This window comes from Buteo buteo, chromosome 29 (assembly GCF_964188355.1).
Source record: "Buteo buteo chromosome 29, bButBut1.hap1.1, whole genome shotgun sequence".
NCBI lineage: Eukaryota > Metazoa > Chordata > Aves > Accipitriformes > Accipitridae > Buteo > Buteo buteo.
The window spans coordinates 3,910,842-4,022,811 of NC_134199.1; the positions used below are offsets into that span (position 1 = coordinate 3,910,842).

Genomic DNA, 111,970 nt, shown 5'->3' on the forward strand with positions numbered 1-111,970 from the left:
AGTGCAGGTAGCACAGGGGTGCTCTGGACTCCAGCAGCAGCTTATGGTGCTAAAAGGCAAGAGCTGTGCCCTTGTCTGTCTCTGCTGAGCACACGGGCTGACGCTATCGGTCTTACCCAGCTCAGGATACACATACTGTGCAACACGCTGCCTTCCTGTGACATGCAACGAGGTGAAAATCCACGTGCTACAAACCTAACTCTGCCTTCAGAGGTACCTTCCAAGGTCTAAAGACTTTCCTACCTGGACGAAAGGCTGCTGGGATAGTGAGAACAGCCCTAGGGTAGGCTGAAAGGGCATGCAAGAGGACAACAGCTATTCAGTCAAAGTGTCATCAGGACTAGCTAGACCCTCCATCCATCCCTCTGCCCAGCTATGCCTACAGGTCACCCCCAGCCTGATGATAATTTCACCTGCAAAATTATATATGAGTGTTACTGTCAGCAAGAAACCAGACAGACTGCAACTTGAGGATGGAAAAGAAACATCCCGCCAGGATTGGGAAAGGGGAAAACTGCACGGAGGCAGCAGAGCCAAGGCCATGCCGCCCACCCAAAAACAAGGTTCATAAAACTCAGCAAGGGTGTAGAAGATGACGTCTTCACATCTCTGCTGAGTCCTCCCAGACGCTCCTTTCCTACTCTAGAATTCCCTGGAGTAGGGAGAAACCGTGGCAGCTTTCAGACGCAGATTCCTCATTTCTATTGGAGAATAAAGCAGCAAGTGCAGTTTAACTTGGCTTCCTCCAGCACTGCACAGGGTCTCGTTGGAAACACAGAGGACCCAACTGAGTTTAAGAAAGATGCCAAGGAAAGAGGAAAACAGTCCTCAGCCAGGACCAGAGCCTTGGGACATACTTCATGCCAAGAGGAACCTAATCCCAGCAGGAACTACGATTTATGCCCGAAAGCAGGACGCACGTCAGCCTGCACCCACGGCGCTGCAAAGAGACAGGAATGGTAATCATGGGTTTAATTCTCTGGCAAATTACCAAGCCAAAGCCTCCGGGCACTCTGCAAACCCAACAGGGAAAGGAGGAAACAGGAAAGCAAGAAATACCAGCCATGCAAGCCAACTGGAGGATTCGCTCTTGGAGAAAGAGCGTGGCCACCTTGCCTCACTGCAGGGGCTGCCCCAGCCGCGCGCCCACAGGGTCCAGCCAAGGGAGCAGCACTTGCAGCACTTCAATGCATGGGGCCAGGCAAGGTCACGGGGAAGGGTGAGCCTTGAGCAGGACAGCGAGAACTCCACAGCCTGTGGGCAGAGCCGTCCCGCTGCAGTGTCCATGCCGGGGTTACGCTGCTCTCTAGGCCAGCAAGGAGCAGAGACCACAAAAGGGGCTTTTCAAGCAAATGCTCCTTGGCTGCAATGCCAGCGCAGCGCGTGGGCTTCTACAGACAAGAGCTGGCCGCGATCCCCTACAAGCCCAGTTACATTTCACGCACAGGAGCTACAGAAGGGAGCAGTCTTTAATCAGCAGCGTCTATATCCCCAGCTGCACGCTGCATGCACACAGCATGTTCATTTCTGGAAGTCCACGGAGATGTTTGGGCACAGAATGAGGGTAGACAGGGACACAAAGTGTGATTAGAGCTGGGAGAGCCCTGGTCCTGCTCAACGCAACAGGTCCCATCAGACAACCTGCATGGGGATAAGCCCTCCTGCCTTGATGCAAACTGCTCCAAGCCCACCAACTGCCAGGCTCTGCATGGCCAACAGCCACAGTCACCACCCGTCCAGCACGTTCTCACGAAGCTGAAGCATGATTTGTTTGGTTTTTGGGGAGATGAGGGCAGGCAGGCTGCAAAATTAAAAACTCAAGCAATCGGCAGTGCTATTTATTAAGGACTGATCAATCAGGAGCGAGCTCAAGCGCAGTAACAGGTTGAGGACAGGCAGGCAGACCTGCCCTGCCCACGCACTGCCTGTGACCAGGTTAGCAGCAGCTGTGGCCGTACTGACGAAACATCAGCGTGGCCAAAGTCCACTCACAAACAGCTTTTTGTGGTGACAACCGGCCAAGCCTCTGCTCGCAGGCTTCACTGTGCTAGACACCCAAGAGCTGCACCCATGGAGCGGGTAAGCTGACTCCCAGGGTACCCTCTGCCTGGGCTGACAAGGAAATACCATGGGCAGCTAAAAACAAATATCAGTAGAGAAAAGCCAGAAAGACAGGTCACTGCAGGCGAGGCGTGTGTTCCTGCAGCCCATTTGCATCAAGAGAGCGTACTTCAGTATTTGCTGTGCTCTGGATGTGTGTCTCTCTATTCAGTACGCTCTGCGCCCGCACGGCAACACCTGTAAAGTCCCACTCGGCTCTCCCACGATGTTAAACAACCCTTTAAACTGAGCAAGGAAGTTGTCAAATGGATGTTGTTTCCATCCTCTCCCATGTAGATTCCACATAAGCAGATTTCAAACATAGCAAAAACCAAAAGTGTTTTTAAGACAAGAAACAGAACCCGGTAGCATCACAGATGCAGAGGAGACACGTTATTTGAATTTCAGAATAAAGAGCCGCCTGCAATAGCCTGGATGTGTTTGTCCAAAGATGATCTCATGGTAGTTTTAGGAAATGATACCTTGACTGCTGGTGTCAGGGCTTCCCGTCAAAAGGATGAAGCCCTCATTTCAAAGCAGACACTGTCTGAAGCTACAGGGACGGTGATCAATCTGACTCAAGAAAAAACATAGCTATGTGGCAGGCTGTTGGGCCATTTATAAGCTAACAGAAACCCTGCTCCTGTAGCCCAGGTCAAAAATCCATCTATAAACATTCTAGAAGGAGGACCCCTCGCTCCTCTGGGTAGGCGCTGATCTTCACCAGCACTCAGATCTAACCCTACGGAGGCATTCCCCGAGCCGGCAGGACGGCGCCCAGACAAACCAACCACCACACCTCAAGCGCAGGGTAGCTCTCCAGGGCTGGGAACCCAGCTAACAGGATGCCAGAGGAGGGTGGGCCTGGGGGAAAAAGGCTATCGTACCCATCGGCTCCCCGGAGCAGCCTTCACGCTTTGCAGACTATGAGGAAGCGATAACCACTGTCAACAGCGGACAGCCACCGCCGGCACAAGCTTACCTCCACGACGGGCTGAAGTAGGCAAACAACCTCACCTCCCCAAACCTTTCTTTCCTCCGGCGGGGGAGGCACGGTCCCCGGGGACCCCAGACCCCCAGCACCGCCACGCAGAGCAGCCCACCGCTCTGCCAAAACCCCTGCTCCCACCCAGCTGCCTTCCTGCGCTGGAAGTAACCTGAAAACAAAGCAAAACCGAGCAAAACAACCACGGCCACCGCAGATACAGCACAAACCCCTCTGGGTCCGGGCCCGACCTCTCGCTGCCCTGCGGCGCCCGACACAAGCTCTGCTCCCCGGGGACGGTTCGCAGAGCCCCCGAGCACCCAAATCACTCGGGAAATCACGAAACCACCTCAAAACCACCCGTGGCAGGAGCTGCGGGACTCAGACCAGCTCCCGGGGCTGGGCGGCAGACAAGTCCCCGCTCACTTTAACGTAACCGGCGCCTCTGCCCCACGGGATCCCACCGGCCCCCGGGGCGGGCAGCGAAGCCCCCCCACCCCGCCAGGCAAAGGAGCCAGACGTACCCCTCTGTCCCAACCCTGCCCCCCCCCGGAGCATCCCCAACCCTCCTCCCAGCCCCCCCGAACACCCCCCCGGAGCATCCCCAAACCGCCTCCGAGCCCCGCACCCCCCCTCCTCCCCATCCCCGGCCGGGACTCACCGGGGCCGGTGCGGTTGCCGCGGCCGGCGGGGAGCGCCAGGAGCTGCAGCAGGAGGAGCAGCAGCAGCCGCAGCGGCGGGCCGGCTCCCCGCGCCATGGCCGCCCGGCGCTATCCCGGCATCGCCGCCCGCCGCCCGCCCCCCAGCGCCATCGCCGCCGCCGCCGCCTCCGCCCGCTTCCGCCGGCCCGCCCCGCCCCGCCCCGCCCCGCCCCCGGCGGAACCACCTTCCCCCCGGGGAGGGGGGGGGGCGCTGGGACGGGTCGGGGGGAGTCCGAGGCTGCCGCGGGGGCAGCCGGTCTGGGGGCGGCCCTGGCTCCCCCCCGCCCCAGCCGGGATGAACCTGGGAGCCGGGGCTGTCCGCCGAGCGGGGAGACGTGGGGTGCTCGGGGACAAAGCCTGGGGCTGACGGGGTGCTCGGAGCCTGGGGGAGCTCCAGCACCCACCTGGGGAACCCCCCCCCCCCCCCATCATGGGGGGCTCCCGGGGTGGGTCCGGGGACGGCCGTGATCCTGGGGACGTCCCGGAGTCCTGTCAGCACCCCAAGGCCGCGGATAACCGCGGGGAGCCCTGTGGCCCAGAGGCCTGAGGTGGTTCTGGGGTTGCCCCCCCCCCGGCACCCCGATATTCCAGGAGGTTCCCTGAGAGCCCCCGGAGAGTGGCGGGGGTGGGAGGGGGCTCAAAACCCCAGGAACACCCGTGGGCGAGTGCCCTGGGGGAAAGGGGGGTGGGGGTGGTGCTGGAACCAGGCTGCCGCCGCGGTTTGCTTCTCGGTGCCGTGAAGGGAAAGTGAGATGGTAATTTAGGATCAGTTTAACCTGAAATCGTAAACATTAACATGCCTCAGTTGTAACCAAACAGCCCACCGTACCCTAGCGCAGAGCGGAAATTCTTGGGGAGGCTCAGCCCTTCAGTCTGAAGGGTGGTTTTATACTCATTCCTGGGAGGTCCGATTGCCTCCTCAGCTCTCGCATACCTGCCATGTTCATAGGACTCGGCGGAGATGCGGCTTTCATAGGAATGGTCAACTCATTCTCTGATTTTCTGGCTGACTTCAGAAGAGTCAAGGATCTTCCCTCTTTCACAACTTTTCTTTGGGATGCCTTCTGATGCGTTTGTGTTCTCCAGGAGAATAATGGAGTCTGGACACAGTTGCAGAGTCCTTGCTCAGGCAAAAATCCCACTACTCGTTTACGGGTCAGCTTGGTTGAGGACTTCAGACCTGTTTCCAGTCAACCACAAGCTCCCTGAAGATGGATTTTCTACTTCAGGAGCTCAAAGTCTTTGCTTCTTGCTCTCACAGACCTGATATACTTGTGATAAGTTTATTAGGTATGGGAAGGAAATCCCCTAGGGAAGAGCCAGGCATTTTCTAGGGGCTCTGACATCACCGAAAGCCCAGTCAGAGCAGCTTATGCAATCAATAGCTACCAATGTCCTCACCTAATTTATGAGAAGACTTCCTTGAAGTCAGCCCAAAGACTTGAGCACATAAAGCATGGGATGGGACGGGACTATTCTTCTAATTCCCAGCTTAGATTTGTTCACTGCCTGTTAGTTTCCATTTGTCCCTGTGTAATACTATCCTTGGATGTTCAGAGCTCTCCTTCTGGAACGTGTCCTGCCTAATGACAGCATCACCTTGCTCCCCATCTTTTTGCTGGGCATGAGGATATCATCCCCTTTCTGCTATGTTGATCCTTGCATGAGGCCATGCAAGTATCCTGTAATATCCCAATCCTCCTCTATCGTGACAGTACCCACTTTTTTTTTTTTTATATTTTGGCCATTAATAAAAAATCCAAGGCCAGATCCAAGGTCAGATTCCATCAGTAATTTCCCTCCAGCCCAATAATTCCCTTTCAACACTCCTACTACCATTTCCCTGTTTTCTTGAGTTCTATCTTACAATTCTTCCACTAATTGATATTTTCTCCCATCTAAATCACATGGTCCCAGCACCCCATGATGCTGCTGCAACACGGCTCATGATTTACAACAAAGCTGGGCTTTGAGATCTTGACCCACAACTTGATGGATTTATCTGTTCTTACTTCACTCAGGCATATTGCAAACATCAATCAAAGCCTTCTTTGATGGCTAGTCCACCACTCCATTTTTCATTATCTGCTTGTTATGCCTAATATCCTTTTGATATTAGGAAATGGCACTCCAGTTAGGTATTACACTCTTTCCCTCTTGTTTTTCCTGCTTCTTTGGGATATAAAGTAATTTTACAATGTTTTCCCTAAAGAACGGCAAGCCTATTCCACATTAGCTTTGAGTTCTCCCAGTTGATTTTCCTGTTGCTCAAAAATTGTTCTTCTGAAAGAAGACAAACAAACCCTTCCATTCTCATTCTAAGTTAATTTAGCCTTCAACTCCACTTAAAGGTATCAGCTTGTCATCAATCAATCCTTATGAATGACTTTGCTGCAATGCTGCCTCTACTTATAGTTATTTTCCTCTTAAAGCACAAAAAATGAGATTCAAAGTCAAAGATCTGAGAGATGTGAGCATAAATCAAACTCACCTAATGTAATGCAGAATCAGATCCACAACATGTTACAATATGTGTTTTCTCACACCTCAGGTCCCTTAGACTTGCTCCTGTTCCCCAAGAAAAGCATTCCAGTATTCACTAGAACAGTTTGGGCTGGTGAATGCTGTAGGACAGGTCACCTCCAGACTGACAGCTGCTCCAAACACGAGGACACTGAAATGGTGTCATTGGCTTAGCGACTCTGTGGGTTGATCCTTTCCCCTTTGGCTAAGCAGCCTTGCAATCTCAGAAGAAGGAGGGAGCTTGAACCAGGGAGGAGCTCTCTTTTGCTGCGGAGCTGGAGTTGGAGCTGAAGCTAAAGCTGAAGCTTCCTCCACTTCCACAGGCAGTGCCGCAGGTGGACACATGCAGCCACCCATGGATCACCATGACCTGCAGCCAGGCAGAAGATCCAGCTGCAGAGCTATCTGCCTTCTCTTGTGGTGGCAACAAAAAGCACAAGGTTTAGAAAACCCCTGGTGTGCTTCTGTCTCTGCTGAAATCTGAGGGAGAATGGCTATGCTGGAGCCAGGGCTTCTGTCTGGCTTAGTGACACACTTGACTCTGAATATAGTGCAGGTGACTGCGTCATGGTGAGGGTTCACCACATCTGCTTCTTGCTCGTTGGTCCATGAGTCCTGAAGCGCAGCCCCCTCCTCGGGAAGTCAGACACAAGTGGAAGACCCTGTTCTGGAGAGTGTATTTCCTACAGTGTTTCAAACAGGCCTGGGGAGAAATTTGGACTATATACTGAAAATATCCCTGTTTGGAGCTATGATCTGGAAAAATAAATAATGGTGACCTGTCCAAATTGAATCTATGGAGCTTTAACAATGCTGACCCATGAATTTTGATAAATATACTTCTACTATTAATAAAGGCACTCAGCTGCTCAACCACTGAAGGAGGTATAAAAGCTTTCTGGCTGAGCAGCTGCAATGCACATTTTGCTGTATTGCTTTCCATAAATCCATAGTTGGGATCCTCTTGGCCATGTGCAAAGATCTCTGGAGAGCACAGAGCTGGCACAGTCTGCTCCCGTTATCTCTGTCTGGTCCTGGTACAAAGAGCAAAAAAGCAGCTCTGGCTGGAAACCCCAGTGTTTTAACTATCTCCAGCTAGATCCTCATTGAGTCGTGTCCACTGAGCAGCTCATTGCCTACTTGAAGTCACTGTGACAGGGGAACTGGAAAGGAAAAGTATAATGAAGAACTGTGTCCCAGGAATATGGACCAAAAATCTGCTGTTAGAGTTGCACGCTTTAGCTTTTGACAGAAACATCGGATGATGCTCCATCACTGCATGAGACTGGTGAAAGGCTATCTGATGTAGTCCATGGAGCTTTGCTATATGCAGCTTTCAGCGTTATTCACAAATGGAAAAATAGGATGTCAATTATTTCAGTGTAGATAAATAAAGTGACACAGATACGGAAATATGTTCTAAAACAGCAGAGATTGAACTTAAACCGGCTATTACAGCTCAGGAAAAAGATATTGGAGTCCTCACTGATGGTTCGCCAAAATTGTAGCCTTGATGTGCAGCAAAAAAAGCCAGCAAAATGTGGTGATGTCATCAGGAAGGGCTTGGGCTCTCAAAACAAGAAAGAGGACATCTTTTGCCTGCTGTGCAACAGCTTGGTGCGCCCACATCTATGCAGTTCTGGCCTCTGATCTAAGGACATAGTGGATTTAGAGTCCTGAGCAGAGCAACTGAGGTGATTAAGGGCAGCTGCAGTATGAGGAGGTCCTAGGAAAGCTGGGATTTTTCCCTGGAGAATGAGGAGCAGAAAGGGCTAGCTCCACAAAATCACAAAGTGAATGTGGACCTGGTGCTCATCAGATTCTGCATGAGTAGAATTAGAGGCCATCGATGAGTCTGGTAGATTGCTTTAAAATGGATAAAAAGGACTTTATAGGGGGCAGGAGGGAGAATGAACTTCTGGAACTTGCTGCCACAGGAGGTTGTGGAAACAAATAGGATCAGCAGGTTTATAAAAGGTATAGCAAATTCATGAGCAGCAGGTCAACAGACAGATGCTGAAGGCAACAGGCAGGAATGTACCCTCTGAAATTGCTATTACTGCTGGTGCAGATGCTGGAGGAGCACGATAAAAAAACGGCTAGGCTTGTGTGCTTTCCCCAGATGGCATCTCCTGTTGCTGAAAACAACAGTGGGAGAGAGGAACCAGTGATGTTACCAGCAGAGCATTTCCTACGTTCTCAGTTTCACCATCCCTAAGCAAATTCAGATCTCAGGTGGTTGGCGTGTGGTAGGAAGACAGGGCAACCAGCAGGAAGAAAATTTTTGCATTTCCATTCAATTTCCATGTCTGTAGTGAAAATCTGATCAATCCCCAGTGCACAATGTCAAGCAGGCCTGACTGAAAATCTGTGATCTCACTGAAAAGGGTTGCTAGTGGTACAGTTGCAGTGAAAATCTGGCTAGATCTAATTATCAAAAAAGACATGGTCAGCCACAAAAAGAAGGTGGAAAAACAGTGCAAAGTAGGTGTGGAAAGTTTGTGCTGTTTAGTTGATGAATGGCTTCAATATAGCACTGAGAAGGCATCAGTGGCCAACGTTGTATTACCACAGATCTGCTCCTTCTCCTCACAGCTATAAAATCCAAGACCTGGATTCTGTTGTGAACGTCTCCAAGAACAGGGGGTTTGTGATGCCTAATGCCTTTTCAGTCACAGGAGCTCACAGAATGAGAGCTAGGCTCCTCACAGGTCAGCTTTGAGGGGATCAGCAAAAAGGTTTTCTAAGATGTTGCTTGCAATATTGAACTTCTTGTGATGGCAAAGGAAAGCTGACAATGTTTTAAGTTCTGTGAGTACTTGTTTTTATCAGCCCCATCCTGTCTGGAAGGGCTTGTACAGCTGTGCTTGATGTGGCTGCTCTGCTGGGAACAGTCTCTGCTTTTAGGAGAAAATATTTGAAATCCTTCATCAAAATTGGCATTTCAGTGAAGGCTGACTCTATTTTCTGTCTTCTACAAACACTTTTCCTTTTCCCACCAGCAAAACAGCCAGTGGAGAAGGTGGGAGGATCCTAAAAAGTGTGAATTAAATTACATTTCAATCATTCCAGTATTTTCAGACTGCTTGCCTGAAAAACATCCCCTTTACCTCAGCAACTGATTGAAGCCATCTCCAGACAGCCAATATCTTTGAGAAGTGGTGGTGGGTGATGGGGTTGCAGAAACAAGACAATAGGGTCTCTTATTATTAGCAGGGTAAAAGGGGGAAACTAAGGAACTATAAACCAGTCAACTTCAAATCACTAAAAAACAGAGGGACATTTAATCGAAGAAAGAGATGAGTAATAACCGTGGCCATTGCCAAGAATGAATCATTTCAGATGAGACTGTTTTCGTTCTGTGACAGATTCCAGTCCCTGGTTCAACATCATTATTCACTGTTCTTTCATCAATAACTTATGTGTTGTAATGGAGAATGTGCTTATTAAATTCTCAGATGTTCCTGAGCTGGAGGGGCTGCGAGCACCCCAAAGCACTGGGTTAAAATTCAAAGTGATTTAGACAAATCAGAGACATCAGACTGACTGTCCAAATACATTGCAAACAAACTGCTTACGCAGCAGTTTTTCAACAGAAGACCTACAGGTTGCACTGATCATGAGTTATATTATTGGCATATTGTATGCCAGTATGGGATGTATAAACAGAAGAACAGTTTGCAAAACACATGATGTTTTCTCTCCTCTTTCCAGCAAGAGGACCTCTCAACTGGTGTCCCAAGATCAGCTTCCAATAAGAAATGAATTCTGTATCTTCCCACTGCTTCTCTGCTAAATTTTGAATGGGCAGTTCCTGGTGAACTCCCCAAGGATGCCTGGTCTCCTCCAGAAGTACGTAATTCTGCGTCCCTTTCCAGGACGCACTCTCTAGGGCCATGACTATTTACCAGACGCTGATAACAGTAGTATTCAGGCTACCTGGACAATGCCGTTTGCAGCCCCTCAAGAGAGCGGTAAAAGTGTGATCAGGTAAGTCATAACCATCAAGCTCGTTTCCTGATGTCATTTTAGCTCCTCTTTCAATAAAAACGAGCTCTGAGATGCCACTTGCCTTGGTGACTATCATATAACAAAATACTGTGTTGTTCTGTGGGTATCTTTGAACCGTAGATGCTTTGTCCATCAAGAATGGATGTTCTTGGGCAGGCTGTGTCCTGGGGCACACAAAGCCATGGCCACCAAGGGATGCCCAGTGAAGGAAGCCCAGGGCTCACATGGATGACCCTGTGCTCTGAGCCAGGAGGCACAGGGTGCCCAGCGCCTGAGGCACCCAGCACTGGGAATGGGCTACTGGGGAGGGGTCCTGCACCCCTCTGAGCTGGCACCAGTGTCCCAGTGTACTCAGGACCCCAGGGGCTGGCTGGAAGCCCATCCTGGCAGCCTGCTTCTCCCTGCCTGGAGGCTCCAGCTCAGGTCTGCAGGCAGGACCAAGGCTTGGCCCTCTGCACCCTCTGCCTGGCCCTGATAAAGCACCACGGCTTGAGGTCCCCATCTTGTGGCAGCAGGGACAAACGGCTGGGACAAAACTCATCCCAGCTCTTCGGAGCTCAACGGTTCTTTGGGCAGGCAGAGCCCTGGGAAAGCGCTGCAGAGCCAGGACGCTGCCCGCTGCCACGCACTGTGTCCTGCCTGAGGACACAACACAGCATGGGAGCGGTTGGAAGCGAAAGCCTGCCAGAAGCCGTGGGGGCAACTGCCAACCTCTTGCCCTCCACGTACACACCGTCCCCTGCATTGCTCTTACATCTTGCCTCTTACGCACACCCCATGCTCAGGACCACGAGGGTCCTTTGTGGCCAGGTTTGGAGGACCCCAGATCTGCGCTAGATTTGGTGCTGGCTCTCTCCGGTGCTTTACCCACTAGTCTACACCACCTTGCATGCCTGTGTGCCCTGACCCCCCCCACCATACCCCTGCCCTTCCCAAGCTCCCCAGGGAGCAGAGGCTCCCTGCGGAGCAGAATAGTGTCCACAGCCACGTCTGGGCGATGCCAGCTGGAAGGGTGCAACCTCCTCCAACATCCTGCTCCATGCAAAGGTAAATCAGGTTGGTCAGTGATGCCCTGACCAGCTTTCTCTTCCCACCACGGCCAGGTGTGGTGGGTATGTGGGGTCGCGATGCCTGTGGTGTTCTGCAGGAGAAACGCTGGGGGCTGCAGGGCCTCCCTCTCTCTCCAGAGTCATTTGGGGTCTCTCCTGCCTCTGATGCATTCACTGACGGTGTCTGGAGGCCATGGGGGTTAGGGCAAATGTCTGTCCTCGCAAGTGCCAGGGATCCAAGGGGCCCACGGCAACCTCAGCTTGGATCCATGCTGTGGCTGCACCAGCCGCCCCGGGGCTTTCTTGAACCTTCACCCCAGCACCCAGTACCTCCCAGCCCTGGCAGCGATGGGTCAGCCTTACTCAGCACCTGGCAGGTTGTAGCACCCCAGGACTATCTGCTGCCCCATCTCCCACCACACCCACAGCTGGAAGAGAGCCCACATTCTCCTTTATCAGCCACCCACAGCCCCCTCCACCGCAGCCGCCCTGCTGTGGGCTGCGATAAGGGCTGGGGGCTACGCAGACACCAGCACTATGGCACCCAGCACCACTTCGCTGCCTGTGCTTGTTTTCCTGCCCTGACACCCCTTACCCTGCTGCGGTTCAAGACCCAAAGAGCAGGATCTGGGTCTGAGCCTCATCTGCTCCCCTTGCAGTCCCCCATGCCTGCTGTCTCCCCCAGCTTGCCAGCCCCCCCAGGACCTCTCCAAAGTGACACCCCAGCAATGCAGCATTAGGTGGAAAGAGAAGTCGTCCTACAGTGCTGCACAGCCCTGTGTGCTGGGGATGCACAGAAAGATGCCCTTGCGCTTGGAGGTCCTCAGGGTGTCCTCGCTGTGCCACCCCCCAGAGGGTCATAGGCACCCAGACCCCCTGTACCCCACTGTCTCCTGCAAGCACTTCCAGAAGGAGATGATCTCTGACAATTTGGCCTGAACAGGGGCAAGGGGTGCACAGGGCTGGTGGGGCAAGGGGGGATCCCAGCATGGTGCTCTGGTGGAGAGGCCAGGCCAGGCTGCAGCTGCAGGGAACTCCCAAGGGCCAGACTCTGGCCACTCTCCCCGAGTCTTTCCCCTCTACCAGTGCCCAGAAATTCTCTGCTTGCTCCTGGAGCCCCACAGCTGGCAGAGCAGTGTCTGCCTGCCGGGCACCACCCCCCAAATGCTGCCTCCCCTCAGAGACAGCAAAACCAGAGCCCATTTCTTCCACGTGCCCACCTGGCAGGGGGGCACCCCCCGGTTCAGACCCCCAGAGCAGATCCCTCCCGCTCCCTCCCCACGGGCAGCAACTAGAGCAGGACACCAGGGCTGGAGCACAAATGCAACAGATTTTATTTCAGATCATTTGGCTGCTCGCTGTTGGAGGGCTGGTGGCGGGTTGGGTCCAGCTCTAGCCACGGTGCCGTCTTAACGGTACTTGGCAGTCAGCACGTTGCCCACGGCGCACAGGAACTTGTCCAGGGAAGCGTGGACCTCCGGGGTCAGGACGGAGGGGTGGTGGATGGCCACCACCACCAGGAAGCATTGGCCCAGCAGCTGAAAGGCAAAAGAAGACGGTGAGCGAGGGCGTGAGGCAAGGGGGTGGCCGGGCGGCGCAGGAGGGGGCTGGGGCTGGTCACCCCTTCCCAGACGCTCACTTTGAAGTTGACGGGGTCCACGCGGAGCTTTTGGGCGTGGAGGTCGCTGAGCTTGGAGAGAGCCCCCGCGATGTCATCGATGTGGTTGACGGCCTCAATCAGCGCACCCGCGACCTTCTTGCCGTGCGCCTTGATCTGAGCGGAGCCATGGTGCAGGTCGAAGTGGGGGAAGTAGGTCTTGGTTGGAGGGTAGGTGGTGAACATCCTGGGGGACAGAGGGGGTCCGGGACGGATGAGGCAGGGTCACAGAGGACAGGGACGGTTGTGGACGGGGAGAGGATGGGGGCAGATGGGAGGCTGTCGGAGCCGGGCAGGAGAGGGGATGGCGGCGGGGCTGGACACGTACCTCTCCAGGGTCTCGGCGCCGTAGTCCTCGGCATGGCCGCTGATTTTGGCGAAGACGTTCTTCACGTTGGTCTTGTCGTTGGCGGACAGCACCATGGTGTCACCTCCCCGTTGGCAGCCCCCAGCACGGGTACCCCCGCCGCCCGCCGCCGCCCTTATATGCAGTGCCGGGGCACCGCCCCCCCCCCCCCCCCCCGGCCCGCCCCCCTCCCGGCCCCGGCGGCCCTGGAGCCCGGCCAGGCGGGGCCGCCGCCCGCCTCCCCCCCCCCCCCCGGCCGGCGCCGCGCCCCGCTCCTCCCCGCCCTCACCGGCACCGGGACCGGCTGGGGGGGGGGGGGGGTCGGGTCTCTGCCCCCCCCCGCCCCGGCACCAGCTGGGGTTTTGGGTCGGGATTAGGGTTGGGGCTCGCAGCGGCCGGGTGGTCCGTCCCCCTCCGGCGCGGGGTGACTGCAGGGTTAGGTTTAGGGTTAGGTTGAGGCTTAGGCTGAGGGTCTGTGCTGGCATGGGTTGAGTTGGGGTCCGCACCGGCACAGGCGGAGGGGGCCGTGCCTGTCCCCTCCCGGTACAGGCCGGGTTCAGGGCTCAGAACCGGCCGAGGTTCCTTGGCCCAGCCTGGCTGCGTTCTGGCAGGCCGGTGGGGACAGCAGCGTGGGGCTTGGGACTTCAGTAGCGTGGTGGGAGCCTGTGCCCCCCAGAGCGAGCCCGCCCAGCGCCCCCGAGACCCACGCGCGGCCCCGCAGGCACCTGCGCGTACAGACTGACCCATCCCGCACAGCCTCCGCGCGCAGACACGAACTGTCCCCGTACCCGCGCCGCCTCTACGCCCGCCGCCATCTAACGCGACGCCTACACGTACGCCATCCTTGCACACACGAGTGCTGCCCCCGTACACACACCTATCCGACACAGCCCCTGTGTACGCATCGTCCCTACACACACACGCTGCCCCTATAGACACCCTGCCATCCAATGCAGCCCCTATACACGCAGCCACTCATCCACCCGGCCCCACTGCACCTACTGCTCTCGTTCCCTCAGTGCAACCCCAAACCATTGTACCCCAAAGTGTGTGCCCTCTTCACCGCCCCCTGTTCCCCAAACGGCAGTCACATCCTTTTGCATACAGACCCCGGAGCTCCCCTGCCCCAGCCCTCTCTCCTGCGCACGTGCTGTGCTGGTCCCAGTGCTGCGGGGGGACTGGGTGACCCTGACTTCTGGGAAGGGGCAACACTTGGCAGAGCCACAGGGATCAGTGCTGGGCACTGCTGCAGGCACTGGCCTGCAGCAGCAGGAGCTCACAGCCAGGGAAGGAAGGCACGCTGCCTGTGGCGAGCCCCGTGTGCCCTAAATGATGAAGGTGAGGAAGTCAAGAAGGGCAAGGAAGATGAGGATGGTGAAGAAGATGAGGAGGGTGCTTCCAGTAGGTTTGAGAGCTGGCGCAGGCAGGCAGGGAACAGTTCACACCCGTGTTTCCTCCACAGCCGATGGTTCTTATCATTTGTGTTTGGGGGAGATTAGCTCGAGCTGGCACCATTTCAGAGCAGGGAAGGAGGGGAGGACGGAGGGGGGCTGATCTTCTGGGAAGTGGAGCCCAGGGAAACAGCAGCAGGGTGGTGTGTCTGTTGCCTGTGCATGCATCAGGGGGGCAAACTGTAAAGGCAGAAGAGCCCTTCAAACTGATGGCACAAGAATAAATGGGTGCAAATGCACATGAAGACACTGGGGTGTAGACTGGCATGTGTCTGAGGATAGAGGAAAAGCACTGTGGGTTCATGAGTGCACTTGCAGGAGCAGGGGCCGGTGTGGTCCAGGGACTCCCAGCCCTGTGTTTCTGTGCAGGCAGGGTCCCCACATGCCCAGCGTCCAGCTGCTGCCTGCACTTGGCCACCGCAGGTACCGCTCTCCTGATGCACTATCTCCCATCCCTGATGAATGCTCATCTCCTCACTCTGGTGTCACAGTGCAGAGCAAACCCAGGGCTAGTTTAAGATCTTATAACCCATCACTTATGATCTAAAGACAATGATTTTTTCTAAATTCAGGCTCCAAAACCCTGAAACCAGTGGCCCTGTGCTGGACTGCAGCTCTGCCCACTCCACTCCCACCCTGGCGAGGTGCCAGGGGAAGAGCAGACCCTCAGGGCAGGTGTGGGCGTACTTCCCTGGCAGTCGATGGGGATTTGTGGATCAGAGGCTTGAGCCCAAGGACAGTGTTTGTGCTTAATGGTCTGCAGTGGATTTTTTTCACTCCATGAACTTGCCTGATTGCTTTTGGAGCTCATGCAAACACTTGGCTCCCACAGCATCCCCAACAAAGTCCTCAACAGCCATTGTGATAGATGGAGCTAGGAGGGATTCATCCTACCCTACCGGAGAATCCTTCAAGGGGATGCAAAAAACACATTTGGCTCAGTGCATCCTTCCCCACCCCGCTCCCCAAAGGGATGCGGGCACGGCAAAGTGACAGGCTGAGCTCCGTTCCCTGGGTCCTGCTACCAGCATCAGCCGCATCCCAAGCTGGAGCGGGGTGGAAGCAGGCAGGGCCCTGGGGAGACACCCAGGGAGCCCATGGCCAGTGCTGCCTTCCTGTACCACGGCCAGCCTCACCGGCAGCTCGCTCGCTCGCTCCCTCCCTCCGTCCGTCCGTCCCTCCGGTGGGCCCACCGCGACAATCCAGCCCGCCCCAGCCCCAGCACAGACAGACACAGTGCTGCAGCAAAAGCGTCTTTATTGATGGCACACAGGTGTGGACAGTTAGCTCATCTGTACTTCTCAGCCAGCACGGCAGCCACAGCTGACAGGAACTTGTCGAAGGCAGAGTGCACCTCGGGGGTGTATTCTTTGCCCAGGTGCACAGCCAGCACCACCTGGAAGCACTGCGACAGCAGCTGCAAGGCAAAACAGGGCTCAGCACCGCTGCTACAGCCCCCATCACCCCAGCCCGGTCCCCATCCCCTGTTCCCCGTCCCCCGCTTGCCTTGAAGTTGACGGGGTCGACACGCAGGTTGTAGGCGTGAAGGTTGCTGAGCTCGGACAGGGCCTGGCTGAGGTTGTCCATGCTCTTGACGGCGTTGCCCAAGGCGTTCACCACCTTCTTGCCATGGCCGCGGATCTGGTCGGAGCCGGGGCTCAGGTCGAAGTGGGGGAAGTAGGTCTTGGTCGGGGGATAGGTGATGAACATCCTGCCGGAGCGGGACAGTCAGTGCCGCTGACCCCCAGCTGGACCCCCCCCCACTGGCCCCACGTGGGGCTCCCACCCGCTCGCCCCCCTCGCCCGTGGGGTCCCTGGGCCCATCCTGCACCTCTGCAGGGCCTCGGCTCCGAAGTCCTCCTGGTGGCCTTGCACCTTATCCCAGATGGCCTGGATCAGCTTCTTGTCGTCGGCGGTCAGCATGGTGGCGGCTGGCAGTGGCAGACACGTCTCGGTGGCAGCAGTGCCCACGGGGATGCCTTCTTATAGCGGCCGGCACCTCCGCCCTGGCCTTATCTTATCGGTGCCGAGGGGCGGGGGGGCCGCGGCCACACAGCACCAGGCCCAGGGAGCGGCTGCGGCGCTGCCCTGGGGGGCCCCGACAGCCTGGGGGGCCCCAGCCCTGGGGAGGCCCTGCGGGAGCCCGTCTGCCCTGCCCCACTGCACCAGCCCCACAGCAGGCTGGTGGGGCTGCCCCATGGTCAAGAGCAGCCACAGGCATGTCCCGTGGGGGCCACAGCCTTGGCCTCACCAGCTGGCACGGCCTCAAGCCTCCTGCTGGCATCCACCGTTCCCCCCGGCTGGGCCGGGGTCCTCCCTGGCTCTGTGGGGGTCAGGGTGGGTCCCACACGTGTCCTCGGCCCCTCACGTCCTCCAGCCCCCGGCGCGTCTGGCCCCTCTCTGTCCGAAGAGCCCCTGGGCCTCCGAGCCAGAGCCGTGGACAAGCTCTCCCGGGTCGTGCTGGGGATCTGCCATGAGGAACGCCGTGTCTCCAGCAGCCCGGAGAAACCTGAGCAGGGAAGAGTCTCCTTTTTGGGCGCATGGTCTTCCCAAAGTCCGTCCTCTGATGCTTGTCCGGCCTGGGCTTCTTCCCTTCTTCCCACCCCAGTGCGTGCTCCCGCCTCTCCCCGTAAACGCTGGGACATCCCGCAGGGCATATCGTGGTTGGTGACTGTCACATCCTTTGCTCAGCCTCTGTACAAAGTCACTGGTACAAATTCGGGGTTAGGGACACAGCAGATGCTGACCTACCATCTAAGCTGTGGATTTCAACATTCAGGTTACCTGAGACTCACAGATGTAGAATGTTTTAAAAACCACTGTGGTACACTGGGTGACATGTTTAGAGCGATTTGGTGGCTTCAGAGCTTCTGCACCGTCTCTCTCCCCCTTGCCCAAACACAGTCCCTAAATTTTGTAAATGAGATGAGGACCACAGCTTGCAGTGTCAGTTCAGGTTGTCGATCAGAGTGTGCTTAAGACTTTGCCTTTAAGACCTGCCTTTTCACGTCAAAAGTCCTCTGAGACAGGCATGTGTAGTGAATGTAACCTGAGAAATAATTTTCTTCATGACAGCTCACATGGTGCTGTGTTTTAGATTTTTGACCAAATCAGCCCTGATAACACAATGATATTCTGGCTTTTGCTGAGCAGCATTTGCACAGCATCAAGGCCATGTCTGCTTCTCACTCTGCCGCCCCAGGGAATAGATTCTGGGGTGTGTGATATGCTGGGAGGGGACGCAACTGGGCAGGTGACCCCAACTAACCAGAGGTATTTCATACCAGATGATGCCATGCTCAGCAATAAAAGGGAAAAGGGGTAGGGGTAGGGAGTTTTAGGGGGGTTACCCATCTTTTTTGCTCAGAAACTGGCTGGGCATCTGTCTACCCATGGGAGGTGGTGAGTGATTGCCTGTGCATCATCTGTTTTCTTTTTTCTTCCCTCTTCTTCCACTTATCCTTCACTTATTAAACAATTATTTCTGTTTGTTTGTTTGTTTGATCTTGAGCCCCCATTTTTCTTGCTTTTATTCTTCCTTTCCTTTCCCCTGCATCCCATTGAGGGGGGAGAAGTGAGTGAGCGACTGTGTAGTGCTTAGCTGCCCACTGGGGTTAATCCACAACAGGTACCTATGGAGGATCCCTGCACTCCCCCCAGGGTGACCACCAATTCTGTACTCTTCCTTGTCGCAGCTTCCCAGAGAAACCCTGGGAATTTGTGGTCCCCTAGATGCCATCAATGCTGATCTCCAGTGGCCACTAGTATTCCCAAATTCCAAATGCATGTGAAGTTCCCCATATAAAAATAAGAGATGTTAAGCTGAGGGGATGGTCCCTTTACCAAACCTGTCTAGCAAGTGCGACAGCCCAAGGTGTTCATGAAGCACATCAGATGCCTTGTCCATACTACATGGAGAAGAGCATGAGAAGACAATGCCCAGCATCACTCTGGGCACATCACAACACATGGCAACGCAGGTTTGTTCACAACAGGCTGTGATGGGTTTTGGGTAGGCCAAACAAAAAGCCTGGGTCCATTCAATATCCTAGCAGGGTAAAAGACTGTTTCCTGGTCAGCCTGGAAACAGTCTTTGGTGGATATGCCTTTGGTGAGCAGTAGCAGTCACAGGGCTCTAGCCTGTTCTGGGCTTCTGATCAATGTTGTCTTATTCCCACTGAATATTATGTTACGTTATTCCCACTTAATTTACACACCTTAGCACGTGAATTAGTACATGAATTCATTAGTACATGAGTTAGTACATGAATTTACACAGCTTACTATTTTGCCCTCTATATAGTGTAGACATTTCAGAACACCCCTGCCTGAACAGTAAGATGGAGGTGGAACACAAGGAGATGAAAGCACAGAGACCATAGCTCACATTTGAATTATTTATTGGGTTTTGCAGATGACTGAGCCCCTGCATAGGGGATTTGAGAGGACTGCATAGGAAGGGGTGAATACCCCAGAGCCTGGCAGCTGGGGTGCACCATGGATGTGCATCCCTCACCCTCTGTGGAGGCCATTTATCTGTACTTCTCAGTCAGAACAGAGGAAATACTGGACAGGAACTTGTCCCACGCAGCATGAACTTCTGGGGTGAAGTCACTGGGATAGCGGGCAGCCACGGAACAGAGGATACAGTGGGAAAGCAGCTGTAAGGGAAAACAGGATGAAATCCATCATGATCAGTAACAGATGCCAGTCTAGGGGTCTGCAATGGAGCTTAGTCCCAGCGCGCTCTGGGATGACAGCTACGTGTCCCAATCAGCAGCACTGCTGCCTGATGCTGTGTGTGAAGAAGCAGAGTTGCCTTTGGTATAGGGCAAAAGGCAGTGTTTGATCCCACTCCCTCTTCCAAATGTCCCTTCCTTCCTCACCAACGGGAAATGCAACAATGTGGAAATGTTTAGAATTTACTAAGACTTTGTTCAAGACAGGTGATACAACCTAACGTGTGAGGGAGATTCATAAATTACAACAAAGGCAGCATAGATTCGAGTCTGTCTAACAAACTATAGGAGCCCCCGAGTAGTTCTTTGCTTCAGCTAGACCAGATCTTTCATTAAAAAATCCAGTCTACCTCAGGTTAAAAATCAGGTGGGGAACAAGCAGTGACATGAGCTGACAAGGCTGTGCAGTGCAGTCAGGGATCAAGCTGCCATTAGCCAGAACGACCTGTGGTCTCTAATTCTGTGATGGCAGTTTTCATCCCTGAAAAGTCTCTCTGCTCACTCACCTTGAAGTTCACTGGGTCCACCCTGAGGATGTAAGCATGCAGCTCACTGAGTTTAGCCAAAGCACCTCTAATGTCATCAACGTGCTTCACAGCTTCCCCGATGGCATTCATGACCTTAGAGCCATGACCACGAAGTTGAACTGAGCCTTGGCTGAGATCAAAGTGAGGGAAGTAGGTTTTCGTCTGGGGGTAGCTGGAGAAAAGCCTGGAGGAGAACATGAGAATGAGATTCAGCAGTGCAAATGGTATGCCTGAGATGGTAAAACCTCGGAGCAAGCACCACGTAAAGCTGCCAGCTACAGGAGTGCACTCCTTCAGCGGTTGTAACAGAGCTTCGGGAGCTTGAAGCTTGCATCAGGAAGGCCCTTCTGCTCTTAAACCTTTTCTGCAGTATGTGCAGATTAGACAGTGGGCTAATCTGTATGTGCTAGAGAAGAATGAAATGCTAAAAATAATTTTAAACTTCATGTATTTTTTGTTTGTTTGTTTTTAAACAAATAATAGCCCCAAAGTGTCACTACATTTCCTATATTACATTGTAAGCCAGCTTGCAGGACCTTCAAATTAATACAAGCTGAACAAACCAGAATCTATGAGTGGTACTCAGAGTCCTGGAAGGACTATCACAATACTTTATATTGAGCTGTAAATAACATTTAAATAACTTTGAATAACATAATAATTTCTGAACAATTTCCAGACTATTATCCCTTCTGTGCCAGCTTGCTTAATTTGTATGAACTTTGAATTACTGTGCTATACTTCATGCAGGGGGTCCACCTGCCTTGTTTCCTGTTACTTATAAACTGGAATAATGAAACATGAGTACCCAGTGAATTTAGTGGACAGCTATTTTCTTAGCGCCTAGAAATTGCAAGAGAAATTGCATCACTTGTACAATAAACCACTTCGAGTTCATTTCCTAACAGTGATAACCCTATTTCAGGACACTGAGTATGAATGACTTTGAATTCCTCACCAGGGCTCCTGGCTATGAATTCTTCTGAATTGCTATAATGGGAAATAAACCATTAGAATTGCTTAGAAAATTATGTTTTGCTGTAAGATTGTGAAGCCATCTATTAGCATTTAGTAGCACAGATATAATTCCAGAAAATTACATGCCAAACAACACAGAGGTCACCCATCAGCTCTCACCAGTCCCAGTGTGCTCTCACTCATGCAACTTTTACATGAGATGCATCCTGACAGCAAAGCCAGAGGAGGCACCTTCTTCGGGAGGGTTCTGAGGGACTTACCTCTCCAGTGATTCTGCCCCAATGGCATCGGCTTGGGTAGCCACCTTTGCCCAGATGGCAACCACGGCGGCCTTCTCGGCTTGAGTCAGCGTCATTGTGCAGGAGGGCGCAGGCTCTGGCTCCTTGCAGTGAACGCTCAGAGCAGGTTTGGACTCATCGCTCTGACAGCCCTGGTTATAAAGAGGAAGGGGAGAGCGGACCTTGGCGCCTGTCCACGCTCATTGGTCACTCCAGTGGCCACCCATGGAGGTGGGAGACTCTTATCTCCCTGTGAAGCAATGCCTATTTCGGCAAGGGTCAGCGCACTGGCCTCCTTGCTTTCTGGTGTTATCAGCTTCTTGCTTCTTAACATAACGGCTGTGTGGCCCGGAGAAATTGTCTGGACATATATTGATACATGAATAGAGAGATAAGGCTGGAAAATTCCAGCAATGGAGCATTAGGACACAACTTTAAGCTGAGGAGCGTACGGACTTCAAGCATACTAAGGAGCTTGGAGAAAAATCTGCATTTTCTGCCTTGCTTTACAGATGCGAACACAAGACTGGGCCTTTCTGTGTCATATCATACACTTCCAGTATATGTGGCTGCCACGTGGCCCAATATTTCGTATAAAATAATTCCTAAGTAGTGCGAGGGACAGGCTGGGAGATGTGCAGTATAGTTCAGAGGGAGAGTGAGACTCTGATTTTGTGGGAATCAGTGGAGATTTTGCCATTTGCTTCAGCACCGCCAGGACTTCACTTTGCCAGCCTCTTGCAAAGAATTAGGGACGCACTCTGCAATTGATGTTGCTTATAACAGCACCAGTAGTAATGATTCCTATGGATACAGGGAGAGGGAGCTTATGAAATTGAGTAGGGTCCTAGAAAAAAGCATGTGTTTGTGAGAAAGCCCAGTCAGACATTTTTATCACTAAATGCCTCATACTGCATGTCTTTGACTTCTAGCTGTGTGATCTTACTGTTAATTATCCCTCGTACTGTAAAATAGCCCTCAGCACCACAGCCCGTGCTGGCGTGTGCTGTGCTACATGCTGGACACGCACAGGAAACCCTGGTCCCACCAGAGACGGCTTGTAGCTTCGGGCATGGACACACTTGATGGGTGAAGGACCAAACAAGCAAAGGGAAGACCAGCACAAGTCTGTAATCACAGATAAGTGGGCAAAGTGTCAAATAAATACCCTACTGGAGAGGGTTACTGCTGAACCTCAGGGAATGAATATCCTGCCAGCACATGAAGCAGAGGTAAATCTCTCTGCCACCCTGATAAATTACAGCAGCCGTACACACCACTGAGTGCTGGCAGCCCTGCATGGAAAGGTGGCTGGTACAGTCAGAGAGGTCAGATAGTGTTCTCTGCCCAAATAGCCTTGCGCACTTGTGCTGAGAAGGTTGATATGTATAAGCCAGATTCCTCAGCAAGACATGTCTGCGTTTCACAGCAATGCTACCGACTGCTACAGAGGATGCTCCCCAGACATGGTTGTCCTGCTAAGAGGAAAGCCCTTCTAGGGCTCTAATGCTACTTGGGTCATGTGTGCATTGGAGCATGTCCAGCGTACAGTTATCTGTGCCAAAGTAGCTATGCCAGTGCAATCACACCACCCAAGCCTACTAAATGTCACACAGGAGCATGCAGCAAACTTGGAGGCTCTCTTGGGAGCCATGGTGCGGCTGTGCCATGCCGGCGGGCAGGGGAACCTGACTGCCAGCAGGTGTTGGGTTTGGCATGGAGCTAGGTTCCCCTGTGTGCTGTGCTTATGGTGGGGGTTTCTTCAGTGCCTTCACATGGGGATCCTCTCCGGGCAGACTCTATAGCCCATAGGAGTTGATACATTCACTACAATAGACCCCACTCTCCTGGGGATGGGGCTTTGCCGCCACAGCCTGGGGTCAGGTGGGAATGAGCCAGTGGTGATAGAGAAGCAGTAGGGATGGGGTCACACAGCGCCTGCTGTATCCTCTGGTGTCCCCAATGTCCTGGTGGCTGCAGCGGCACTTGCAGAAAGGCTCTGACCTACCCGTTGTGCTTTGCACTGGGCTCTGAATTCAAGCCTCTCTGCGTGTGATGTGTCAGTTGAAGCAGGAGAAACCTTGGGCTTTCCCAAAGGGCAGGCACAAAGCACTTGATGCTTCTTGGTCTGCAAGCCTGGCTCGGTTCAATGATCTTGTATTATCCTCTCTGTGGAGGCCAACACCTTATCTGGGATTTAATTTAAGATTGTGTTCAACACCACAGCTCCCTCCTCAGCCCTCTGGCCCACTGGCTGGGTAATTTGCTTCTCTCTGTACCTCATTTTAACAGGCAATACAAGAGAGGACTCACCTGAGACCCAGGGATGACAATCACTTTACCATAAGGAGTATTATCAGAGTGCTCTTTGTATATCTTCCCTTTGATAAATGTCATACATGTCCACTGAAAACCTGGAGCTAACTCTGGCTACACAGATGCGGTGCAGCGCAGTCTCCAATTAAAAGTGCCTCTGATGGCATGGGCAGCAGTCCTTCAGTCAGGGCACAGGGCAACGCAATATTCAGTTTATACAGCTGTTGTGGTTTAACCCCAGCCAGCAGCTAAGCACCACGCAACTGCTTGCTCACTCCCCCCCACCCAGTGGGATGGGGGAGAGAATTGGAAAAAAAAGTAAAACTCATGGGTTGAGATAAAGATAGTTTAATAGGACAGAAAGGAAGAAAATAATAATCATCATCATAAAATGACAATAATAATAATAATAACAATAAAAGAATTGGAATATACAAAGCAAGTGATGCACAATGCAATTGCTCACCACTCGCTGACTGATGCCCAGTTAGTTCCTGAGCAGCGATCCACACCCGGGCCAACTCTCCCAGTTTATACACTGGGCATGATGTCACATGGTCTGGAATACCCCTTTGGCCAGTTTGGGTCAACTGCCCTGGCTGTGTGCCCTCCCAACTCCTTGTGCCCCTCCAGCCTTCTTGCTGGCTGGGCATGGGAAGCTGAAAAATCCTTGACTTAGTAGAAACACGACTTAGCAACAACTGAAAACATCGGTGTGTTATCAACATTCTTCTCACACTGAATCCAAAACGTAACACTACACCAGCTACTAGAAAGAAAATTGACTCTATCCCAGCTGAAACCAGGACAACAGCTTGAATGGATGGAGGTACCAAGGGAGGCTGTATTCATCATCCCTTGCTAACAGGCATTTCAAAACCCTGCAGTTTTCCCATAGAAAAATTACTTTGAAAATAAAGATGCTGTGTTAAATATACATTCATACAATGTTTTAGTCTCCTCCCCAAAGTGCTGCCTCTTACATTGCCTGCTGCATGGCTGTGCTCCAAGCTCTCCGCGGTGAGAGTGCTTTTAATCAGAGGTTACTCAATCAACGCATAAGGGAAGCAACTGTGACCCAGAAATACCCAGGGATAAGGCAGAGACCGTCAGGACTCCTTCCTATTTTGCTGCCTGTTTAACCTGAATATTTATTCTCCATGACTGTAGGATTAAGGTCTGTATAGACACGATGATCATGGTGATGCCCGCACAGGAGGGTTTGTCATGGCTGAAATCTTTATGGAATTTGAATTCATTTTCTGAGAGTTACTCTTGCACTATCACATAAGCTAGAGCAGCCAAAAGATGACAGTGGTTTGCTAGAAGGAGCTCATCACTTGCCCAGGATCAGGGCTGCGCTGAGGACAGTTGCAGGAACTCCTCAGGAGTGTGCCTGGTGGGAGAAGCGTGATCCTCGGCCACGTCCCACAACGTGACATGGAGAGTGACCGTCTCTGTCTTTGCATGGACCTCTCAGCCAAGTTCTTCCATCCCAGTGCTTCAGCTGCCCACAAGGTAGTGAGACGTGGAGGTCCTGGCCTCAGCAACGCAAGGAGTTGGACAACATGATTGCTGGTGTTCCTCTGTCACAGGACCGATACTGAAGCTATGTCCTCTGGGAAACTCCACCAGACCTGCTTCCTTTCTTGCCGCTGCTTCTCTTAATTATGTTTCATAGACCATAGCAGAATGTCCACCCTTGGGCAGATGATGCATCTTTGTCATGAAGCTGTGAAATGTCACCAAAGGTGATTTTTAATATTAATGTAGGTATTTTTGAATCCTGTTCCAAAAGCAGGCTGCCACAGTTTCTCATTTTAAATGGCAGAAGTGAGCGACAGGCCTGTTTGCTCGATACAAAAGTGGGATTATAATTTCTGTCAGCCCTGACTGTAAATCCAGTGACTGATTGAATGGCACTGCTGTGAGATCAGGGATAACTTTTCCCATGGGCCTGTATTCTCCACGGGGACTGCTTCCCCCTCAAGGGGAATACCTGTGGATAAGGTGGCACATTAAGTCTGCTCTAACTCTGAAAAATTTGGGCCATATTAAGTTTTGGAAATTTAAAAAGTGGAATCTAAATCCTGGCTTTATTCTTTAATTTCCTACCAGTGCTCAAAGGACTTGCAATGTTTTCCTTTAACTAAAGTACAGCCTCCAAGAGCTGGAAATGACAAAATATGTCTGTAATTTATTATTTAAGAAAGTAAAATTATGTTTCAAAGCAGACATACTGGGAAATTTTAACGTAGCTGCCCAGCACTGGTGCACGAGGAATGCTCTGCCGTGATAATATGACTGCTCTTTAATCACCCTTAGACAACTCGCTCCCCTCAGCGACACCTTCTCTTGCTTCAATTGTTATCGCTGGCCTTGCGGAGAATGGCCCTGCAGATTACACCCGCGCTGCGTGTGCTCATCTCCCTCTTCAGCCACCCACCTCTGCCCCATGTCCCTGGGGGGAACTGCAGAGCAAAATCCAGAGTGGGGATATCTCAGAGTGTTCAAATATCTAAATAATGCAATCAAATACAGGAGAATTTGCATGCAAAACCTAGGATATCCTCTAATATAATTGCTGATAATTTCTGACGTCGGTTAAACACAAAATAACACGAAGGCACCAAGACAGCTGCCAGGGGAAGTAACATTACCCTTGCTAATCTAGAGGCAGGAGTAAATTTACAGAACCACAAGGCAGGTTGTACCAGTGCTGTAAAGCGCCCCGAGATCACGCGATGAACGTGAGAAACGGGATCAAGGGAGCCTTTCTGCGAGGACGGGGAGCCAAGGGCTCCGACTAGCGCAGCCCGCCTCCTGCGGGCACCCTGTAATGGCTAACCCGCCAGGGAGCGACCAGCCCTCGCTGCTGTTTGCCACCGGCTTTTAGCAAAGTTCTGGAGATGTTAACGACCCAACTGGCTGAAAGGCTACGGGTGACCCAAAGAGGCCAACGGGAAGAAATGGCAATAGGCAGCCCAGGCCTCCGGCAGCCCCTGCACGAAGGCTCCAGGGCTGGAGCCACGGCCAGAGGCCTGGGTGCGGGGCTGAACTGCGGGCAATGGGCCAAACTGGGGGTGCTGGGCTGTACTGGGGGCGCTGGGCCGAGCTGGAAGGTGCTGGCTGTAGGCACATGAAGCACTGGAATAATCTTGGAGTCCGTGGAATGGGGAGTGGTGCCCATGGAGAGCCCTAGTCTGGACTGGGGACAGTGGGCTGACCGAGGGGAGTGCTGGGGGGCTGTGCGTGCGAGGCGCTGGTCTGAACTGGGGGCACTGGGCTGTACTGGGGGCGCTGGGCCGAGCTGGAAGGTGCTGGCTGTAGGCACATGAAGCACTGGAATAATCTGGGAGTCCGTGGGAGTGGTGCCCACGGAGAGTACTACTCTGGACTGGGGACCGAGGGGAGTGCTGGGGGGCTGTGCGTGCGAGGCGCTGGTCTGAACTGGGGGCGCTGGGCCGTGCTGGGTGACGGGGCTGCGGGGGTGCGAGGTGCTGGTCTGAACCGGGTCGGGAGGCGCTGGGGGCCGGCTACGCTCCGCCCGCAGCCTGCAGGCCCCGAGCCGCTGGCCCACACCGGCCCCGGCCCCGGCCCCGGCTCCGGCAGCTCCGCCCCGCCGGCAGCCGGGAGCCGCGGGCCGGGCCCGGGTAGCGGGGCGGAAGCGGAAGCCGGCGGCGCCGGGCGGCCTTCCTGCGGGCCGGGCCGGGCCGGGCCGCGCCGCGCCGGCATGGGCGAGAGCACCAGCCCCATCAGCGTTATCCTGGTGAGCTCGGGCAGCCGCGGCAACAAGCTGCTCTTCCGCTTCCCCTTCCAGCGCGGCGCCGAGCACCCCGCCGCACAGGCCAGTAAGTGCGCGACGCCGCGGGGTCCGGCCCGGCCTGCGGCTGCCCCGCGCCCCCAGGAGCCTCCGCCGGGGGCCTGCCGCCGCCCGTGGGGGCCTGGTATCCCACACACCCCACACACACCCTCTGTGGTGGTCTGCCCCCCCCCGCCCAGCCTCATAGTCTCTGTGGGGGCCCGGCACCCCTCACACACACACACATCCCTCGTACCCCCAGGTGCCCTGGCACCCCTCACACACACGCCCACCTCACGCCCCACATTAATCGAACCATGTTAGCACCAGGTGTTATTATTGACTTGGTGCCTTCTTGCTGTTCCTGGATCAGCTGAAGCTGTGTGGGTTTTAAGAGCTGTAGGGCGAGGAGGAGGCAGGGTGAGAAGCGAAGGCACCGGTCTGGGAGAGGGGATTCAGAAAACACTAAGTGAGCTTTAACTGATAATGGGTAGGAACTAAGAGACTTTAGTCCCTTGTGTTGAGTAATGGGTTGGAGGAGGTTTCATTTCTTTTGGAAAGTAGGAACGTGGACCGTTCAGGTGCCAGCTGGCTGCTGTGGAGCCAGTGTTGGTTGTACCTCTCTCTTTCTCCGAGATTCCTGATCAGGGATGGTGTCTGGGGCCAGGCTTGGACCTGCCCGCAGCCAGGAGTCTGCGGGGGCTGGAGGCAGGATGGCTGCACCCGCGGTGCTGCGGGCAGGGTCAGTGTCCCACCTGGCCTCGGCAGTGGGTGAGTCTTGTTGCCTGGGCCTAAAGGTGCTGCAGAGTGATGAAGCTGTTCGACTTGGGTTGCTTGCTAACTGCCGTGTGTCACGAGAAGTTTGACATCCCTGTTTAGGTTGTGAGTCACTTTTTACCAAGAGAGAATTGTCTTCAAACCCATTTTTGGTTTTATAAGTAAAATCTGAGAATGTGGGGGTTTTTTTGGCTGGCTGCTTCCGTCCCGCCCCCCTCCTGCTTTTTGTTGGTAAAGGATTTTGATACCTGTGACTGCAGGAAGGGCTTCTGGAGCATTATCGTTGTCCCGAAACCTGAGCAATAATGAGGGAAATGCACTGGTCAGAATTTTATTTACCACACTCTCTCTCTAACTGCAAACTGTTACCTGACACTTGAGAGAAAAGTTGTTTCTGTGAAGTTTTTTGCTTTCTCCTCTTTATCCCCTGAAGATGTAAACCTCTTTCTCCTATTTTTGATGTGTTTTTGAGTGAGAATAGAAGAAACAAGATCTGGTGCTTCTACCTAAAAAGGAAGGAACCATCTGCTTTTAATATTACTTTTTTTAGATCTCTCTTATGGATAATTTTAAAAAGGGCACAGACGAATATTCTCTTAATGCACAAGTATTCTCCTAATTCACTTATTTTAATGAGCACTTTAAGAAGGTTGTTCCTTGAAAAAGCTGTCTTTATTCTTTGTTTCAGATAAACCAAGGAGTCGATATGCTGTGAATAGCTCTGGTGACACCACAGAAGATCAAGATGGGGACTCCAGGTAGGGGAAAACATTTCTCCTTGCCTAAGAGTTTGAAACAGAGGAGAGGTGGCCTCTTGCTCTCTTGCCTGATAGATCAGCAGGCAAATTCTCTCGCACTGTATAGAAGATGACCTGCCAAAAAATGCTTTAATGACAAGTTATGAGCAAATTAGTGCTAAGTAATAAGGAATTTCTCATGAGGGAATGCTACTGAATCTATTGTTATCTAGGCAAGGTGTAGGTCAGGTATTTTGTGCTCATTAGAAAGGCAGTATTACTCTTTCAAAGCTAGGAGCATTAATACTTTGGCAAAATTCCACTTTTCTTTAACTGCCTACGTCTAACTGGTTATATTATTCAGTTGCCTCAAATTCTTCCCTAGCTCATGTAAGTGTCGTATGGAATTGCTGTGCACTAATGAATAACTAATTTTGTTTCTCCAGATACAGCTGCCCTTGTGTCTGTGGAGTGAAATAGTAGCTCAAAAGGATACTGAGACTTAAAGATAGTTTTTCAATTACAGCAAATCAGTGGGTAACAAACGCACTGAAAATAGGCAATGTGTTCAGCATGCATGTGCATATGAATGGACCCTCTAATTAGTTTTTGTAGATTTGAAATCTGCTGCATGGTTCTAAATTTATCACTATCAGATACGAGACAAATCTGGGAAAGAAAAAGGTTTTTTGTCTGTTGGCCCATAGTTCAGTTGCAGATCTTTTTTGTGATATGTGTTTTAATCTCCAATATTAATAAAATGGGGTAGTTGCTGCTCTTCTCTCATATAAAAGTGAAAAAGAAGTACTTGTCACTTGCCCCCAAAAAAGAAATTTAGATCCCAACCTCGCAAAATGTAAGCTTGTTCTTAACTTTGACTGAGAATGGTTTAGCTGAAATTAAAATCACCCATGACAGTAAACTTCATCAAATTCATATGTTTTTCTAGGACTGGGATCTTATGAAAACACATTTTGCTTGAGGTCTCGTATCTCTCGTCTTTTCTGGTATCTTTGAAACCTTCAAACGCAGCCTTCTGTCGTGTCTCCAGTGAGCACAGTATGGTACAGGGCACAACTCCAGTGGGAGCAAGCTGTGCTTTTGTAAGTTTGGTAATTGGTGAATGGCGTTTCAGACTGTGCTGTTGATGGCAGCTAGTATACACATTAGGAAGGTTCAGTGCACGTGTTTGCTGGTTATCTCAGGGATTTTGCTGGTTGCTGTTCAAAACCCTGGCTCTAGTATTTCACTAGATAGATTAAGATGGTATTGGAATGGTACCAGCTTCTGTCTGATACTGATTCTTGTTGCCTCTGCCATTCTGGCCAGTTGGACAAAGCACTTAATGCGGAGCTGCATTCATTGGATGTTGCGTGTGGTGCTGAATTAGTGTCATGCAGTATGTGGCTACTGCAGTGACGTAGGAGAAGCTTTTATAATTTCAAATTGTGGTCAGATGAGAAAACTGCTAGTATTTGCCTGAAACTGGTTTTAAGTAGGTTGACTGTGCTGGCATGTAACCTACATTAAACAAAGATTTAGATTATTTCATTGTGGTGTCCAGAACACTGGGCTTGAAAGTTAGTGCTTAATCTCCTGGTCAGGTATTTGTTATTAAGCTTTTAGTGTTTAAAAGAATTTATGATCTCTCAACTGGACTCACTAAGTGCAAAATATCACAGTTCTGAAGCATTGAATGAAAGAATATTAAGACAAAAATCCCCCTCTGCAGTGATCATCTTCAGAAGAAAGAAGTTGTCATTTGTACAGTTTTGTATATAGCAATACGTACAAATTCATGCTGCAGTGTCCGCATCTGACTCTTACTAAGGTCAGCGTTTATAAACCTTATATCTACTTAGATGAAATTGAGGTTTCAGCCAATGCAGGTCTGTTAGCAGGAAGTCCTTTAATATTATCTCCTGTGGATCTGTCTCTAGCTGCCATACAGATGAAGGGGAAATAGAAAAAGAGGAGTGTTTATGTTGCTCTGAAAGTGTGGGCTCTGCTAGAGGCCAGATATCAAGGTCCAGCATGCTGCTTGTGCTGCTTACAGGGCTGGGCATCTGCATTCAGAAATTCAAAGTCTTTTTCAAAATTGCATTTGTTTCAAGTTTGTTCATTGGAAAGTTTTTTTCCCAATACCAGTGTAGTCAGTGTTGTAAGTCGACTGCATCCCATACAACTGAGGTAGCAGCTAAACTTATCCTTCTCTTCCGTGATAGCAGCTAGTAGAAGAAATTGCTAATGCTCTTTGTATACTAAGTACTGTTAATTTATATTAGGCAAGAGGAGGTTTGTTAGCGGAGTTAATATCTTTGACTGGACTTACCAATACAGGTGGAAAAAATATGCAAGTTATAGGTACACAGGCCCTTCTTCCACCACAAAGTAAAAAGGAATCTTCAAAACTGTGTACAACAGGTTGCTCAGACTTTTGATTTGTATCAGACCGTTTGGGGAGTAACAGATGTTGGTGCCTGTGGAGCAGAAGATATTCTAAGGAGAGAGTGGAGGCAGAAAGGTGCAGATGTCTTGGGTAGAGCGAGATGCATATGGTTGGTAAACTAGGAAAGGAAGGAGTTTAACTATCACATACTGTAAAACCAGTATTGTCATTGAGCCCATGGGGGTTATTTCCTCACCAATGTTACAAATTTTTGCTCCTGGGTTCCTGTTCAGAATGTGTTTTCTATGTTCCCATTGAAGATCAGGCTGGAGAGACCAGGAATGCAGTGACTGGTTTTGAGAGAGCCATTCCCCCAGTAGCAGCTCTGTCCCTGTAAGTTTGTTCTTCTGCAGTGCAGTGGTACAGCAGTTCTCTTCCTGAAACACTCAGCTCAGTAGTCCATGGACAGATTTCATCAGCATGAAGTCCAGTCTGTTTTCTGGTGGTGATGACTTTCTGATTGGAGCTGTCTCTCATGAAAGTAATTCATTAAGTGGTTTCGTATTATTTCTGGAAGGCTTCTTCAAAGAAGGGTTGGCAAAAAGATTCCTTTAAATCACTGAGTATCAGTAGCATCTGTGGATGGTTTTGGTGGCACAAATTGAGGCTTTGAAGGGGGCAGAGTGCTAGGTTGAGTTGATAGTGTATGGCAAGTTTGATGATGTTGAAGGGTTGGGTCTTCCCATGTTTTCATGTTCAGTAGCAAAGGTTATTTCAGATTTATCTTGTTGCTGCACTAGTTCTTATGAGGGTTGGATTCATCCTTTTTTATACTGGATGGCTGTCTTCAATTTATTAACAATCTAGCACCAATTGTCTCCTAGATAAGGTTCACTGTTGCTTTTTTCCTAAGCTATTGGAACCCAGATTGGTTACTTTTGAGCTGACCTTTCCTGGAGCAGTTGAGGTGTATGCATTTCTTTATGGTCTCAGAAAGGGCAAAATTAGATCAATTTAAGTGCCTTGACTCTCCATTTCCATACAGCATATTTGTATGCATAATTGGATTTCTTCTAGCCTTCAGGCTTGAATTTCCTGGTCATTGTTATGCTTTTTGTTTTTTATAGACAATTGCAGCCTATTCATGATGATCCTACCTCTGGGTTGCTGGTGTGTATTCGCTTGTATTAATTTCTGCTCAATGGAGGTGTGTGTTTGGGTCTTCAGAATATAGATTTTTCTTCCTTTTAAAAGCAAGTCAAGCAGCAAAAGTGGTTGAGGTGTGTTGATGGTGGCCATGCAAGGTATTCAGAAGAATCTGTCACTGTCAAAACAAATTGCCTGTCAAGTGTCTCTCTTTGTTGGCTTCTTCTCATCCTTTCATCATTTGCTCTCTTAACAAACATCCTTCAGTTTTTCAGTGCTTTACCAGTAATATATACCCCTCACAGCTTATGGAGATGCCTGCCAGTCTCTCTCTTTTTTTTTTTTTTCCCCTTGATGTGAGGCACTTACTCTTTTGAAGCTGTAAGATAATGCTTTGTTAAATTGGTCTGAAATGTTTTTTTGTAGTTTTTCTGAAGGTGGTATAGTCAGCAAGCAAAAATTCTAATGAAGATGCACGTATAGTAACATATATTACACCAGACTTTGCATTTTTTAGTAGCATAACTAACTGAAGGAGGTTTAGCAAGTTTGACAGCATTGATGTCATTAATTGGCCAAACGCTTCTGTTATAAAAAAAGTCAAGTTACTGGCAAACAAGGACTTGAATGTCCCTTTCTAACAAACAGTAGTTCTCCTGTGATAACATTTCTGTATCCTCTGTCCCTCTTTCACTGGACTCCAGTGTTCTTCCTTGTATTTGTTTTGAAAGGCTTCCTTTCTGTAAGCCCGTTCTTTTCCATTCATCTATCCATCCATCCCTTTAAACACCCTTCCTGTAATATACCCCCTTTGTATAGTTTGTCATTTAGGATTGCTCTAGGTTCTCTATTCAACGTGACCAGTAGAAATCTGCTGTCTTTTGGGTTAAATAATTGTTGGAGGTTTTCATTTTGTCTCCCCTTTCTAACGTGGACGGTATAAAGCTTTTATCAGATTCATTTTTCAATATATTTAGGAAATTTGCTTCAGGAAATAAGTCCTTTTTTTCCTTGTTATTTGGAAAAAAAGAGCAGTTGACTGTTAAAATGAAAATAGGTGTTTGTTTCTCTGATATAAAAGTGAGTACAGCTGTTAACAGTGCCTTGCTCTGCACACCTGTTGTAAAGAAGGTTTTCAGGTTCTTTGCATTGAAAACTGTTTCAGCCTACTCTTCCTAAGTTTCTGCTTATTGCCTGGGTCAGACAGAGAATGACTTCATGCTTGTGCTGTGAGTCTGGCCAGACTTGTACCTGTTGTTTACATCCCTGGGGGGAGCAGCAGCAGCTCTGTGTGCAAGGCCCTTTACAGAATCCTGGCTGTGCATGCAACAATAAATGTTTGGCATCCTCTTTTTCTAATTCTTGTGAGTATGGAAGCACCAGAACCAATTGTGAAGAGCTGTGGGTCATTTGGGGCTGCATGGAATGTTCCTTTGGTGAAAATGCTAGTAATAGTCTAGAAAAGAAACGGAAGTTTAGAATCTGCTCTAAATCAGACTGCAACCTTGTCTATTTTCTCTTAAGGTAAGCATGAATTAAAAAGTATGCGAGGTGTAAATACAGCTCCATAAATGCAACGTATTGTTGGAACACATTACAGCAGCCAGTGTTAGCAAGAGGACTAAAATGCCTTAGCCTGTTTTTTCTGTTGTCAATCTGAGCCTGCAATATATACCTGGAATTCACCTACCATTAACTTTTGACTCTTCTCAATAGTTATATTTCCTTTACAGGAGTTTAAACCTTAATAGTTCATCTAGTTTTTAATATTATCTTTTTTTTATTTTGTATACTTTCCTCGTTTATTTTCTTTTGTTGTGTTTTTGTTTTGTGTTTATGGCCATGTTCCCATTTCAGAGACCAATGTCCTCTAACTGATGAGCAATTGGTTTCGGGGTAAGATCAAACGTTCTAAACAATCACCTATGTCTAGAATGGCTTTCTTTTCTCACCATCCTTTTAATTGTGCTTTGTTTCTGGTTTCTGTTTTACACCGAATGATGAGATAATTACATGCTAAATCACAATGTCTGTAGGAAACGTATTGCTGAAGGTTTACGCTAGGATAATTACAAAGGTCCTACTAACATTTCTGTGCTTCCGGTAAGGTATCCAGAATGCGTGTGGTACTGTCCCTTCTGTGAATTCAGAAAATTGTGATCCTCCGAGAATGCAACAAGTATAGCCTTGGCATTGTAGTTATTCCAACAAGGAGCTTTAAAACAAATTGCTTTCTGATGAGCAATGACTTAAAAGGACAGATCAGTGAGTAAACTATTTAATCCCACAATAATTATGGAGAGCTCTTCAGAGACCTGGTTTTGAGCAGCCGCGCCAGTTGCTTGTTCTGGTGCCCCACTAAGCTAAACTGGATGACTGCATTATACCCCCTTTTTGAACATGTGGAGGGAAAAGTGCTTATCTCTACCCAAGGCCCCAAAAGTATTAAACTGCATCTCTAGTCCCTGCTTAACATAAAGATACTCACCTAGATACTCAGCTCCCTTTCTAAACTACTTCAAAGAATTCTTTATAAAAACCTTGCTTTGAATTCATGTGGCATATAAAAAGTTATTATCCATTCTTGGGGAAAAGATGAATTTGTGTTTTGATGTTCTTTCCCCTTCCTTTTCCATGTGCTAAAGCAATTGTTGTTTCAGCTGGGTTTCCAGAGGAGATGCTGGTGACAGCAGTTGATCTGCACTAGTGTGATTTGTATCGTACTGCTGGATTGTCTGCTGTTGCTGCTACATTGAGCTCGTGATAGGAGCGGTAGGATATTTTGGGCAAATCAAAGCTTTTGTCTTTTGTATTTAGTTTCTGCCTGCTGAATTCCTTGGTGCAGGAGAGGTTTGCTTTCCTCTGGAAATCACAATGCTCAGACTAATCTCATAAAAGAAGGGACTTTTCACTGCCCAACTGCGAAACCTAATCTGCTTCTAACAAACTCTTGGGCTCTGATAAGTCAGTATTTTTAGGTCATCTTAATATACCCCAGAGATTAGAAAATCGGTATTAAAATATTTAAAGTAAAAGTGTTATTTTCTAAGATGAGATGATGAATTGAAATGATAGGAATAATGTATCTGCTATCTCTCAATCTCCCTATCATCCTGAGGCCTAAGAAATGTATAATTATGTAGACCACTGGGGGAGAAAACCCACAAACCAGCAAAACCAATAAATCTAGGCTGTCAGATGAGGAGAATGGGGCTGGAGCCCAGGTCACTCTTGGGAGAGCCTGCGGTCATACCAGGTGTCTGTACCCATCAGGTAGCACCTGTGTAACCCATCACAGGGTTATCTATCCTGAGTGTGTCATCTGGTTGCAGTTGCAGTACTCTTCCAGAAAGAGAGGTCTCTGCTAGTGAGAAGATACTAAGGACTTTACAAAATCAACCTTTTAATCTCCTCCTCCCCACGGAGCCACATACAAGGTAGGGCAGACAGAGGGCTGTTGGTGTCATGAGCTCTTCAGGGAACTGCTGAACTGTTACGTTCACTTATCTGTTAAAAGATCTGCTGGTGTAATTCCTTGTAAAAGTCAAATCTTAAGGGTGGTGAAAGTCATCATAATGATCAGTTTTCCAGCTCCCAAGGTATCCTTTGCCAAGGCTGGGAGAAGGAAGAGTAACTAATTTCTTACCAGCAAGCAGGCATTTTCTAATTTACCCTCCTTCTCCCTTCACCCCCCAAAACATATGCTGGTTTTGGATGTATTGCTATTATAGTCTTCCTGGCTTCATGATGAACCTATTAAAGAACACAGCTGAACAGGGCAAAAAGAGAGGGAAAAGCTCATTGCTGTCATGGTGACGCTTTTTCCTATTTTGAATGTCATCTCCAGGGACTGTCAGTCCAGGTCCTGTTCGAGGACCTTTCTTTGCCCTTTCTTCACAAACTCCATGTGTTGTGCAACCCAGTGCAGTGCGGTGGCTGAGGAGTGTGGTTCAGCGGCCCCCGGAGTCTCTGGCTAGTCTCCCTGTCTCTCTGCTTGCTGTTAGCTGTGTTTGGAGCAGAGCAGCCAGGGATTTGGAAGTTTGTACACAGCTGCTCCTTCCATAAGCCAAACATAAGAAGCGTGCTGTGGTCAGGATCACCTGTTTGTACAAACACCAGGGGCTTTGACAGTTTGTAAAACCCCTGTGTTGTCCTTCATCTTCAGTATATGTAGGTCTAATAAAAGAAATGCCCCGTGGGTCATATGCAGATGGATACACACAAAAGACCTGGCTGTGTGCATTTGTCTTAGTTTCTGTAGTACTCTATAACTCACTCAGGGTGAACCAGGAATATGGTACATTAATTCCTTCTCTGGGCATTGAGGTCTCGCTTGTGGCCAAGAGATAAGGTGAGCGCAGCACACACCCATGCCTGCCCTTTTCTCTGAGTGATACTATGTTATCTGGGATACCTGCCTGGTGCAGGGGGATGGTCTGACAGGGACACGCATCCCTAAATGTAAATAAAGAAAATGAAATAAACGTTTTCATTCTTAAAAAACTGGTCTCATCAGAAACTGGTTTGAAGTTCATTTGGTTAAATGGGAGCCTCCAAGAAATAAGACAAAGATCAAACTTGCTAGTATCGAACCTTGCACTGCCCCTGTTCTAGAACAACAGTTTCCCACCAGCAGCTAACTGAGGTCCTCTTCCCTGTGGATTTGAGCTCCATTGTCTTAGGGGACACCCTGAGGAAAACAAGTGTTTGTAGAGACCAGACCAATGTTGCAAGGCCATTGGAAAGAGCAGTTGCTGAATTCCTTCCTTGTCACGCTGGATTCTTACCTGTTTTTGCAGCCGTAGCTGTCTTTTACAGGGCAGACTCCTCGTAGATACTTGCCCTCCTGTCTCGCAGCCACCACCGATCCAGATCATTCCAGTAACACCACGGTTGGTGTTGCAAAGGGCCTGCCCTGTCATGAATTTGTCCCAGTTTGGTTTATGAAATGAGAAAGCCCAGGTGAGGCCAGGTAGCTCTCAGAAGGGCGCCAGTGGTCTGTTGACCACAGGTTGAGATCTGTTCAAGTGAGTAACTTCGAATCTCACTGGTGAGATTTGGGAAAGGAAGGACAAGCGTTGGTTGTATCTTTCTTCTAATTGAATCAGCTCTTTCTTTCCTTCCCCTCTGCTGTACTGGGTGGCTTAAAGACCTCTGTTGTGCTTGAGTGACAGGCTGTGTCGATATGTAGTTGCTTAGTAAGTTCATTAACCTGCAGCTAAATCCAGGCAATGGCTAACTTGAGCTGTTTTTATATTTAAGCAAACTGCATCTAATCTTTCCAATGTATTTTGCTGAGCATGTAATTAAATAAGCATGACCCTGCAGTCTTTGTCGTGAATGCTTCCTGTTTTATAATTGTAATGATCTGAGAGATGTAATTAAGGGGTTCTTAATTTTACATAATTGGTGGTACTCCAGGTACAGCAATTTAGATACAACTTACAATAATTTAAAAACTTACAAGTTAAATGTATCTGTATTTGGAGGAATATTCTGGGGGTATGCTTTCTGAAAATTGTATTAACTTCTGTTTCTGCTCTTCAAGGTTTTCAGATGTCATCCTGGCAACAATTTTGGCTACCAAGTCAGATATGTGTGGCAAAAAGTTTGAACTGAAGATTGATAATGTTCGCTTTGTTGGCCATCCCACGTTGCTTCAGCATGCCCTTGGGCAGGTACGGCATGAGGTCCACTCTGGGGACCTGCCTTCTTTACAAACTACCTGGCTTAGTTAGGAAACTTAGAATTCAGAATGTGCGTGTTGGCTTTTGATCCTGTTTTTACTTCCTGATGCTCAAAGCTGTCTTTTACTTACTTCCAGATTAACACAGTGAGTGGCAAACTGCGGGAGCTGTGTCAGTGATTCACAGAAACCCTGTTCTGGTTACTGTAGAAAAGCAGTGTGGGTAAAGAGAAGTAATACTAAGCAGTCCGGCTCAAAAAGCTGTTTCTCACTATGTTAGTTACTGGAAGTTAGCTTTTTAGCACCTCTAATTAGTATGGCAGTTAAAAAAACCAAACAAACACCCAAAACCTTCACAAATGCTAGAAGCTGCGTCAGCCTTTCTGGCTTTTAACTCTTACTGGTGCTGAAGATGATTCACAGGACTTGGTTGGAATAGGTAGGATGTTGAAAGAGGTCAAAAATTTTCTTGTGGACAAAGTCAGGCTGCTGCTTGCATTGAGACCTTGCTCCGTGGCCTGTGTTTTAGCTGCTTGGAATGAAAGCAGTTGCCACCTAGGCTATGGAAAAGGCCCTGCATAAATGTAGGAAAGAATTTACATGCTTCTATGTGCAAAATACTCCCTGTCCCATTCCTCCTCCTTGATAGACTGTAAGAATAAACTAGGCTTTGGTAATTTCTGAATCCAACACTGATCTCTGTCACTGAACTGCTTTGGTCTCATTTTTCATAAAATTTACTAAGTCGTTCATGTTTTCAGGAAAAAAAAAATCTTCTTGCCAATTCTATCATCCTTTCTATCTATAATTAGAGGTGCAAACAGATTGTTGGCAACTGCTGCTTGATATTTAGAGGACCAGGCTGCTTTAATCCAAGTGAGGAGCTGGCCTCAAGCATAAAAAGATGCTAGTGTTCCACTTTTGAAACTCAGTCATGAGTCTACAAGAAATGTGATGGAGGATTGGCAAGGCTCAGCCCTCAAATGTTTAAGCTGCTTTGGACGACAGAATTCAAGTGTCTGCAAGCTGTGCAAGTGCATCGCCAGGCCCAGACAAGGCAAGTGATGAACCAGGCCCAGGGTCCGTACAGAGACCCCAGCCAGGAGCAAAAGGAGGACCAGAGACAGGGCTGGAGGACCAGAGACAGGGCTGGAGGACCAGGCTGCCATGAACTTAATCAACGGTCCATCCAGGAGACGAGCTATACAAAATGTAGGTCCAAGATCCATCCAGGAGACAGGGCTGGAGACAGGCACACCTACAGACCCTGGGCTGAGCTTAAATGGGGCTCCTGGGTCATGGCCTAAGGTGTGTGTGTGTGGGGACCCAGTTGGGACTGGTCGGGGCCATTAAGACCTTTTCCTGCCCTCAGGGCCCTGACAGCAGTGGCCTGTTCTCTTACAGTATCAGATTCCTTTATTTTGCTAATCTCGTCCAGAAGGCATAACTTCCTAAATGCGGTGTAAATGAGGTTAAAAATTTGTATTTGCATTTTTTCACCACGTATTATTATACGTTCTCTCAGCTTTCCAGTCAGTTTTATCCTAATTGCATGAAATGTCTCTTCATTTTCAATTTGTCTAAATAAAATTGCACCTGGGTAAATAAACAAAGTTAGAAAGTGCTGTAAACACTTTTTTGTTACTTCTTGTAGGATCTTCTTTTTGGGTGTGTCTTATCACCCCAGTAGGCACCCCAGAACTTTCTAGAGTCCAGAATCTTCTAGGCATGGCAGTCATCTCTGTTAGTTAATTTGAATGTAAATCTGGGACCCTTTTGCAGTTAGGAGGAAGCTAGATGGAGCTCCTTTTCCGTGGAGCAAAGGCAGTGACCAGAGTAACCTGACAGTCTCTGGTTTGGGTTCCTTTGGAGTTGATAGTCCAATAAGTTAATCCACGGGACAGCTCAGCAAATTCTTACTCAGATGAGATACAGGAGTTACAAGAGCATGAATATTTAATCCTGTGTGCCAGACAGCCTTTTATGTAGTGATATTCTGAATTCTTCAAGCTCCTTCAGCATTTTCTGTTCCAGCTTAGTTTTTTCTTCTTTTTTTCTGGACAAGAGGTGATATGAAATCTAGCCTGCGTCCCAGTTGATGGTGGTAGTTCCTTTGATTTTAAGGAACAGGATCAGTCCCTGCACTCAGAAATGCTTTTGAGTCTTTATTGAAGTTCACAAGACATCCAGTAACTCCAAAACAAAGAAACACAGTAAATTGTCTTTACCACCCTCCCATCCCTGCCTTTCTGATAGAACTTCACTTACACTTTAGAAAAAACAAAAACATATATCGCTTCTTTTAGTTTCTATAATTTTTAAGACTACTGAGTGAAAGCACTTGGATTTCAGAGTTCACTGTTGAGCAGTTCGTTGCTGATGCTTGGGACCTGTCAGGAAGGGAGGATGCAGCTCTGCTTTTTGCCAGCTTCGCTGCGTTTGCCCTGTCTCAGATGCTGCATTAGCTACGTGTACCCATATGTTGGGTAGAGACCGAATATTAGTTTAGCTGGGTGTTTGGCCTGGTGGGTTATAGCTGTTTTGGGATTGGATGGGTGTTCAGCACCGAGCTTCGGGGGTGATGGGAATGTCCTCTGGATTTTGTGCTCCATCTTGTGGTGACGCTTGCTCGATTCACTATTGTTAGTCTTGGATATGCAAATTCAACTTGCTTGTCTGGCTTCCACTGTTCCGCCCCACCAGAAAGCCTGTACCTGTGTTAGGGATGAAGCTCTCTGCTGCAGAAAGAATAGGGGGGGGCTGGAGAATGTGTTTGAAATCCTGCAGGAAGGGAAAATCAAACCTTTTATTTTAGTATTGCAGCTCCAGAGCATATTTTTTCTGATAAAAGCGATAGTTTGTAACATGATGCAATCCAAATGGGGATTTTAGGAAAGGAAAGAATAGATGTGGCCTGGGATGAGAAATCTATGGACTTCTCTGTAGTTAACAATATATATGAAAATTGTGCTAAGGAATTTAAACCTAGGGTCCCTAATCATGCTAAAATGCAATAGTAAAGACACCTAGTAAGACTGCTATCTTAGCTGATACTCATTTCCGTGGTCATGACCAAAATGCTTTGGTTTAAGTCTTCATAGCTTCTCAAAAAAGTCAGTGTTGTAGAGTAACTGTGACATTTTAATAAAAAAAAAAAATAAATCATAGTTTCATTTCCTACAAGTCAAATTCCGTGGTATAATTTGATTTGTCTGTGCTTTTTTCTCAGCAAGCTTGTTATTTGACTGAGTTACGCTTACCCCCCCCCCCCCCCCCTTTTTTTTCCCCTTTGTTACTCAATCCAACTGACACTAGCCTGTGGGATTTCTAAAAAAATATTTTTCAGGTATCCAAAACTGATCCCTCACCAAAGAGAGAGATGCCCACTATGATTCTCTTCAACGTGGTGTTTGCACTAAGGGTAAGGACTGTCTTCAATCCGTCTGACAGTGGGATGTGCTTCGGATGTATAAGAGAATGCAGTAGGCTCACGTTCCAGTAATCTCTTATAAAACATTCAGTGCGTGATTTCATTGGGATATTTTAATTCGAAACAACGAACCTAAACAATGTAGGATATGACACTGACAAGTGGGAAAGTTTTTCCAGCCTATTGGAAAGCAAGTACAGTTGTTCTGTTCAGGACATTTCCTAGAGTTTTTTATTTTAAATAGAGTGTAAAGGCATGCAAAATAGATATGAACCCAGCTGCAAGTCCTGTATGTGTCTTGTCTTCTGTTATGAGTGAGCTGGTAATCTGTGATTTTTCTAGACCCTGCAATTCAGGCATGTTCAACTAAGCTGTGCAGGAAGGCAGCCTGGGTCTCACTGTCCTGTGTGTCAGATGCTGCTCTCTGTACCTGACTGCTCTACTCCTGCCCAGGACAGGACCAAATCCATACAGCTGCACTAGTGCGTTGCCGAGCCCTTGTGACTCCATGCAGCTTGGATCTTGGTGGTCAGTTCTGCTCCAGAAGCAGAGGCAGCAGGCAGTGTGGACAGTGGCTCATGCTTGGCCAGCCTTAAGAGTCAGGTCCCCGCCATGGCCTTGGTCAACCCAGGCTTGCTTAGGGCAGAGTCATTCAGAAACGTACTCTGGCTCAGAACAGCACTGTTTTGAGCCCTTACTCATGCTGTGTGATACAGAGACATGCGCCTTTGCTCAGTGCCTCTAGGCTTTTTTTTTATAATTAAATGGACAGTGTTTGAAAGCTGCCTCCTCTTAGCAATGAGATCATTGTAAAGGGAGAGTGCCAGGGAGCAGCAGCTGTAGCATTCTACATGAGAAGAAGGTACAAGTGAAGAATAAGTAGGTTTTGATGCTCAGCAAGAACCTGGAGCAAATAGATAGTTTTTACTTGGAGTTTTTTTCAGGCCTACTCTGTTGACTAGATGTTGGCATCTGTGTTAAGGGATCCTGGCTTAGCTAATTAGGTGGTATAAAACCCTAGAAATTTCATTATGTTTGAGCATTGTTTGATTTCTGAGCTCTGGCGTTCTCTTCCCAGCCCACAGGTTGCATCTGTGGAGCCATCATATTATTTTGTGGCATGTACATATATGAAGAAACATTTTAAAAATCAAAGAGGGAGTTGGAATAGCTGTCTTTATGGAAGGGGTTGATTTTTGTCCAACTGGACGTAACATTATGATTTAAAAGCCTCCAGCTCCCTGCTTGTGAAATTACCTCTTCCCCCGTCCCCCCCTCCCCCTTTTAGCACTAGTACTTTTCTTACTGCTGGCTTTCCAGTGGTGACTAACATGGACATGGCCATAGTCTGGATGGCTTGTCCTCACTTGAAGAGCAAGGTTTCACACAAGACAATTATTCCAGCAATCAGTCTGAATCAAGCAAGAAATTGTTCACTGAGTTCTGCTGGGGATCCAGTGTTCTGGTGCTCTGGGACATTCTTAAGTCAGGAGATGCTGAATTTGCACTACGGGAATTGATTCTAGACTTCACACATTAAGAGATGTTAGCTTCAAGAATTTTGTTGTTTTGGTGTATTGGTAAAGCACCGTGCTTTGGTTGTAGGTAAGTGTGTGTCGATGCACATGCAAACACAAACATTCATGCATACTGAGTCATGTGGAAGCAGAAGTGTTGAAACCAGTGCTCCTTCATTCAAAATATTGCAAGAGCTTGGTGAAGTGCGATGAAGACTATATCTAGCCCACATTTTTCTAGAACCTTATTTCTAGTGGTTCTTCTAGGAAAACTTGCTTTTTTTTGTATTTTGGCACTGTGGTGATACTGATGCAATTGTGTGTGTAATGCAGCACTAAGTCATACTTGCCAAATGAGACACTCTTAGTTCACAGAGAGCTGTCAAGTTTCTAGAAAGTGCTGCACAAGAAGCAAGTGGAAATTTTTTCCTAGTGAGGTGTAGTGCACTGCAGAGGGTGGGTGGAGGCATTCTGAGATAAAGATGAGAGTCCATCTGTAGTGGGCAGACAGAGCAGGCAAAGTCCCAAATGCTATAATCAGCACTGGTCCTGCTGTGTTTAAGCTTCAGGGTTACCAACGTGTCATGACTCAGCAAGAACAGTAGAATCTAAAAATGATGACTCATGGTTTGCTAGTTTACATGCCAAGTTATCACTTGCTAGAACCGAAAATTCCTTTAAATGTCTTAACAAACATGAAGCAGCTGCTTACTCAGACTGGAGCCACTGACCCCCCCCCCCCCCCCCCCACCTTGTCAGCTGTACTTATACGATAGATTTTTTCCCAGCACTTTTCATTCTGGGACTTGCACAGATGCAGCCTTAGTAATAGGCCATATTTGTGAAATGTTGAGTGTAAATCCAAATTCATTCTGGTTTGGGGTCAAATTGTTGCTCATGCGTTGGTAATTCTTACCTAGTTACTGTCTTGTCAGTATATTAAGACAAACATCAGTATAGCACCATGGAGTGAATGGGCTATGTTAAAGGCACTGCAGTCCTTATACTCCAAGTGAATTTAACCTGAGCATCATGATATTCTGCCTTTTCAAATAGCTTGACACTTTCTTTTCTCACTTTGTGAAATTGAGTTCTTTGGTCTCTCTGCTAGCAGAAGGCCCGTTAACAACAGGGAAGAATAAACCAGATAGGCATATCATACTCCAGGTGCTGCGTTCCTTTGATGCACATAGACAAGCTTAGAAATCCCTGAGTCTTGTCTTTACCTTTGGACCTCTCTGAGCTTCTGCTTTGTTGCTGCTGGAGAAAATTAATTTCTTTTGCCAGTTGCCAAAGAGGCTGACTTTTGATATCTGCTGAAGATAATTATTTTGACTACTTATCCATCACTGTAGTAGTCCATATATGTGATTGTGGCTGAATAACCAACCCTGTTTCTTCTCTGTGTTGCCTGCAGGCCAATGCAGATCCATCTGTGATAAACTGCTTACACAACCTCTCCCGAAGAATTGCCATAGTCTTGCAGCACGAGGAGCGCCGCTGTCAGTACCTGACCAGGGAGGCCAAGCTGATCTTAGCTATTCAGGATGAAGTGTCTGCCATGTCAGAAAGTGAGTGCTGAGCTTAGCTTTGTGCAGGAGTATGTTTGTCCAGGAGCACTTTTTCAGAAAAGTGCTGATTGTACCTTCTTACCTCTTTTGTGGCTGGGATCAGTATGAACAAGTTTTGTTGCTCTTTAGCATTCTGACAGCTTTTGACTGCATTTTGCCTCATCCAAGATTACTAACCCTATGCAGAGATGTCAGCTCAGAAAAGTACCTTGTTTACTTTCTTTGCTAGCTCAGTTCAGTGCGATCACTGGAGAATGTGCACTGAAACATCACATTTAGATCTGCCTGTCAGGCTGAGATAGGAGAACTCATATGTAGCCTGCTTCACCCAACCTAGGGCAAGTTTCCCATGCTTTAATGCTGTGTGCTGAGTCACCAGACTTCTTGTGTGGAAACTTTACTCTTACATGTTGTTACCGTGGCTAGCAAATAGTTACAGAGCATTTTTATAGACTGTACTTCAGAGCAATTTACTATAATAATACGCACTATTTAAGATGAACTCTATCTGACAGTGATGCATCATCTTGCTGCAAGCATTAAAAATTAAAACTAGCATGTATAAAAACAAAAACACTTAAAATTATCGCTTGTCAAATTCACAGTTTTGTGTGCTTAACTGAGTTGAGTTTTAGGAGAAGTTGGCAGTAATTCACTATTATTATTTTAACACGTAACTTGAGTTATGTAAAAGCTTTGAAAGGTAATTTAGATTTAAAAGATAGGGATTCTGTCCCTAAGATACTGGTCAGTACCTAGTGGGGAAGAGAAAACTCTCTTTGCTTTGAAATCAGTTGTGTGCTTTCTTGTTTTGAAATTTTCCATAGCCACAGAAGGGCCACAGTCACCTTTTCATCATATCCTACCCAAGTGCAAACTGGCCAGAGATCTCAAAGAGACATATGACAGGTAAGTGGGATTTTCTTCCTAGCTCATAGCAGGCTGCTTCTCACTGAAACCTCTTGGCCTTTTTCCTTAGGGTATTATCCACCTCTTCATGCTGTTGACTCATTGGGATTTGGGTTTTAGACCAGGTGGAGCAATGTGAAGGCTAGCTGTCAGGCAAAATGTTTGCAGAATTGCTGTCCTAGTCATTACCTTGTTCTCCCTTTGGATATGTTATGGTTCTTAAAAGTTGGTGATGTCTGTCACAGCTTTAAGAATTATTATTTTCTTCCTTAGCACAGAGTCACTAATGACAAGTGAATTGTAGAATTGAAAAGTGTCATAATATGAATATTGTGTTGCTGAAGAAGTGCTCTAAACCTGCAGCTAAGAGAAAAATGCTGCATCTAGCACTGATGGCAAGTCAGATACGGCCCTGGCTTCATTTGGTTACACTGTGCATGTCTGGACAGTGAATTTGGATTAGGTGGTGAGACTTTCAGCAGCATGGAAAGTGTAACATGCTATTTCTTGACTGGATTAAAAGTTCTGGCAAGGATTTCAAAGGAGTGTGGAGTTAGTGTTGAATTTCAGCAGGAGCCAGCACCAGCCTCCTCCAGCATACTTCTGCTCCGACAGCTTGTCCGTGCTGATTCTTCATACAGAGCAGACACTTCCATTCAGGATATGCACTTGGTGAAAGACCTCGACAAAGGAGCACAGAAGGTTTTGGTGGGGAGGAAGATGATGTGCCCCTTGATTAGGGTGTTTGTCAGGGCTTGGGAGAATTACTCTGGAGTTCCTTGATTGACTGTAGAGCACACTGTATGAAATTAGACAAACCGTTTAGCCTCCCTAGATTGTGGTTCCCCTTGTACAAAGGCAATAATCACAAAGCCCTGTAAGGTAAGGCACTGAGAGCCTAAATAATTTAATGATTGCAGAACACATTAGAAAACTAGTAAGTTGTTCCTTTTTATGTTCAAGAGCTGTGAATTTCAGCTTGTTTGGAAGGAATGTTGCATATTGTTTGATACAACTCGCACAAAACCTGTACTAAAATTTAAAATAAGGCACTTTTTATGTAGCCTGTAATTCTAATATTAAACTTCACCTACTACTTAATTTTTTCTGTTTCTCTAGGGCTATGTATTTGTGACTGGGCAAACCCTGATCTTGTTTCCAAACATTTTAGTGACACAGTGACATCTTGTGGCATTTAGCTGTGACTGGAGGAACACATAGCCCAAGCTCATGGAGTGTGCTAATAAAACCCTTCAATGACAGAAGGAGGAATAGACTGACCATGGAGAAACACACATTGGTGCTGGCCTCCAGATGTAAAATAAGGCAGCGTCTCCCTCATTTAGGCATTGTGAGCGTGGAAGAAGTGGTGCAAATTATATTTTGATGCTTTGGCACGACATTGTCCTAAGCAAATGTAAGAAATAAGGTGTTGGTAAAAATATAAAATGTCTTTGCGTTTGATTGGAAAGCTCTATTTGAAGAGTAGTTAACAGTGTCGTTGGCTGGCTGGCCAATAAGGTGGTGTTCTGCAGTATTTTTGCATTAATGCTTCATACAAGAGAACAGGAAATAGGCTTCTTGCACCTGCAGTCAGATGAGTTGAGAGGGGCTGCAGCACCTTGCCAGGCAAGCATAGAATTAAAATTATTTTTTGGTAAGGTAGAAGAAATGGTCTGGAAATAAGATTTTTATTCTGCACTTCCAAGATGAAGAATGCCTGCGTGGCAACAGCTCTGGAGTGAAGTCTGTGTCGTCTTCTATGAAATGAGGGTTAGTCACAAGTGACATGGGGTTGCAGAAAAAGCAAATAGACAAGAATGCATAAAATAAAAGTCTTGTCTGTAAGATAGGAACCAATCCTGCTCAGGATTGTAAAGCTCATGCTGTAATGAATATTGTATCCAGTTTTGGGCACCACATTTCCAGAAGGATTTGGGCTATCTAGAGAGTGTGGAGGAGTGAGAATGACCTAAGAGGAAAGATTGAAAGATTTGGTCTGTTTCTTTTAGAGGAGAAAAGACTGCTGGAGATGTCAAGTCTTCAAATGGATGCAGTGACAATGTGCTGTTTTAAGTTTACAGAGATTTCTGGCATAGCCTTTGGCATAGGAGAACAGCGTAGTAAAGTGGAGAGAGCACTTTGAATTGCAGATGGGAACCCAGCTTTCCATTTGAGATTCACTCAAGCCAGCATTTCCTAGTGTCTGCTGATTTCTGCAATTCCATTTGAAGGCCTCTTGAATTATCACGGTTGCTCTAGAGGTGCTGTCTAGCCCTTGGTTTCCTGTAGATGGTGCTGAGGTATTTCAGGCAAGACCCAACATGTCCCTTAGCAAGTTGGTTTGTAGAAAACCACAAGCGTATAAATCTTTTTATAGTTCAAAATGTCCCTTGCATTTTGAATGAAGTGCCTGTATTTTATAAGGCAGGAATCAATAGACAGGTCATCTTGACTGTAACACTACTGCTGCTATAGTAATGGAATATTATTAAACTGACAGTTTAGAGGTAATCGACATCTAGTTCCTGAGACCTTTTTTGACTCTAATGGAGAAAACTATAATGTTTCTTTTTGATTAGTTCAGAAAATAGATTTGAGAGTCTTCGTTCATCTTGTCACCAAACTCCAGCATTGGTGTGGAACAAAAAGCAGTGGCTTTAGGACCAAGAAAGTCCAGTTGCCAGTACCTCCAGCACTGACAAATTTACCAGTGTTACAATGCGTGTCTCTTAAGCTAGTGTTTAATTTAGGGAATTAAGACAGCTTTCACCAAGTTTTATCTGCAACTGCAGATAGTATGTTAGCTTGTTACTAGCTAACTGCCTGTCTGTTTTTAGCAAACTTCTCTTAGCTTTATACTGGAAAAAAAGTGAAAGTATGGGGAGGCTTTGGGGGAGGATTGGATTGTTTGTTTGTTCTTTTTAATACACAAAAAGCCTTTATATGTTTTTAGCCTAGTGGGATTTGAACTGACTGGTAGATCTAGGCTATCTCAGCAGCTCAGGGAGAAGTGGAATAATTATATGAGATTAATGAATTATTAGATGTGATTGTGTGGCTGTACTGTAAAATATAAACCAACTGCAGGTATTTGATCAAAGGACGGTCAATGTGCCCTTTACAAGGGAATGTGAAATTATTTCAAAGCTCTAAGTATTCACAACCTCTAGCAAAAATAAACAAACTCCAAACCTACAAGCTGACCTCCACCAAACTAGAAAAAATATTATTAATTTCTGATATAAATAGGATAGACGTAAAATGAGGTGTGTATATGTAAAAATTCATAAGTCTTTTATAAAATACGAGGTGGGATTGTCTTTTTTTTTTTTTTTTGCCAATAGTTATGAAAAAGAAGGCTGCAGTTCTGTGGGATACTGGCCAACTTTTGGGTTCCCATTTTGGGGCAGTGGGTCACAGTGGCTATTCAGGGCAGAGCAGAATAGAGGAAAAGAACAGTGATATTCCCAAAATTGTTCCCCAGCTTCCTGCAGCTCTGGAAGTGGTTTCTGTATATTCAACAGCCTTCAGCTGATCTCACTTCCCGGAATTAGTCCACAATCCTGCAAGCCAGAATAAATATTTAGCAACCACAGCATCCTCTGATAAGGAGGTCCATGGCTTAACTAGTTTCTGTGTTTCTTTCTATTTCTTTTGAACTTTGTTCCTTCTAGTATCATAAGATGTCTCATAGCTCTTACGATGGAGAGACATTAAACAACTTTTTCCTATTTACTTCTCTCTATCTCAGTTTTAGACTATGATACCCCCTCTCAGCATCCTAATCCCTCACCATGTATCCCTCAGTATCGCTGATCATGTATTGTCTAACCAGAGATTTTTTTAAAGAAGTGTTGAAACTAAGTTTTCATGGGATAAAAGGGAATGTCTTTGACGGTTTAATAGCTAGTTAGAGTACAGGGAATGAAGTTATTTTTGCCCAGCTACTCTTGAGGTCTGTGGGAAAAAGGAAAGGTTGCAGCAAGGTCTCTGGATACCAGTTTACTGCTAGAACAGCAGATGAAATTCAGTATAGATAGATGTAAAGTAATGCATGTAAGGCCAAACAACCCTTATATAGTGCATAACTGCTCTGAAAGGAGCTTTTGGAACTACAGCAGATAGTTCAGTGAAAATGTCAACTCAGTGAAAAAGCTCAGGGTGCACTAACACTGCAAAAAATCCTCATAAAATGTGAAGAGTATTTAGGAATGGAGCAAAGAACAAAAGAGGGCCTTCTGTAAATTCCTGGTGTGCCTACTGCGCCTTTGAATCTTTGTGCAATTCTAGGTTTCCTATCAGGGGCTAAACTGTGTTCCTGAGGTTCATGGTGTGCCATGCAGCCAATGCAGTGTTCTCTCCTTCCCATGGTCTTGTGTCTTCCTGGACTCTTTGCTCCACAATTTTAGTTGGTTAAGAAGAATAAAGTAGAATTGCAGCTAGGTGACTCCCTGATGTGACTTTGAAAACTTGTTTTCTTGGTATTCTCTTCTGTTGCTGGTTTTTGCCATTCTGCTTCTGCCCCTAAAAGAAGGTGGCTTCTGGGTCTGCTGGTCCTCTGCCAAAGATTGTGGGGCCAGTTCATGGACATTTGTGAGACTCGCAGTAAAAATCTTGTTAAATAGATGACTTCATGGGGAATCTGTAAAAATGAAGGCAATTATGGATCTGAACTTCACTTTCTGTGATTTGACTGTATTTCATGTTGCATGAATCTTTGTGTATATATCGATGAAATCATTTAACTCTGTTGGCTGGCTAAGTGCAGTTGCATACATTGCTGCTGGAGGATGTAGTTTATTCCTTGTCAAATTATTAGAGATTTAAATTATTTTCCATCCAAGGAGGGGCAGGTGAAGGAGAAATCATGTACATAAAGCTGTAATGAAGGCTTGAAATTGTACAGTTGAATGCAAATGTAGAAGAATGAAATTAAGATCCAGATCAGAACTGAAAATCTGGTTTTCTTGTCTTTAATTCTAGGCTGTTGTTGTATAGTGCACTGTAGACAAAATTATGCTGTGGAGAGTGTAATTATGTAATTAAAGCTTCTGCCTTGGTACACTTGGACCAAAGAATGAAAGGAACCAACTGTATTTTTCTATTTCCTGAATGTTAAACTATGCAGGGAAAATATCCTTGCAAGTGTTTCATGTTTTCATGTATCTCTGCTGCTTTTCAGTAACCTGTTTTAACAACCCCAGTAGCTTTCAGGTAGTCTTTTAATTCACTTGTCCCTTTCAGTTATTGTCATATTTTCTCTTTTGAGTATTTGGCCCAGTAGATAGTGTGGATAACTACTGCTTCAGGGTGCCCTTTACCTTGATGTATTTTGAGAGAATCCAGCTTTATCTGTCAGTTGGTTTATGTCTGGTGGGATAAGCAGTGTTACTGGACTTGCAGCATTTAATGCAAGAAAAAATGGACGTGTTTGCTGTGCTTTGCATTTTCCTTCAGGGTTTGGAGCCTCTGATCATATGTGAGGTGGTAGCACCAGACAGACAGTGGATTCATCCTTTCAGTTCCTTTTAAAAAAAGGAAAACATATGTAGTATCTGCTCCATTTGCAACTTGAAAAATTGGCATTTTTTGGAGGTCAGTGCAAGATTTGAGAACAAAACCATGGCCTCTGTTTTTGAAAAGCATTGTCTGCAGTGAGATCTTCCCTAATGAGTCTGATCATGCACAAGGCAGGACAGGATCATGTTTGCTCTCTCACCACTCTGTTGTGGTTTGGTGAATAGTTATACCGGCAGCCGAAGCTACCCAATGTTTTTGTTTTAAAGCTGAATTTTCAAGTCTCTCTAAACCCTGTATACAACTTGAAAAAGAGCATGTTAGTTTGTGGCCTACAATTGAATGCTAGGTATAAATGTTTAAATCACCACATAAAGAGTTTCCAAGACATGTATTTGCTCCCAGCCTGTTCCTGGCATGTTTTTAAATCTGCTTTGTGTAGAGGGGAAATTCGTGGGTGTTATCGACACAAAAGTCATATTGCGAGTCTCAACACATTTGAATTTAAAATTCAGACTGAAATTTTCAGAGTGCAAACTTTGAAATTTGATTTTAGGCCAAAATAAATTCATTTGGAACTAAGTTTAAATCAAAGGACATATTGAGAAATTCAGCTGTCCAGTGTAGACAAGATTAGCTGTTGCTTAAGATTGATTACAAGTTTATATGTGTTCCTATCTCAGTATACGTGAAAAGATGTGGTGGGCCTTGCCTCTTCCTCCCTGCTCAGTCCCACTACCTGTAGCAAAGCTGTTCCTAGGCCAGTGTTTCCTGCCTGTGGGCTGGGCAGCCTTGTAAAGGTTTGCAAGGTGGTGCTAGCTTAGCTCCTTATGGTATCTTTACCCATTTTTAAGTAACCATAGTTACCTACCTAGGTATATTTCATCTGTTGTCTAGATTTACAGGCTTCTGTAAAACTACCTGAATGACGTTCATTGCTCTAATCTCCCAGCTTTTTGCATTTTTTTTTCAGTAAAAGAGGCTTATAGTTGCTTTCAGGCTGAACACGAGGGTCAGACTTTATCATCATTCCTAAGATGTCCATCATTTCCACTCCAATCCTGTTGTCTGAAGTCAGCTTAAAGGCTTAGCTTAGTCCCTGTGGCTTCCTAGAATGAAGAAACCATTTAACAAGCACGTTTGTGATTTCATGTGACACAGAGAAGCAGGTTAGTAGGAAATAAACAACCTAAGCAGAACCAAAGGAGTCCATTATTGTGGAACCATGCTGCTTGTAACACCCCTTGCCCAGTACAGACATCTCCTTTTCTTTTTCCTTGGAGAGGAAGATGGAAATTGGAGGCAAAAACATTGTGCCCAGTTCATCTTTGCCCTTTGCAGCTCCAGTCTAGGGAATTTTCCAGTGCCTTGCAGTAGATCTTCAAGAAACTTTTAACTTGAGATACTGCTGCAATGTTAAGGGCAGAGGGACCAGCGGGATGAAGTCTTTCAAATCTCCCCAAAGCCTCGTAGGGGATAATGCTCTGTAAGTACAAGCTAAGGATGCCCTTGCAGCTAGGAATCAGCTGGTCCTCAGCCAGTTTGGGGACAGGGTACATTCAGTCTTTTCTTGTCCTGATGCGATTCCTGTGCAGGGTGAATCTGAACCACTGTTTTCATTTGTTATACATGGTAAATGCTGCATGTATTTATTTTCTTCCTATTTTAGTCTCTGCACAACGGGGGTGGTCCGTTTACACATCAACAACTGGCTGGAAGTGAGTTTCTGCCTGCCTCATAAAATCCATTATGTTGCCACAAACTTCATACCCCCTGAAGCAATTGAGAGAAGCCTGAAATCTATCAGGTAGGAGCAAGCTCTGTCCTTCAGAGTGTGGCTGGTCCTTCCTCCAGTTCCAAGTGTGGTGCCACAATTGTCTGTGCTGGCACAGCTGGGGGGATGCTGTGACACTGAGCTGTAGCGGTGGTGGGGGTGTGGGCTGAGACAGGACTCCCTGAAGCTGATGCTGTGGTACCGTGATGCTGCTGTATACGTGGCGGTATGAAGCCACAGCCTTTGTGTTAACATTAGGTGGTTGTACTGAGGTGATGCTGCCCGAGAGGTCTGTGCTGTTTCCAGTCAGAGGAATTGCGTGTTCATTTTAATCTGTTGACCCAGAAGTAATTTTGCTTTTAGAAGAAAGAGAGCCCAGGCCCCATGATACCTTATTTCCTGCATTCCATGTTCACAGCTTTTTACCTGCAAAAGTAACTAACTCTTGCTTTCTTCCTTTCTTCTACTCCATTTTGTATTTCAGTAATGCAGATGAGCAGTTTTCAGACTAGTTCTCCGGGCTTAATTGCACACCAGCACAGTGCAGTCTTTTTTTCCTAGTCACTGGGGCATCCAGTTAACGTATAACCATCTATCCCCTTTTTACAGGGAGCATCTTACCTTGTGACATAAAAATAAGCTTCTTCTGAACCATCTTACCACAAAAGGATGATATTAGTTCTTTTTTTACCAGTAGATTGACCCCAGATATCATGGTCTGGGAATAACTAAGCCTTCAGGAAAAGCTGCAGTTTACTGTGCAAATGTATTCTATTTTTCTGCAGGCCTTACCATGCCTTATTACTTTTAAATGATGAGAAGTCATTGCTTAATGAGCTCCCATTGGACTGCTCTCCTGCCCTAGTGAGAGTAATTAAAACTACCTCTGCTGTGAAGAATTTGCAGCAACTGGCTCAAGATGCTGACTTAGCATTGCTGCAGGTACGGGGAACTGTCAGTGGCAGCTGAAATTCTTTTAAATCACAAGGTGTTTTCTTTCTGTGTGCCAGTGCGTTTCTGTGGTACATGAGCAAGTCAGTTCTCTTGGTGTGAGCAGAATGCACAGAAATAGCACAAGCTTTTGGGGAAAGGTTGGAGAAATGGAGGGCAGTGGTGCAGTGACAGGGCTCAACAGTCCTGCAGCCACATCCAAATCACAAATTGCCGTGGGGTAGCAGGGGTGCCTGGAGGTTTCTAGTCCACACCACTGCTCAGAGCAAGTCCATACTTGTCCGTTCAAATTCTGAATACTTCTGGGGATACGTCCTACAGCCTCTCTGGGCCCTGGTCCACCATTTGACCAGCATCAGAGTGAAAACCTTTCCTCATATCTAATGGGAATTTCCCATCTCCCACCTTGTGTGTGTCACCTCCTGTGCTATCCCTCTGCCCCACTGAGAAGAGTGGCTGTCTTCTCTGTGCCCTTCCCATTAGGTAGTTAAAACCAGAACAGATAGTACTCTTGACTTACACCACAGTGGTCTGTCTTGGTTCTGCCATGTTGATGTCTATGTGCAAATGGAGGCACCCAAAATGCAAGTGAAAGCTTACAGCTGCCATGGCCAAATATGTTGCTTCCCCTGGATCTGCCAAGATCTTTTCTACTAAAGAACTCTGAAAGCTTGTGCAAACCTACCTATCGATTTCCCTTAGTACATTAGTGCATGGACTTTGCAGAGTCCCAGGAAGGAAGCTCTAGTTTAGGCTTGGGCAAAAATTTTGAGCCAGTCTTTCCAAGCCAGAAGCTCTTTCCGAGTTTGTTTCCAGTATTGACAACCAGATTTCAAATCTGAATTGCTCAAGGTGATGTGATGAGCCCTTGAAAAGGGAGCTTTGTGCCAGTGGAGGGAATGAAACTCTGGCAATCATGGGAGGCACGAGGCCACTGTGAGACCACTGTGGATGACTGCGGTCATTGTGGCCCTTTGCCTGTCAGACCTGATGATTATATTAGATGATACGGGAGAGGGGAGAGCCACTCCACACTTCTAAGGATTGATTCAGATCCGTGAACATGATCTATGCGCTGTGTGACAGGGCAGAGCACAGCTTGTCATCTCAGACTCTCCTGATCGTAGATACGTGCCTTCTCTTATTTGAAGGGAAAGGTCCTGTTTTGTAATAAAATTTCCAGGTCTGCTTACAGTGGTCTGTGGTGTTACTTGGCATTATATAGCTATGGGATGAACTCTGGAAATTCCCTACTGCTTCTGTAGTTTTGTTCTCCACAATAAAGCAAAGTTAAATGCATCTAATGGTACAGGCTGGATTTTATGTCTTGTAGATGCTATTTATGTGGCTCTTCCAGAGCCATTAACAACCACTGACTTGTTTAACACATTAAAATACTTTGTGTAACTCATTACTGAAATATCTGAGTGCATTAAAAAGGCAGTGTTGGTTACCTTTATGTTTGTGTCATAGTAAAGGCTGATTCTTTTATTTTTCATGTATAACACTTAATGCATTTTGTGCATAAACAAAAATAGGGTTTTGGGGCATGAAAAGTAACTAAACTTCTATTGATATAGTTTGAAGAAATTCCTTTAAGACAGGAAATACTAAGTTGCTTAGAAATGTGAAGTGATCCTCTGGAAATTCATAACCTTGTCAAATGCTTTTTGATGTGCCACATGTTATATTAAACCATGAATTTATTCTGAAGGCAGGGTTAAAGGATGGAACATTTTTCTTTCATTTCAGCTCAAACAAGATTTTTCTGTCACTGTATGGAACTCTTGCTGAGAGTTTGAATTTTGCTTTTGCTCTCCTAATTTTTCCCTGTTTTCTCAATGCAGGTTTTCCAGCTTGCTGCACATCTTGTTTACTGGGGAAAAGCAATTATTATTTATCCGCTGTGTGAAAACAATGTCTACATGCTTTCTCCAAACGCCAGTGTCTGTCTGTAAGTAGAAAGAAAACGACTGACTGTAGCAACAAAGTGGTGACAAGTGCAGATATGCTTTCCTTCCCTGTTTTACTGAACACAGAGTGGGATCTTTCTTCATGTATGAATTTGTTGGGACTGTACAAAACATAAACCATTACATGTGCCTGAACTTGCAAAGCCCTATAGGAGTTTGTGTGCAGTAGGGAGGAGCATCATAGCAGATCAATATGCTTCTGCAGTGATGTGGGCCTTGGAAGCAATATTTACCCTGTGAAGCTATTTTTAGTATTTTTAGTACGCTTGCTCACTGAATGTCTGTATCAGGCTGTATGAACCTGAAGCAGTATGGAAACATTTACAAAGCAAAATACTTCATGGTTAAGTTAAATCAGTGTTTCATAGGACTATCTGTGTATCTGGCACACAGCATCACCTGAAATTAATCAAAAGTAGCAAATCAGGGTAGTGTTGCTATCACTATTGTATTGTTTTATGTGATGGCATTTTGTACTGATATGCCTTCTCGCAGACAGAAGGCATTGCGGCCATTTTGAGAGCATGCAGTGGCAATGCAAGGAAGATGTGGAGGCAGTGGTGGGTATTTTTGCTCTGCTGAAATTGGCAACCCTTTCTGTGTTGGATTTTGAGATGTTTTTAGAATCTGTGTTGGATCTTAGTTATAGGAAAATAGTTTTGATTTAAAACTTCTGTGATGGAAGTATAAAAATAGGACAGGAAGGGACCTTGAGGTCATTCAGGAACAGCTGTGCCTGTGTCATATATGGCAGTGCTGTTCTTGAAGACCTTTGTAGATGGAAATCCTAAGACAGACAGTTTTCCTAATATTTAACTTGACTCTCCTTTACTTCTGATCAATCATATTGCTTGTCCTGTCAGCATAGGCATCGAGAACAGTCACATCTGCAGCTGTATTTTGCATATTAAAAGATTGTGTGTTTATCCTGCCCATCTCTGTCTTCTCTTGACTGCCCAATCCCTGTTCCTTTGATCAGAGACTGCGCAGGTCTAGACTTTTTATCATTTTTATTTTTCTTCTCTGGATTCCCTCCGCACCTTGAATAATGTACTGGAGCTGAATGTAACACCAAGATGAAAGTGCATATGCTGCTTGCTTACTTTTGCAGGATGCAACATGCCATAAACTATCCATACTATTTTTCTAGGTCACGGAGAATATTTCATTTGGGAATTGGCACTTCTGTAATGCTTAAATGGGTAAATGTTACACTGACCAGCAATATAAAACTGATTTCTGCCTTTACCTCTTTTCTGTAGTTATTCTCCATTAGCAGATGCGTTTTCTTGTCAGTTCCGGGGCCACAACCTGCCATCGATGCTTTCCAAGTTCTCCCTCCCAGTGTCACTCTCAGAGTTCAAGAATCCGCTCGCACCGCCTGTTCAGGAGGTGAGATGGGGAGTGTACAAGAGCTCCTCGTTCTCCTACTAATGAGAACAAGGAATGGTGTTGCTTCTGGAGTACCTAGTCAGGAACCTGCTATTGCAGGTTTAGAAGTTGCCAATTACTGTGTTTCCAACCGTATGATTTGTTGTTTCATATCCATATGCCAAAAAGCTGTGGGGATGTTCAAGGTGAAGCTGTGTGGATGGTCTGTGCTAGCAAAGCACAATCCTAAAAGAAAAATCAGAATGTTTCTTTTCCCTGAGTGATATAGTAGGGAAGAACGAAACTCCATTTGGTCTGTCGAAAACTGTCATAAATTAGTAGGGCTGAGTGCAAGTTTGTGGATTCCTCTCAATCACACTTGATTTTATTATATTCCATCTGCTTTAAGTTCACAATCTGGTTTTAAAAGCAAACTGTCTAGTCACTTAGCTTGTGCTATGAAACTGGAATTGTTTAAAGGCCATTAGAGGAAGTAGACTCAGCATGTAGTCAACAGAAGGCCATGTGTTACAGCATCAGCATTATAATGTTCAGATTTGGGATAATAATATATGGATTTTGGATTTGTGAGCTGTTGTTTTGCTTATGCATAGATCATGGCTTGCGGCATTTCTGGGAACGGTAAAATGCAAGAGCGAGCTCAATAATGTGAGGTCTCCTCGCTGACACTGTTATATTCCCAGATGAAGAACCTTGGACCTCTGAACACACTGTGGCAAAAGAAGCATAGGCAGATTTCTTTAGCTGATTTCTTGTAGTGTTGTTTGCTAGCCTTCATACTTTGATGACTTGCTGGCTATATGAATTTAGCCACTGTTCAAATACCTGGAAGATTAACATCAATTGCGCACACAGGCACAATTGTGAGAGAAGAATTTGTTGTAATTACAGGTCAGCAGAGATTATGATCAGAGATAAAGGCAAGTAATGATGTAGCGTCTAATCCCAATAGTATGTACTGGTCAGCTGCCACTTTGGGAGTCGGGGAAGAGCAGTTTTACTGGTTTTTTTGTCAGTACTTCATTGTAGTTACAGACAAATCAGTGTCCTGAAAATTGAAGCTGAATTAATAGCATTAATTTTATTCTAGCTGCAGTAGCTTCAGGAGGCATTCTTATTCTCAGTAGTCCTTTTAAAATTAATTACTTGCCTTAATACTTCTCCTTCAATATTTCTGGTTATTCTCAGATGTCCTACTTTTGTTTAAAATACACAAATAAAGTCTGCCACTTACTGCTGCAGTTATGCCTTGAAACAACAATGTGTGATCAATGTTTGCCAGAGCTGTTGGAGGGCTAAAATGGCTCTTTTAGAGTGTGCGCCTTCTCTCGGATGCTCACCTGTCTGTGGTGGGGTCCTAAAGGTCAACAGCATGGCTTGTTTTCATCATCCTTTCAGCCTGTATGGAAGGATGAAGGATGATGCTGTGAAAAGCTATGGAAGTACCTTCTATGGTCTGAAAAGGGGAGGTGAGAACTGTGGTTGCAGAAGACTCCGGGCCACATTGGCAAGACATGTACATGAAGATGGAGACCACCGTACACTGGTGGGTTGTTTTGAGTCATGGTGAGCTTCTTTTTGACAAAGCTAAGCATGGCAGTTCTTGGGGGAGTTTAAGCTAGAGAGAGTTTTTAGATGTTTTCATATCAGTACATTTTCTTCTACTTTGATTTACCTATGTAGAACTCTTTGTATTATTGTTTTGTTAGGAACTAGCCTTTGAAGAGAGATGAGTCTAATCCCTGTCCTGAAGTGGTCAGGCTCCAATTGTAATTAGCAGAGATCTAGTCGATAGAGCAATAATCTGATTAAATGTGGGTGGGTTTTTGTTCCACTGCGCAGTGATAAAAGATGCTGTACTCTGAACTGTAAATATTGTCAGATTGTATTTGCTTTGCCTTTGAAAAAAGTTAACAAAGTTGGGACCTTTCACTGTAATTTTGTTCTTTGTGTACATAAGAGGGGATGTGGATTTTTTTTTAACTTTGAAGATTTTCACTAGTAGTCTTATCTTGTGCTTTTCATCATGCTGACTGTACTGTCTCTATTTCTGAAGGTCATCTGTGCTAGAAGGTCAGTACTGTGGGAAGGGCTGTATTTTTGGCAGAAACTGTTACGGTCTCATGGCATCTATCCCATTTGATTCTTGTCTTAAGCATGGGATTGGCTCCCTCCTTTTGGCACGTGCTTCTGGATGGGCAGAGAATACGGAAGGCATTAATAAAGTCCACAATACAAAATAGGAAAGCTGTTAAAGAGCCCTTCCGCCTGTTTTTATACGAAGTCATACTGCTTGATTTGAAAGAGGACAAAGTTATTTTTGCTAGCTTACTGTTATATGGGTGGAATTGCGCCATTCCTTTGGGTAGATGAAAAAAATGTGACACTGGCATTTTTATACTTGGGGTGCTGTGGTATTTTTTGGCGGGTAGGAGGTACAAACAACCTGCAATAGCCTGAGCAAGGACAAGGGCAAGACTGCCTTGAATGATGGAGTGCTTGTCTACATTCTGCTTTTGGTGTCTGTCAAGTAGGTAGGAGACGTCCAGCGAGTGGTGTCTGCCAGGACTGCCAGTGCTCTCAGCCATGCCCTGTGCTAGAGACAGGAATTCTTCCTGAGCCTGTTGTCTTGGATCTCTTTTCTTGCCTGTGATGATGAGCTGCAGTTGAACTCTGTGGTGCTTATGAAAGATTTTGGTATTCGTGTAGTGATTTCTATGCTAGCTTCCCTTTCTCTCTGTTTAACCTGCCTTGTTTGGATAGCAATGTTGCAGCAGCATGAGGATGAGCCTACGCCTGCAGCTCAGCTGATCTTACGATATCTGAGTGCTGCTGAGAGGAGGGCCTGTTTTTCCCTTCTACTCTCAGGTGTGTGCACACATGCCTTCCTCCTTTCCCTCTTCCCTTTGCGCTAGAGCTCTGGCTCCTGTCCAGCTTGACTCTATTCACTTAACTTGTTTCAGCTGCATTAGTTTTCTGCCAGGTTAGCAGGTGGAATTTGCTCAGGGGGAGATCCAGCAAGTGCCAGGGCTGGTGCAGAATGAAGGAGGCACTTCTGCAGCTGGGGATCAGTGAGGAAAGCAGAAGCTATTTTCCCCTTTTCATGGCAGTGAGCTGTCTGTTAGTTCCACTGTGCTGTGTAGTGTCACTTGGACTTGCAGCAATCCAACGCAGCCTGGGACTGTCCTGAACAGCAACCAGTTTAGCTCATGCTGCTGGTGCTGGATCTCACCAGGGTGCGGCCATGGGGTGAGGAGATCCTGTCAGCTGATACAGTAGGGAAACTCATTTTCCCTTTCAGTGTTTTTACTGGAAAAGAAGCAGTTTGTGTCTCCTCTACCCTGACCCCAAAGAAGCTGTCCTTCCTTCTGCTGCCTGTGACTGTTGGTTCCTGTCCCTGTGCTGTCCCTTCATGTGTGGCACAGCCTTGATGTGGCCGCAGAGCACACCAGACTGGAGTTCTGGTGGTGTTCAGTGTGGTGCACACACCTTCATAACCTCCTGTGAAAGCACAGAAACACTTGGTGACCTAAAACCTTTAGGTCAGCACACATTCATTGACAGACTATGTGTACTAGGCACTGCAGCTGGTGCATGGGAATGCTTTAATCCGCTCTCAGTGCGAGGCTTTCTTTGTACAATATCAAAGTTTCTTCACCCAGCTACTCTGCGCTGGGTTTGCAAGTTTCTTTGCAAACCAAGAGAAAGGGATAATGCTTGTGGCTTCCCCTCATCCGTGCATTATGGCCTCAGTTAGTCTATCTTTCAGAAGAAGCTGTAACATCTCTCTATGCTGCCTTGAGGAACAAACGTTGCCTAGCAGGAGGGTCTTTCCCCCGTAAGGTAGGAGTGTACCTAGGTGAATTAGACATCCCATTTCCTCCCTGCATCCCCTTCACTACAGTAGCTCTTTATCATAATGCACATTGTTATTATTATTGTAGTTATCTAATTCTCCCTTGATGGGGCTAGGATAACTGTGGGAAAAAACAGATGGGAAAGTATGACAGCTGCTGCTGAACAAAATATGTTTGATTTTTTCACTTTTCTTTTAATAAGTCTGGCCATCCTGTTGGGAGTAAGGCACCAGTAGATGAGGCCTCTGCCTTATGTATCTGGAAAACGTGCTGTGCTTTGTGTAACAGCTCAGTGGAAAATGAGCGAGTATGTCAGAGGATGGGAGTGGGAGGAGAGCTGCATGCAAATACTGAATAGGCAGTTGTGTCTTCTGAGAGACATGCTGCAAATGGGACTGTTCTGCTGGGCATCTGGAAGGCATTAAGAGTCACAGGAGCTTTTGTTGGCAGAGGTATGGAAGTAGTATTAAGATGCATTTATATTCAGTTGGACTAGGTATAAAATCAGGATTTTTTTAGTGTGGCAAGTTAAAAAAATATGTCTTTCTAGGCCTAAATGGAGGGAATGGTTAAGCTGAGAATTCAAAGCTGTTACCTAATGATTAAAATGGCAATATTAGACAATAAATTTTTTGTCCTACATTAATAGGGGTCTTCAGAGTCTGTTTTCTGTAAAATAAGGAGAAATTTTAATAGCTGATCTGTTTTTCATAAAACAGCGTGGTTTGAATTATAAAGGTAATATATTTCAGCAAACATCCATTTACCCCAGTGACTCTGAAAGCACTGTCCTACTGACCCAAGGCAGCCCTTAGTTCTCAAGTTAGTCCTTGAACAATGCATGTGTCAAATAGCTAGACTGGAGAAAGGGGGGCTCGTATACTTCGGTAGGCAAGACAAGCTGTTTTAACTAAGAGTCTCTCGTCAAGTAGTGAGAAACAAGCTAGGATTGAGTGCTTCTGGGTTGCTGTTTTCCCTTCCCTTTCCTGAACCTGTTGCTGGTCCCAGTTATCTTGGCGTTCTCCTTAGATTTTTAGGCCTGGGAAAGAAAACAGCCTTAAGGAATCCTTGCAGGAAATGCATTTATTTAACACATTACTCAAGAGTTTTACAAATGCTCCCTTTGGTTCCCAGAGGGAAGAGAATAATGAATACTGAAACTTGTCCCTTCAAGGCTTGGGGCTGAGCTTTCCTCTGACTGTCCCAAACTGCCCAGATGGGCTGACATGTATAGTGCCCGTGTTTTCAGAAGCTAATACATCTCTCTGCTTTTGTCAATAAGCACAAAGCAAGGTATTGTTACCAACGCCCTCCATGCTGCCTTGCATGACAACACGCTCTAACTTTGCCTGGGGCCTGCTGCACCACGAGTTGGGGAGAGGAAGGAGATGGCCACGGCTGATCTGTGCCAGCAGGAGCGTTCCAGATGGTGTGGCAGACAGGACACCCCCCCACCCCACCCCCAGCAGATTGGAAAAAAGCAGCATAGGGGGACGGGAAGGACGAAAGGAATATGGATGAAATTTAGAGTTGATTGGTAGTTAAATTAAGCAACAAAAAATGTTTCGATTTATATTTCCATCATGGTCCTGGTGTTTCAGCCAAAAAAGGCAGGCTATGGATTCCCACCATGCCAGATGATGAGTGAGTGGAGGCAGTCCTGGGACTGAAGTGTACCCTCACCTGGGAAGCTACTCCCAGCCCTTCTGGCTTCAGCAAGGAGCCCAGCTAATCAAGTAGACTGACACCAAGCATGAAGATAACCCTGTATCTCCATGGGAGGAAGAGCATTTCTGATAGCCAGCGCAGCACAGATGGTGCAAGGAAGCCTCTTCTCCTGCAGACCTCTCTGTAAGCTCCATCAGAGTTCAAGAGGAGCTGATGGAGAATGGATGTTAATTCAGTGTTCATGTTCAGAAGGACAAGCAGCAGAACGTATTTGTATTGGGTTTGTGTGGCAAGGTTTTGGCAGCGGGGGAGTTACAGGGGTGGCTTCAGTGAGAAGCTGCTGGAAGCTTCCCCTATGTCTGACAGAGCCAATACCAGCCAGCTCTAAGACGGACGCACTGCCGGCCAAGGCTGAGCCAATCAGCGATAGTGGTAGCGCCTCTGTGATAACATATTTAAGAAGGAAAAAAAGTTGCAGGGCACACAGAAACAGCAGCCAGAGAGAGGAGTAAGAACATGTAAAAGAAACAACCCTGCAGACCCCCAGGTCAGTGCAGAAGGAAGGGGAGGAGGTGCTCCAGGTGCCGGAACAGAGATTCCCCTGCAGCCCGTGGCGAAGACCATGGTGAGGCAGGCTGTCCCCCTGCAGCCCAGGGAGGTCCATGGGGGAGCAGATCTCCACCTGCAGCCTGGGGAGGACCCCACGCCGGAGCTGGTGGGTGCCCAAAGGAGGCTGTGACCCTGTGGGAAGCCTCCGCTGGAGCAGGCTCCTGGCAGGACCTGCGGATCTGTGGAGAGAGGAGCCCACGGAGCAGGTTTTCTGGCAGGACTTGTGACCCTGTGGAGGACCCACGCTGGAGCAGTGTGCTCCTGAAGGACTGCATGCCATGGAAGGGACCCACGCTGGAGCAGTTCGTGAAGAACTGCAGCCTGTGGGAAGGACCTATGTTGGAGAAGTTCATGGAGGACTGTCTCCTGTGGGAGGGACCCCACACTGGAGCAGGGGAAGAGTGTGATGAGTCCTGCCCCTGAGGAGGATGAAGTGGCAGAGATAATGTGTGATGAACTGACCGTAAACCCCATTCCCCGTCCCCCTGTACTGCTGGGGGGGGGGGGGGGTAGGTGGAGAATCCAGGAGTGCAGTTGTGCCTGGGAAGAAGGGAGGGGTGGAGGGAAGGTGTTTCGAGATTTGGTTTTATTTCTCATTACCCTACTCTGGTTGATTGGTAATAAATTGAGTTAATTTTCCCCAAGTTGAGTCCGTTTTGCCCGTGATGGTAATTGGTGAGTGATCTCTCCTGTCCTTATCTTGACCCACGAGCCCTTTGTTATATTTTCTCTCCCCTGTCCAGCTGAGGAGGGGGGAGTGATAGAATGGCTTTGGTGGGCACCTGGTGTCCACCTCTGCTAGACCTTATCTTTGAAAACATTTGCTGCTTTTGGTAAGAAATAGGTTTAAACCTGGAAAAAGTTGAAATGGTGTGAGGCATATTTGCAGTGATGGCACAAAGCACACTGTTTTGGGCATGGTGCCAGTTGCAGGATGCTGCATCGCTTGGGGTTTTTTCTAGGACTAGATTTTAAGAGGTACCAAATTCCCGCTGAAGCCCAGCTTATTATCAATAACTGTCAATGATCATCATTCTCTCTTATCGAGGGATGATTGTTCAGGCTCACTTCAATATGGAAGAACAGTTTTCTCTAGTTCTCAGGTTAGTCTCAGCCAGTCTCCCACTCTTCCACTTACAGCACAAAGGCATTTGGCAGTCATTGGTTGTACAATGTTATGATTGTAAAGCTGTAACACCACTTTTGCCTGGCTTCTTGTTCTGCCGAGCCATAGCTGCTGGCTCAGGGGTGGCTTTCTGGATATTTGCACAAGAGCATAGAGGTGAAGGTGTGTATGCAGAATTAGAGAGTGTTGGATAAGACTTTCCACACACATGGAGCTGTAAAGAAAGCAACTGGCTATTTTTGTAATTCACGAAACCACCAAGGTGACCAGTGGAGGCTGGTCTAGGTCAGGCCCTACCCGGCAGATTCTGCAGGTCTGGTAGAGCCTGTCTTACTGTCTCCTTGAATTGCCTTGGATTTTTCCAGGGTTATTTTGTGCTGTGAAATGTGCAGACCTCTTTCATTTGACGTGAAACTAGCTAATCAGACATTGCTGCATGCCAACAGGTTGGAAATTTAAGTAAAATATATGACACATCTTTCCATCCAGGCCTGCATCTGGAAGGAAGGTTTTTAGCAATGTAATCACTGGAGTAAGCCTCCTTGCTCTTCCAGGCTGATTTCAGATGTTAGCAAAACACTATGCATTTGGTATCTTTTGCCAACCTTCCTCTTCTGTAGATTTTCTATTAAACATGTAAAATGAATTATGGCTTTTCTGGAAAAGATATTTTTGAAGGCAGTCCCAGATAATATGTTTTAAGATTAAAATCCGTTCAACCCCCAAAAGTGGTAATCCCTGAAAAGACAGGGTGTGAGTCTGTTTGCAAACAGAAGATGTTTCTTTTGTGATTTGGTAGCAGAGGAGGAAGTGAGAATTAAAAGATTTATGGAAAAAGGAAAATTATGTGAGCTGATGAACTTGGTTTGGGGCTTTTACTGAGATTTGGCCCGTTATCCTGATGATTAATACAGCAGAGCTAGCTTCCTTCTCAGAGTCTGAGCTCATTCTGCATGTGTTTCTCACCAAAACAGTTTTGGTTGCTATGAAATCCCCAAACAGCTTTTGTCAGTGGATCAGTGTTTTCAGAGCCGTTAGCTATGGGAAGGGTTGCCTACAGTGATATGAAAAGGCTTTTTGTGCAGAAATTCAGACACGATGATGTGTTTTGAATGCTCCTCCAAAACTCCTGAAAATAGGCCATGCCAAGAACCTACAAATGCTTGTCCCTCACTCTGCCCACTGCTTTCAGCATCACTCTGGGGACATTGTGCAGGTCTTCAGCTACTGTAACACAAAGGTGTTATGCATGTTTGTTTAATACAAGCATCATTGCTCGGCGCTTTTGGAACTCTTGCTTTTCTGCACCCTAAAACCCTAGGTGCCTTAATAAGCTTGGCCTGTCCTATTATCGCAGAGGGATGGCGAGCAAATGGGGGATATTAACCCTTTGCATTGAGAGGGGACTACTTGGCAGTGGCAGGCTGCTGTCTCTTGCCAAGATTTCTGCTGCTGTTAGTGCTATTTCTGTATCGCTGAGTCCTGGCATGGCTCCGATCTCCAGAGTCTCTCCCATAGTTATGCAGCAGTTTCCCACCTGACAGCAAATGGCTCCTATTTCTGGGGACCTGTCTTTATTGGTTCAGCTCTGCCCCATCACCCAGCCCTCTCCCTGGCTTTCTAGGGGAACCTGCACTTTAATCTGACCGCTCGGCGATTAAGGCTTCGGTGATTACTGATTTTAGTGGGCCTTGTGTACAAACCAGCAAACTGGTCTCAGGGCTCACGCTGTTTGGCCATGGACATTGGGGCCTGCATCTGGTTGACTCATTTGCCATGTCTGGTCTCTCAGAAGGAAAACTACCCTATTTTTTTAGCACCTACTAAACTTGTTTTGTTAAAAGAGGACTGAACAGCTCCAGGTGGGGTTGTATGGCTACATTTGGATGGCTGAAGCATTATGTGGTGAGGGCATTCAGCTGCTCTGCTAGAACATAGCAGGTGCTGGAGCTATGGCAAGGGGGTGGGGCTGGTTCGTTTGAGGACACTGGTTGTGCTCGTCAGCATTGCGTAAAGACACGGTGATCATTAAAGGTTTGATTACAGCCTAAGCATCCACAAAGGCTTTGGATACGATGAACATGTGTGCCTGGTCACCTTTTTATGATTGGAGAAGAGATAAAACTGTTGTGTAGGGTAGAAAGCATTTCTCCTCGTGACTTTTAGTCACAAAGCCTAACCTTTGTACATTGTTTTTGTCCTGTATTTTATTTCACAGGTGTTTAATACCTCATTTCTTACTCTGCAGACTCAGCTCATTCAAATGGTGATATGGATGCTCCAACACCGGCTTCTTATTCAGCTTCACACTTATGTCTGTCTGATGGTGCCACCAAATGAGGAGGATTTCCGAGCCCAAGATGAAGACATGCCCTTTACTGCTAGAGTTGGAGGCCGAAGTTTAAGCACCCCCAATGCTCTCAGCTTTGGTTCTCCAAGTATGAGCACACTTTTCTCTGCTGTTCAGACCACAGCCCACTTCTAGAGCTTCCCTTCCGATGCTTAGGGTAATCAGGCATTGGTAACAAGACAACTCGTCTTTGCTGGAGTGCTTGCTAATTAGGTCCAGCCCTTCTTTAAATTTAGAGCTGGGCATTGGTGAAAGTCTTAAGGGCTGTTAGATCTTAAATTCTTGTTTTTAAAAAGTAGTGCTTTGTAACTTGCCAAGTTCTCATTTGATCATGTGAAATATTTTTATCAGAGGTACCTCTATTTTTTCGAAGTAACTTCCTTGCTGCACTCAAAAGTAATGGCCATGTTCCTCTGGCTGCACTGCTGTTACTACATGAACTTTGGTTTTCAGGAGAGGAAGAAAACTGTGAAAATTTGTTTCAAACAGCATTGGTTTCTGTGGGCTGTAGAGCCACCTAAGGAGATGCAAAGATAGCTGTCGTTCTTACAGATGGTTGATTTCTGTTTATGTCTCCTGATTTCTCTAATCTCCTTAGTGCCATTCTTCAGGGTGATTCCAGGAAAGCATTTTTTCAAGAGCATAAATCAGATACAATGCTGAAATCCCCAAACTTTCCTGCCTGTGCTGTTACAAGCAGCATTCTCAGAATGCCACCGAGGTTGGATATCAAGAGACATTCTCTGTACAACTTTCAGCTTTACAGAAGCCATGAATTAGGGCAGAAATCTTGGAACATTAGTCAGATAAGTCTGCGATCTGCTTATTCTGGCTTGCTCACAAGAGGATATTGCTTCTTGGCCTTTCTTTCTGCTTGCTCCCACCTTCTGTGCTGTTAGGCTTTTCATGTTACCACTTCACGGTATTGCAGCAGAGCTGGCTGGGAATTTTCTTTTCAGATGTTTTTTATGGACTGTTTATAGTCTCCAGAAGTACAGTTTTCCACATAAATTGATGACTTCGTTGAAACATTTGACTTTCCCATTGAGAAAAATCGCTGTGTTGTCATATGACTAATTGCAGATACTTGTAGCATTTCGAGAGCCACTTTCTTTGCTCTGCAAATCTGAAGGGATTATTTGGAAAGACTACATAGAAACAGCCTGAACTGATAATCTTTGCATCATTATGCTGAGGAATATAAAAATTCTGTGTCTCTTTCTCTCTTCCCCTGATAGCTAGTAGTGATGACATGACTCTGACAAGCCCTAGCATGGATAATTCCAGTGCTGAGTTGATACCTGGTGGGGACTCACCCCTAAATAAAAGGATGACAGAGAATCTCCTAGCAAGCTTGTTGGAACATGAGCGGGAAGCTATCCTTAATGTCCCTGCTGCCCAAAATCCAGAAGATCTTCGCATGTTTGCAAGGTAGGAAATGAGGAGTGCAGAATGTAATATTTTTTTCTTATCCTTGCTGTTTTACTGAAGGATTTACTGAGCAAATCCCGTTAGCTTGGGATTTTGGAGGATAAATTCTTTTGGGTTTGTTCCCGTTATACCTATTTCATCTGTGCACATCAGTTTTTCACAAAAACTAATATATGTGTCACAAGAACACTTGTTAACAAAGAGTCCTGGATGTGTGAAGGAGCATCAGGGCTTATGGTTGGACAACAGGGACTTCACTGGTTGCCTGCCAGTTTTCCAGTGTCCACACATGGTAGACATAAAACTGCATAGCCTGAAAAAACCTTCTGAGCATGCAAAGCAAAGACCCAGTCATGCTGATGCTGTCATTTTGTGTCTGTTGATACTTCCAAGCCAGCTATCCTTTATTTTAAGGTTTGTAGACTCCATGCAAATATGAGACTGAGTAGCACACAGTTTTGTTGTTACAAATTTCAACACAACAAAAATACACAAGATGTGGTTCTGCACACGGTAAAAAGCAGAATGACTTCCTAGCCAGCCATCTGGGAAAAAGCTGTGGGGGAAAATACTTTTTTCTTCCTAAGCATTTCAAAACACAGTGGCGTCACTGGAATGCAACTTTCACTGGGTTTCATACTTGTGGAGCAGACGTACTGCAAGCAAGTACTGAGGCAAGTACTGCAGCTTTTCCTATACTTTCTAGATTCAGTTGGTAATCCCCTGAAAACCTGGTTCTTGCCCTAGGATAGATATAGTCAAGTAGCCTAGAGAAACCGTAATAGTAAGAAAATACTTTTCTTGCCCGTGGCAAAGTTTGCAGCTGTGCTGTGCTCAGGTATTCTCACAGAGCTCTCCCAAGCTTGTGGGTAATTACTGCTCTCTGAATTACTCATCTCCTTCTCCATCTTCAGAGGATATTCTCTGATTGAGAAGCAACACTTCAGTCATTTGAGAACTTTGAAATGTTTTTTAATTTATTACCAGATGAGAAAGGAAAGTAAAAACAAAATCATAATTGGTGATATGTTGAGACAGAATTTGTGGGGGATGCTTTGGACCAGTTTAGTGGCAATGCAATTTCTCAGTTATCCTAGAGAGAGGGAAGGATTTCATGATTGCTCCCCTATCACTTCCCTCATCTGGGTAAAACAGCCATTTGAAAGCTTTGGAATTGCAGATACAAAAAATTACTTTGATTTCTTCATAAAATCGGCTGCCGTAACCAGGCAGCTGTCTGAATTATGTTTATTTTGCACTTCGCTTGTGCACCAGGTTCTTTTGCAGATCCCCAGGATGGCGTTGCTAAGTCTGAATTTCCATTCTACTATAGATTGAATTGACAACTCCATAGCTTACTCTTTTAAGTCAACAGTGAGGAAGAGAGAAGATATGATAAACAAATGGGTCCTATGGGTAGGATGCTGGAGTGTACAAATAGAAATGTTTATGCAAGACACTCCTGGTTACCAGTGGCTTTATGAGACACCATAACTTGGAGGTTGTGGGTGTGTTTTCTCTCTTTTTGTGCTGTAAACCATCAGAGGTGAGTGTCTGGGTAAACCTGTTGCTCTTAATGAAAGTATAAACAATTGCAGAGAAACTGCTGCAGTGAATGAGCTGATCTTCCTCATTACCCTAGTACAGGTTACTGCGCCAGTGCTTCTTTTTGCTTCATTTTGAGGAATAGCAGCCTAATGAGGGCTGTGCTCTGGCAAATAGCTCTGCTGTATCAGCTGCCTCCCAGAACAAACTCCTGCTATAAATGCATAGTTAGTGCACTAAATATACTGCAACTGCCCTTCCAAGCGTAGTTGTGTGTGCACACAAAGGGATGGGCTATTTTCAGCAGAGTAATAAACTTCAACCCAATACATTTTCTCGTGTCTGTGCCTCTGAACGCCTGTTATTCATTAAACAGATGGCAGAGGCTTCACTGATGGCTTGTCTCCCAAGCCATGGGTGTGGAATCACTTTCAGGATATTTTTTTTTTTCTTGCTCTTAGATTGGGAGATGGAGATCCTTCACTCCACTGAGGAATGTTCATTGGTGGCACTAAGCTGTGGACAGTTCTGCTCCACTTTCAAGCAGTGCTGGTGGAAGGGATATCTCCCTGGCCAGGAATAAGCAAATTTTATTTGAATGACTAGTCTGAGATAATTTTTTTTTAAGCATTTAAAAACACTACACTGCTGTTAGAGGGGCAGCTCCTATAACTTGAAGAGGGGAGAAGACTGATGAACAATGGAAAAGCAATAAGCTTCCATCCGTCTGGATCTGGAAGTGCACATCTGTCAACAGACAAATCTGTGCAGCTTAAGAAGGACTCAAATGTAGTGTTATTGCCCCAAGAAGTGCCATCTTGTGTCCTGTTTGGGTCCCATAATTATTCATTGCTCAAAAAGGCAAAGGTAGTGCCCATCTTCACTGGAGCTGTGAGCCCCAAATCACAGCTTTGTAGATTCTAGTTAGACTTTTAGGAAGACTTCTTCCCTGGGAGGGTGGTGCAGCCCAGGACAGATTACCCAGGCATGTAGGGGGATCTCCATCCTTGGAGGGTTTCAGAGCTTGGCTAGAAAAAGCTACAGCATTGGCAATAGTCCTGCTGGAGCAGGATGCTGGACTAGACTTTGGAGGTGTCTTCCAGCCGGCATTTTTGTGATATTCTTTAATATCCTCTCTAGCTTTTACTGGAGTGGAAAGTATTTCATCTTGACCGGTTACGAATCCAGACTCTTTTTGAATGTAGGATGGATTTATTTATTGGAAAACTCCTGCTTGGTCTGTGTTGCTGTTGAAAGCCAGGTCATAATCATTTGCACAGAAGACAGCTGTGCCAGGAGATGACAGCATGGGCAATCACAGTGACCAGCTTTGTAGAAGGGAGAGAATATGTAGCTTTAAATTTTTTTCAAAATCACTTTCTGAACAGTGATACAAGTTATAAGATACAATATACAAAAATTTCAGTTAATACCTCAGGGGATGGTCTGGTTTTGACACGTACATGCACAAACTGATGCTGTTCCTGCTAATGGCCACTTTTCAGTGTCACACTGGTTGCCATTGGCCCAGGGGAGGAAGCCAATTAGCCTGATTTAAATACCCAGTGGGAGATACTGCAAAAGGCAAATGCACAGACCAGATAGTGGAAAGGTAAATACGACTGGAGCTTGTCCATCTGTTGTTTGTTTGTAGTGCAGGTACAGAGATGTAGCAATTACGTTCTACATAATGGTGCCAACTTGAGAGCTGGCAGATGAACATCAAAGTGGAAGGGAATTTGCAGTGTGCTGGGGGCTGCCCTGGGCTGCCAGCAGGGATGAGGCAGTGAGGTACAGCTGTTTCGGGAACAAGGCGGCGGTGAGAGGAGGGACATGGCAAACTGTGGAGCAGAGAAACACAGATGGCAGTGGACTGGAGTTGAAACCTACTCTGTGCAGTGTAGAGGGAGGGTGTGATGGAGGGAGACTTGTGCACAGTGACTCCTTTCCAGTCACCCATGAAGGGTAATGGGTGACAGGAGTGCCTAACCTGAGCAGCAGAAGACAGCCAGGCAAATGTCAGTCCTTCAGGGAAAGCATGAGAGGCCCCATCCCGCTGTCATGTGAAAATACGCAGGAGTGCTCTAAGGCATATTTGGTGTCTTTCAAGGGCTGTTCCTGCATGAGGACTGTTTGAATGAATTGGAAAACAGATCTTGTCATCTCCACTCATTTTTACTGTCAGTTGGCATGAAGCAGCAGGCCAGCATATTCCTGAACTGCAGATGGGTATGGAAACATGAGCAAAAGCTGCTGAAGCACAGAGCAGAGCGTGATGTGTAACACCTGCAGCCGCACATCTGTCTGCATAGCTGGGGAAGTGATTCTGGCATATGTGTTTGGGCCTTGATGGGTAGGAGTATTTGAGTGACATGTGCAGTACGGTTCCTATATTTGGGTGGTTGTTAAGACAATTAAGAGACTGAGCAGTAAACTTGAGCTTCGTTTGGAGGGCTGGCTTGGTGTTACGGCTCTGAAGGGTCTCTGGGGAGCAGGTCCTCAGCCATCAGGGACTTGCTGCAGTGAAGAGGCTGCAGCGGTTTTTCTTAGACCCTGCTGTGATTGACTGTGCAGGGCTGAGGTTAGCTGATATCTGTAGCATGTTGGTGGCCAGCAAAGGGGTATCCGTGCTGTCTCTATTTAAAAAGAACTGAGAATTTAAGAAGCCAGTGTGGTTTGAGCTTAGGCTTCAAGGTTTTGGGGCTCTCTGGGGCCTTTATAACTCCCAGAGCTTCTGTGGTGCCTGTCACCAAGATTTCCATCTCCCTGTTGTGACTGTTCCACCTAACTCAAGCTGACCAAACCTCAAGAGTGCATGACCTGTAGTTACTAAGCCCTTTGGGCTGCTGTGAGGGGAAAAAACATGCTCTTCATTCTAAAAGCAAGTGTAGGTGCCTAGGCCTCTGATGCAGAGCTGTGATGAAGGGCATTGTAGACCCAGCTAAGAGAGGGCCGAAGTAAATCTGCCACATCCTGACTTCTCAAGGCTTGTTGGCACTTGTGGTTCCTTGATTTCTGGAGTAAAAACTATGTTGAAAATTGACAATCACAGGAAGTGCCCCAGGCTAGGAAACCTTTTGATACAAGGAGGACCTTTGCAAAGCCCCGAAGCGGGGGAGTCCCCTGCTTTTCCAGGGGATTTCTGTGGTAGGCATGCCCAATTTAATATACTTCACTTTTCATGTAAATGAGGGACACAACCCAAATGCCTTCTGATTTGGGTCCCACGGGAGAAGAAACCTTGAGGGTGGCAATATCAGTTCTGGCTTTGTGCACCTGCTTTTGGCTCACGTGCCTCTCTTGCTTTCCTTCCCTGCAGGTTGCTGCACTATTTCCGAGGCCGACACCATTTGGAGGAGATCATGTACAACGAGAACATGCGTCGCTCCCAGCTGCTGATGCTGTTTGACAAATTCCGCAGTGTGCTGGTGGTGACCAGCCATGAGGACCCTGTGATTTCAGTTTTTCAGTCTCTCTTAAAGTGACTCTGCTGGCAAAGGAAGGGTACCTGCTACACTCTCCATACTGATAGTCTAAAAGATGCCTAAAAACTAAAGGAGGGAGGTGATTTCAATTCTTTCTTGCCATGTGACACAGAGCAGGTTCTCCCTGGTTAAACCATGACACCCTCTGTGCCTCAATTTCCCATCTGCTCCCGATGGTGACACCTGAGGCCGGTCTGTGTGAGGGCTCTGGGGCCTGCTGCAGGACAGCATGTGCTTGCTCAGCCTGGATTCCTGCTGTGCCACATTCACAGCATGGGAGCTGCCAGTTCACAGCCCTTCCCTGACCCTGCTCCCTCCCCAGGGTTTGTGAGAGTGGTCCAAGATTTCCACTGCAGTGTTACTGACAGTACTTCACCTTTGGGTGTATGCTGGTGCATCTGAGATGCTTTCTCTGCTGTCCAGCATGACTGCTGGGTCATTCAGCCTATCCTCATGGCAAAACATGCATGGCCTCTGCTCAAGGGCAGAGTGGAGTTGGCCTGGCTTTTAGGGAAATGTCCCTGGGCATCGAGGAATGCTGTTTGATCATTGTTATCTGACAGCAGTGAGGACATAGGTAGGAAGGCAAAGTATCACAAGTAAACAGTTTCATGAATGAGAATGACTCGCTCAGTGTGTTACAGCTTATTATTTCTTCTCCTCTTATTACTAAGTGTCTATTGGAGCTCCCTATGTGTTTGTGGGTGTTCAGGGTTTCCACTTTTTGGCTGGGGTTGGGAAGCATGACTGGAAATTAGCTGGCCAACCTGCAAGTGCACGGACATACTAGTTCCACAGAGCCAGAGGCTGGTGCTAAGGGCACTCAGACTTGTCCCCTAGGGCTTGTTTTGTTCCTCCATTCCCCTCCCTGCAAGCATGGTTGTGGCTGCAGGGAGCCAGACTGGGAACCTGGCCTGGGTTAAAGCTAGCCAGGTGAAAAAACAAGATACAGGTCTGTATGTGGCTGTGTTTCCTGATGTGGCTTCTCCAGCTGTGCCAGGGCTAGAACGAGAGCCGATAGCCCTGTTTCTGGGGACAGCAGGAGCTTATGCCAGCTCAGGCCTGAGGCTACTTCCCCACAGTGGCTCACTGCACTGTGCTGCACACCCAGGGAAGGGTGGGGGAGACCTTTACCTCCATGGTGGAGGCTTCCAGGGGTGTGTGTTCTTAAAAGATTGTCAAGCTCCTCCTTAAGACCTTCCCTTATACCACACACACAAGCTGGAGTTTTCCCAGAGTTGCAAGCTCTCACAGAGCAGCTTCACTTGCCCACTCAAACTGGGTGAAACTGTGAGCTTTATATAACTTATCTACGATCGGCAAGGCACAGTGTCCACAATGCATCAGATACCAGATGACGGCTACTTACAGTCCCTTCAGTGAGTCTTCCCCTGCAGCTGCAAGCAGGGATATTATATAAAAGCAAAAGCAATATCTGACCTAAAAATCAGATCAACATTGTAGAGCCTCAGTCCCAACCAGCCCCCAGCAGCTGCGTCTCAAGGTGAGCTCCTGAGATCAACATTAACAAGGGCTGTTCAGAAGGGGCCAAACAAGATTTTTTTCATGTGATGGGGACAAGGGTTCTGAAAAACTTGAGCTTTTTTCCTTGCATGTGAATCCTCAGGTAGTGAGGACAGGGTGTCCCTGTCACCCTTCAAACTGCCAGCGTGGCTGCAGTTCTGCAGGTTCTGCCCTAAATCCTAGTGGGTTTCCCCCCCTGTATCTCATGGCAGGCTACAGCACCACAGAAATCTCAGCATCGGTGCTTTCTCTGTGTTGGCGTTCACACACTGGCAAGTTTTGAACTGGTCTCAAAAGCAGCTGGGAAAACAAAAGACGTTCTTCAAGCTGGATGTTATAGACTGGTATAGGTTGGAAGGGATGTCTGGAGGTTTGGACAAAGAAAATGTGTTAGATCAGGTCACGCAGGAGCTTGTCCAGTGGAGGTTTAAATACCCCACAGGTTCTCTGGGCCCCTGTTCCAGTGTTTGACCACTGTTGTGGTGAAAATTTTTTCCATACAGCTAATGAGAATTTCCTGTTTTCCAGCTTGTGCCCATTGCCTCTCATCCTGTCTGACAATCCTGGCTGTCTTCTCTACACCCTCCCACTAGGTAGTTGTAGACAACAGTAAGATCCCTCCTTTACCTCCTCTTCTCCCAGCTTGCAAGCTTTCAGTCAGCCCTGCTGCCATCCAGTCTTTTGACTGTTCCCCTGCAGCAACCAAGTGATGGCCTCTACTGAGGGCCAGGGGTGGTGGGAGCAGCACAGCAGGTCAGAGCCGTGAACCTTCACCACTCATCAACCTTAATTAAGCCTGGCTCCATTGGCAAGGGAGAAAGTGGCCTTCAATGTCCAAAACCAACCTCAGCTCTGGCTAGGAGATCCATGCCAGTCTGCCCCACAAATAAAATTCCACCTTGCCCCATTCATTGTGATAAAGTACATTTATTGTTAAAAACCTCTGAACCACTATGCCTGCCCTAGCTGCTGCCATGACAGCTTGAAGCTATCACACAGAGCACAGCTCAAGTCCTGGTCAGTAGCACACTTGCGAGACTTATCAGCTGCAAGAGAAGTGTCCCATTGCTGCCATCTCTCTCTCTTTTTTCTTGTCTACAACACTCACAAATTTGTTTCCTCGTAAATAAAACCTGAGAGGTTTCTGTGCCCACTCTCCCCTGTTGCCGATACCAATCCTTGTTGTGGCTACCACGTCCTGCTCCCCTGGTAGGTCATGTCCAGGTGCCATCCAGATGGCTGCATCTTGAGTCAGGTCTCTTTGGTCAAAAGCCTTATCAATCCCAAACGCTTGGCAGAGCTTGGAGGGCCCATTACACAGCTGCCAGTCCTTCAGTAGCTTTGTGGGTCCTTTCTTTGAAGCACTGCGCAGCTCTCTCATCGCATCTAAACCCTGAAGAGGTTCCAAAGAGCGAAGTAATACTGCAGCCCCTTCCCCTGTGCAGAACAAGAACCATGTGTTAGTACAGCGTTGTTCATCAAGAACATCTCAGCTTTCAGCCCCGCCGCCAGCAGGAGCACTTCAGCTCTGAGCCTGTGGCTGAGTTTAGCCTGATGGAGCAGGGAATTGCCTGCACAACCCAATCACAGGGTCTGTCCTATTCTCTCGGGCCGCTTCGCTTCAAATGCCAGGCTCTGGAGTCAGCCGCTAACCCATGATCAGTGCAATCCCCTCTGTCTTCTGAATATCCAGTGTCCCACAGCTCTGTGTCCTTTATTTATCAGTGCTGACTTGCTCTTCCCCAGCCCCACTTCTTGATGTTACTAAGTCTAGCTGCTGCTCTGTGGCTTGCCAGAGGGCAAGAGGTTTTTCTTATGTCAGCACAATGTTCAGGAATAAATACACATATGGTTCAGTTTTGGCATTGCTATCCAAAGCTGCTCCCAAACCCAGTGGATTTATAATTACAACAACTTCAGCTAACAAAGGAGAAGAGGAATGAGTCTGGATGCTGCCAGCAGAAAGAGGCAGCTTTGCAGAGTTAGGGTGGACAAAGAGAAACCTGGGAAGGAGCTGCAGGCACCAAGAGCAGCTGCTGTCTGTGCTGCTGCTGCTGCTGCTGCTGAGGGAGCTCCAGCTGCAGGTGTTGCCAATTCAAACACCCACTTGGAGGAGTAACAGCAGGTGGGATGACCATGGCTTTGGGTAACTGCATAGCTACAATGGAGAGCAATCCGAACCCTTGTGCCAGGGAAGCTCCTGCAAGACGGGAACCTGGGGCAGGATGGGGCTGCACAGTCTCTGGCTGTGGGAGCATCACTTCAGCAGAGAAGACCTTTCTATGGCAAGAAGCAAAGAAAACTGACAGATTCTCTTCTCAAATGTGATTTGCACCCTGTCAGGAAGCTTAGGAAACTCCAGCCCCCGCAGCTGTTGTAACCAGCTGCCCTCCCTGATTTTGGTGACAGTGAAGCAAAGATGTAGCTCTGAGCACAGACATTCCCCTGTGACAAGATCTCCAGCCTAAGTGGGACTTAAACACTTCCTTGGTATTTTCCACTGGACAGCAAGGAAGGTCTTCTCATGACCTTGAGTAGGCGAGGAGAGAGCCTGGTAAAGCGGTCTGTGTGCTGCCCCACACAGCACCCCTTGTGCTGGGGCCACCCACGGCATTCCTCCCCGCCAGCATCTGCGTGCTCAGTGATGCCGCTCCGCAAGAATCCCCTCTCCCTCTCCAGCCTCAAACATCTGGAGCCATGCTCATGCCTGGCAAAGGCTTTTTTTGTAGGCACTGACAGATCCCTAAGGACCTGCGATTTCCAAAAATAGAATCCCTCTCATATTTTGTACAAATCCCACACTAAATTACCCTTCTGGGCTCCCAACTGAGTCTATCAACCGAGGACCTGATTTCTGGCTTTGTGAGGTGTGGGCCCTGAACCTGCTCAGAGCCCCTGCTGCCCTCAGTACAGATCGGTGAAGTCAACAGACTTATTTCCAACAGCTGTCAGCAATCTGTTCCCAGGCACTCCCTTCTCTAAGGAAGGGGATTGATGCTAATCTGGCAGCAAAAAGCTGCTTCCCCGCACTACAGTGATTTAGAGCTTAAAGGTCATTTTAGATTTTTAAGAACATGCTCCATGTCCTAATTCTGCTTTTTATCCATGCACAAAGAAACATCCTTCGCATCGGGATGCTGCCTCACTCGCCAGAACAACTGTGGGATTCTGAGCGATCACTAATTACACTACTTGCTTTCATCTATCACATGCAAGTGGGAACCGTGGTTACACTTGAATTGAACTGAGTCCTTGGGTGTTCATGTGAAGAGAGACAAGCACTCAGAGAAGCTGCAGGTGCTGCCAGAGCATCAACAGAGCCACAGCAGAGGGTACCTGGCATTTCTGTCTCTGGCTGCTCTTTCTGCATTTCCACCAGAAAGTTTTCACACTCTTTCTAGCTGTGTGCAACACAGACACCATGCTCTGCTCAGAGTCAGCAGCTCCTGAATGTGACAGCCACACCACAAGAGCTTTGGGAAGAGGTGGAGACAGAAGGCAGGCTAAGAGCGCAGGGATGCCACAATGAGCTATTGCCTTCTCTGCCCCAATCTGTCCTCACACCCCTGGGCCGATGTTTGGGTCCTCCTGACCATACTTGCCCATCAGAAGTTTTATTTTAACTATCAAAGAGTAGCTGAGTCCTTCTGACTCAACTCCTGCCTGCCAGAGTGCTTCAGCCTTCTGCCCCCGCTCTCTGCAGCCTGCAGCAGTTTGCTCTCAGGCATTATCTGGCTTCAGCATCTGCCCAACATGGGTACGGCTGCTGACACGCCATCAGCAGCACTGCCAGTCCAGAGATGCTGAATATCTACCTCCCATGCCCAAGAGTCACTCCATATAATGGGTAGCATTCAGAGCTAAAAGCTGGGATCTAACAACAATGCAGAGGCCAATTCCCTCCCTGAGCAGCTAGAAATCATAAAACGATAGGGAAGTCCCACACCCCCACTGTGCAGCTTGCTGCTCCTTCCCTGGAACGGCTCCAGCTCCCATTCTTGGAAACAGCTCTTGGCCACTGGAGAGAAGAAAATTTTCTCTTTCCACCCATCTGAACTCACAGCTCCCGAAACACTTCCTTCAAAGTCCTAGTCTAGGATCTGGAAGTTAGGGAGAAGTCCATGCAGTGTGACCCTGGGCCTGGGTAGAGCATCACTGGGATCTCAGTTTTAAAAGCTATTCTTTCAGATCTGGCAGCAAAATGCACACCTTGGCAAGTTCCAGAGAAACAAATAACAGCAAAGTCAAAGAGAAGCTTTACTGGCATTTACCCTCTTCCTGAAGTGAGGGAAGCCCAACATCCCTCTTAACTCTAGGGAAAGCTCTTTGTACTAAGATTACCATGCCGCTCAGGATGTACCGTAGGATTCATGCAGACTGAAAGAGATTGGTTATATTTTTTTCTATAAACTCTTCTTCCTCTATCATCTATGATTTCTCCAAAAAACAATGTAGTGATGCACACCATGGCTTCAGGCAGTAGCAGTATTTGACCCAGTGATGGGAAGATCTCTCTCAGTAAAATCCCACATATGATGCAGCTTTATCTCAGTGATGTGCACAAAGATTTCCCCTTCCTCGGTGACAAAAAATATTTGAGACCACCCTTCAACTCATTATGGTTTTATGAACACAAAGATATATTCAAGTGAACTCAACTGAACGCATTAACAGCCACAACTTCTTCCCCCAGCAAAGTGGCAAAACAACATGCTACAGCTGAAATGCTTCTGATGTCTGCTGGCAGCATCAGCTGGGGCTGGGGACATACTGCTGAGGACACTACAGTGGTGGTGGCTCTCAAGGTAAGGTCTGTGCTTTTGTAGCTGCTCTACCAAGGACTCTGCCAGCACAGCTCTGCTGGTAACACACCTTTTCCTATCCCCGAGTGATACCGCTGAGCCTGAAGTCTAGTGTAAGCCAAACATAGAAAACAAAAGAAGGTTTATTCCACCTGGTGTTAAAACAGATGACGCTACGAGGTTACGTATCAAAATGAGGTCTCTGAAGAGCCAGAGTCTCATGAACCAAATACCCCATTCTTGACAAGCTAAGCAGAGGGGACCAAGTACAAGCAGCATATAAAGCTTTGCACATCTTGTATAGGCCTCAGATCCTGAGCTGATTAAGGACCAAGAAGGGCCCAGCATGATTCAAGTCAGTGTTAAAACTACTTTTTAAAACAAAGCCTGCTGCAACAGTCCAATTCATGCTGCTTGCCTGGTCCCAACAGCATGTGTGTCTGGGACAGCCCCGTGCAGTGTCTGTGCCAAGAAGGCAGGCGCAGACAACACAGGGAGAGTGCAGCAACTCTGATTCTCTCTCCAGTAAAAGGACAGCTGCCTTCATTAAGCTAGCAGCTCCAAATCAGTTCTACAGTCACTCAGTTCAAGAGTCTGAGAAGCAGCAGGACAGCAGTCACTGCCAGTACTTAAGAGGATATATACTGGTTCTCTGAACTGCTTGCCTTCCTCCCACAAGGATCCTGTAATTTAAGCAGTACAGGGACTTGCCTACACTACAAAACTAGATAGTTTAAGCCAGCTAAGAATTTGTTTGTGGTTATTAGTTTATGCTAACTTTAATATACCACCTAAAACCATACTAGATCTCAGTTAAATCTACATGCTTGTTCCAACAGTCTCCAGAAAGAAATGTTTTGTTAAAAATCAGTGTATGATTGCATGAGTATTTTGATGCAAACCACGCGATGGCCAAACAGAAACATCTTTTCAGGAGTCACTTGGAAAATCTCTAGAACTGATTTCTCCTGAAATCAACCTCAGGTTTTCCCCTAATTCTCATGTCATTTAGTATGACCTTTGCTAACATGCAGCTAGGTCAAAATTGATATGGCTTAAGACGGGATCAATGTGTGTGTGTTTGAAAACATCAGGGAACCCCCAAAGACCTTTCCCCTTCTCCACTGCTCCAATTTGCTGCAGCAATGACATACAGTATTCCCAGATGTAAACCCCAACTACTCGTCTAAAGCAAGTTGCTCTGCTGTCCCAAAATTTGTGTGCATGTCTAGACTTGTTCTGCTCCTCCCCTCCATCTACAGAAAGATATAACAAAACTGGAAGAGATTGAGGGACAGACAACCAGGATGATCAACGTTACAGACTGGCTTTGGAGCAAGAGCCTAAGCAAGGAAGAACTAAGCAGACTAGAAACCTTCAGCTTGGAAGACAGTTGAGGGGAGAATATGAAAGATCCTGGGAGATCGCAGGAAGATGATAATACATGGGAATAGATGCAAGCATTCCACATTCTCCACTGTTTAACTCCTGGAGCTCTGCAGCTTTGCACTGCCAAAATACAAGAAAATTGTGATGCAGCTCTGGGACATCACTGGAGATGTGCCTTTTGAAAAGGAAAAGCATTTAGTGTTCTCTCAGTAATTTGTGTGCAGTCTTTCCAAGCAACACCTTCAGAAATAATATGTTCATGCTCCTTTTATAGTCTCCTGGTCAGTCACTCTGGTTTTTGCAGCATTCCCAGGGAGACCCTGAAGTACTTAGATATTTTGCATCAAATTCCCTGCATAAAGATGATGAAACCTATTACACCAGAAGTTCATGCTATAAACAGAGCGCGGTCTGTGCTACTAAGAAGGACCAAGCTATGCTACAACAGATGGGTTTTTTTGCCAGTGTTTCCTTTTGTTTTCTGCACAGCCAAAGCCAGATTCAAATCAAAGTTTCCAAGATCCATCCCCTATCCAGAGAATGAAATGCTTTTGCCTTCTACACAGGTGCGTAAGAGCCACCACGAAAGACTGACATCCTCAATCTTTCCCTCAGACTAAATGACAGGACAGGCTTCTTCTCCATGTATATTGAGATGAGAAAAGCATCTCAGGTATGATTCTTCCTCAAATTCTTTCTTTCAACACATCTGCACATGGGCAAATATACTGAAGGAGTAAATCCTACTTACGTAGATGGATCTCTAATATACAACATGCACAGCCATGCTATTTACTTCAGTGCATTCCTGACAAAGCTGGTAGTGACAGCTGTGCTTGTGTCAGCATAGCTGCATGTATGACAGACTAATGGAGAGTAAGTTTGTAACAAAAAATCCAACTAAATCCATCACAACAGTGAGCTCTCTAACTCATCTGCTACAAAACTAAACAGGTATATAAGGGAAAATTTCCCAAAGTATAAATTTCAAAGAAATCTTTTTAGAATTCAAAGGCTAAGGATCTTTTTTAATAAAAATTATTATTCCTAATATTTCAAACACTAAGAATCCCATCCTGAATAACAAACAATTCTGCTTTCATTATCTGAACAGATTTGGCAGAGACAACATAATGAAATTCACATGTGTTCATCCACCAGACTCCAGACCTCCATTTAGAAAGACAGGCTCTTCTCACACAGTGTAACCTGGCTCTGTTTTTCTGCTTGGCTCCTGTCCAAAGGCCAAAACCTGAAGATTAATGGTCACTGTTACAACATTTGCTTTCTGCTTAGGAATATACAAGCAGTGGGGTTTTTTAAGCTATATCTTTGAAATGGCAAAAAAGAAAAGAAATTATTTTTGAGATTTTTTTCTAACAAAATTAGTATTTATCTAAGAAATACTTGCTGCCATTTCAATGTGTCTAATTAACCGATAGCTTTATTGCAAGGCAAACACTGTCATTCTTACAGGAAAGAAAAACCCCCAAGTTTTAGAAGTAACACCTGCATGTTGAGAGGAGCTGTGGAAGGACAGTGTCAGTAAATTCCAGAATAATTTGATTAGGGGTTGATTATAGTATCCTGAGACTAATAAAATAAGATTGAAGATTCTGTAACAGTCTGGGTATTTTGATTTGGTTTTGGTTTTTTTGTTTTAAGATAGAGCAAAGCAGGTAAAATGCTCCTACACTGACTCCTTGCTTAAGCTTAGGACACCTCAGACCTTTTGGTTTTCCCCAACATTTACAGCTTCTGAAGATAAAGGTAGGAGACAGAAGAGTTTCTTGTCATGACAACAGACGCCAAGATTTAGGCTGTCGTTAGACTGCAGATTTACTTCTACATCACTACTGTCAAGGAACAAAGTTCACTGAATCACATGAATAAGGCAGCAGCCCAGGTCATCAAAACTGAAAGCTCCATCCTACCAAGATTCTCTTCCAGTCCTTAGTCTTTATTTCTGTGCCTGAACAGCTCACATAGCTCACAGCTGGGACCAAAACCCCAGTGGGCTGGTCACTGTGCAGCTGAAGATAGGCCCTACTTGTAACCTTGAAAGTTAATACACTGTCTGTCAACAGCTACATACTGTTCACAATGGCAAAACCCAGGTCACAAGGAAAGATTATGACAGCAAGTCATTGACTTCACAGAGCCCATAGGGAGCTCATATCAGCCCTATGCTATAGGCATTAAATCTTTCAGCCTCAACTTACCTTGGCTGGAAACATTCACGCAGAAATAAATCCCGTAGATCTGATACACATACAGAGTTCCTGGTTTCATGAACATTGCTGCATTTCGTTGAGTTTGCTTCCCACCTTTTGAGTGGGAAGCCTCATCTTCCCCACCCAGATAAGCTTCTGTTTCAACAATCCTCCCCCAGAGTTCTCTGCCATCAGGAAGTTTGCGAACTAAAATCTGAAAAAGAGGTCAGAGTGCATCAGTTAGCAACCCTCTGTACAAAATAATCAGAGCACAAGAGCTTGGATACAAAGAAGTTGGAAAAAAGGACCTGATGGTACTACATACTCTCCTCTCCATCTAGCAGTCCAGTCTGTAGGCTAACGTGAACTTTTGCAGCTTCTACTGTCCAGGCCACAGCCCAGTACAAGAGGTTCCTACCTGTCCTTCAACCCACAAAATGCCTGGAGCATCTAGACGTGGCAGTATCATAAATCATAATTTATGATCCTATATACAATAAAGCCCACAGAGTTGCTTTTGTGGTTTTTTTCTGTATTCTCCACTGCAATCCACCAGGTTTAAGGCAAAAAAGTACCACCAATATCAACCTTGAAGCATCATGAATGTATATTCTTCAGATCAGAAGAAATATGACAGTGGCACAATTAAATAACTACCATGATTAGATAGTCTCTCTCCATAGAGATGTTTCAAACAAGTCCTAGTCCCTAACCATAATCATGACCAGAGTGAGTATCAATGCTATTCCTGTATTTTCTGCACCACGGAGAGGAGCAGTGCAGGAGAGCTGGGAATTGGCTTCAGGCAGACAACAACAGATCTTACTTACTACATTGTGTTCCTTGCTGCTGGTACCTCCTTAAATAAAACAAAGCAGATGCTGGGGAAAAAAAATCATGACAGCGAAAAGATTCTCTTAAAAAAGAAAACAATCACTAAACTTTGTACAAAGGTTTTTATGGTTTGACCTTATTTCTAAACTTCTTATTTTACTTAATGTGTGTTTAAGAAATACTGCAGTATAGTCTTATTTAGGCAACAGCTATCAGTTTAATTATATTATATTCAGTACTTCCATATTTGAAAACCAGGCATTCAAAAATGACCTTCAAGAAACAAAGCTTAATTCCTAACAGATGTTTGTGCTGGACTACTAATGCAGTTCTTGACCTGATCCAGTGTGGATGCTTCAGAAGTCAGTTTCAAATGTTGCAACTCCAGTATATCACAGTTTCCCTACAGTACTTCTCAAATTGTTGAAAACAATCAGTTTATTATTTTTGTGAAAAATGCAGTGACTTCAGAAAAGCACTGGTGTTTAGTAACTGCCTGTAAACACCCCAAAAGCACACCCATGTGGCCACATTTCTCTTTCAATATGATGAAATGCAATGGTTAGGTTATGATTTTAAGAGCATGCAGGCATTTATAATAACAATGATAACATATAGTTATATTTCTAAGAAAATGAGAGAATAGACTGGGTCATGGGAGACTGGGGGTTATACTAGAAAGAAAATCTAAAATTAAGATAGAAATCTCATGGCTTGTAATTCTAGACCTAAATAGGAAAAGTATAGAATTAGGACTAAAATATCACCTGCCCAGGGTAACTGAATGCATAAGGATGTCAGAGTTATTAAGACAACAAAAAATGCATCAGTACTGTGAGACTTCAGGTATCCTCATGTAGATCAAGTAAGTATCACAGTAGGACAGGACGCAGGCTGTATTTTCTTAGACACCATCAAATGCTTTGCAGGGTAAGTAATCGGGGATCTCACAAGAAAAGACAGAACTCTTAAACTGATCCAGAGCAAAATGCAAAGTCTTTTCCAAACACTTATCCCTGAAAAACAACTTTGTGTCATGACAATGAAATATAAAGTTCAGTGTCCTTCCACAAGCATTAAGGTCCAAAAATAATCTATCAGAATTCTGCTTACCAGCAAAAAGGGGAAACTACATAAAGTGAGGAAGCTTGTTAGGAAGAACTTAAAAGAGGCAGCCAAAGGTTAAAGCTGGAAAGGCAAGCCTCTAGCAGGATGTCTATAAAGATAGTAAACACACATGACTTATCAGAGAGAGGTTAAGACAGACCAAAAAAAACCCAGCAGGGTTAAAAAGCAGAGCAAAGGCGTCAATTACAAGCAAGAGAATATCCTTAGAAAATAAAAAAAAAAGCTAGACACAGTAAGACAGGCCAAAACCAACAGTTTGTGGAACAAATTCCTAAAGTTATCTAAACCAATGAGAACCCAGAGAGTCTGTTCACCCTACAGACAATAAAGGTATAAAAAAGACTCAGAGAAGATAAGACCATAGCAGTGAAACTAAAAACACATTTTGCAATTGCATTTAGGAGGTCCCAGACTGGAACTTTTGATAGGGAAAACACTGGAGGAACTCCCTCCCATGGCAACAGCAGGAGAGTTTTTTGAAGGACTGCCTAAGCAGAAGAGACACGTTTAGTTTCCCCCACTCTGATTTCCAAAGGCTTTCAACCAGGTCCAAAGATTCCTCAAAGTTTCTGCAATGGGGTAAAGGAGAACGTCCTTTCATGAACAAGTAATGGCTTGAAAACTCAGAAACAAAAGTTAGGAATAGCAGTTTTCAGAGTGAAGAGAGTTTAACTATGGGACTGTGGTGTCCTAAACGTCTCCATGCTAGGGCCTGTGCTGCCTCTCATATTTGTGTTAATAACCTCAGAAGTGATCATTAGAGAGCTCACCATGCGTACTGACAATATTGAGTTATTCAGAACAGCAAAAATAAAAGCAGATAGTACGAGATACAACCTTCAAAGCATGCAAGGCAGCATAAAAGAAAGTATCAAGCACTCTGCTGAACTTGCAGATAAGAACTAAATATTCGAGTACACTATGAGAGTGGATACTGGTCAAGAAAGGTCAAGGGCCTGCCACTCTATTAGCATCACCAGATAGTAAAATGGAGGCAGAGAAGGAGATGTTGCTGACTGCAGAGCATTACTTTCCACTGGGCTAAGCCAAAGCCAAAAACAAATAAAGGAATACCTGAATGGAAAATAATGGGCCTGAAGCAACCTTCAAACCACAAATAGCAAAGTACATTTCAGTAAACCAGAAAAAAGGGAGAACAACTCCACAAAAAACTAATTCTGAAAGGTGACAGTAAACCAAACCTGAAAAATTACTCCTCTGACTTAATCCAAAATAGATTTGGCTACTAGTCTTTAAATTCCACTGCACTTAACAAGAGAAGGAATGAGAGCTGTATTCCTAAAATAGCAAAGCCCTGGAGTCAGATGGCAAAAAAAAAAGAATTTCATCCTTTTACACCAAGTTATTAGCTAGCACATGCTCCAGTACAGTAATCTCAGTGTTCATGTCTTACCTGTCCCAGAAAGGACTTGGCCAGACTAATACAGGGCTGGTTGAAAAAATCATCTTCTAGCTGGGAAGAATTTTTTTTCTCTATCGCAAAATATTTGCTGCTTTTTGGAGAAGAATCCCCATCAGGTGTAGCGTTCAGGTTCTCCAAGGCATCAAATGGAGGGAAGCTGGAGTTGCTTTGGAGAGCGCTTAACTGAGCCAACAGCTTTCTTTTTCTTGGCATAGTTCTAGGAAATTCATATAAATGTAATTAGGAATATAAAGCTTATTTAAAAGTAACTTATTTCCACAAACTCTTATTTTTACACATCTCTTCACAACAATGAATCTGAAAGCTGTAACTAATTGGACAACTTTGGCAAGCTACAGAAGCAGGCAACAGATTTAGCTGTGTCTACATCAGGCTAGGCAAATATTGGGCTTTACAGATAAGCAAATAGAAAACTGCAGTTTGAGTATTCCTCTTTTAAGGACTACAGATAAAAAGCAACTTTGCTCCATTTAGCAGTAAAAATAAGTTTGCTAACTGTTAGGTTAGGAAATTCAGAAATTGAAAAAAAAAAAGAATCAGTACTATATACTTTTTACCTACAGCTAATGTAATCTGTTAAGCAGACAGAAAAAAAATAGGAAACAACCACCTCAAAAAACTGTGCTGACTCAGAAAGTCCACAGAAGTCATGTATCAATCATTTTAAACAGTAATGTAACCAGATCAGAATCTAAAATTCCACAGAGGACAGAACATTTGAGTTGGGAGATGCCCTGTTTACAGTCACAGTGACAAACTTGTTTATCATGCTGTAGAAATGTTTGTGTTAGAACCTCCACAAAATAAGCTTTAAATTCAACCTACCAGAAAGATGAAGAGTAGTCTGTTCCAGTCAACAGTATGTATTTGAGGCAACTACGTAACCTGCGATTGTTCTTCTAGGTTTGTCACCAATTTACTATCCAAGCTTCAAAAAGTTAGTGTTTCTTCTTCTGTGACGCAGTCCTTACACCTGTCAAATAGGAACAAAATTACTTATTCACTGTATAAAACACTTTAAAATAGGCTAAGAGATTTTGGAGCTAAAGATCATGATTCAAATGGTGCATCACTAGCTCAAACTCAAGAATAATTTGCAGTTTTCTATTGGTCTAGCAAAAGACCATCTCCCAGCTGGGGCACTGCTAGAGGTGCTCTTTAGCCTTTTTTATACAAAAGGCTATGAGAACAGTGGGGAATGCACTTCTCCTATACTCAATACACAAAAAGCTGAAACCAAACTTTTAAAATTCCCCTAATTGCACTAATTTTGCAAAGTGTCAGCCTCAAAAAAGGACTCTTACAAGAGAATGCAAAGACACTAGGTTTTAGAAGATGCCTCATCGGTTCTGAAATTCAACCACATGTAGATACAAGGGAAAAAAGCAAAGGTTCAACATCCCACATAATTAGAAATGGAGAAAGAATCCTCTATACAGCTGAACCTGCAAGGGAAGTATATACCTAAGTAGCTGTTACCACTCATTTTTCATGAGATCATCAGCTTTTAAAAATGACTACAAAAACTTTAACCATCAAAACCAATCTTTATCTTGCTCTGACGTTTCTCACAAAGAAAGATCCACCAGTAATAGTTTCCTTGAACTCCACTGAAACAAATTCAGCATTGCTACACTCTGGATCACCAGCACCAATTCCCCAAGAGTGAGTGTTACATTTCACTTCAGAAGAATCCAGACACAAACATATAAAAATAGGCAGGGGAAAAAAAAAAAAAAAGAAATTCACATTGGCATGACTGGCAGAGAGGTGGGATGTTTTTATTTTTTTTTCTAAACATCTAATTCTTTATTGCAATAATTCAGTAATGTCAAACACTTGCCACAGAATGGCCAGCTCCATGCCAGGCATTCTGCTCTGAACTGTGGCTTTCACCTGGTGGGAATTCTTAAAAATTTTGTCAGAAGTCACCAGCCTGCCTAAGAAAAAATTGCCTGGTGGCCTTCACAAATGAGAGTCCTGTCTAGGGGAAACGGTGCCAATAGGAAAAAGGGTTGCAGGAAGGAAGGGCCGGAGGAGGAACACTACCCGACATCAGACTGACCCTCTAAAGGCTCAGTCAAGGGAATGCTTCACACTGAAGACAGTACTTCCAGACTTCTCTGACAGTATTAACTGGAACTTCCAGTTCATCAGCCACACATAAAGACATGCTGAAAACATGGCCGATTTGAGTGGAGCATTAACACATTTGGTAATTTGTGCTTTTATGGAATGCGACATCAGAAACAGGATCTGAGTTGCCTGGCACCTACTGCATTTCCAATTAAGTAATTCTTAAAAGCTGCAAGTGCTCTCACATAAATGTTATACCAGAAGCCTTAGGCCACTTGTAATTTCATTGCTATGGGCTGATCCTATACATATCTCAGCATCTTCAACTCTCATTAGACATAGCAGTAGGAAACTGCCTTATAGTCATGAGAAATGGGTCACATACAGAAACGTGATTGCTTTAAAAGCAAAAACGCAGAATGAGGGGACTGTAATGCCATCTCAGAAATCCAGAAAAACCCCAGTCTACCCTTTGTCTCCCTGCTTGTTCATACCAAGATATGAAACATAAAACTCTACGCCTCAAAGCCTATCTACACTTTCTATAAAGGATGTTGCTTGTATATACAAATCCCTGCTTGCCTATGAAAAAGCACACTGTAGAACACAGTACATACCAAGTACCCAAGCCCTCTGTATTTGGGAAGTAAGAGACACGATATCTTAACATGTAAGTCTACAGACAAATTCTGCAACTTTTCATTTCTATCTAGATTGTCTTGCTTGTATAGTAAACAATTCTACTTCTGTGCCTCAAGTAAGAGTCAGCTGTGGGTTTAATCTCTTTTTTACTAACCCTGCTGTAACCAAACTAGCTACAAGTTGTTAAGCACATGTGTGTACACACGCACAAAAAAAGAAGTATGGATGTCAGAAAAGGAAGATCAAGAGCTGAGTAAGTCTGCACAAGTGCCTAAAGTGTTCAGGGCTGCTGGGCTAGCCTCAGGCAAGTATTTAGGGACCCTGCAAGCCAGAATCAGAAAGACACTGAAAATCTGTGTAAAATACAGTTTAGTAGCAGATATGCCCTGTAGTCAAGGCACAACTGAGTCTACACAGGCTTCTTTAATCCTAAGACTGCATTTGTAGGTATTTCCTTATGTATTTAACGAGCTTTCACTAAAAGGAGGAAAAAAAAAAAAATCCCACAAGTAATTTGCATGTACTTTTGGCTCACAGGTCCAGATAGCTGCAGCTGTGAAGTTTTCCTCATGCACATACATCTTTCTGATAACATGATGAAGTGTACATAAGAATACATTGCCACTTCTGGAGAGACAGTTCCTCATACCAGTACCCAGTTGTACAGATTTTATGTGGGAGTATATAAACGGTCAACGCTGAGTCAGACCAAAGGACACCTCTCCCTGTATCCTGCTCTCCAGCACAGGTCAAAAGCAGGAGCCCAGGGAAGAACAGAATAAGCAGACAGTGCTTCTCCACACATCCTCCATGTCTCTAGACCAGAACCTTCTGAACCAGGCACAGTTTCTGTGTACTTAGGAACTGTGAGCTTATGCAGTCTTCCCTGAGCCCGTGTAAAACTATCCAAACTGAGACTTTACTGATAAAGAACGCTTCACAGAGTTAGTCATTACGGCTCCAAAAACTCATTTTGTGTGTGAAATTAGGACTGCTCCCCACCCACATGAATCAGTTTACACTTGCTATTCATCACCCTCAGCCCTCTTTACTACCTCAAATAAGGTAAAGCCAGCTGGAAACATTGTTTTCCAGGTCATTTACAAAATATCCCTGCGGCACCCCAATGGTGACCTCCAGCCACCACGAGGGCTGCCCATTTACTCACATCCTCTTTCCTATCTTTGCACCAACTGTTTATTTATGACAGGGAACTCCCTTATTATGTCAAGGGCTGCTCAGGTGAGGGCTCCTGTTTAAAAGCTTCCTGAAATCTGAGTACAGACTGTAAGCCAGAGCTCTCAACACGCTTATTTGGACCGTCAGAAAATTCCAATTTTTTTTTAAGGCATGACTTTCCATTTCAAAAGCCACATTGGCTTTCCCCACTATATAATATTTATGCAGGTGTCCAACAATTCTACCTTGCTATATTTTCTACTAATTCAGTTGGTAGTGGTCAAACTTCCAGGTCTGCAGTCCACAGATTTCCCCTTGCACTCTCTTTAAAAAGTAGTGACACATTCACTGCTGAGACCATTGTTAGCAGAACTGTCCCTGGGGGCTTCATCTGGTTCAGCAACTTGTTCCTGCCTGTTGTCTATTTGTTCCGTAACCTCTTACACAGACACTTCATTTTAAGCCAGATCCTTCAATGCGGATTTCTATCCACCTTTTCTGTCTAGTCTAACCTATTAGTAACCAGAATTAAGTTAATAATGTATAGCTTCCTGGACAACACTGTGAGAAGCAGGCAAAAAAACCTTCTTGAAAGAAGAGTGCAGGCAGAAGGTAATATACTATAATTATAAATATTAAGTCAATCTCTCCACAGACAGACTTTGACACTATATGCAATCCTGCTAATACGTCAAAAGTATGGCAAAATGAATGGTTTTATTCACCTTACTGAGTGCCAGGGATGTCATTTCCTGCAAGGCATCCTTGCAATTCCAGTCCTCACTCCTACTGCCTACTGGATATCTTGAGCTTTTTGGAATGAAACTTACTCATCCTTCTGTAAAGAACAAGGAAGATAAAAGTGAGGGAGAGTGATGAAAAGTCATGAAAAACCCTAAAAGCCTTCACAGCAAAATTATGCTCTGCTTTGGTTGACTCTCTTAAACCATTTTGGTTTGTTCTGGGTTCTACCCCCCCCCTCAACATTCTAGCTGCTATTTTTAAGTGAGTGCCAAACTTGCATATTAAATGAAACCAAACAAGTTAAATAGAATACTAACAATGGATGTTAGCTAGCTCAGCCTCCTGAGATTTGAGTTAACCAAGCCAGCATTTAGTTAACCAAGGCAGCATTTAGAGAGGCCACAAACACTGATCAGGAAATGGACTCAAGGATTCAAAATCATCAGCAGTTCAGGTTTTTTCTTTGTATCTAAATTATTTGTAGCAAATGTACATTGGGTGTATTTGGCTAATTATCCAAGAGCTATAAGTCTTACTCTTTTCCACCTATATGATGGCAATGAGAACACTCCTGATTTGTAAAGCATATTGGAAGAGCTATATAAGGGGATACAGAACTAGTTATACTTAAGCCTTAGGTACCCATCTTATAAAATGACCCTACAAAACACATTACTTCCCCAAATCTTAATATTGCATGATAAATTATTTAGTTTTGGCATGGGGCTTTGACTCAATGACCAAAGATGTTTCACCAAAGCCTTTGTTAATGCACTGACAAAAAGAATTTATGACTCAAATACTGAAACATCTGAACAATATCTACGAAGAGAGTTCTACTTAAGAGTTCCTGCTGAAGTACCAGTAACTTAAAGACTAGGAAGAAAAACATAAACAGCAAAGACACAAAGATTTACCTGGAAAAGGACCCTGGAGTTGCTCCCTACATGAGCAGGGAAGTGGAGGGTTTTCACACCTCCTCCCGAGAAGTCAACCCTAGGCTTAGGCTCAGAGAAACTGCTGTTTTACAAAGTAGGACTGTATGAAGTCCTATGAGAAGTCTTTGACTTAAAGAGAGAGAAAGAGAACAGATTTCAGGCCAAGCTACTCAAAGAAAGGCCTTAGTATTCATGCTCTGCACTAAGAACCTGAGTGCTTCAACAAAACCATGTGGAGGGAATCACAGCCACACTTTGTAATCAGTCATGAGACAGGCTCAGTAACAGCTAAGGTGATGCTCAAGGCGATTAAATTGGGACTGATTCAATGCACATGCTATGAGCCTCTCTCTTTAGTAAGAAGGTCCCTTTCTTCTATTTTCAACCAGAGGAAAGGCTTGTCCTACATTTAGCGATTCAGGATTAATCGGTACAGTATATCCTTGTTACAGACAAACTATTTGTGTGTACTTTGCATTGCATTACCAAACACTGTTAAACAGTTATAGTAAGAACTCGGAACACTGGATCAAAGCCTTAACAGATGATGGTCTGCAGAGGTACGAGTGTAAACACAGGTGAAGAAAAATAGCTGATGTAATGTCCACCATGAAAGTGGTGGACATTTTCAAAACACTAGAACAAAGCCTTCAGGCCCTATATAAACAAAGAAGCATCTGAGGAGAGAGGACAATTTCCCGCACAGCTTTGGATAATATGCTGTATGTGACAATAGCTTGCTAATGGCAAGTGAGACAAAACACTTCTGATGATATAACAGAGGAACAAAAGCAAAAGTCTCTTCTATAAAAAGATGCTTCCAGGAAACCAGCAAATCACTGCTGACTGTAGAGGCTGTGAAAATCTGAGTCAGACACAGATTTGAACCAGTAGAATGCAAAGGCACTCCCATTATGCCACAGTAGCCTTGCTCCTAACATGGCAATCCTATTTAGAAAAGCCTTGTTTTTTTCAAAACAGGTTTGCAGCACGTTTCTGTAGACTGGGTATTTTTCCTCCTTGTAGGGTCCAAACCATACCACTTTTGTGGCACACCTGTACAGCAGCTGCTCTTTGACCGCTTAACTGTGAAACCACTCTCCTCCCAAAATCTCTACAGTATATATTACCGATTTCATAATGCTTATTTAATTAAGCACAAAAATGCCAAAGGAAGCCTCTGCAGAACAAAAGTGACACGAGAGCTAGGAAATAACAGTGCAACCTTATTCAGAGATCACTGGTACACCTTATTTAACCAGCTGATCGCACGCCTCTTTCTCCCCACCTGAACTGTATTCAGAAAATGGGGATGTTAACCTTTTCCTTAAGTATTCATTGCATAGTCTTTGCAATATCTTTGACTTGCAATGTACATAAAATAGGTTTTATAGTATTGGAACGGGTCACTTCCACACGCAGGCCTGTTACATGGTAATAAACAGTACTAACAGCCATGAAGGCAATGCAAGACCCCTCACAGCTTTTCCTGCTAGGCACGTGGGAAGCATTTACGGCTTCTGCCGATGAAATCTTTCTACGCAAAACCGGTTAACGTGGCACGAAGCGGAGCCGACGAGCACGTTATTTTGACACAGTACAGTAACTCGCACGCTCATGTTGCTGAAGGGACTCAGCCCTCGGAGCAGCAGCGCCGGGCCTGCGCCGCTGCGGGGAGAGAGGGAGGCCCCGGCGCCGCCCGCCGCGCTCGGCAAGGCCGGCCGGGCCCGACCGGGCCCGGCCGGCCTTGCCGAGCGCGGCGGGCGGCGCCGGGGCCGCCAGCGCGGCCCAGGCCTCGGAGCCCGCCGTTAGCAGCCGGAGCTCCCTCACCCCGCCCCAAGGCAGCCCGGCCCGCCCCGGCCCCGCCGCACACGCACCTGCCGGGGCCTCACGGCGCTGCCGCCGGCCGCTTTCCCGCCGCGGCCCACAACCGCCGCGGGGGGGCGCGGGCAGGCCCTACCCGGAGGCCCGGCGGAAGCCGGGAGCTCTCCTGTGGGGCGTGCCCGGCGCGGCGTGAGGGGAGGCGGTCCTGAGGCCGGCGAGGTGCCGGTAGAGCTGCGCTGCGGCTGTTAGGGCTGAAGAGCTGTCTTTTACCTGACAGCTCACTCTGTAGGTGGCGATGGTCCACAATCGAATTGATTTACAGCCTTTTCTCTGAGCTGGCTTGATCCCTCGCCGTAGCTCTTGTTTTCTGGACCACAGACCCTCTGCAGGCCGTCTTTGAACTCTCCCTGGTTTTCAGCATCCGCTCTCACACTCCTTGCTGTTTCATATTAATAACACTCAGAAAAATAAAGGAGTGAATATACATTCCCATGAATACGAATGGTCACAAGCTGGCTTTAAAGAGAGCTGTGGTAATTGTTGCCTCAGTTCCCTGAATAACAAGTATCTGGCCTGTAGAAAAAATTCTTGGCTTCAGCTTTTAACCAGATGGAGCATATGGTCAAAATGGGGTCAAAATAAGATTTTCCTCACAACTTTCTGGGGAAAGTTAGGCTGTTGATTCATAAACCAAGTGTTTGCACAAAGAGTGTGAGGGAAAGTCTGATGGATCAAAAGGGATTTATTCCCATTTGTATAATAAAATACTGATTCCAGGCTAGCACTAGCTAGGACAGCACCAGCTAGGAGCCAGCGATGCAGAGAAGGAGCACTTAGTTTCCACCCCACTTGTGAATTTGCAAAGAAGAAGGATAAATTACTTCGCTGACTAGAATTTTAGGAGACATCAACAGCTTTGGAGGTGCAGCTAGGTGTGCAAGTGGCTAAGGGTGTTCTTATGGAGGCTGAAATGGGGACCAACAGTCCAGTGGTGAGGTGAAATGTGAGTAAGCTGGATAAAAAGCTTTGCCATTCCTGTAAACCCTGAATTGAACCCAGAATTTCCAAATTTTACTATTCCTGTTCAATAAGAAGAGGTAAAAAAATCCCCAAACCAACCATGAGTGGAGCAAATTCAGAGTCTGTTACACAATATTCATTCTTTTTGACCATGAAGAAACAGCTAATGAACTTTGGAACCCAAAGCAACACCAAGAATGCACTGAAAAGCCCTTAAATCACTGTTGTAAAGCATGATAGCACTGCTACTGTAGTGGTGTGAAGAAGAAAGGGGAGAAAACATGCATACATCCACTGAAAAGCCCTTAAATCACTGTTGTAAAGCATGATAGCACTGCTACTGTAGTGGTGTGAAGAAGAAAGGGGAGAAAACATGCATACATCTTAAAGCTATTGATACTTTAACTGGAGATCTCTGTATGATTTTTTAGTTAAAATAGGCAAAGGTAAGCTCACAAGAGTTAGGATTCCCTGGAGAGAGATTACCTGCTGGCTGCATAAATGTGTTTAGCTCCAGTCTGAAATCAGCCATTTGTGTTATTAGCAAAGACAACAAGGTAAGTTTTTAAAAATCATTAACAATGTTGACTGAGTGTCTCCAAAAGAGCATCTTGGACTCCCTGACTTGCATGGTTCACATCCCAGCTTTAATGTGGTATTAATATAAGAAAGGAAGACCAAGAAAGTGCATGAAAAGGAAGCTAGCCAAACATCAAACTGGCCTTTCAGCAAATTCTGAAAATTAAAGGAGAAACTAAGCAAGAATGAGAGATGTGGGAAGGATTTCCTGGGGTCAGACTAGTTCAACTCTGCAGACTTTCTCCTGTGGGAGTCTGTGGGACAGGCACTGTCCAGAATGCTGGCTTCTTTGACGGCAGATCTATTTCATGCCCAAAGGAAGTATTTAAAGCTTTTAGCACCTGAGGAATGCGAATTGCTCCAAGCTACAGCACATGCCATGTTCTTCATTTGTCCAATAACTTCACTGTTACAGAATCAACACCTAAAATAGCCTCCTGTAAAAGCTGATCTGTTGGGGAAGATTAAAGTTTCCCTCCCTACTGGGCAAAAACTTTTTTTTTTTTTTTTTTTTTTTTAAATGTGAGAGGAATGACTTAGAATCCGTGGTTAGAAAATCTGGCTTTTGGAGACCCTGGGATCTGTGGCACAATGCATGCGTACAGTGCGCTGGGCTTTTCTTGGAGCAAAAACTGTGTTTGCAGAGTGGTTTCCTACAGCTTCCAGGATATGCAGACTGCTAACTTACTATCCTTTTACAGTGAGGACAGCAGATCAACATGGAAGCAGAACAAAGCAGAAGGGACAGATTTTCAAGTTTTCTCTGTGAAAGATACCAAATCAAGCTTCAGTGGCATCTGCTGAAAGCCTCTTCTGTCCAGTTAGAAAGAGACATGGAGTTCCCCCTGCAACGGTCATTGAGTGGCCACTTCACATGGCCACACTACTCTCGCCAACATTTGCAAGACAGCTGCAACATTTCATGAGCCAACTATTGAAGAAGTCCCGTGGATGAAAATGCTTCAAACAGCACAGGGTTTTTATGACATCCACTCCTGGCCTCTCCTGACATCCAGTCTTGGCTGCTGCTTCCTACTTATCCTCAACTGCCAGTGTGCCTTATTCAGAGCTACTTCCAATCAGTGTCTGTTCAAGGTACACACAGCCCTCAAATTAGTACCAGAACTAACCAGCTACTAGAAGGGAGAGGTGCTCATAGCTACTTTGGTATCTCCCACACCCAAGCTGAGCCACAGATCAAATGTCTAGTTCTGTGAACCAAGCCCATTCAACTTGTTATGTAAGCAGATGTGTATGTTTTATTCTAAGTTTGGTGACATCCATGGTGGATACCATTCCACCCGCTTTGTGCTCAGGGTGCAAAGAATCCTAGCAAGTGCACTGCATGTAATGGGAAAACACAGTAAATTAACAGACCTCCTGGGAGCCTCAGCTCTGGACCGGAAAGGGCAGGCAAGTCCTATTTAGTAACATATTAACATATTAATGGATTCTACTGAGTCTTTTTTTTGTTTTGTATGCAAGACGTTTTTGTTCTCTGACAAGACAGAAATGCTTGGCTTTACAGGATTGTTCAGTGCAGAGAAACAAATGCAAAAACCAAGTGAGCAGGGCAGATTGCTGGGCTGATGGGTTCCGCTTACTATGTCTGCAGGATTGATAGCTTACATGGTATCCTCACTGAAACTGGTTTTGGTGGTGCCATAAGGACAGCCATGCCTGGGGGTCTCTCCTAGCTGCACCGGACAGGAACAGTGGGAAGCTGGAGACTGAAACCAAAGGCTTGGCTGAACTAGCAGAAGTTTGGGAGACACGAGATGGAGCTGCCCAAGCAATCAGCCAGGCTTTTTTAAACACAGTGGTTTCTTTTCTGAAGGTGTTAAAGACAGTTTATTCAGTATTTCCTAAATCAAGAGGAGTTGTACTGCAAGCATGTCTTATAAATCAATCAAAACGGAAAAAGAGTATACATGAGAGTGTGGGGGGATTTGTGTATGCATATATATGTATGTATGTGTGCACGTATACAGAGTCAGAGCATTGCAAGCCTAAGAGCACCTCCAGCACTGCCCCTCTGCTGAGAGTGCTCAGAATGTGCTGGATGCAGAGAAACAGCCAGTTTAAGGTATTCCACTGGCTCTTTGTCCCCAGCCACTTATTCTTGCCTCTTGCCTTCAGAGCAGTTTCCCCTCCACTGTACCAGTACAATAACGTACAGAACTGTGCTTAAACCAGCTCCCTGAACTGGTTGAGGTTAACATCTCTTCCACGTGCTGCTCCTACCATGACCATACACTTTGGACAGAACAACAGATCACCTTTAACATGTATAGCCTAGAGCAGTAAAAGGAGAAACAGGCACAAATGAGGTGCATCAGCAAAGCTGAGGTCAGGGTAACACACTGAGGAATAACCATTTTTCTGCATCCTGTGCAATGTCAGCGTGCCAGCTGCTAACAGTAGTTCAGATAAGCTCCACCAATGTCTCATAACAGATGAAAAATGTTCAAATTAGGTTGCAGTTGAGCTGATGATGATCATTAGTCTTTATAGGAGTAATCCTGTACCCTTTGTAAACACAGGAGAGCTGCTGGGAGGGAACTTTCAAAATGCTTGTATTGTATGAGTGTACTGGGATAAAGACTGGTCACCTACTTACTAGCTCCCCTGGGAAAAAAACAGAGCATTTTCCAAAGGAGACCAGAAGTTATGTGCTGAACGGGACCCAGTCACTCTCTGTCTTAGGGGCTCATTACAAAAATTGCCATAGACGGGGTGAACAAAGACTGAAAAGAAAGTGGCCTAGAAAGTGGCAGGATCAAAAAGAAAGAGAAAATTCACACATAGACCAAGGAGCTTATTTCCATAGGACACTGTGGGTACTAAAATGTTGTAGGGGTTCAAGAACCTTTTGAGGAAATACCAGGAAGAAAAATCTGTCCAGGCTATTAAACACAGACAGACCATTTCTAACTCAGGAAGTCCCTGAGCCACAAACCACTGGGTCTGGTGGAGTATTTAGGAGAAATATGACTGTATACTTGACCTGTTTTTATACTGTCTGTAAGCTTTTACAATTGGCTGCTGATGGAGGTAGATATCTTCTGCTCTGCTCGGTGGATCTGTTATCTGACTCATCCAGCTCTTACAGACATTCTGCAGGAGTCACAATTGTTTTGCTTCTCCTGCTTAGCCGATCTCTTCTAATAAATTTAAATTCATCCAGGCAATGCTCAGAAGGTGAAAGAAAATGTTCAAAGAGCAAAAATGCCCCAAATTTTCTTTAGTGAAACAGGACTGCCCACCCAGACCCTGTTGTTTGCTGTCACAGACATCCGAATTTAGGAAGCACATGGGTGTGGGCATACTTAGAGTCATTGACCACAGGCATGACATAGCACTGGTTACTAAAACTGACCTGAAGTTGTTTGCTTGCAGGATATGGTAAGAAGGCTTGGATTGAATATCATTGACTAAGGTCACAAGAGTTAAGCTTGAAATAGCAGAACTTGAGAACATTTGGGATGTAAACAGGTGACTGGAGGGAGTATGTCATAAGCTTTTTGCAAGGGATAATCATTGACCAGAACTGTTGGCCTGTAGGACCCAGTCTGGGAAAGACTTTACTGCCTGTGTAACAGTGCTGGCAACAAAAACATTAGCTCTGCATTCACTGCAAGTTAATTATATTCCTAGTGATTTGTAACTCCATCTTGCTTGTCCTCATAGATTAAAAGGATGATTATAAATGCTGCAAGAGAGAGGCTTAGGGCTGACAAGCCAGAACAAGAGACAGAGACCCCCTCTCTTGTGGTCTGCATTTCAAGTTTAGTCGTTGTAACTAAAACTGCTGTTATGTTTCCCTTTTAACCTTCTTTCCCAGGGTAAGAAAATTTACGCACTCACACTGTCTATCTATCTGTCTATCTCCTTCCCTTTTGAATCTGCAGGCTGAGCTCCTGTAGATTTTATAAAACCTGGTTTCTAGGTAGAGAGGAAAGTTCTGGAATCATGTCCCTCCTTACAAAAAGAAACAAGAATGCGCTCAGCAATTCCCTACACTGTTTGAAGTGTTCGAGGTGATCAGCACAGATGTACTGGCCAGCCAGTGCGTGCTGCTTATGGGACACAGGAGGTAGATGGTGTATGGGGGGGTGGAATAGGGGAGCTGGCAGCATTACGGGGTCCTCAGGAGGACAAGAGGAGACAGAGGTTATTGTGGAAAGCAAGGGAAATGGGACACAGGAGCCTGGGAAACTATACTTTGTTCCACTGTTCAAAGAGCAACTTAAATATGAAGGATCTCCAGTTTCTGTCTGAGGTCTCATTTAAAAATGTGTCTTCAAACAAATCCCTTAGGTTTGATGTGATTATTTGCTGCTGCAGGATTTCTCAGAAAAACACAGGCAGCCTGAGCTCCGGGGTGAGAATTCAAGTCACTGGAAAGCAGTGGGGTGCACCCTCTGCATATCAATTTTTCAGTTGGCATCGGACTTAGTGTTCCAGTTCCAAGAACAGCCACTGAAAACAAGCTCCTTCTTTAGAAGAGATGGGAACTCAGATATTCCCAGGGAAAAAAACGGTCTGGGGACATAAATACAGTATAGGTAAAGTTTGCTTTTGCATGTAAATCACTAATGCTTTCTGCAGTGCTCAGTCATTTTTTACATCTCAGTCCTTACCCGCTGCTTCAGTCAAGACAAGACTGTGTTGCAGATTTGCTGCAGCTTTTACTTCAGGAATGTGAAAAAAAAAAAAAAAAAAAAAGAAAGTGAAAAAAAGATCATACCCTGACCAATAAAATTATGTTGGGAAAACCCCAGTATAGATTTAATTAATATTGAAAAATGAGTCCCTTTGCGAAGGGATCTTACTCTGTTTGAGGTAGTAATTCTTCCAAACTAACTAGGAACACTTTTTGGCAGTATAAGCTGGATCTCTATACAAGTGTTTTTTAACAGGCTTTGAAGGTAAATCAAGTGCTTAAGGAATCATCTCTGCTGAGCAATGGCTCCTGAAATTGGGCAAAGACGTTGATTGGGCTCCAGCTCTTCCAGGACCTCCAAGCTTCTCTGCAACCAACTTTCAAATACCTTGGCTAGATAACCAAGATTAAATCCAAGACACCTTGTCTGCCAAGCAGTGCTATTGCTAAGGCAACACCTTCTGTCATTCCTGTACAGTTTGAGGATGATTACACTGAAAACAGCAATCCCCTAGAGCATGTCTACCCTAACCAGTGGTTGGGGTAGACATGAAGCAGCTGATTTAACTAGTGCTACTGAATCTGGTTCTGCCCCATCTGCTTGCCCTTCCACTGTCATGGGTGGCCAAAGAGGACATGCAAGAACTGAAATCAGGAGCTGTTTGTATTCCCATAGCAGAATATATACATTCCCATAGGGGACTGCAAACTGTGCTTCCTTTCCAAGTAGGAACCCCTTTCCCCTACTGTGGATTGCTGCCTGTCAGAGGCTTGTTTCACTTTTTAGTCTAGGAGCTGGTTGAGACAGACACCACATCTGGTTGCAATGATCTGAAACCTTCTTGCCCTTCTCCAGGCAGCCTTACTGAAGGCAAGTTATGTATGTACAATGTGCACGTCAATGCTGCTTTAGTCAGAGTATGGATCCCTTTTGGCCTCATGTTAAAATACATTGTCACATGGTGAGAAACACAATTTTGACTGGAAAGATAAGAACACAGAGCCAATATAAATATTCACTGAAAACATAGGAATTACTTTCAAAATAGCTAAGCTCCCGATTTATTTCTTCCTACTTCCTGAAAATTTATCACGTTTGCTTAGCTCATTGCTTTTTCCTACTTATCTCTGTTTTCTCTCTGCTGACATATTTCTGAAAGTTCGGGGGGAGCTGTGTCTTGCTACATTTTGTGGGCTGCAGTAGTTACTTCAATTAAAACTTGCAATTGTGTCTTCAGTGGGATTGTGGCTTAGCCAGTTCTACTCTTAACAAATTTGTAGTGATACAGGGTAACAAAAGATATTTTGGAGTAAGTCAGAATTCCTGCATTCCTCCTTGTGTAAATAAAATGACCAGAGTTGGGGTTTGGGGTTTTCTTTTTTGGTCTGAGCTTCTGGAGAATTCCTCTGCATGTCTACAGAGAAAAAAATAATTTTGAAGACTGCCTTAATACAACATATTTGTTTCACTTTTCTCTCCACCTTTCTGGACAGTACGCCAACCAGTACGAGAGAGACAAGGACAAAATTGAGAGTCCAGTGAAGGGCCACTGTTAGAGTGGCTTTGGTCACCCTGGAGGAGGTGACAGAGGGGGATTGAATTGCACTTTTTGCTACTTATGGGGGTTACAAAGACCTTGTAAGGGCAGGAAGCCAGAGGTAGTGGCAAGGGAAGCTCTGGTTCCCATGCACCAGACAGTACCCAGAAAGGTGGTGGGACCTCCATCCTTGGAAATTTTTCAAAACTCAACTGGAAAAGGCACTGATCAACTTGCTCTAGCTTTGCAGCCAGCCCTGCTTTGAGCAGGAGGTTGGACTGGAGACCTCCAGAGCTCCTGTTGCACCAAAATCCTTCAGTAATTTTTTTGTATGACTTAAGGATCAAGCAGTCCATTGCTGCTGTCAGACACAATCACAACTTTTCCCAAATCAAAGCACACAAATTTGCAGGCCTTTTGCTGCAAAAATCCCAACAACAATGGTTTCCTTTATGGTTTTACCAAACAGATAACTGCTGCTTTAGCATAAATGTTCATCTTTCACACGCCTGATGAGTACACATCTTACAAAGAATGCACAGAAAATCTGCTCTTTCTGCCCACATTGGACCTCAAAGCCTTTCTTTATGAACCTGTTCCTCAAAGGAGGTCTTCCTACCCTCTGTGCCTTTCTGCCTTTTGTCCAGCTTCTGAGACAGATGCTGAGAGACCCACAGATAAAACCTCCATCCACTGTGCCACTTGATAAGCCACTTTGCCTGCAGTCTCATCTCTTGAGATGGCTAAAACCCCAAAATACCATGGAGGAGGTATTTCAGATGTACTTTTGTCTTGGCAGAAATGGCTACAAAGGATGGAAGAGGACTGGGGCGGCTTAACAAGGATGTGGGAGTGGTGAGCAGAGAGGGGCACTGGAGAGATTTTAACTAACTGGGGGGAGTCAGATTTCAGAGAGTTCCTTCTTTCAGAAACTCTGTCTGACCAGATGCCACATCTCTTCTGGGGGTCCCCTCAGTATAACAAGGTTTCTTGCCTGGTTTTGCATTAGGAAACTATTGACAGGCACTATATTACTTATTGACTTGCACCTGAAAGTTCATTAATTTTGTTCTGTCACTACATTTTAATTTCCATAGCATATCCCATATTTGGCCTGCTGATGTGTAGCATTTCTGCAACATCACTTCTCCAGATGTCAGCTTCAAATTGGAGATTGAAAAATCTGGGGAGGAAAAAAAAAGGCAGAAGATTTGGCAGCTGGGGTGGTGTGTGTGATGACAGGTTTGTAGGGGAAGCACAATAGCTTGATGTGTTTGCTACAGTGACCTACAGCCAAATAGCTAAGGTGTTATTTACACATGCTATTTACACACCTCACACAGGCATCACTAAATTCATTACAAGCCAGTTCCTACTGGAATTGAGTTTATTTTTTCGACTAAGAGGGTTAGAAATTAAATGTTGTATAATACATTTTTGGAGTCAGTGCTGTCTGTCTGGAGCAATTTCTATGGGTTAGATGAGCCCTCGTGTATGCTTTCAACAAGCAGCTAGCTGGACAGTTAGAAGAACTGCCATGCTATTTTCCCAGGCTGACTGATGAAAGTTTGAAAAAAAATCCTGTTCTAATCAAAGATAAACTGATGATCATGAGAAAGGAAATGCTTCTGTGAGTAACTCCTCTGTCCTGCCCTGTCATCCTGCAGTGTGCTGTTTGTCTGCCCTTTCCCAGGAGAAGACCATGCACGTGGCTGATCCCACTATTTTGGGATAATGTATATACCCGGGATTCAGTGTGATCAGGAACAAGAGAAGCTGAGCTCCCATGCCAGCATGCTCCCATGGTCTCATTTGGGAAGCATTGTCTCCCGTGGCACGACGGGGTGCTCCCAGGGCCTAGCTTCATCCTCTGACTTTGGCACCTGGGTCTCTACTGCCAGGAGACACTGTCCCCACAATGGGTTTCAAGCCTGGCTGGCCTCTAAAAATGGAAAGAAGTTAAACTATTTTTGGGACTGCTGGCGGGAAGGTCAAGGGAGTTTCAGAGCTATGGAGAAAGGGGAGGACACCAACAGAGAGGGGTGTGGGACCAGCGGCGTGGCATTGCACCCACAGACCTGGGGTATGGAGATGCTCCACACTGAGAAAGAAATGAGCCACTGGCATAGTGGGCTACAGTAGCCAAAAACTTGGAGGATTAAAAAAACTGTCTGCTGAGCATCGTTTTGCCCATCTGGTGTCTGTGGGACTGGTGTTTCCAAAGCTCAGGACAGATACCAAAGAGGCACTGCATTTGCAGACCACAGGAAACTAAGTAAAATAAAAAAAACCCCAAAGCTCCAACCTTTGTCTTTAACCATCCCAGTGCTGTCAAAATTGCTTGATCCTCACTGTGATGTGTGTGGGGAAAATACCTTATGGCAGAAACCCCCTACAAGCTGTGCACACAGCAGGCCAAGGCTGGGGACTTTCCAGGTGTGCTCTTGGATTAGCTAGCAGATATTTTCTAAGAGGTGTATGGAAAAGGTGCACCGCAGGCCAAACGCCTGCGCAATCACCTCTCATACAGCCCTGAGATCAAAACCTGTCACTTGCCTTGAAAGAGAGTGTTACAATGCACAAGTGTGGGTAACTTGTCTGGACTAAATATTTATTAAATTCCCAGTTTTCTGCAGAGAGCTGTGCTCAAGGTGACGTGAGTTTTACCCTGGTGAAATGCATGGGACCCTGGAAGATCACTGGGGTGGGCTTTTGCAGCTGGGCATCCCCAGGGGCTTTCTCAAGGAGCCTCTCTGCCCAAGCAGCACTGGAAACCTGGGTGTGAAGGCTCCCCAGTGCCAGGGAGCTGTCCTGGGGGAACCCTGGGGGAGCAGAAAGGGCACGTACCTACTGCTCTGTCCAGAAAATTCATCTAACATCACAAATTGGAGGAAGGTCTTCAGCTGGCGTGGTGCCATCGCTCAGCTGACTGCAGGGAGAGAGCATCTCCGTGCTCCCTGGGGAGGACCAGGCCCCCACGTGAAAAGGGGCAGGGCGCAGGGCAGCATAAGAGCCTTGGGGGATGGTGCACAGGATTTAAGCTGAGCAGGAATTCTACAGCTGTAAAACAGGCTCTGAACTCTACATACATTTAAGGCTAAGTTTAACCCCAATCCTTCCAAACCTGTGCTCACATAATTGGAGGTCTGCCAGACTAGCCCACTGTAGATGTGTGATATTTTGGGAACAAGAAGGGATTTTTCCCCCAGAGCTTTTGCCAAACCCCAGCTTCTGAGCATGAGGATGTAGCTTAGGCAGCAGGGTTCTGGTATAGGGTCTCACTACATGGCCCAGGAAAAATAAACCTGGATCAAGCCCACCCGTGTTGGATGCTTGCAGGCCCATGGCTCTCCTGGGCTTGCTGAGCTGCCCAGCATCATGGCACTGTGGGACTGTGGTCAGGCAGGACTCAGTGCTGCTGGCTCCTGGTCCCAGCGCAAGTTGCGAGGGAGCCCAGGATTCCCAGGCTACTGTGGGCACTAAGCCACTGGCCTCCTTCCCTTTAGCCATAATCACTGGTTTGCTGCAAAAATTATGAGACGTGCTGTAGCGATATTTATGAATATAGAAGCTGTTGCAAATGTAATTTGTTTCTAGGATTTGACAGTGTTTTTCTGAGTGACTTCAGCCGCCCATCATTCGCAGTGGCTATGACAGTGCTTCTGCTGATGGACTCAGATAGCCATGAGCTTCTGTCAAGGGTTGAAGATTCATCCCTGACTCTCCTGGTGTTCAGCTTGTGCCAAGAAGCACGGCACTTAGCCCCTTTGGTTTAGTGTTATTGCTGAAAATGTTGTTGTTAGCCATTAAATTCGCTAACCCTATTTTCAAGGTTATTACAGTATTTAACTTGGCTGCTCCAGTATGGTTTTAAAGTTGTATTTCCAACATATGATATGGGGTAAAAATAGCCAGCGTCTAATTAGAATCATCCCTGGAGAAAATCAGATTCCTCAATTTCACAAGGAGTTGTTCTCCTTGCAACACGGCGGGCACATTTCAGCTCAGTGACAGTCCCTTCTCCACCAACGTGGGTCAGCCTAGACCTCCATCAGCTGGGGAGAGTCTGCGACCAGAGAGGCCAGGAGAAGGCTCCTCAGAAAAGCCCTGAGAGCATTTTACATCTCAGGAGACAGCAGCTTCTCCAGGCTGGACGCTTAGGTGACCACCACCAATAGTATTTGTATTTAGCTTTTCCTTTTCCAGGTTCCTGTGTGGGTGTGTGAGAAAAATTCCCTGCCTCATCCATTGCTGGAATTTCTGGGAATCGGGCAGACCCCAGCTGCAGCGTTACAGTTTGGGGTTTAGGCTGGCGGTGGTGCCAGAAATAGTATTTTGCAAACAGCAGAGCACAGGAGTCTGGCGAGAAGTCAGATTCCACGGGGCTATCATTATCCCATGAAACATTCCTGGGGTCTGTACCGGGGCACAGGGGGTGAGGGCCAGCAGTGACCTTTAGGCTGCCCACCATCCCAGCTCCATTCCGCAGAGGGAGATGAGTCAGGGCCTTGGCTCCGTCGCTCTGGCAGCTGGAGAGCGGTCCAGGCCCTCCCACAATACCCAAACAGCAGCCGGGGGTTGTGCTCCGGGGAGCTCCGGTACAAGTGATGAAGTCTTAGAGGTCCAGATGAGCTGCTGGTGCTGCTGGGCAGCTCCCTGCGCCATGCATGGCTCCTGAAGTCCTGCTAAGCCCTGCGTCTGTATCCTGAGGGGCTCTGGGAACATTTTGTTGGAGAAGATGGGGAAGCTGGGGAGTGGCTGAGCTTTTCCTCTCAAAACCTGCCAAGCCGGGCTTACCATGGCTTTGCCCAGACGCACTGAGCAAGTGCTCTCCAGGGCTTGGTCTCATTTCATTTTTTTCTTCAAGACTAAAATGAGATATATGAACAAAAATGTGAGGTGGATGCTACCAAGTTACTGGGAAGTTGTTTGGACATCTCCTCCATGTGGTCCCCAGGGCACTGGGAGGTGTCCTCAGCTGGCCAGGACCCCCTGTCCTCCAGGTGCATCGTGAACTCTCCAGTGCTCAGAGCTGAGCTGGGGATAGTGCTCTGTGTGGGACATGTATCGCCTCCCTCCCCCAAACGGATGGAAATATTTCTGTTTTCCAAAATTAGTTTCCAAATGTGTTGGAATTTCCTTTCAGTAGGAATTCTTGAAAATCTGGTCCTCATTGTGAAACTGAATGGCAATTTTTTTCCAACCCCCCTTCCCTGGAATTCCTCAGCCAAAGTGGACAGCAGATTTCAAGCATTTTTTGTCCACAGGGCAGCTCTCAGGATTACCCTGATGAGAGGCTGAGGCAGGGGCTTGCTGTTTGCTATGTGGCTGATGGGATTTTTATTCTAACTGTGCTTTAGCTGTTACAGCTAAAGAAAAATCACAGTGCTGGTTTAGAAGATGCATGTCATCTCCTCCAGTGAGACTGGACCGCCTGGGGACCTGGCTGTGTTCAACTCCATGGACACATGCAATCCCGCATGAGTCCCTCCTGTGTAGCACAACACCCTCTGTTTGCAAAGGACTATAGACCTATGGGCCATGCAGCCAAACTACACTAATACAATGAGAGCAAGGCAGAGTGTCAATAATCTTATTTAAGAATGACATATTTTATTTTCCATGTCTTCTGGTACCATCTGGACCTCTGGGGAAATATCTGGAGTGGCCTGGCAAATTCCCAATTGCACATCTGAAAAGAGTTATTTTCAAAAGGCCAGAAAAACAACTGTTTGTGAGGGCTGATTTCAGAGTCTGACTTCACTTTGAGCAGTGACTCCTCATCGGTTTGGTTACCAGGGGTCATGGTTTTTTAAAATTTATGACAAAACTCAAGCTCTAGACAGAAAACACAACTGCCTTTCAATATTAAGATGGACTCTTTATCCCTAAACAACAAGGCAGATAATTTTATTTGAAGCCTCGGTTACAGAAACTCTTTGTTTGAAATTCTCCCAGAGAAGCATTATCTCATTGCATCAAACAACGAGCTTCTGCGGGCACCAAGGAAGCATCTATGTCCAGGCCTATTTTGAGAGTCTGATCCCAATGGCTCTTTTGCTCAAAAGTAGGTCAGATTTTATTCCTTTTCCAGCAGGAAAATTAAGAGCAAGCTCAAATACAAGATTTCCAGGAAACCAGAAGAAATTGCTGCTTCTATTTCTAGAAGCCCTGCCAGAGACAAGCTCCTTTGTACTCAGGCTAACTCCTCTCCTAACTTTACCATATGATTGATGACTCAAATTATGAGGTTTTGTTTCCCATTTCTACCTGAGATTTCCTGTTTGGGCTCTTCCCAGATGCAATGAGAAAGGTTACCACAAAGATATTTATGGACATATAACTCTAGCTGCTAAATTTGTAATTGCCCAGCCCCAGGGCGGAACATCCTTTTAGCTGAATCAGTGGCTGTAAGAATACAGCACATAACGTGGAAAACTGGCCTCACTTGCAACACCACTCACCTACCATGCTGGCTCCTTTGGTGTGATGATGTGCAACAAAATTATATTAGACTTTGTGATCACTGAGTCTGAGTCAGCAGCACTAGATGCTGCGGTCTGTCCATCTTTGCTGGTCCCCAGTATGCCCAGCGCTGTGCTGGCACCCTCCTGTCCTTCAAATGCTTCTCCTGGAGAGACTTAAACATTTGGTTTTGATCCTTCTGGGGATCGCTTAGAATTTGCACTGCCAAAGGCTTTTTTCCTTTGAAATGTCCATTTAGAATCAGCGCCAGCAGTCCCTGTGCATAGCACAGCTTGTATATGAGCCAGGGGGTTATATATGATCGGCATGTAAGATGCTGAAGGCGAATCTCAGCTCAGCACCCAGGCTGAAGAACTGGTGTATGCTGGAGATGTGTCTGGTCAAGGAGGTCTGTCCCAGTTGCCTGGGATCCCTCCTGCACATCCCAGCCATGCCACTGTTTGAATGCCAGTGGGGCTCATGCAATGAGCCCAAAGGATGCGTGCAGACCTGGGACTCGGACCATGACTCTCTGGATCTGCCGAGCAAGATATCGAGTCACCTTTGCTAATCAACTCCAGTTGCAGCTAGAGCCAAACTTTAACTCAGTAAAGGCGCAAAAACATTTGTTCTCTCCAGGGCAACCACATGGAAAGGATGATGGTGGAGATAGGGCCATTTCCAGAAAGGAGGGATCCACACTTTCCAACCTAACAAGGTTGGGATGGCTCCCCTCTCCTGGGGTGGGAGGCCTGGTCCAGGAGATGTGAGCACTGACATGCCTCTGCTCCCTGCCTGCAGCACCCATGTCCTTCGTCTCTGGTGTCTGAGCTGTCAAATCCTTCCGCATTCCTGCCCTAATCCACCCTCGGCAGTGCTTACTGCTCCTGCCAGAGGCATTTCTGACCCTCGTCCCAGGAGTGCACCATGGCAGAGCGTGATGCAGCCATGTGGTCGGGCGGCTGTCCCGCTCCCATGGCCGGTGTGGGGTTGCCCAGCACAGGTGGCCACAGCCCCAGGCTCCTCTGCCACCATCGCTACTGCACTAAGGCAATGTTTATGGCCTGCAGCCAGGGTCAGGTGGGAACACTGTTGCTCGTGTACAAATAGCCACAGCTGAAAGAGCAAACGCTCAGTGAACAGAAAGGGTCCTCTTGCTGCCAGGAAACCACATCTGAGCTCATTTACCACTGACCTGCCACAAATGATCATCTGTGCAGTCATTAGACAGCTTTGGTGGTCAACATATCAGCACATTGCTGATTAAATAATTCCAGCTGAGGACAATCTGAGCCTACCAGTGTGGTGTGTGCAACCATGAAACAGCATGGGGCCGCTGGAGCGAAATCCTGCTGTCTCGTACCACCAGCCTGGTGGGAAAGGTCATGAGGACCCAGCTTGCTCAGTTACAACACTTGAGTTGAAATGATGGTGGCACTGTGGAAGAATTATGTCTATATCCATTAGCACAGAGATCCTTTCCCATAGGTTATGGCATGCTCTTGGGAAGGCTGACTCTTGTCGAGGCGAGTCGTTTTACTGGAGACATCATGGGCACAAAGATGTTCTCGGTTCCTCCCTGTGAGCTGAGCAGCAAGTGTGGCCGCAGGGACTGCAGACACTACATGGGTGTTTTCCGGCAAAAGGCCATGTAGGAGGCTGAGAGGAGAAACCATACTGCTGGCAGTCACGCTGAAGCCACAGATGGTGAAGAAACCACATAACCAAAGGCTGGCCTTAAGAAAACATCCTGATCACCTCCCCCTGCAACTGGGATCCACCACTGGCCCGCTCACAGCAGACACTGGTTTCTCCGTGAGCTTGCACGGACCCAGGGGTTTCTTCTCCTTGGTAAATGTATGATGTCCTCAGCAGGGACACCCTGCCACTCCAAAACGCTCCTGGGAGCTCAGGTCCCAGCTGAAAAGCACCTGGACAGTTCTATGCCCTGCTCTTTCTTACACTTCCCAAAAGTGTGATAGAGCTGAGAACATACCAGGAAAGATCTGCAGGTGCCAGTATGAAGGTGGCATTGTGTTCAGCAAAGTTTGTCCATTTTGCCTGATTTCCGTGCTATAAATGAACCTAAGAGCTGAAGGGCAGCTTTGTCCCTGTTCCCCCAATGTGTTCCTGTAGGTTTTTAGACAAGACATTGAGTCTCTTGATCCCAGGGAGGATAATTGCTTCCATGGCTGTTGGCAGGGGTGGGAGCTGGCTGCCCTCAGTGCTCAGTAGCTTGAGGCTGAGTATTTGCTCCATTGCCTTGGAGAGAGCAGGAATTATTTACTGGGGAAAAGATCCTCATTACAGCTGGAACATGTCCCAGGGACCAGCGACCTCGAGAAAAAGCAAATTTGGTGATGAAACCAAATGCAGAGGTGAAGAGGCCAGCCTGGTGATGGGGTCTTTGCCCAAGCTGAGCCCCATCAGTAATGGTTGATACACTGCCAGGCTCAGGGACTGCCAGAAGAGCAGGATCTCCCCATGGCAGCATGCGTGGTATCGGGGCTCGTGCCCCGGCTCCAGCCCTGCCGCTCTGCAAACAGGAAGCTGGCAAGCAGTTGCTGAATAAGTCATTTTGGGGAGTTTGTACCAAACTGGCTTTCAACTCCTGAATGTGTAGGAAGGAAAAAGCCGTGAATACGTCTTTGTGACCAAGTTTGGCACCAGCCGCACTCTGCGAGAAGGACAAGAATGTGGCCATTTAGAGGGGAGTCAGCTGCCCTTTAAGAAATTAAATGATCCCTTCCCTTTCCTGCGAGGCTTTATTCAGGGGAGAATAGGAATGGGACAGTGAGCAGCTTCTTTCTCTTGCTGGCACTGTGCGCTGCGATCCAAACCGTGGATGTTGGAGTGCAGGAGAGACCTCACTTCAGAGAAGCTGCACAGCCCAGCGATGAGCCTGTCTGACTGGTCCCTCTCGCTGCAGCCCATCTGCTCCAGGAGGAATCGGACTGGGGCAGCGAAGCTCCAGATCTGCCCTTTCCTGGATGATCACGTGCACCCTGCAGTGATTTTGCTGAGACTCCAGCAAAACATCTGTCCATCTCCTTCACAGGGCTCTGAGGGGTTTTGGAAGCAAGCAGTTTGAAAGGTTTTGCCCTTTTCTGAAACAATTCCCCACCCAGTTTTTGAGAAGTTTCTGTACATTACATTAAAAATGGACTGTGTCCAAACATTTGTGGGTTTTTTTTTGGAAAGGCTTAGATATTTTGTACAGATCTTTCCTTTGTGGACAACTTGAAATCCAGGGGCTTTGTAGCAATCTGGAATGAAGACACGCTCTGTTTTATCAAATCCTTTGGGAAGCTGGCCTTCTGCTTTCTGTCTAGTTGAAGCTTTGACCATATTCACTGGTGCAATTGTCACGTGCAGTGAAAGAGGGAGCAGGTCTCTGGGGCAGACAGTCTGCCTTTACTGAGGCACTGAGAGGACAGCTTGGTCACGCGTATACCCAAAAGTTTTCCAAAGAGTGACTTAGGAGTTTTCTGAATGACTGGCTTTGGGACCTCACAAGTCCTGAAGCAGTAGGAAGCTCCAGATGATTTCAAAATGCTTCACGTGCCAGGAAAAAGGAAAAACAAGCAAGGCAGATATTTGTAGGTTGGCTAGTGCTAAACCTTATCGCTCCACTGGGATCATTTGCTCCAAGTGTAGAC

The 111,970-nt window shown here is 46.2% G+C and overlaps 5 protein-coding genes across 16 annotated transcripts; 1 reads left to right on the forward strand and 4 right to left on the reverse strand.

Annotated features, from left to right (window-relative positions):
* Positions 1–12,680: 12,680 nt before the first annotated feature.
* Positions 12,681–13,533, reverse strand: LOC142045631 (hemoglobin subunit alpha-A/A'). The gene is made up of 3 exons (XM_075059341.1): positions 13,355–13,533; positions 13,009–13,213; positions 12,681–12,907 (listed from the first exon to the last, which is right to left on the reverse strand). Exons 1-3 carry the CDS (start codon positions 13,447–13,449, stop codon positions 12,779–12,781), a joined length of 429 nt encoding a protein of 142 aa, XP_074915442.1. The 5' UTR covers positions 13,450–13,533; the 3' UTR covers positions 12,681–12,778.
* A 2,530-nt stretch (positions 13,534–16,063) lies between these two features.
* LOC142045618 (hemoglobin subunit alpha-D) lies at positions 16,064–16,834 on the reverse strand. Its single transcript, XM_075059315.1, has 3 exons — positions 16,655–16,834; positions 16,330–16,534; positions 16,064–16,240 (listed from the first exon to the last, which is right to left on the reverse strand). Exons 1-3 carry the CDS (start codon positions 16,744–16,746, stop codon positions 16,112–16,114), a joined length of 426 nt encoding a protein of 141 aa, XP_074915416.1. The 5' UTR covers positions 16,747–16,834; the 3' UTR covers positions 16,064–16,111.
* Positions 16,835–18,328: 1,494 nt separating this feature from the next.
* Positions 18,329–22,057, reverse strand: LOC142045642 (hemoglobin subunit pi-like). Its single transcript, XM_075059358.1, is given in 4 exon segments — positions 18,329–19,484; positions 20,069–20,273; positions 21,328–21,571; positions 21,574–22,057. Coding segments are annotated over 4 exon segments (684 nt in total). The 5' UTR covers positions 21,680–22,057; the 3' UTR covers positions 18,329–19,355.
* Positions 22,058–27,349: 5,292 nt separating this feature from the next.
* Positions 27,350–73,931, forward strand: NPRL3 (NPR3 like, GATOR1 complex subunit). 10 transcript variants are annotated; one of them, XM_075059412.1, is made up of 14 exons: positions 27,350–27,512; positions 28,929–28,998; positions 34,370–34,408; positions 38,061–38,190; positions 41,545–41,619; positions 44,563–44,716; positions 45,544–45,625; positions 52,815–52,952; positions 53,705–53,861; positions 55,718–55,824; positions 57,106–57,235; positions 66,714–66,933; positions 68,084–68,276; positions 73,141–73,931. In XM_075059412.1, exons 1-14 carry the CDS (start codon positions 27,395–27,397, stop codon positions 73,304–73,306), a joined length of 1,779 nt encoding a protein of 592 aa, XP_074915513.1. In that variant the 5' UTR covers positions 27,350–27,394; the 3' UTR covers positions 73,307–73,931. The 10 variants fall into 10 exon arrangements, with proteins under 10 accessions (XP_074915513.1, XP_074915511.1, XP_074915516.1 ...); XM_075059410.1 differs by lacking the exon at positions 34,370–34,408 and adding an exon at positions 35,845–35,949; XM_075059414.1 differs by having other exon boundaries at positions 27,352–27,512; positions 66,744–66,933.
* A 683-nt stretch (positions 73,932–74,614) lies between these two features.
* On the reverse strand, positions 74,615–94,224 carry MPG (N-methylpurine DNA glycosylase). Of its 3 annotated transcripts, XM_075059421.1 has the most exons (7): positions 94,097–94,139; positions 92,199–92,348; positions 91,263–91,375; positions 87,466–87,613; positions 86,611–86,836; positions 83,244–83,448; positions 74,615–76,267 (listed from the first exon to the last, which is right to left on the reverse strand). In XM_075059421.1, the coding sequence occupies exons 5-7, from the start codon at positions 86,830–86,832 to the stop codon at positions 75,873–75,875; spliced, it is 822 nt and encodes a 273-aa protein (XP_074915522.1). In that variant the 5' UTR covers positions 86,833–86,836; positions 87,466–87,613; positions 91,263–91,375; positions 92,199–92,348; positions 94,097–94,139; the 3' UTR covers positions 74,615–75,872. The 3 variants fall into 3 exon arrangements, with proteins under 3 accessions (XP_074915522.1, XP_074915521.1, XP_074915524.1); XM_075059420.1 differs by lacking the exon at positions 92,199–92,348 and having other exon boundaries at positions 94,097–94,224; XM_075059423.1 differs by lacking the exons at positions 91,263–91,375; positions 92,199–92,348 and having other exon boundaries at positions 94,097–94,183.
* Between the last annotated feature and the right edge of the window lie 17,746 nt (positions 94,225–111,970).

What these genes read in the sequence shown, in the direction of transcription:
- LOC142045631 (XM_075059341.1), bottom strand. Translation starts at nt 13,449, where the DNA reads ATGGTGCTGTCCGCCAACGACAAGACCAACGTGAAGAACGTCTTCGCC. An exon ending in GGCGCCGAGACCCTGGAGAG is followed by an intron (nt 13,214 to 13,354) that starts GTACGTGTCCAG and finishes TCTGTCCCCCAG; the next exon opens with GATGTTCACCACCTACCCTC. An exon ending in TGGACCCCGTCAACTTCAAA is followed by an intron (nt 12,908 to 13,008) that starts GTGAGCGTCTGG and finishes TTTGCCTTTCAG; the next exon opens with CTGCTGGGCCAATGCTTCCT.
- LOC142045618 (XM_075059315.1), bottom strand. Translation starts at nt 16,746, where the DNA reads ATGCTGACCGCCGACGACAAGAAGCTGATCCAGGCCATCTGGGATAAG. An exon ending in GGAGCCGAGGCCCTGCAGAG is followed by an intron (nt 16,535 to 16,654) that starts GTGCAGGATGGG and finishes CCGCTCCGGCAG; the next exon opens with GATGTTCATCACCTATCCCC. An exon ending in TCGACCCCGTCAACTTCAAG is followed by an intron (nt 16,241 to 16,329) that starts GCAAGCGGGGGA and finishes TTTGCCTTGCAG; the next exon opens with CTGCTGTCGCAGTGCTTCCA.
- NPRL3 (XM_075059410.1), top strand. Translation starts at nt 27,395, where the DNA reads ATGGGCGAGAGCACCAGCCCCATCAGCGTTATCCTGGTGAGCTCGGGC. An exon ending in CCCACGGAGCCACATACAAG is followed by an intron (nt 35,950 to 38,060) that starts GTAGGGCAGACA and finishes CTGCTCTTCAAG; the next exon opens with GTTTTCAGATGTCATCCTGG. An exon ending in CCAAACGCCAGTGTCTGTCT is followed by an intron (nt 55,825 to 57,105) that starts GTAAGTAGAAAG and finishes TCTTTTCTGTAG; the next exon opens with TTATTCTCCATTAGCAGATG.
- MPG (XM_075059420.1), bottom strand. Translation starts at nt 86,832, where the DNA reads ATGCCAAGAAAAAGAAAGCTGTTGGCTCAGTTAAGCGCTCTCCAAAGC. An exon ending in CCAAGTCCTTTCTGGGACAG is followed by an intron (nt 83,449 to 86,610) that starts GTAAGACATGAA and finishes CCTCTTTTTCAG; the next exon opens with ATTTTAGTTCGCAAACTTCC. An exon ending in CGTGAATGTTTCCAGCCAAG is followed by an intron (nt 76,268 to 83,243) that starts GTAAGTTGAGGC and finishes TGTTCTGCACAG; the next exon opens with GGGAAGGGGCTGCAGTATTA.